Below are 111102 nucleotides of genomic sequence, written 5' to 3' on the forward strand. Positions count from 1 at the left end.
GTTGTCCACATGTGTGTCACAGGCATGCCTGGGTACCTACAGGTCAGAAGAGGGTGTCAGGTCCCCTGGAGTTACAGATGGTTTTGAACCTTCGCGTGGGTCCTGGGAACCAAACCCAGGTCTTCTGATCTGAGGATATGGCTTTGCTACTTCATTTTATCCAGCCCACGGCACCTTCACCTCGATTTGTACATCTTTACAGTGAGCAGTCTCTTTCAATGTTCCCTGAGCGTTTATCTCAAATCTTTTCCTCTTGGATCTGCCCCTTCCGTAAGAGAAAGAACTGTAAGGCAACAGCTCGATAATACAAAGGTCGTTTTTTCCTTTCCGATATAACAGCTGGCTGGCACCACCTCTTTCCCTGGGCTTCCCTCTTGACTCACTTCTCTTCCTAGATAACTTGAACACAAGCCATCAATTGTCAGCTGAAGTAAAACAAATTATTTTTCAATTTGCTCCTCTCTCTCTCTCTCTCTCTCTCTCTCTCTCTCTCTCTCTCTCTCTCTCTCTCACACACACACACACACACACACACACACACACACACACTGACTTGGCCTAGTATTTAAATGTTTCCATCAATGACTACGTAGATCACTCCTGGACACTTTGCCGGGAGCTGTGAGGTAAAAACAGAAAGATAATGATAGGGGAAATGTAAATGAGCTTATCACTGAGACCCATCTACCTGAAACCATTTAAGAACAGAATAATATATAATACATGCTGTCTATTGTTTGTAAAAATCCACTCAGAACTGCAGAGGGGGATGATCAATATGTGCTGTAGTGAGAAAAGGGTTTGAAAAAGGTGGAGTTTTGTGCTTAAGAACAGTTGTGCTGGAGAATTAAGGAATTCAAACATATATGTGAGGAATATCATGAATAAAAGCACAGAAATAAGGGTATTAGAATAATCACATGGGCCCTGATTATCACACACACTTTATCACCTTGTCCTCTGCCATTTATGTGATCCTCAGAGCCTGTGGATGTTGTGGGCCAGTTGAGAAGGTACCACTTTGTAAAGTTAGAGAAGCTGGAGGACAGACTTGTGAGTCTAGACTAGAGGATGCTGGGGATGATGGGCTTGACCTAGTGTAAGAGGAGACGGCTGTAGTTTGTCGTAAGCACTCCGGCAAACTTGACAATTGGACAAGATCTGTCTTTGTGGCTATGCTTCATGGTAGCTGTGTGAGTCTAGAAACAATAGTTAAAATTTCTGAGATGTGGTTTCTTCTTGGTAATATCTGCTTAGCAGTGGCATCAACTCAGGGCTGAAAGGTTTAAATGCGACAATGTCTTCCAACCTTCTACTTAAGCGTGTGAACTACTGCTTCAGAGTGTCAGCCTGAAGAAAATCTGTTATTTCTTGGACAGAGTGAATGAGGTGGCTTGGGGCTCTTGGGCTAAGGAGAGAGATTAGGATGGATTTGCAAATGTGTAAAAGCGAAACTACAGGACGCGGGGGATGATTTAAGAGCCCAAATAAGGGACGTCCAGTGATTGCACATTTAGGGGAATTTGAGAAAGAGAGCATAACAGAAGCGGGGAATGAGGAAGAGAGCCAGTTTGGGGCATGATTAGCTAAGCTCGGGTGTTTTGAGTTTCGATTGCTAATAATATATAAAGAAGTATCCACTGGAAGCCTTGACCAAGACGTTGAGAGTGAGTGGAAGAGCAGATTTGGGGGTCAATCTGAGAGAGAGTCGAGGGAGAAGGCTGGAGGGCTAGGGCTGTCACCGAGCGATGCTCACAGATGGAGAACATCGTTTGGAAAACAAACCACGGAGGAAAGACTAAGCACGCGGGAAGTGCAGACACAGGAGTGAGGGCGGAAAAGGATGCTCAGAGGAGACGGGACCTGGGCTTCAGGGCAGAGAGATGACTGAGGGCTGGGGAAAGATTTCTCCAGTCCAGGAAGTAGCATCATGGAGAGCCCAGATCGGGAGGGGCCAGATGAGAATAAATGTCAAGAGGCTCTCCCTTTTTGTTGGAAATTAAGTTACAATGATTTTTTTTTTTTTTTTTTTTGGTCACCATGACAAAATATCTGTATCAGGCTGGGCTCTCTAGAGGAACAAAACTGATGGAATAAATATTACTATAAAAAGGAGATGGGCCCAGCAGTGGTGGTGCATGTCTTTAATCCCAGCACCTGGGAGGCAGAGGCAGGTGGATCTCTGTGAGTTCGAGGCCAGCCTGGTCTATAAAGTGAGTTCCAGGACAGGCATCAAAACTACACAGAGAAACTCCATCTCGAAAAACAAACAAACAAAAAAAGCTAGATGTGTTCAATTGTCTTACACAAGAGAGACTGGGTAGTCCAATGATGGTTGCCTGTACCTTAGAAATACAGAGAGTTTGAGATAGCTGTTCTTTCCACAGTGCTGGGCACTTCAGAAGTCACAATCCAACGATGAGGACCTAGAAGTTTCCAGGTGAGTCTCTGGTCCTCTTCCACGTTGGAAGGCTGAAGAAGCTACAGTCTGATGGGGATGGCAGCATCGATGCCTCAAGAAGCAGCAAAAGCAGGCAGGTGTGTACTGCTTTTGTTCTTGGATCTCTTTAAATCTGGGCCCCCTACAGAACGGTGCCATCCACCCTGAGGGCATGTCTTCACCCCTCCGTAAATCCTTTCCGGAGATGCATTCATCGATACACCAAAGGCATTACTCTTCAGTGGGTCCAGGTTCTATCAAGTTGACGATGGAGATCAATCATCGCTACGCCTGACAGAAACAGCATCAGAGGAGAGATTTGTTTTAGCTCATGGTTTCTGAGATTGCAATCTGCGGTCAGCTGGAAGCTTTGTTTCTGAGGTGGGCTGAGATGGGAAATCATGGTGGGAGGCCATGGCAGAGCAAAATTGCTCACCTCATGGTGGTCAGGTATGAGGCAGAGAAAAAGGAAGGAAGGAAAAAGCAAGGGTCCAAGAATAAGAGATACCTTTCAAAGGCATGCCCCGTAGTGACCTACTTCCTCCAAGCAGGCCCTCCCACCTGACAGCCCATTCAGTTGTGAGTTTATCAGTGGATTAACCCATTATGGATGAAGTCAGTGTCTCATGATGCAATTAACCTCCAATAGTGCCACCAGCTGGGAAACAAGCCTTCAACACACAAGGCGTGCACCCAGCCTGCCCTTCACCAGAGTGTGACACACGTGGTGACTACTTTCTGTATATGGACACGTTCTGTCTCACCACCCAAAAGATGCCCAGTTCACTAAAAGGAATGTGGACTTAGATATCATCTCAAACACAGCAGAGTCTTCCTGAGAGAAGGGGCAGGCTGGTGTGAAGGAGAGGAATATACAGGAAACATCCGCAATATGAAATTTTAGTCCTTAAAATTTTCCGAGAGGGGCTGGTTCAAGACTTTCTTGGGGGTAGGGGGAGAGAGGGTCTCACTATGTAGCCCTGGCTGGCCTGCAACTCGCTACATAGACCAATCCGGCCTTGAACTCACTGAGTTGCCCCCCCCCTCCTCTTCCTCTTGAGTGCCGGAAATTAAAGGTGTATACCATCACGCCCCGCCACATGATTTCTTTTTAAAGGCAGATATTTATTGATTGAGCATAACATCCTAACCAGAACTGTGAATGTCTGAGAAACTCAAGAGGAGAAAAACGGCCTAACATTTAGCAGGAAGAGTCTTGGATTTTTATCTATTTACACAAATCCCACAGCTGGAAGCTAGCAACAGTACTTGTCTGCCATGTTTAGTTGATCGCTGGCCAGTTGAAAATAGCAGCGGGATGCGGTCACGTAAAAGTATCAAAAACTTGTGCTGTGCTTAATAACAGAAGTTAAAGTGCGTTCCAGTTAGAAATAGGTTCTGATCAGAAAAGTGACTTACATAGACTTTAAAAGCCAACAGCAGAGAGTGCAGAGACAGGGGGATTCGAGCTTTGATTCTGTTGCTCAACGGTGCCTCGAGAATTTTCTTAGCTGTTCTCTCATGCCTAGTCCAGGTCACAAGGTGGCTAGTGCCATTTTGGCCAGTTTAAAAATTCAAGACACAAGGCAGTGGCACCAGTCATGTTTCTTTCCAATATAAGCATGGCTCGACAGACATTTCATTGTTCAGAACTACATCACATGGCCATTAGCTGCATGGAGCGTCAACCTGTAGGCTACACCTTCATGGGCAAAAGAGGGGGTTGAGTTTAGTGTCGGATATTTGACTTGTCTCTAAACCTCACAGAAACCGTGAAGAGCAGGCATCTCTGATAGAGCTGCCAAAGTGAAGAACAGAGAGTCTCCAAAAGTTAAACACATTTGAGAATAGCATTGTAATAAGAATATGTGTGAGCCGGGCGGTAGTGGCGAACGCCTTTAATCCCAGCACTCGGGAGGCAGAGTCAGGCGGATTTCTGTGAGTTTGAGGCCAGCCTGGGCTACCAAGTGAGTTCCAGGAAAGGCGCAAAGCTACACAGAGAAACCCTGTCTCGAAAAACCAAAAAAAAAAAAAGAAAAAGAATATGTGTAATATAGTAAGTATATCAAAGAGGCTACGGCAAAGAGGAGGTTCTTAAAGGCAAAATGGGAAAGATTACCTAAGTTGTTTTGAAACGTTTTTGATATGAGGATCAATAATTAGGGCTCGGTCAGACCAAGGTTAGCTAGGCAGTTGTTGGACAGATGCTCTGTAGAAGGCTCTTCAGTGTAAGGTCTCAAAGATCATCGTGTGATGTTGTAGTTCCGACAAAGTCTTTTACAATTGTTTTGGATGTCAGAAATATCTGCATGAACTCACCGTCTTTATTTATTATTTTTTGGTTAGGGATGGGCACAAATGACTTCATATTCATTTTGTTTCCACAGTTCTAGTACTTTATTTATGTGATCCATATTCCCTACAGTAACCCTGAAATATAGGTACTTGATAGCCTTGAGTAACAAGTAAAGAAAGTGAGAATCAGTAATAAAGACTACTGAGGAAAGATATATCCCCGGTAGATAAGAAGGCCAGGCTCCAATTCAGATCAGGTTGAAGCCAAACTCTCCTTCCCTCCAATTATGACACATGAAAGAAGAATCTTATTACTATATTTGGTCAATTAAAAAAAATGAAACACAACACACATAAAGGAAAACATGTGTGTGAATATAGCGTCACAAATTTTCCAGCTTAATTGGATTAAGAAACAAAACATTACAGCATCCCAGGTCCCCCTCCATATTCCCTCCAGCCTATTTGCTCCTCACAACCTCTAACACCATAGTCCAGTCGTATAGTACTCAGTCTACTGGCTTGACTGTCCCTAGGATCCAGATGGAAGTGTATCTTAAGACTGGCGTAGAAGTTCAATTATAAACTGAGTTACAAACCAAGTCCAGATCAAAGTAGGATCAAGGGCAACTTAAGACTTAAAATTAGACTTCTGCTTCCTCCTGCTCATGAAGTGATTTCCGCTCGGCTTTTCAGCCTGTCTGAGGTGGGCTGTTCTCGGATCGCAGCAAAGCTGGCACACTGCAGCCATGACAGAGGTTGATGTAAATCCGAAGGCCTATCCCCTCGCAGATGCCCACCCCACCAAGAAGCTGCTGGACCTCGTTCAGCAGTCATGTAACGACAAGCAGCTTCGGAAAGGAGCCAGTGAAGCCAACAGGGTCATCTCTGAGTTCATTGTGATGGCAGCAGACGCTGAGCCCTTGGAGATCATCCTGCACCTCCCACTGCTGTGTGAAGACAAGAATGTCCCCTATGTATTTGTGCGCTCCAAGCAGGCCCTAGGACGGGCCTGTGGGGTCTCCAGACCTGTCATCACCTGTTCTGTTACCATCAAAGGAGGCTCCCAGCTCAAGCAGCAGATCCAGTCCACCCAGCAGTCTATTGAAAGGCTCCTGGTGTAGGTCTGTGGCCTCCGCCCTTTCCTGTCTGCTCCCACCCTATTTGTGTATCATATTGTCTGTTAGCATGTGGTATTTTCAGCCAGTTTCTATTATAAATATTGTACTACAAAAAAATAAATAAAAAGACTTAAAATTATGGCTTGATATTCTAAGTCCCTTCTCACTGGCTAAGATCTCGGATCATGGCCTTTGTGAGTCTCTTACTCATTTAAGGATCCAAAATATCGTCTTTCTATAAAAAAGCACATAGGCACAAAATGACAAAATCTTGCTTGTCCTTCAGGGAGCTCACAAACTCTCTAGGATTCATCCATGTGTTTCCCAGGGACTTCAGGACACCCTAGTACAAGACTCTGTCCTACAGACTTGGAGTGGAGCTAAGAATACAGATAGAAGTCATACAGTCCTAACCAAAGAAGCATAAACTATGTTAGTCATTTCTTTTTCTTCTTCTTAGAAACAGTTTTGAAGAAGAAGAAGAAGAAGAAAATAAAACATGGGCATGTATACAAAAGTAACCAGTAGTGTGCATTATATCTCTGTTATGGTTTAAAAATCTAAAAATGTCCCCTGAAACCTCTTGTATGAAAGGCTGGTTTGCCAGATGAAGGGGTTTTGAGAGGCCATTGGATCGTGAGGGTTCTAGCTGACTCCATTGATGTGTCTGTTGATGAACTCTTAACTGAATGGACTGTTGGTGGTGGAGTCTGGTGAAAGGGAGTAGGCCATTGGAGGTGTGCCTTGGAAGGGTGTGTCATGTCCCCAGACCCTTTCTCTCTATAACTCCACCTCCCTGCTTCAGTGAAGTGAGCAGTTGTCTGCCTGGATGCCCTTTGCTATGATGTTCTAACTCACCCTGGTCCCGGACACGTGGACTGAAATAGTGAATGAAAACAAACCCTGTTGTTTTGGCATTCTCGGGTGTTCTGATGCAGGGATGGAAAACTGAGAGAATCCCTTTCTGAGATCCTGTCTCCTTAGTAACATGACCAGATCCACAGTCACTCATCACAGAGAGCAGCCGCTATTTTCCTGTTTGTCCACCCAGAAGTCTGTTCTGACATCGAGTCTGACCTAGTTATTTTATTGAAGTTTCTATTTCCACCAAGTCATGCCAGAGTTGATTTCCCAAAATTCAGATTATATCACTGATCTGCTTATAAACATTTGCTGGTTCCTCAACACCAACGTTATAAAGTGCAAACTCCACAATTTGGCAATGTTCTCCATCACCAGAATCTCTGAAATTAGTCCTCAAATGTTGAAACACAAAATAAAAGGAAGAACTTAAGCCATAAGACCCCATGATCCCAAACTACTCGGTAATTTCCTGTCATCTCTCCCATTGAGATAACTCTCACATCCCTTTCTTTCAAGTCTCACTGGCCTCCCTTCCCCCCAGCTGGTGACCTAAACCCACTCACTTCAGTCCGATGCAGGGCACCATGGTTCATGGAACCTTCTGGAAGCACTCGAGGTCATTTCCCTCCCCCTCACAAGCACCTCCAATAAAAGCCATTCAAACTCCATCTCTAAAGAGCTGTGGCAGAGAATCAAGAGGTCAGAATAGGGATGAAATGGTGACAGGCACATTACTCTCTACTAGGGATGGAACCATATCTGTGGCATGAAAGTATAGACCCAAAATGAAATGGATTTAAAGCTAGCCAATGTGACAAACATAATGCAGAAAAGTAACAATACTTGAAAATAAGCATGTATCTTAGGCTCTTTAATTGTGTTTTGACTATATGGCGATCATTTTTGTAGTATGCCACAAGTATGTAGAAGGATGACTCAGCCTTACCTCTAGCAAGATGGATTAGTATTATTGATACCAACTTATTGATTATTGATAGTTGCTTTTCTTTTGGCTTTACATTATCTTGTGGGTGCTTTTAGGGAACTGTGAAACTCAAGAGAGCATCTCTTAACTCTCCATAAGATTGAGGGCTCTCTTTGCAGTGATTTGTAGTTGGAGTTTTCTCCAGGCCCACTTGGGCCCCTGCAGTTCCGCAGCCCACTTATAAAATAACCACTCAGAAGATCATATTAATTAAAATTTCTTGTTCATTAGCTCAGGCTAACTATTGACTAGTTCTTACATCTTAAATTAACCCATTTCTATTAAATCTATAAGTTGCCACGTGGCTTGTGGTTTACCAGTGCCTTTACATTTCACTTCCTTTGTCTGGCTGGCGACTCCTGACTCAGCCTTCCTGTTCCCAGAATTCTCTTCTCTGCTAGTCCTGTCTGGCAACTGGCCAATCAGCCTTTTATTTATCAATCAATCAGAGCAACACATTCACAGCATCCCCAGCAGTGATTAACCATAAATATTTGAAGCTGAGTTGGGGGGGGGGCATTCAGCTTGTCTTCAGTGTTCTCAGTGTGCTTAGTTTCCTCTTAAATTTGTTAAAGTCACTGTTTTATGACAAATCATTAAAGGCCCAGGATTTTTTTTCCAATATGTTTTAATATTTCCTCCTCCTCATTAGTGGGATTGTGGACTAAGCCAAAGACTTGCTGGTTATTTTTATTTAAAATGTATAAATTTGTCTGAAGGAGTTTGTGATTTTTGTATAACTTCACTATATTAGTGTGGTGTGTATCTCATGTATATGTGAGGAGTGTATGTGTGTATGTGTATTTGCAGGTGTACTGGTGTGGATGCATGGGCAAGTGTGTACATGTGCATACGAAATCAAGAGGTCAATACCAGCTGTCTTTCTGGCTGCCCAACAGGTCTTGGAGATCTTCCTTCCGAGCGCTGGGATTATAGGCATGAGATGTCACACTAGATTTTTCCTGTGGATACCAAGGATCAAATCCAGGCCCTGTGCTTGTGAAGCAAGTATTTTACTGACTGAGACACATTTTTAGTCTTTGAGAATTCTTTTCCTGTACTATATACTGTCTGGGAACAATTGAAAGTATTTGTGTTGTACACTTCACTCATAATTATTCATACTGCACCGTTAACTATATGCCTGGCAAGAGAAAATTTCTCCGTTGGTTAGGCACTTCCTTCTGCTCATAAAAATCATCACTTGGAAGTATTTTTGAACTTACAGGAAAATTATAAACATGGTATAGCACATGCACATACACCCTTTGCCAAAAATTAACAATTTAAAATAACTTAGCTTAATTTATTTTTGTCATGTTTGGTGTGTGGTGTGTGCAGGCTTGTATCTTTTTCTGTATCATTTGAGAATATACTGTGTGTACCACTTTATCTAAACATTAGCTAGCCTTTTCTAAGAAAGGAGATATAACATAGCGTGCCCGCTGAATCCAGGAAATTTAATAAGAACACAATGTTATCTAATCTAGAGTCTATAGTCCCATTCGCCAACTGTACCAGTTACATCTTCCATAGCAACTTCTCCCCATTTGCTCTGTATTAGTTGTTTTGGGGCCCCTGTGATCCTTCTGCCTAATAGAAACAAATGAAGAGGAAAAAAATATTCATTCTGGCTCACAGTGTCAGGGATATTCAGTTCATTCTGGTAGGGGTGATATGTCAGGGCCGCTCAGTCCTTGGTGGCAGATGTGTGCGACAGAGTGTTTCACAGCACAGTGGACCAGGTGTCAGAGGGGACGAAGATGAGCAGAACCTTCCAATTCCCACCCCTAAGTCTGCTTCCTCCAGTTAGGCCCAATGTGCTTATAATTCTACAGGCTCCTAAATTACACCTCCGGCAGAGAAGCAGGGACTCAGAACTTGAGCCTCTGTGTGTGTGTGTGTGTGTGTGTGTGTGTGTGTGTGTGTGTGTGTGTGTGTGTGTGTATGTGTGTGTGTGTGTTGTGGGGGAAGGTGTTGCATTTCAGATTCAAACCACACCAGTAGCCAGTGCAGAGTCAAGTGCTGTGGGATGTTCTGTATGTCGTTGGGAGCACGTTTTTTGGTTCCTCGTGGCTTTACCCAGCAGGTCCACATAGAGGATGATTAGGACCATGGGCGTGAGTTCAGGTGTCTGAGATGGTCTGCACTTGGCTGTGCTGGGGGATGGTCTGTATGTCAAGTTGCTCTGATTGGTCAATAAATAAAACACCGATTGGCCCGTGACTAGGCAGGAAGTATAGGCAGGACTAACAGAGAGGAGAAAGAAAAGAACAGGAAGGCAGAAGGAGTCACTGCTAGCCGCCCGCCAGGACAAGCAGTATGTGAAGATGCCGGTAAGCCACGAGCCGCGTGGCAGGGTATAGATTTGTGGGAATGGATTAATTTAAGATATAAGAACAGTTAGCAAAAAGCCTGCCACGGCCATACAGTTTGTAAGCAATATAAGTCCCTGTGTTTATTTGGTTGGGTCTGAGCTGCTGTGGGACTGGTGGGTGACAAAGATTTGTCCTGACTGTGGGCAAGGCAGGAAAACTCTAGCTACAGTCAAGGGCTCCTGTAATCCAGAGACATCGTTTGGCTTCATATTTTCTTTTACGATGCTTTTTTTTGTAGTATACTGTCCAGTTACTTTTCCAGGATGACCTTCAGTATTGGTTGATGTGACATTTCCTTATGAATATTCAGGTCACAGATTTGGGCCGGAATGCTATAGAAGCAATGCTGTGCCATGAGCTCAGAACAACATTCATGGCTTCTGGGGAGCCTCATTTAAGAATGTGTTTCAACTAGCAAGCAAGCAGAAAGAGAAAGCGCACCTGTGAATTAGTGGAGGGTTTGTGGACATCCTGGTAAGAACCTTTGTCCTACATAAGCACAAAATGTTGCCCTGGCTACTACTGATGTCACCTTTGATCTCCTGGTGAAAGTGGCCTAGGAAGTTCCTTCACATACCTTACTTTTAACTCACATTTTAAAATTTTAGTTACATTTTAATAAGAGGAAGAGTTTCCCTCCTCCCCCTCCTTTCTTCTCTTCCCCCTTCTATTTTCCTGTGTATACTTAACATGGTTGTTTCGTATGTAGATGTAGTCATATGATATCCCATTAAGTTACAGTCCATTTCTGTCATTATGGTCTAATTGACTCAACGTCCATCAGTAGGGTCCATTTCATTCAGCCCCTGCGTCCTTCTGACATGCCTTCATTTTTTTTTTTTTTGAGTCTACATTTTGTTCTTAACCAACAAAATAATGCAGAAGTCCAAAGATCTTCTTGTACCTGCCCTCCTGCGGTCTCAGAGCTGTCCATGTTTCTAAGAGACATGAGTTCTTCTCGTGCGAAGGGAGATGTAGAGGCCAAGATCGAGGTGCTATGCGTACTTCCTGCTGCTGGAGTAGCATCCTTCCTGGACCCTGCAGCAATCAGAGCTGGTTTACGTGAGCCTGCTGCATGAATTTGACCTCACAGAGGCCTTCCTTGCCCCTCTCACATTCTGAGTTTGTTCTGTCTTCCTCTACGCACTACTCTTACCTTTAGGCTGATTTACCTGCTGTCTGATAATGCATTATTACAGTTGTGGGATTTTTATTCTTCTACAGTACTGAAATATAAGCCTACTAGATAGAATTCAAATTTTATTTTTAGTATCTTTGTCATTTTTAGGCTAGAAAATCATTTTTTAAAAACCTGATTTTCTTCCTTGGGGGATACACCTTCCTCCATCATTTAAAGAGACATAGGCTCATTTTGACTCTTTCCAGAAAAAAAAAAAAATTTAGGTTTCTCCACATTTAATTCTTTTGAGCAGGTTTATTAGAATATGGTTCACACACCATACTACATAATTCACCCATTTAAAATGCGAAATATAATACCTATTAACATACTCAAAGAGTCCTGACCTGGCCCACTCTCAACCATCCTTTTAAAAGTTTGCTTGTTTCTTTTTATTTGTTCATGTGTGCGCGAGTGGACACACACGTGCACACAGGTCAGAGGTCAGATTCTAACATTCGAGAGTCTGTTCTTCCAACCACTGGGGCCCAAGAGTCAAACTCAGGTAATCAGGTTTGGCATCAAGTGCCTTTACCTGCTGAGCCAGCTTGCGGCCTCTACCACAATTAATTTTTAATCATTCTTTACTCCAAAGTGAACAATCCATTCCTTAGCCATCAGTCTTCAATCCCCCATCTCCTAAGGCCTAGACAACCCTCATGTCTCTCTGTCTCTAGATTTGTCTATTTTGACCTTTCATCCAAATTTAATCATTAAATACTCCTTGTGCCTGGTCTTTTATTTATTTTTAGCATGTCTTCAAGTTTCAGGGATGTGGAAGTGTGAATACTACTAGTTTCTTTTCATTCATGAATAAGATTCTGTTGTATGGGTATGCCACATTTTGTTTATTCAGTCACCATTATGACATTTGGGTTCCCCACCCTACCCCCCTCCAACATTTTGGCTATAATGGATAATGCTGCCATGAACACTTATGTACAGATTTTGGCAAAGAACAGCTATGGAATTGCTGGACTGAATGGTATTCTGTGTGTAAAGGCAAGAACCACCAGGCTATTTTCCAGAAAAAAGCTGCCAGTTTACCGTCTTCACCAGCAAGGTGACAGTTCCAGTTTTTCCACACCATCCAAACACGGTCATCGGTGTCTTTAATAAGAACCACCCCAGTGACATTCATTTGTGTCGGTGATTTGCGTTTCTCTTAAGGCTAATGATTAAAGCATCTCTTCATATGCCAGATGGCCGTTTGTCTATCTTGCTTTATAGAATTACCTCTTTGTAGCTGTCTATTCCTATTTTTAAAACTTACAACAGTTTTGGTCACGTCTTAGTCACTTTTTTTTTTATTACTGTGATGAAACAACATGACCAAGAGCAACTTCTAGAAGGAAGGGTTTGGGGCCATCTTACAGTTCTGGAGGAACAAGAGTCCATCACCATCATGGAAGGGAGGGGTGGCAGTAACCAGGAGTGGTGTCTGGGGCAGCACCTGACACCTCACATCTCAAACCACAAACAGGAAGCAGAGAGCACAAACTTGAAATGGAGTGTCTTTCAGCCTTTGAAGCTCACCCCCAGTGGACCTACTTCCTCCACAACTCCGAAGTCTCCCAAACTTCATATGTTCAGATGCCTGAAAATATGAGGGGGACATCTTAGTCAAACCACCACAGGCCATCCTGGGTCCATTGAATCTGCATACGAATTTTAGGATCAGCTTGTTACTTCCGGCTGGGCTTTTGGCAGCAAGTGAGCCAAATCTGTACATCCTTCTGGGGAATGATTGCCATAACATTAATTCTTCTGGTCCATGAACATGGGACACCCCTCCATTTGTTGGATTTTTCTTCAATCTCTCTCCAAAATGGCCCATAGTCTTTGGGTGTCTGCCAATCTATTCCCAAGTGTTTTGACTTTTTATTATTATTATTATTATAAATGAAATTGAACTCTTTAATTCTTGGCTTATGCATTTCCATTGTATAGACATACAGCTGATTTTTAAAAACGTATTGTTCTTCTATCTGCAAACTTACTGAACTTCTTTCATGAGTTTATGGGCAGCACAAATCAGATTTGGTGAGTTATTTAAAGACAATAACGAAAACAAAACAAAACCCTTAAGACCTGTTGAACAAGAGGTCTGGTACTGAAAACTCAGCCAGCTACCCAGGACTAGTGAAGTCTCGGGTCCTGGAGGAGAAGCTATAAACATTTTATGAAGCCAGTACAATCCCTAAGTGCAGTCTAAAGATGTGTGCTTATACCCGCATATAAGTGCAGTCCTGACCGGAGCCACTGTGGAAGATTGGGCAGGAAGATTGCAAGAGCCAGAGGGACAGGGACTTTGCCAGGAACTTGAAAGAGAGCAAGGAGAGGTATAACAGAATATTTGGAGGGGAGAAAGGAAGGGGAAACATGATTTAATTATATTACAATCTCAAATACAAGAAATAATTTTTTTTTTTTTTTTTTTGGTTTTTTGAGACAGGGTTTCTCTTGTGTAGCTTTGCGCCTTTCCTGGAACTCACTTGGTAGCCCAGGCTGGCCTCGAACTCACAGAGATCCGCCTGGCTCTGCCTCCCGAGTGCTGGGATTAAAGGCGTGCGCCACCACCGCCCGGCAAGAAATAATTTTTAAAGGTTACAAAAGCAAAAAAAAAAAGAGGACAATCATAAAAGCAAAACACTCATATGCATAAAATAAGGAAATAATGAATTAAACATTTTTTAAAATGGCGAGAAAACCCGCCCTTTTACTTTACAACTTGGAGTTTTTCCCCTTACTTGTAAAATAAGAATAGATTTGCTCGTTGCTTTGTCAAGCCCAACAGCATCTTGACAGATGGTAAAGTTCTGTGAGGGATTTCGATGGTTTGTTGATGTTATCATACTACAAGGATTGAACCCGGGGCTTTGCACATGCTGGCAAGTTCTTCTCTACTAAGCTACACTCCTTGGCCCCAGTGCTGTGTGTTTGAAAAGAAAAACCATGTTATTATTTAATGAACCATTACAGTTTATTTGTATTTGGGGGGTGGGTGGTTTTTTTACCTTCCTCTGTTCTGATAGGTTTTACTAAGTAGCTCAAATAGCCTTGATACTGTGATCCACCTGAGTGCTAGGATTATAGGTGTGTACCACCACCCCTGGCTCCACCTGCACTTTAAAAATTTGCCCACAAGAGTGTCTCCCTTCCCAATTCTCCTCTTAAAGTTATGGCGTCAACACTCCACCTTTGAGAGTTAGACCACCTCTCTTTAGATTTAAGTATGCTTGTGATCACAGTGACTCCCAACGCTGAGTCACAAGTTCTGGTGTGTCTTTAGCTCGGGACTCCTGAAACACCTTGCTGTGAGGAAGCACAGACTGTAGATAAGCCACATAAGGACAGATGGCTGCTCCCCACTTCCAGCCGTGTACGGAGGCTACCCCGAAAGTGGGCCACGCTGAGGGAAACCAAGACAAGCTGTAGATCTGTAAGCGAAACGAAGAACTGTTGTTACGAACCTTCAGTTTGTTACACAGCTGAAGCTGGCAGATACATGTCCCTCTTTCCAGCTAAACCTCTCTCCGCTCAGCCCAAACTGAACGTCTCCTGTTCGTGAACAAGCTTTACAGTTCTCCACACCTGCATCTTTTCTTGCACTGTTTCTTCCACCAGAATGTCCTCTTGCATTGAATCTTACCTGTCCTTAAAGGTCTCCCTCACTTCTGTGATACTCTCCTACTTGTCTTAACTAGTTTTGGTACTTTCCTCCTCTAAAGTACTGGAGAACTTTGTTCCTATCACTTAGGATACCCATCACCAAGGCTGAGGTTCAATATATTTATCCACTGGCAACGGCCAGATACTGAGAAGAGAAGTCTCCTGAATGATCAGTGGCACCCTCTGCCCTGCAACAAAGCTGAGCTCGCACATTCTCAGCAACCCTGCTAAACAAGAAGCACCTTTGAGCCAAGGATACATCAGATATTTTAGTGTCCACTTCTCTGCTGGAAATCCTGGGGTTTTTCTGGACAAAAACTCAATGGTTTTATGAATAGTTTATTGGGAAGCGAAGACAGGAAGATCATGAGTTCAAGGCTAGCCTGGCTTACATAGTAAGTTTGAAGCCAGTGTGAGCTACACAGTAAAACCGTATGTCAAACAAATAAACAACAGAAAAGACTAAGTCTGGAGACTCAGAATGCTGTTCAGGAAATTTAAAAAAAGGAATGAGTTTAAACTTTCAAAACTACAGCAACTGACAAAGGTTTCCTGAGGTGGGATCACTAAGACACAAGACTTTATCTGATAGCTCCTAGGTTGTCTAGCTGGATCTTAAGTTTGTCTGCAAAAGAACCAGAGAAGACTGGAAGGAAAAGCTTCTGGAGTCCACCTCTCTACGTCTGGAGAGAGAGGTGGGGGGCGGGGGAGAGGGAGGGAGAGGGGGGAGGGGAGGTGTTGTAGCCCAGCTCTCATTGTATAGCCCAAACTGAACTTTAGCTTGCTATGTAGTCCAGACAGGCCTTAAACTCACAGCAATCCTCTTGCCTCTACCTCCCAAGTGCTGGGATGATACCCTGAGGATATCTTTGCATTTTAATTGACAGCATTTGCATGTATTTATGGGGTACCACATGATGTTTCAATACACGTATCTATTGTATAAAGTTCAAGTAGTGTTAGACAGTTCTCTCTTCAAACATTTATCATTTCTTGGTGGTGAAATATTTAAAATCCTTCTTCTGGCTATTTTGTAATAAATGCTATCCACGTGTGACCACCCCACTGTGTTATAGAAAGAAGACATCGCCTTTCCATTTTGCTTGGTTCTGCAGGAGATAGGGATCGGACCCAGGGCATAATGTCCACAGGGTGAACACTCTACCACTAAGCCACACCTGTAACCCAGGGCACCTTCTTTAAAGCTCTCTCAGTAATGCTGATGCAGCAATCCGTCTAGGGGCCACACTTTCCGAGACACTGGGGAGGTCACTGCTCTATCAACATCTCATGTGTTCCTTCGGGCTGTGGACACCTGTCCTCTGAACTGGCCGTGGTTTCTGGACTGCTGCGGAGTTGTCAGAGTAGCCTGGCCACGAGGAAAGGAAAATAGAAAGAGCCACAGGTGCGGGGCTGGGGGTAAGGGAGAAATCCCTGCTGTTCCAATGCATGGGTGGTGGCAAAAGATGATGAAACGCTTCTTAAGACCGACAAGGGGGTGTGTAGCCGGCTGCGGCAGCTTCTGTCCGGGGGTGTGTATTCTTAGATGGGGTGATGTGTATTGCCTCACCCTCAAGTTGTCAGTGGTGTGACTCACTCTTTGCTTGGGAGCCTCCACCCTCGCCTCCCTGATTCCTACCGCTCTACCATCTCATGGTGGCAGCCTCAGGGCTGCACTGAGTTCCTAACACAAGACCGTCTACTCATTTATCTTCTTCTCATCCCCCCACCCCCCCAGCGGAGAATCAACCCGGTTCTAAAACCCTCAACTGTTGAGAAATAACCCACAAGAATCATACGAGCGTTGCCCCCCACACCCCCCCCCAACACCTTCTGGAATCTGTCCAGAGTGAGTGAGTGAGTCTGGGAGCCGGGTCTCTGAGGGTTGAGCTGCCAGTCCCGGTCTACCGCCTGGCTTCCCATCCCTTAGATGTGTTGCAGACTTCGGACCTCTGGAGTTCCCTCGAAGAAACACTAAGGGATGCCTCGGAGCTGAAGCATGGTCAGTGGCTCCCTTATCTTCCAAGCAGAAAAGTGAAGGAGCTGGAGAAAACCGGCAGAGCGTTGCTGACTCACCACTTCACGTTGCTAAGCCACCAGCTGGGATTTACTCATCATCTGCGGAACAGACTCTTGTAAAAATGTAAAGCCTTTCTGAAATAGTCGTCATCTTCTTCCATCTCTGTGCATTTTAAAAGTTTTGTAAGTCTCTGCCAAGAGCATAGTGGATACAGCAGACCTTTGCTGAGTCACTGAGACCCCATTAGACTGAAAACATTGGGTCACTGTATAGCCCCGACTGGCCTGGAACTTGCCATAGAGACCAGGCTGGCCTCAAACTCACAGATCTGCCTGTCTCTGCCTTCCTAGTGCAGCCGGATTAAATGTGTGGGCCACCATGCCTGGCAGCATTCAGTATTGTATAAAAATATGAGGGCCAGAAGATGGGCGGGTCTCTGTCATTGTCAATGACTCTCTGACCTAGTTTGGTTTCAGCTGTTGTGATAAACACCATGATCAAACCAACGTAGGGAGGAAAGAGTTTATTTGGCTGATAGGTTATACTCTATCACTGAGGGAAGTCAAGGTCAGAACACAAGGCAGGAGCTTCATCGGAAACCACGAAGGGCGCTGCTTCCAGGCTTACTCAGCTAGCTTTCTTATACTACCCAGTACCACCTGCCCAGGGATGATACTGCCCACAGTGAACTGTGGGTCATCCCCAGTTCAATCATTAATCAAGAAAATGCCCCAGAAACAGGCCAATCCTGTGGAGGCAATTCCTCCACTGAGGGTCCCTCTTTCCAGGTAACTTTATTTTGTATAAGTGAACAAAAATGAACTAGAACATCATCCTTACAGAAAAACACCAGAATTCTTGTCATTTAATAACTTAATCCTTGCTTTGTGGTGCTGGGATGTAGCTCAGTGATAGAGGGCTTGCCTGGCATGTTCAAGGCCCTGGGTTTGAACCCTAGTATTGTGGTAGGAGAAGTTTATGTTATATAAAGCATCACTATATGAGGTCATTTCACTCCCTACACAGCACTGCAAGACAATTACTATTTTAAGAACGGAGGCTCTGAGAGAATTGGTGCTATGCTTTGAATACGCCCACCAAGACACATGTTGAAACTGACTCCATCGTGAGTGACTGGGAGTTGATGCCAGGTGGGACTGGTAAGATGTAATTAGATCACAGAGGCTCTGTCCTTGTGAAGGATGGATCCATCGGTGGAGTCTTGGGTCTGTGGATTGAATTGTCCATGGGTTACCTCAAGAACAGGTCTGTCAGAGAAGCCAACTTGGACTCTGGTTCTTGCCATATGACGCCTGGTGTCTCTCTGCAAAGCTCCCACCTTCAAGAAGGCCCCCGCCAAAATCAGTCAGCTCTGACCTTCCACCCTCCAGAACCACAGGCAGAATAAACTTTTTTTTTTTTGGTAAATTGCCTGCTCTGTGACAGTCAGTTATAGCAATAGAAACAGACATTCATTGATTCATGTAAAATTATGGAACTATAAAGTATTAGATCAAGGCTGGAAGCCAATTCCAAGGTGTCTTCCACTGGGGTATGTGGTGCTTGCTCTACGCATGTGTGAAGGAAGACCATGCAACTTGTCTATGAGACAACCTGAGTGTGGACTTGGGAAAGGGTCCTCAGAAAACACTGAGGTGCTCTTCAAGAGAGAGCTCCAACCCCTCCGGACTAACAGGGGGCCGTCGCTTCGTATCAGATCGTCCATACATAGCAGTCTGATGGAATCCCAGCTTTCTCCAGCTACTTAACAAAAGTGTCAGCTTGGACTCCTCAGAAACTCCAGATGGCCACATTCTGTCTCAGCCTGAGCTGCTGAGGTCCCAAAAGGGCATCCAGGCAGCCTGGGGAGTTGGGAACAGAAGGAGTGTTCAGACATTCCCGCGGATCTGCAGGGAAATAAGGGAAGCAAAAGGCCGAAAGGCCAGGTAGACTTCCAGGAGCATGCTATTCTGCCCTCTGACTTCGAAGATGGCAGACTGCTAGGCAGGGAGAGCAAGGCCTGCAAAGTGACAGACAGTGATGTAGGCATGTGTGTGAGCAGCCTGTTGGCACCGTCAAAGCAGCAGCTGGTCTCTAACAGGGGTTCCTCTGGCCTCCCCAAAGCATGGCTCACTGTGGGGAAAAAAACAACAAAAACTTTTTTGTCTGGCCTTCTGGGTCCACTTCAGCCTCCCCAAACTGATGTCTCAAGGCTCATTTTTGCTGTTGGTTGATGTGTGTGTGTGTGTGTGTGTGTGTGTGTGTGTGTGTGTGTGTGTGTTTGTGTCTACACACACATGCATATACTTGTGCACACAACCGTGTGTGCAGATGTGGAGTCCAGTAGTCTGGTGTCTTCTTCTATGACTTTTTAACCTTATTTTTTGAGACAGAGTCTTTCACTGAGCCCGGAGCTTGCTGAATGGCTAGGCCAGTTGCCAGCAAGCTCCTAGGATCCAGCTGTCTCTGCCTCTCCAGCACTGGGGTGTAGATGTACCTTCCATTGCTCCCGTCTGGGTGCTGGGGATACAACTTCAGCTCCTAGTGCCTGTGTAACAAGCTCTTTATCCCCGGAGTCATCTCCCCAGTGTCCTTCTGGCTGGTTTTTGTTGACCTTTGAACTGTACATTATTGATGAAATTATGAAGGCCACTCCACGTAGTTTAAAGGGAGGTTTATTTTGTGGGGTAACTCACAAGTGAAGGGATAGGTAACAGGGTCTGGGAAAGGTGTAGCGCAGTCTGGCGGTGTTCTCTGGAGAACTCTGCTCAGTCTACCTCCAGCGACAAGGATCCAGCAACCAAGAGAGCCAGCGCCTCAGGATCTCGGGTCTTCAGGGTCCTCTCTTAGTCTCGTCTTGTAGGCGTGACAGTTACGAAGCCTCAATGGGGGTTGGAACTTCCAGGTCAAAGCTGGAATGGCTACCCACTACGGTACATTATGAAGAGGAGATAGTCTGCGGGGTGACACTCCGATCAAACACAGAAATATGCCTGCCGATTCCTCCTGATAGGAAGACATCAGAGAAGGCATTAGTCTGGCTATGCGTCACTAGAAGAAAGAGACAGTGCCGGAATCACAACCCCACACTTTCCTCACTTGAGTCACGGTTTGAGCCTACCATTTCTGTGTTTGGCCATCCACCAAACACGTGCTGAGCCTTACTACACCCAGACAGGGTGACTCTGAGAAATGTTAGCAAATGGGTTCACCGCCAAATGTCAGGGACACACGACAAAAGGAGCGGTCCAGAAAGACTGCGTCGCTGAAACAGCTTCTTATGGAAAGTCAGTTCATGTTCCACATTGCTAACGGACACATTTGAGCAGTAATGATCCCAGGTGCAGCCTGTGCACCTGGGATCCCCTGGTAGGTCACTAACTAGTCAGCCTGTGCACCTGGGATCCCCTGGTAGGTCACTAACTAGTTCGAGTGTGGCTCGGGGCAGCTGGATAACGATCTGTGGAATAATGGCTCAGGTACATGCCCATTGCCATGACCAGTTCTTCAGGGAGCCTGAACTCTTGACTTTGATCTGGGCTGTGATCCTTGGAGTTCTACTTCACGGTCTGACAGCATCCTGGACAGCTTCAGGCTTCCGGTGTTGGAAGCAGAAAGCCACTTAAAATGTCTTCTGGATCTGCGCTCTGTCAGAGCCACATGTAGCAGTGAGCACTCGGCACGTAGCTAATCTAAACTGAGATATGTATAATACCCACAAAGAATTTCGAAAGTAGTGTGAGCAAAAAGAATACGAAGTATCCCAGCAGTAACTTTTATGCAGATTAAATGGTGAAATAATACTAGTTTGGGACATATTAGGTGAATAAAGTATATGATTAAGTCACACACACACACACACACACACACACACACACACTGTCGCCCTCGTATCTTTCTAACGTCGTAAAGTGGCTAATAAAAGGATTGCAGTTTCTGGAGGCTGGGGAGATGGCTGTCAACAGTGTGCTGGCCACACAAGCGTGAGGACCTGCGTCTGATCCCCAGAACACATGTGAAGACAGTCGAGCACGGTAACACGTGATCCTAATCCTGATGAGGAGGAAGCAGCAACAGGAAGACGCCCGGAGCTTACACAGCAGCCAGCCTTGAGGACTTGGCAAATTCCAGGTGCGTCCCGGGCCAGTGAGGGGCCCTGGCTGAAAAAGAGTGGAAGATGCCTCAGAAATGATGCCTAAGGTTTTCTCTGACTTTCTGTCTCTGTCTCTGTCTCTCTCATAGGCATATATGTGCACCTGCATATATACCAAAGTAAATACTAATTGTATAATACAGCTTACAAACGTAGAGTCGATTCCATTGTTCTGGTGTCTAGACGTCAAGCTCCATGAGACAGCGAGTGTCCGGTTTTGCTGACCTAGCCCCTGGAGCCTGGCATGGTCTCCAAGGCTAAAGAGCAAGCACTCCATGAACCTCTGGTGGCTGAGTGAATGCTTGAGTGCAGAAACGGACAAGAGGTACTGGTTTCTCTTGAGAACTAGTTCTGCTCCCTAGTTATATGAACCTGAAGTCTCAGAGGGAGGCAGAAGATTTGGAACATCCTACTCATCACATCGGAGACTCCAGCCCTGACCTCCCCAGCCCACACTGTCCACGTGCCTGTCCACTTCAGTGTGCAGAAGGAACCTTAACATCTCCAAATCAGAATTTCTTATCTCCCCCCACCGCCACCATAAGATGGCAATTGCCCAGGTTTTTGCCATCTCACCTTTTCAGGCAATAATAATAATAATAATAATGCTTTTTAATCCCCTTTTTTTACTTCCCATGATTACTGCAAACCATCCAACCAAGAAGTAGTTCTATCAACTCTGTTACAAAATATATTCTAAATGTCTAAAGTGTTTTTTCCACGGTCACTGATCCCACTCCTGTACCTGACCTATTGTTCCTGCTGGCCCAGGTATTGCCAACATCACCATCAGAAATTCTGTGAGCTGTTATTAACCTAATGAAGAAAAGCAGGATGCCTGGTGGTGCCGGTTACTCTAAGAGGATAGGATGATTTTTATCTGAGTCTCGCAAATGCCTCAGTGCAGAGCACAAAGATTGTGAGATGAAATTGGCTGGAGAGATGACTCAGTGGTTAAGAGCACTGGTTGCTCTTCCAAAAGACCCAGGTTCAATTCCCAGCACCCACAGCACGGCTCATCACTGTCGACAGGCTCCAATTCCAGGGAATCCAATACCTTCTTCTAGCTTCCATGAACAGCAGACATGTACACGGTGTACAGACATACATGCAGGAAAAAAAAAAAAACAAAACGAAAAACCACAGAAAATAATGAAATAGAAATTTAAAAGCCATGAGAAGGAAAACAGTGGAACATTCCTCTCAGCATACCTCAAAATACACAGCTGCCTCCAGGCAGGTCTTCATTAGGTGGTCTGGACAGCAATCCACTTTGTATGCAGCTCTCCACAGATGTGGGGGCCAAGAGATGCTCCCCTTCGCTCCTGGGTGAGTGGAAATATCTAAGTGCTCCTTCTGCTGTGGATATCGCTCTGTATAAATAAAACACCGATTGGCCAGTAGCCAGGCAGGACAAGGAGAGAAGAGAATTCTGGGAAGTGGAAGACTGAGTCAGAGAGACGCTGCCAGCTGCCGCCATGACAAGTGAGATGTAAGGTACTGGTAAGCCACGAGCCACATAGTGGGAATATCTGTGACAACCATGGCCTCACTCTACCCAGCGCTCCTTCAGCTGGGTTTCTCTTGAGACTTCACCTAGGGTGTTCCCCAGTTCAGACATAAAGCAGAGCCCTTGCCTCTTACTTAAAACCTGCAAAACATGAAAGTCAGCCTTTGCCTGCAGGATCACAGAAAAAAATAGAATCAAAATCGCTTATGGAACTAAATTGCGTGCGCGCGCGCGCGCACACACACACACACACCACTGATTTGGATACATGATGAGCTTGTATTGCTGTAAAGCTTCTGAGAACAGGGACTTGCCTTATTAGAAATGGAGGGGGACACCCAGAGCCTGAGCCTTTCCCCATGAGACCTAGGCCAGCTTCTGTGCACAGTGGGAAAGCAGATGCCTCCTCCAGCGTTCATCTTGCAATTAGGTTTGTAAACCTACAACATCAAGTGCTCTCTCTTTCTGCTCTTAAATTTTACCGTCTCCTAAAGTAGCCTTCTCTCTCTCCTAAGTCCCCGATGTCATCTCTGACCACAGTGTCTTTCTGGTCACTCATACCCATCACCAGCTTTTATACAGTCCTTCAAATGCTTCATAGACTGATAGGCATCAAGGCAGCAGGCTCACACCACTGTGCCTCCAGGTGGCCATGACTTTCCAGAATGTTATCCTCTCTTGACACCTTTCCTTGTCTTACACTTTCCTTTGAAGTCGTTGTTGTGTGATATTTTGATTGTGTTCTGACAAACAAAGCTTTCTTGGAGTCAGAGAACAGAGCTGGCCACTAGCTGACCAAAATTAACTGTAGAGGTTTGGAGAGCTGTAGACAGATGGGATTCAGGAGGTGGTAGGTGGGGCTGAGAGAGGATCTCGGCCATTTTGGAGGAAGGAAGAGAAGAGGTAGGAGGTGGTTGGTGGCTGCTCCCCTGCTTCTCTGATCTTTCAGGCTCTTACCCAGATATTGGACTCCGGATATTTTATTGATAGAGAATAATTAGTAAATGCTCCAAGTCATGCTCCAAAACAGCCAAAGTGGTTTCCTAATGACTTACCCATGCACTGTTTTAAACCCCAGTTATCCAACACTGTTGAATGTGTCAGGCCATAGAAGTGATGCCGAGGATGATGATAAAACACACGAGCAACTCTCTAAGTCTGTGGGAACACTCTGCTGCTCTACCATCTGAAAAACCTTTGCTCTTTTTACCTCCTTGGCTTTGGGGCGTCTTCACTTATTTCTATCTGAACTTTGCCCATCACAAAAGGGAGCGTTTAAGACCTCCCTAATCAATATTCCTGCAGATTCATTGCATTGATTCCCTACACACCATTCATTTGGGCCTTATCCTCCACTATTTTATTTTTAAAATGTAGTTATCTTTTTGGAGAAATATTATCCTCAGAATTAGATACAAGCATAAAAATACCTTGAGGGGTGTTCTTGCTCAGGATCTAGTTGATAGGACTGTAATTCTTGATCAATTGATTAACCAGTAAAGAAATTGGTTACTGAACCGGGGCTGTAGTCCAGTTAGTAGAATGCTTGCTTAGCATGCATGAAGCCTTGGGTGCAATCTTCAGCCACCAGTGTGGTGGTAAATGCCTGTAATCCTAGCACTTGGGAGGTGGAATCAAGAGAATCAGAAGTTCAAGGCCATCCTCAGCTATACGGCAAGCTCAAGGCCAGCATGGTCTATATAAGACACAGTCTTGGAAAAAAAAAAAAGTAAACGAGAAATTTTTCTGTTTAAAAGATTGGTTCTGTTGGTAAAAATCATATAGGAGGAAACTAAATGGTTATTGGTGTCATACCAAATCACCCAATTGAATTCCTATATTTGATCTTTAAATCTTTAATGAGAAGATGCCCCCACCCCCAGACTTTGGACACACTCCACAACCTTATTTATGTCAATAATATTAATACTATCACACAGAGTAAGGATCTGGACATTGCTAAGAGTGTACAGAAGATATGGATTGTGTCCAATGCTAGCACTTATTCACCAACACTCATATTGGCATGACTTGATAAATACCAGTCTTTCTTCTCTGTTCATGCAATGAAGCTCTCCATGGGATCCGTCACTGTCAGGGCCCCATAAATACCACTATTTTGCATATGCAAAATAATTGGCATGTTCCTCTAGTGACGAAGTCAGGTGCATTTAAATTGATAGTAACATCCTTCTGCAATGTGCCCCTGTCTGACTGCCGAACACGTACGTATTTTCAATAGTAACAGTTAGCAATACACTTCAGAATGGTGTGTAAAGTCACTATGAAGTAATACGGTAAGATAAAACAAAACAAAACAAAATGTCATTTTGAAGTTAGACAAGCCAACAGAAAAATAAGAGTCCTGAGAGAAGGCACAAGAACCAGAGACCTACTCATTCCCACATTCAGGAGTCCCGTAGAAGTACTAAACTAAAAACTATAGTATGCATGCAGAGGACCTGGTACATACATGTGTAGTCCCTATGCATGCTGCTCCAGGCTAAGGAGATGATTTGTTTTGTTTTGTTTGTTTGAGACAGGGCTTCTCTGTGTAGCTTCGGAGCCTGTCTTGGATCTCACTCTGTAGACCAGGCTGGCCTCGAACTCACAGAGATCCACCTGCCTCTGCCTCCCTGGTGCTGGGATCAAAGATACGCACCACCACTGCCCGGCCCAGGGGAGAAGATATTTAATATCTATTTTGTTTATGTATTTATGTGATGCTGGGGATCAAGTTCAGGGCTTTATACAAGCCGAGTGAGTACACTCCTGGGCTCTGAAGCAGGGATTTGATATTTTACTTTTTGTTATCAGATATTGTGCTGAATATGACATTGAATAAACAGCAAGTGCCTGATTTTTTTTTTCAATGATTAAGACATTTTCCAACACTTTTGTGGTTGATTTTCTCACCTAACTTCACCATTGCACTCGGACTTACTCAAAAGCAGTGAACTGTCCTTTCAGTACCGGTTCAGCTGTGCTTAGACAGGCTCACTGTCTAGTGGGTGGGGGAAAATCAATGGATGTGATGGATAAATGGAAGGGATATCTAGGGAGGGAGGGACAAATAGGTGCATGATCGACCTAGAGTGTCAGCGATTTCTTTTGGCCTTTGGTATTAGAAATCGCCTGCTGGAACTAGCGTTTGATTGGAATCTTAATGGCTAAGGAAGATACAGATGCAGGGAATGATACGAGCAAACCTAGAGCAAACATCCTGAGCAAAAAGCTTAATGGACCAGAAGAGTTGAATGAAAGGCGGCAAGATATGGAGCAATAGGAATACCACTGATGGCTGGAAATGTGTTTGACATTCTCCTGTAGTTAATAAAAGGATGCCTAGCTCCTTGGAGATGTGGCCAGCTCACGACTATGTTTCTAGAAACTTACATCGTGCCTGCAACGCTAAAGTAATGGAGGAGCAGCCCACATAGAGGGCTAGCCCTCGGCTACGCCTTCTCTCACCCTCTCCTCAGCTACTCTATCCCACTCCCTGGATAATCTTGGTGTTTGCTCAAGACGACTCAGCCTGGGTGTTTGCTCTTCCATTTACCAAAACCCTCTTAGGCTCTGCTTCACCGACCTTCCCTCTCTGCCTGAAACATGTCAACCAGAAACCTTGGCACATCTCTCAGCTTAAGAAAACTTCTGTTTACCTTCAGAAAATTCGATCCTTTCTTTAATCTAAATCTCTTAAATCTCGGCTCAAAAATCTCTCTCTCTTCCCTGAGAAGCTATCCCTGCTGGCTGGTGTGGAATGTCACTCCCATTCTGTCACCATTAGTCCCTCTAAGCCTCTTTACTGTTCTGCCCGCCCCACCCTCTAGTGTTGGGCAAGAAATCTAAGACCTCACAGTACTAGGCAAGCATTATGTGTCTAAACCACACTCTCCAGCCTGGGTTTACCTTTCTACACAGTATGTATCTCCATCTTACATTACTACGTGGTTTTTTTGTCCTTTTGTTTTTTGAGACAGGGTTTCTCTGTGTAGCCCTAGCTGAACTGGAACTCACTCTGTAGACCAGGCTGGCCTCGAACTCACAGTGATCAGCCTGCCTCTGCTTTCAGAGCCCTGGGATTAAAGGTGTGCACCACCATGCCTAGCCCATCCTGCCTTTCTAGTAACTAAGTCCTAGATGCTTAAAGGTGGAAAAGACATTAGAATTGTTTTATCTGAATAAGGCATTTTAAAAAATATAATGAGGTCTTGACAGGTAAATATCAAATCTACCAAATCATGCAACTGAAGACAAAAGAAGCAGAATAAAGAACAGTCTTCCCAGGCCTACTCCAAACTCAGGCCAATCCACAACATTTCCTGCCACCGCCCCCACCTCCAAAGAGGGAGATGCAAAAGCTTTCCACACAATGGGTATGGGCTGGGTGGAGCCCTCCATTACCCTGTGCACCCATCTAAGCTGGCAGAGGAAAGCAGACGGTGATGCCCATTGTCTTTCTAGCCTTCTTCAGCTTTGGACTCGGCTGTCTCAGACACTAAAAAAGCCTCCATCCGGGATCCTAGGATGACTGTGGCTTATAGTAAGTTTTGGTTTTACTCAATCACTGGGCAAGCTTCAGTGAAACATTTCACTATTCGGATAAGAATTTGTACTGTATCAAGCTGATAATGAATAGAAAAAAAATAAAATAAAATAATAAAAAATAAAAAAAGCCTCCACCCATGCTCTCACTCTGTCTAGGCGTATTATTTGCTGTGATCTATTTCTGCTTTAAAACGTTGTTGAAGGGTCTGCTCCTCTGTGAGGCCTGCCACGACCCTCTCATTTCATGTGTCCAAGAAAAAAAAAATGATTTCACTTTATCTCCATGGATTTCAATACTGAGCTTGAGTCACTGATGACCCAGTGTGGTGAACACTATGAGTCTCTTTGTCGCCTTTCCTAGTTGGGGGCGGGAGTTACGTTATCCGGACTGCAATGGCAGGGTGGCACAGTGGGGGGAGCCGCTCTTTTTCTCTCTCTGGGCGGTGGCTAGGGCACAGGCGCAGAAGCCCAAACTGATGACCGAAGATTCCTATCATGCCCCACCCCACCCCAACGGCAGATGAAAAAAAAAAAAAAAAAGAGGGGCTGAGTCTCCATTTCCCCGTCTCTGTTTTAAGTTTCTCTTTGCCTGTTAATTTACTCTTTCTCGGCTCTCATAGTATCAGAAGGAAGGGTTCGGGGTTCACCCTGATGGTTGACGAACCCCTACCAACCAAATATGTCTCCACCCCTGTGGGCAAGAGTGGGCTAGTCAATCCCTACACCAAAAAAGGACACATGAACACCTTAAGCCTAGTTGGAGAATAGGGGGAGTTACCCGGGGAGAGGGGTACTTGAGCTCAAATAAAGAATCCATGGCCCCCTAAAATTGGTGGCCCACAGCTCTGGAACATTCTCTCTACCCAAGATGTTAGTGACGCCACTAAAGTTTCACTTCATGCTAACCCATTTTCCATTCTTTTATTCTTTAACTGTCAGGAAATTAAGCCACCTGCCAGCTAGTATTCCTTGCTTCAAGTTTTGACTCTTGTGAGTGTCCTGGAGAGAGTGGAAGGGCTGGGACTACATGTCCCAATGGTGTCCCTGCTACACCACATGGAGGCAGTTACTGAAGTTATAAGTCAGCATCTAGACAAGGCTGTTTTTTGTTTTGTTTTGTTTTGTTTTTAGAAAGTGACATTAATTCTTCCTACTTCTTGGCCCTCACACGCCAGATCAAATCTTTTAGTTGGTGAGATTCTCCGTGTTGTTTCTCATGAATTCTGGATCTACTTAAGACAGTCATTGTTGACATCTTGTTTACAGTCAAGAAGCCACTTACGCTCAGTGGTTCCTGGACCAGTATAGTGGCCAGGAGCAGGTGCAAAGTTACTGTGGCAAGTTGGAGCAGACCAGTTAACCTAAAGCAGATGGCTATGCGTTTTTTAAATAGAACGTGTGAATAATGGAACCTGTGGCAAGTGGTGCTTCGGTAAAAATAACTGAGGAGATGGAAACTTCTGGACGTTCACACTGTTTAAATCTATTCTCTCCAGATGATTTCCAAAAGGCTAGCTTCTGAGAATTAGCACCTTCTGGTGAATTGAAAGAAAAGCTCACAGACATGGAAGCATTGGATATGAGTCCAAATGACCAGAACTCCATTAGCTGCTTACGTTTTAAGTTGAGAACCACGCTGAGGAATAGCCTGACCAGTGTATTGTTTATAAAAATGAATTTAAGTCATTAGAAAACAAAATCAGTGTCCCCCCAAACACATCTGAGCCACCTTCAGCTTCCCAGGGTGAATATTATAACCAGTTTTATTCAGTAAAAGCCTCAATGTTTATCATATTGAACTAATTTTATAATCACATACAAATTAAATAAATAGAGTAGGACTAAATACATTCCATTTAATTTTGACTTCCCCTGAATATCCTCGAAGAGAACTTGATTTTAATAGTCAAGGAAGAGAATGTTTGTTTTCTCAGAGATATGTGGGAGACAGAGAAGGATCAGACTTTGATCACATGGCCAGAGTGATGTGAGTATCAACAACACCACATCCTCCTAGTGAGCTAATTAGGAAAGATGTTTTGTGCTAAAAACTTTAGGGGAGATCTCACTGTATCGACAGATGGGCACTAGGCTACCTGCAGTGTGAGCCTCTGAATTCTTCTGTTTTATTCAGTATACATTTCATGGCCAGGGCCAGGTATTTGCTTCCAAATACATACACACATCTACATGACAGCACTTACCACCATGGTTACCACATAGTAAGTGCTCAGTAAATAAGTACTTTTAAGATGTGACATCCCAAATGTGAAATGTAGGTTGAACCCACTACTGATGACAAGAACCTGTGACTGACTAGTTACAGCATGTCTGGGAGTCTGGGATGGAGAGCATCTCATCCACGACAGGCACTTGACAACCCACAGTGACAGCTGTCATGATACCTCATCTCCAGACGTGAAAACCAAGGCTGAGAAAGATTAGTCACAGGATGCAGAGGAGAAAGAATCCAGCCTCGAAGTTAGGTCTTTGCCACGACAGCCCCTCCCTGGCCTATTCGATTTTACCAAGGGCCTTAACTAGGAACTCAAGAAACCCAAAGAAGGTATATTGGAAATGTTTATGAGGAGAGGTTCTGGATCTTTCACCGGGCTCTTAGGGTGGCCCACAACTTTCAGAAGGCAAAGGCATGGGCTGTTTGCCTAGTGCCTTGGTGCAGAGGAAGGTAAAATCGATAGTAGAGGCAGGCAGCGTGTGACTCTGCTTGCCCCCATGCAGCGTTCCTCCAAGCTGGTGTGCCAACTCGCTTATCTACCCGCAGGGAATAAAAAAAATACCACGTCCCAAATCCTACTCACTCTTCATCGTATTTACAGCCTCATTCAGCTCTGAGAAACTTGGAATGTTAGTGTGTAAGCATATACATGTGTTTTAGGGGTGTGGTGTTAGGTGGGCCACAGGGACAGAACTGGGTCTGATTGCAATCGCCGCGGCACTTGGCGATGAGCTGTGTTGTAGTGTGGAGAGGGAAACCAGCGGAGCCGAGTCTCCAGGAGCAGTGTCAGAAACCTCACCGAAGAGTGACGTACTGTGTCCGACTTTGATCAGGATTTCTGGGTCACCAGCCTTCCTGCATAGAAGACAGAGATTGAGAGTTCTGTGTTTAGTCATCAAGCAGTATTTCTAGCATGTTCTAGGCGTGATGTGAGGGAGCTCCGTGTAACAGAAAATCAGGTAGATTCTCTATGTGTATGTGTTACACACACATGTAATCACAACTCAGTATGACCAACCCTACACTGGTCACATGACAAAGTGCTGCAGGCACACCTAGAGCTTGTACCTTGGGGGTGGGGGGTGAGAAGTACTTCAGTTGGAGGTAACGCGGCAGTTCAGTTACATAAAAACCAGATGGAGTATCAGGCTCTGCATTGGCTTGGGGGCCGAAAGTATCTAGACTCAACCTATCAGCAAAATCTACTTTGGACAAGCCCAAAGCTGGGACCTCTGACTAGAAGCCGTAAGAGGACGACCTACCACATGCAACAAAAGCAGTGTGCCTGGAGTGCTGGGCAGCTGGCCTTGGAAATGAGTATGTTGTGGGGAAAGTGATGTCTGACTTAGGTTTGGGAGGACAAAAAAGGAAGACGCATTGAGTCAAAGTCCCCCTCCACCCCCACCCACCCCTGTCCCAAAGAAGCAATAGAGTACGATATTTATTGAGCATTCACCAGGAAACAAGCACCATGCTGGGTGCTTCTGAGACATCATCCCGCTGAGCAAGCCTTTGAGGTAAGTGCTATTACTGTCTCTGTATTCTCTTGCATACAGATTTTTTTCAGAGTTTAACAGCCATGTGCGGTTTGCAAAATACCACTCTAATTCCTCTTCCGGGTAGTTATGCTCACTTAGCCCTTTGCTATATGGATTTTTTTTTTAAATCAATCATGTCATTTGATTTCACCAACAGGGACCTAGCAAGCAAAGGCTTGGAGATGGTCTAACGGCACTTGCCCTCTGTGTTGTCTGTGTTTGAAGATCTGAAGCCACCTCTGAGCATGCTTGAACCAGACTGTTGGAAAGGCCATGTGGGGAACAGGAGGGCTTCAGCAAACAGGCTGCTAACCATCAAACAGGTAGAGTGGGACCATTCCGGGACGTCTAGCCCCAGAGAAGCTTGTGTCTGTTAGTATCCTCTGCAGTAAGCTCCGAAGAGACCAACGAAGGAACTATTTAGCTGAATCTAGCACCTGAACTACCCCACCGAATGATGATGAAGTAATAAATGACCATTGTTTTAAGCAATACGTCTTGGTGTGATTTGTTGCACAGCAAAGGCTAACTGATACAGTGTGTGCCCTTTGACTGATAATGTGTGGCAATTAAAATGAGCAGCACTTATTTTCTTTGCATAAAACAGTAATGCCTCTTCTAATTGTGATTTAGATTTGATACGATGTAGTTTTAGATTCACTTAGATGATAAAATAACAACAACTAGGGATTTGAGAGTTGCTTGATTCAAGCCTATAAGTAAGCCATAGGTTCCTTTTTTGTTGTTGTTGTTTAGTTTTGTTTTTCGAGACAGGGTTTCTCTGTGTAGCTTTGCACCTTTCCTGGAACTTACTCTGTAGCCCAGGCTGGCCTCAAACTCACAGAGATTCGCCTGCTTCTGCCTCCCCAGTGCTGGGATTAAAGGTGTGTGCTGCTGCTGCTGCCGCCGCCGCCGCCGCCGCCGCCGCCGCCGCCACTGCCACCACCACCACCTGACCATAGGTTTCTAATGTAATCAGTCTGACACTAAATTCTAGGCCCCTTAGCCCACACAGAGTTCCATCTAGCTGGAGAGAGGAATGCCAAACAAATTGGTTGCCAAGAAAGTAGGGATAGGTAGTAATGTGTCCCTTAATGACCTCAACTAATTAAAATCTTCATATCGCCTCAAGATAAGGAAGTAGCGTGCTGTGGGGTGCAGGGTGGGGTCTGGAAAGCCTGTCCCAATGGACAGCTTTGTGTTGAGGCAGAAATTCGATCTCTGACACAGAGGGAGGCGGGGAGGGTTGGTGGACTCTGACCAAGGTGGAGAAGAGAGAGATGCAGGGAGGCTAGTGCCTAAGCAGCGGCAGCTGAGCTCTCTCTCCCACGTGAAGGGCCTGAGGACCATGGGTCAAGTGCATTTAGGAAACAGAGGGGTATGGAAGGAGGCAGGGTATGGCTTGATTAGGGCCGCAGAGGCCCAGGTGACAGCCACCCGTAGCTATAAAACAAGCTCAAGAGACGTCTAAACAATGGCACAAAATGGCAGAAGAGGATTTGCCAACTGGAGGGGCCCGTGAGACGGCTCAGTGGGTGAAGGCATTTGCCGCTAAGTCGGACAACCTGAGTTCCATACCCGGAACCCACACATTAGAAGACGAGATCCCATTGCCTCAATTTGTCTGCTGACCTCCCTACACATGCTCTGGCGTGTGTGTGTGTGTGTGTGTGTGTGTGTGTGTGTGTGTGTGTAAGTACATCCTAGTCTAATTGTGAATGTGCACACACACACACATAAGCACAGAATGTAAAAAGACTTCAAAAATTAAATGGGAGACAGGTTTGTCAGCTGAATTAGATTAACTAGGAAGTTTAGACAGCTTAGTTTGGGGAGTGACTAGTAGAAGCCCCTCGTGAGATTTAGGGAGGAACCCTAGCCGTGTGACCACAGAGTCCAGTGTTTCTGGGGTTAACTTTGCAAAAGACAATTTGACTTCTATGAGTCCAAAGAGCAACACTGTCTACTCTAGCCAGTCCCTGGTTTGGGGTGCTGAGGTCATTTTTGAAGCCCAGCTGAGGGGAGCTGGTGTTGCATACACACTTTGGGTTTTAGGAGCCATATTTATGGGGTCTGCATTAACAAGAATGCCTTCAAGACTCCTCCACCCACTCTGTCAACTCATCTGTCATCCTGGCAGGAGGTTAAAGGTCCTGGGCCATCCCTCCAAATTAACCTGTCAGAGGGCATCTGGAAGTGTGTGGTAAAAGTGAGAGAGACAGGGAATGAAATGTGCAGGGCCAGAAAGTACCATGGGAAGGTCTCCCAATGGGCACTCATGTAAGATGGATGAGAAAGGGTTTCGTTCTTATTCACATCTGATCAAAACTCTCACTTAAAAAGTTCCTAGCTGGTAAAACGGCTTAGCTAATAAGGACACACACCTCCAAACAAATGGTATCTCGAAGCCAGTTTCCTAATAGTGATAAATGTGTTGTACTACTGTAAAGCCTCAGTCGGAGTGGAAACTGGGTAAGGAGTTTATGAGAACTCTGCAAAAAACATTTTTTTGATAAACTGAAAAGTGTTCTAAAAAGTAAACTCACTAAAAGCCTCTTAAAAAGAAATGGATGAGTTTTGGAGGAGGCGGGAAGCTTGTTATTCAGGTAGGGAAAGAGTTTTTAAAATTGGGTTCTTTTTCTCAACTTTGTGAAATTTGTGTTCGTTGTTTTTGTTTTGGCCTGCCTCCCTGCCGCTTGAGGCCTCAGAGGACACAGAGAGTCTACATTTGTATCACACCATGACTCTGTTCTCTCGTTCAAAGAAGCATTCACTTTTTGGTTGGTTGGTTTGAATTTTGGTTTCATTTTGTTTTATTTTGCTTTTGAGACAGGGTCTCACTGTGTAACGTTAGCTGGCCTGGAACTCACTATGTAGACTAGGCCTCAATTCGTCTTTCCTCGAGCTGCCTCCTGAGAGCTGGAATTTAAAGGCCTGATTCCCACCCCCCCACCCCAGGCAAGTATTCACTTTGATATCCAACTTTGTACTTGCAACCTTCTTAAAGAGGCTTCTAGAATTGTACGATCTTCCAGATTCTCAACACCCACATGCACCGTTGATTGGCATTGATCCCATATGAATAGTTAGGAAAATATCCAATGAAACAATTGACCAACACCACGTACAAATGCTGGGCTAAGCCTTACAGAGACATGAGGAGACACGGGATAGATTCTGAGATAGATCCATGGGTGTGCTGGATCGTCTTCTGTCAATTTGACACGAGCTAGAGGTATCTAAAAGGAGGGAGCCTCAATTGAGAAAATGTCTCCGTAAGATCTGGCTGTAGGACATTTTCTTAATTAGTGATTGATGGGGGAGGGCCCAGCCCATGGTGGGTGATGTCATCTCTGGACTGGTGGTTCTGGGTTCTATGAAAAAGCAGACTGAGCAAGCCAGGGAAAGCAAGCCAGGAAGCAGCACTCCTCCACGGCCTCTGCATCAGCTCCTGCCTCCAGGTTCCTGCCCTGTTTGAGTCCCTGTCCTGACTTCCTTCAGTGATGGACTATGATATGAAAGTGTAAACCAAAGAACCCTGTGTTTTCACCACAGCAATAGTAACCCCGACTAAGACAATGGGACATGGTGTCTAGTCTCCAGATATTTTTAGTTTCATGAAGGCCAGGGAGATACTCCTAGTATACATGCGACCTCAAAAGTGATTAAGCAAGCTGAGCAGGGTGGTGCACACCTTTAATTCCAGCACTCGGGAGGCAGAGGTAGGGAGATCTCTGTGAGTTCGAGGCCAGCCTGGTCTACAAAGTGAGTTCCAGGACAGTTAGGGCTACACAAAGATTAAGCATCACATATTCACTGATGCCAGCCCGCCCTTCCTTTAACCACACAATTGACAAGATCTGGATTAAAAGCACTTTGGCTATTACTAATCAGTGTGATTATACTCCAGGAGACCATGCTAGCTCAATGATCATCACAACATCGCAGCTGATGATCATAACAAAGCTTTTGACACAAGGCCATTGTCAATCTGCCAACCAGCCTGCATCCCTGGAGAACTCCAGCTCTGCTTAATTTCTCTAGAAGACTGATCACTTAGTTTTAGACAGACACAGCTTTGAATATAGCGGAAATTAGCCACATTTAAAAGAAATCAGGTCAAAATGTAATGGAGGCTAGAACAACGGAAAGGAGACACAGGCTTCCATAGAGAAATCTCCCAATTGACTCTTCTATGCTTGGCTCTACAAATTATAAATCCCCTGCATTCAGGGTGTGGTGGTCTGCATAGAAATGCTCCCACCCATAGGTTCATAGTTTTTAAATTCTTGCTCATTAGGGAGTGAGTGGCGCTACTTGACAGGGTCTAGGAGGTGTGACTTTGTTGAGGTCGTGTGTCACTGGGGGTGGGCTTTGGGGTTTCAAATGCTCAAGTCAGGCCCAGTGTTTCTCTCTCTTCCTGCTGCCTGCAGATCCAGCCGCAGAACTCTTAGCTACCTCTCCAAGCACCATGTCTGCTTGCATGCTGCCATGCTCCCTGCCGTGATGACAATGGACTGACCCTCTGAACCTGCAAGCCAGCCCCAACTGAATGCTTTCCTTTATAAGAGTTGCCATGGTCACGGTGTCTCTTCGCAGCTAGAGAAGAACAGTGACTAAGACCCAGGGCTTGGGCACAAAATGAGATGCCCAGTTTGGGGAAGAATGTCTTACTGTGGGAAGAGATGAGGCAAGACAACCACAGCCAACTGTCAGCATGGAATCGCACGTGCCTCCTTCATATGTTGGAGAGTCTCAGAAGGTGGCCTTATTTTTAAATTGGCATCTTTGTGGAGGGGGAGCTTTAGACCACACGCTGTGGAGGAGGTTTGGGTGAAGACACTAGGAAGGTGGTGGGAAAGGCCAAGACAGATGTTTGCAAGCCAAAGAGAGACCTGGAGCAGGCCCTTTCTTGGCAGACCTCAGAAGGATGAATCTTGCTGACACCTTGCTTTTGTATAATCTCGTCACCACAAGCGTGGGACTACCGTGTCTGATTGAAATCACCTGGTTTCTGGTTTGGGGTTGCACAGTCCTGGAAAAGAACAGCACTGCAGAACCTAGAAAATGCCTGAGGCATCCCTGGGCTGAAGATTAGAGAATGAGGAAAAGAAGAGGATAAAATAGGTAGAATAATGGGTGGGAGAGAGAGAGAGAGATCTTCGAAGAGATCTGCCAAGCGAAAAGCAAAAATGAACGTGGAGCCTATTTCTCCCCCTTATCAGCAGGAGTGTGTAGACACAGAAGATATGAGTCTCAAGGATCTGGAAGGGTCAGTTGCTGTAGAGGGCTGTTGGTGTGAGGGTTACCTCTCACCAGCACTGAACAAGGAGCCTAGCACACCACGGGAGGAAGACCAGACACACCCAGGAAAAGTACGTACTTTTCCTTGCTGAGTCAACTTGAGCATACCTTGGACTGGAGGGAACAAATGTCATGTTCCAAGAGTGCAGGCCATATTCTAGAAGCAGACAACCTTGAATTTCAAGAACACTCTTGCCCTTCCTGTCCCCTGACTCTCAGTTTTCTCTGCTACAGAAGAGTACCGGTGGTGGCACCACCTCACAGAGATATGATGAGCATTACGTAGAGTTTATTAGCAGTGTCGCCTAAGAGGAGTTTATTGTGACTTATTTTTTTTTGAGACAGAGTTTTCCTATCTAACAGTCCTGGCTGTCCTGGAACTCACTCTGTAGTCCAGGCTGACCTCAAACTAACAGAGACTCACCTGCCTCTGCCTCCTGAGTGCTGGAATTAAAGGTGTGCGCTATCACTGCCCAGCTGTGACAATAATTCTTATCCCTCAAATTCAAAGCAATACTAGTAAGCATTCCACCTAATGCTGGGAGCAAACACTATTGTAACTGGATGAGTGGCCTCAGGCAATAAGGAAAGCAGCTCTTAGCAGGTGAGCCCAGGAATAATTGTGTTGACCTTTTCTCTTGAAAATGTCAGCGTGATCTGCATCTCAATGCAGATCACACTGACCAATCCTGGACACTGACCAACAGTGCTCATTCTAGTGTTAGACCTTGTTAAAGATTCTCTTAAAGCTTTGGAGTGTATTTAATTTTTTTTATTACATTTATTTGGGAGAGGGCACACGTGTACACGGTACTCACAATGTGGGTTCTGAGGACTGCGCTCAGATCATCAGGATCTTCAGCATGCGTGCACCTTTTACCCAATGAGTCATCTTGCTGGCCTTGCCTTGGCCTTTGGAAGGCAGCCAAAGGTCATCCCAGGGGATCTGTCCAGTCCACCACAGAGCCAAGGCAGGGCAGAGCAGCCTTTAGAACTTGGCAGGTGGACCTCGTCCTTGAGCAACGTCTAGCCTGCTTTCCACTCTAACCACCCCGGAGCCTGCGTTGTCCAGAGATGTCTTATGGCCAGGACATTGCGGAAGTCCAGTCTTCCTAGCCAAGGACTGTGGCGAAACCTGGTGTGGGGACCGTGGTGAAACTGGATTAAAGGGGGTCGTGTATATCGGTGCAAAGGAAAGAGGGGGAGTCTTCGGCCACCAGGGTCCTCTGAAGCAGGGATGCTACCACGGAGGCCATGCCAAGAAGCAAGCCGGGCAGACTGCTGAGGACGGACGAAGAGCTAAAGGGCGCCTACAACATTCCAAAGCATCACATTATCAGGGTTCAGGACACTCTGGAGTTGAGACACCGGCTTGCCCTTTGCCCTGCCTCAGAGTCGTTGTGAAACTAGAGGGCAGTTTGGGTGACTGTAGTGGCCTTTTGCTTGCTGACAGCCACGCGCGCCCATGGGGACCGGCGGGAGGCCACGCCCACCGCGCGGCCTGAGAGGCGGGGTCGGCAGGACTGGGCGGGGCCCGAGGGCGGGGCCTGAGAGGGGGGACGGACGGACTGGAGCTGGTGGGCGGGGCCTGAGGGGGAGCGGCGGGTCTGAGGAGGTGGAACAGGCCAGACGGGGCGGGGCTTAAGCGGCGGGAATGGCGCCGATGGGGCGGGGCCTGAGCGGAGCGGCGGGTCTGAGGGGGGGGCGGGACAGGCTCGACCTGCGCGACCAGAACTGGGCGGAGCTGGCGGGGGGGCGGGGCGGGGGAGCGGGCAGCGGGCCGCGCCGGGAGATGGGGCGGGGCGGGGCCTGAGGACGGGGCGGGGAGGGGTGGCGCGGCGCGGCACGCGCACTCCCAGCCACCCGGCCCTGCCGCCGCCGCTGCTGCTGCTGCTGCTGCTGCTGCTGCTGCAACGCCGGTGGCGCAGCCCAGGGAGCAGCTGCAGCCGCGACTCCTTAAATAGCACCGCGACCCGGCGCGCGGCAGTTCGTGGACTGCAGTGACAGCCGCCGGCAGAGCCGCCGGGGCGGCGGAGGAGGTGAGTGCGCCAGCGGCGAGGGGCCGCGCGTGTCAGCCCAGGCGACCCTAGTCGGGGCCGTGACTCGAGAGCCTCCCTCCCCGCGCGGCTCGGCGGGACGGTTCCGCTTTTTTTCCCCCCGCCCCGCGTCCCCGGCCTGGGCTCCGCGGCCTCGCTGCCCTCGGCACCGGGAGGCTCCGGGACCGCCCGGGCGGCCGCCGCTTCCGGTGCCCGAGCTGGGTTCCCCGCGGGGCCGTGCGCGCGCGGGGCCGGTGCACCGCGGCGGAGTCGGGGCGCGCCGCGCAGCCCCCGGTCCCCGGCTAGGGTGGCGGTGAGGAAGCGGAGCCCTGCCCGGCTCAGGTGCGGAGAGGTGGTCCTGCCGGCCGGGGGACCCCTGGCGTCTCCGCCACCTCCTCCCTTGGTGCCCCAGAGGCAGGGATTGTGAGGAGGCGCGCTCGCCCCGCGCGTGGAGACGGGACTGTCCCGGTGCAGCTCTGTGACGTGCCCCTGCGCCGAGCGTTCGAGGAGGGTCAGAGGCAGCGCCCGGGAGCCCGATGTCATAAGGAGAAATTCTCGCGGTGTCTCCAAAGAGGAGCGCCCACAGTCACTGCACACAGCAGTGATGGAGTCATTGATTTTAGGCAACCTGGCTGTACATTTCTTTTAAATTAGGGAGCGAACATGGTATTTATCACCTTGAAGCATAGACAGCTAATGCTGATAGAGGACTTGAAAGAACACGTGGCTTAGAATCTAGAGACTCCATCTCATCAGTGCGTTATGCCAGGGCTTGCAAACCATCTTTCCACTCCACCCAAGATCATGGTTGTGGAGCCTAGGTAAGAATGGCCATTGTGAAAATGCCCTGCCGAGACACTTAAGCATCTTGAACTGTGAGTATGCCCTAAAGGACTTGACATTTTGTTATGTTTCTGGGACACGTTTGAACCTGCGATCTGTATTTATCCCAATGGAAATTATTAGCATAACCCAAACAAACGACAATCATCCAAACCCTCGTCGTTGCTCTGGTTCTCTTCAGGTGCCTGTGGCTGTTGAGTCCACCTGAACTTAAAAGTTTGAACTGGTGGTCTGCAATGGGCAGGGTTGAGAAGAGCCAAAAGGAACCGTCAGCCTGTGTGATTAGGACGGAAAACAAGCCGGACCAGATCTTAGAAGATGTTCTCTCTTGTAGTTCAACTGAGAAGTCCCTTTCTGGTGTGAGCCTGGTGCTTTTGTGACTGGTCTGCATTGAGATGAAAAGGTCTTGAGCCCCAGTTACGTGGCTGGTGAAGGAAAACTCAAAGCAACAGGCTTCCTTAACTCACCTCTTCTGAATTTACTGTAAACAGATGGAACTTAACAAACAAACAAGACTAGCCTCCCCACCCACGATTATAAGCATTTTGACACATTTCCTTCCTGTGTCTGTTATTTATATTTTGTCCGTGCTTTATGATCACGGCAGCCTGACTGAAATCTCTGGGCCTTACATGTTTTGACATTTAACACATGGGCATATGACAAGGGCAAATGGGGCAGGGTATCTATTTATACCATACGGGAACTTTTCAGCTACCTCCGGGTTTCTGAGTTAAGTGTGGAATAATAAGTGCAAACCAGCATGCCACAGTGTTAATGTCTTTAGCACACTTTGGTTTTGATGTGGCTGTCAAGTGCAGTGTGTGGCGCTGTGTTTGGAGTAGGGGCCAGGGGAAGGATCAGGTGGTTTTGTCATTTACATGTAGAGATTTCTATCTTTCTCCCTGTGGCTTTTTTTTTTTTTTTTTTGGCTAGGCTGTGGGATAACTACAGTAGTTTCTAGAGTTTATACTCAGTCATTTCAGAGGGTTTGTAAGATCAGTTTGACTTGTTGGGTAAGCTTGCCAATTGCTCCTTTGCATGCACTGTCCCTTCTGACTAAATTCTCCTGGAGTTACACTGTTAGAAATGTTTTATGGACAGCCTTGTTTATATGATGCCACGCAACATATAGGCTGTCGCACCGCAACATGGAAACTCACTTTAAGGCAGCTCACAGCTCACAGTTTCCTAAACCCTCTTTAAGCCTGACTGTTCGGCCCAGCTAGATTAAGGTGCCTGAGTTTTTAGTGAAGGCCTTCATGTCCAAATTGGACAAACATTTGAGGGTCATGATGTACCTTTGGCATTATTGCCAGGAGGATAGTTCTCAGTACGCAGAGCCAAGCTGAAGCTTCCGTGCTTGAGTTTAGGTTTCAACATCCTGGTACCTTGAGGGGCTTCTGAGAACTTTAAGGAAATGCAAGCAAGCCCTAAAAAGTGGCAGCTGAACTTGATGAACTAGACAGGAGAGGCAGTTTTGCCGGTGTTTGCCATAGTGCTCAGAGAGTCTCGTCTTCATAAAATGCTGCATGTCAACGCCTAGGACATTTTAGTTTGTGTAATTCGAGGGTAGTAGGTCATATGGACAAGGGAAAGAAAACTGTCCCATGAATGAGCTGTGTTAATTTTTTCTACTTTGTCCGTCCTGATGTTTATAATTTCTTAACCGTTGGAGGCAGTGGTATTCAGACACTTGTAACCTTTGAGGAATCAAGCTTGAGAGGGCTGGGGTTTGCTGCAGAGTGGTCCTTTTCCTCTTCCTTGGCTGGCTGGGAGGGATGCCACTTTAACCTGGAGGTGTGTGAAGGCTGTGTTCCCTGAGGATAGGAAGGGCTCCTGGAGAACAAGGTATGCCCTGTGTCCTAAGTCTGAGATTTCAAAACCAGTGGCTGAATTCACATAGGAACCTGGGTTAGTTCTCTTTATGGATTATTTGCCAGTTTTCAGGTTTTAAGTAAAAAACCGAGAAAGCTGTCTCAATATCTAAATCAAAGTGTACTTTTGCTTTTTCATATTATTAAAGTGATATATACTTGTTATTAAACACTAGGACGTATAAAAACTAAAAGTCTTGAAGAAAGCACATCTGGGTTCATTTTCTTCCTGTTTTATAAGCAATTGAAAAACAATTTTAAGGCGTATATTGTCATTTGAAGTTGAACATTTTGACAATTCATTTAGAAAAATTTAACCTTTATTTTTATTTTGTGTGTACGGGTAATCTGCCTGCATGCATGTCTGTGTACCACATTCATGCAGTGCCTGCAGAGCTGAGAAGAAGGCCTTGGATCCCCGGGGACTAGAATAACAGATGGTTGGGGACTGTCTGGTGGATCCTGGGAATCAAACCCAGGTCCTCTGGAAGAGCCACCAATGCTCTTAACTGCCAAGCCATCTCTCCAGACTGACGAGTCACTTTTAATCACCTAACTTAGAGTGATCCTTCCCTCGGATTTGTTTTCAGTGAGTTTTGATGATGACTCCTTTCAATGTATTCATTTCTCTCATCTGTTGATTTCAGAGCGGTTTACCAAGCTCTTTTCTCTAGTTAAACACATGCATATTTAAAATAAAACATGTTCTTAAAAAAAAAAAAAAAAAAAAAAACTACTCATGGTTTTATAACTAACTTGAAAATAATAAATGAATGGGTTTTAATGGGCTCTGGGGTTCATGTGTTTTAGTGGAAAACTGTTGAAATAAGGATTTCATGGTTTGGAAAGATAAATGGAAAGGAGGTAGAGCATCAGAAAAGTGTGGTTTGCCCTTTAGAATGTTTCCCCATTTGGGGTGCGACTTCTGATAAATGTATTATCTACCCATTTGCAGAGTTTTGGCTGCTGTAGAAATTGGCACTTTCCACTCAGGTTTGTTGTCGGAGAGCATGTCTGGAGCCACGCGGTCAGAACACCATTGATGAAGCAGAATTAAGAGAAAGCCGCTGCAGGACTGGGTTCTTCCTTTAGGCTCAGCTGTCGGGCAGTTGAACAGCACCAGTTTAGGGGCGGTAGATTCTGTTCTTGGTGCGTCCGAGATGTTAGTTCATTAGCCTCCCCAGCATCCCTGTGAGGCAGGTCCTGCTCTTAGACTCTGTGATAGTGGTTCTTCCTAATGCCACGACCTTTTAATACAGTCCCTCACGTGGTGGTGACCCCCAACCATAGAATTATTTTCATTGCTACTTCATAACTGTAATTTTGCTACTGTTAGGAATCGTAAATGTAAACATCTGATATGCAGGATATCCGATATGTAACCCCCATGAAAGGGTTGTTTGACCTCTTCCCCACTCCCCCACGCCCCCAAAAGGGGTCTTGACCCACAGATTGAGAGCTGCTGTTCTATGATATTTAGAGATTAAGTTGCCCAAGGCAGGATTTGAGCCTAGGCTGCTGCCTGGGCTTTGGGGCCTGTGCTCTCAAATGCTTCCCTCTGCCGGCTCTGGAGCTAGGGTTCCGAGGCTTGGGAAGTTCCTCTCTACTCAATAGGAACAGGGCAGGTCCGTTCTTTGTGTCTCATTTACACTCAGTGGTGAATGTTCTCTGCGTCACACCAGAGTTCCAAGCGGTAACCGCTTGATTCAGCATAGTGGAGTGGGTGATTGTGATCATTTACTGCATAGCTATGACTTTCTGGAGAACTAGAGGGTAATTAAAAATTAACAGTCATCTACCTTTGAACTAGGTCTTGGAAGCCCAGAGCACAGTTGGGGTGCATGATCAGTGAACGCCCTGAGTATTGGAGACGGCAGGTGGGCACCAGTCCTCAGTTTAGCACAGACTGTGGAGCCAAGCGCTTTACTAAGAGATTCCCCTCACTGTAACCCGTGGGTTTGCTCTCTGCTGTGTGCCTGGGGAGCACTTCTACCCCCTTCTTGGCATGATCCAGTGGTAACGTTGAAAGCGTAATAGACAAGAGAGTGGAATCCTCCGCATTCGGAGCTGTGGCGTCATTCGGTGATTCTGCATCCTTCCTGCTGAAAGTACAGAGCTAGCAGATACAACAGGGCTGCTGTGGGTGAAGGCAGGTGTGAGGAGCATGGGTGCGATCCACACACAGTCACCTCTATCTCTTGGCCCCTCAGCGTCTCTTCAGACAATCCCCGACGTCTGAAATCAGCCAGGCTTCCTCATCCCACTGAGGCAGGAGCTGTGGTGAATGGAGAGTATGACTCAGTCAAGGTTACACAACCTGCCTTCCCCTCTGGCCATCTCTCTGTCTCTCTCTCACACACACATGTGGAGTTTGCTCCTGGGCCCCATGCCTGTTCGAGGAATGACTGGCCCCTAGAGTTGCCCTTGACTTCATGTCCTGAGACTCAGGCAGTCAGCAGGTTTCGTCTGCTTATTGTAATCTACTCTCTGTCCAGCACTTCCCAGCATGCACCTGTTTCTGCCTTGCAGTCTTAGTAAGTTCACAGTCGGTTATCTCCAGTGTAGGCAGCGAATGCCCTTGTTAAGACGAAAACAAACAAACAAACAAAAAAACAACAACAACAACAACAAAAAAAACCAATCTGAACATGACAGCACCTGGAATCCCAGCCCTCAGGAGGCTGAGGCAGGAGAGCCACTGTGAGTTGGAGGTCAAGCTGGGCTATATAGTGAGTTTCAGGCCAACCTGGACTAGAGAACGAGACTCCATCTCAAAAGTGAAGAAGAGAAGAAGGTGATGTTGGTTAAGAAAGAAGGAAGTTTTTTCTGAAGCAGAACTCCAGGGCAGAATCCATCAGTCCCAAGTCTTTATTTAGTTAGCCTTTCAAGGGTTTCTACATCCTGGTTCTAGGGTGCTGTTTTCTCTGCCTGTCTCAAAGCTCCATGAAGAGGGACTTTGGGACAAGACACTAGGCACATGGGTCTGAAGGAACTTGCACCCTAAGACTCTGCAAGCTGTCCAGATACCTGAGTGGCTAGCCTGTATCCTGGAAAGAGGCACAGGCCTCGAAAACCCTGTGTGTCTGTATCTTCTCGAGCCTTTCTATATGTTGATCATTTTCTCAACCTTTTCCCTTGGGGAGCTGTTGCTCAGAGGTAACCCCCTTTTCAGACTCTCATACTTTGGAACCTTGAGTTCTCTGACCCCCAGCCAGGATGCAACAGCAACCCAGCTGGTGGCTAAAATGTTGACGTTCCCTTAGACCAGTTAAAAAAAATGATTGTGGTCCCAAGTGTCCCAGCCCTTCATTCAGAAACTGGCATCTTTTTCAGAGGTTATTTAATATTCTGGTAAGCATTCTGCCTCTGACTTGCATGCTTCTGGGTTTGTGTGTATATCTTTCATCCTCATATGAGCACTTCAACCATTCTGTGACCTCTAGGTGAGAAGGGGACCTGATCATTATCATTTCCATATTTCCAGAAGTGTTCCTGGGCCCTGGACTGGCCTGAAGAGTTATTGAAGTTAAGTATTGTCCTTGACTTGTGTCCCCAAACCCAGTCAATGGGCAGGGTCTGCTTATTCTCATGTACCTTCCCAACAATAGCACCCAGCGGGCACCTGATCCTTGCTTTGATTCTCAGTACCACCAGCCAAGTCTAGAGTCTGCCTCCTCCAGCGTAGACAGTGAAGGCTCTTAGTGAAAACAAAAAGAGGGTGCTAGGAAGAGGGGGAAGCTTCCCTGAAGCCAAGGCCAGATCAAATCCTTCCTCAGCAGAAATAGTCACGGCTCTCCACAGTCAGGCCCCAGGTCTCTCTTTAAGCCTGTCTGTTGGGGGCCTCTGTAGCATGGCCTCAGCTCGTTGTCCCTCAGCCAGCATTTTATAGTGTCTTACCCCAGTAGCCCTTCATATGATGGAAACTGGGAGCCATTAAGATAATGGCCCCTGACAATAATACGCATTATCTGCTCTGCTAAACTAGATCTTAGCAATTAAGATGAAGGAGTTGAAAATCTGTGGACACAAGGTGCGCTTCCTGGAGGTGAACTTTGGGTTTCAGAACACAGCTCAGGGGTTTCTTTCCTGTCTGTAGTTCAGCGAGGAGGAGAAACAGGTGGTTCTGGACTTCTCGGGATGTGAGAGGGAGATTAGTGTCGAATTCTAGATAATCTTGCATAACTGTACTGGAGTCGTCCCTTACCTGGTATTGCTACTTTAAAGGTGTGCCTTGTTTTTGTGCCAGGACGACATTGGTCAAATAGGTCTCTGTTCCTTCTGTGGGACAGTTACCCACATTGTACCTCAGGCAAGCTGTGAGGCATCATAGCATGTGGAGCTGACAGGAACCTTATACGTCACCAGTCCGACCAGGCACCCTGGAGAGGACAGATCCGAAATCCAGAGGGTATAGCTGAGCAGTCCAGAGCTCTGGGCTAGACCCCGCAGACAGTGCCGGTCTGTTGTTCTTTCATGACATGACATGGAGATGAATTTGGGAATGCAGAGTGTAAGCAAGGTAAGGATACTTGGCATTGGAGCTAGGGTAAAGCTGTAGGATTCCCAGCCCAGGACAGAGTTCCTCAAATGTGGCCAGCCTCTGAGGCTGGCATGGCTCTGTGGCCTTAATTCTCCTTGTTACAGACCAACCGACCCAGTCTTGTGGTCTGGTAACAGTCTCCAGCATGCCTCTTTCGTCCAGCAAGTGGTGGTGGGTGTCTTTATCATGTATGCTGTGGTCTCTGTTGCAGGCTCTTTGATGCAGCAAGCTTCTTAGGGGCTTATGTATTGTTGCCCATGTGAGGGAACTGGTGGCAACCCTGGCAGAAACAGGTGAGCCTCACCAGGCAGGTGCCAGAGAGGATGGTTTCTAATAGGGGTTACGGTTACTCTCGGTTGGGGGCCAGCTAGACCATGTAATAGAGTGCAAGATGGAAATATTAGAACTACTTTAGACACCCTTTTGTTTTTCTTTAAATCCAGATTTGATTTGTGGCCATAAACTATCTTAGAGAATATGGATATAGTTTATGAATGAAAGCATGTACAGGTGCATTTCTTCGTCACTTAGTGGGATGTGTTAGAAGAAGTAGAGAACCAGAAAGTTGTCCCCTCAACCGCCAGCTTGGCAGTCGATCTCCGAGGGCCACTTTTAAAAAGGTGACTCAGTTTGGCAGAGGGGGACATAAACTGAAACTTATCTCTGGAACTAGGTTCCGAGCCTTGTCAGAATGTCTGACTTTAGGGGAGTTAGTTAGTAAAAGCCAGAGTGCTTGGGGATTTTGTTCTACAGATTTGTTAGTGTGAAAGCCTTAATTAGACAGATCCTTTATTTTCTCTGTGGCTTACAACCACGTCTCCTGAGGCTTGGGCTGGGTTGGTATATAGTGGGTGGTCAATGAATATTTGCCAACTGAATACACGGGACCTTTTTCTTGCATGGAAATTAAATATTGCGCTGGCCTGGCTGCTTCAAGTCAACATTTAACTTGGCTCCCTTTGTTTAGCTCTTTGGGCCATTGGCAGGGTACACTACGTGTGCCAGTTAGGCTGACTGCCACCCCACAAATAGTTCCCGAACCTATAGAGTCAGAGGACTGTTGGCACCTCAGAGTGTCTTCTGAATGACGGGATGTGTGGGCTTTGCTTTCCAACCGTTTTAAAAAGAAGAGCATAATAAAACAATATTAGCAAAGTGTTAGCTGTGATTGACGCTGACTGAAGGTAAAAAGTACATGGTGATGTTATCGTACTGTGTGGACTCTTGAATAGATTTGGGAACTTTCATAGCAAGAGTTTAAACTAACTATAACGGGAATGTAAAGATCCCCAAACTAATGTAGCTTGTTTATTCCGAGCAGGTAACAACCAAATTTGGCATTTTTTTTCTTTTTTCCTCTCCTTTAAATAGTAAGTAGGTCGTTGGTCTGTATTCTGTAATCTTCCGTAACTTGGATTTGTTTTGTTTTTAGCTTTCCTAAACCAGTCACTTCTTAAGGTTACCTGAACTTTGTGTAATTTTAGCTCGTGTCCCATGGTGTCACTGATACCTCTCATGCCTTCCCATACAATGAGCAAAATCTTGCTTCCTCTGTCCTCTGTTTCGCCTGTCGCTCTTTCTGACATCGCCCCCTTCCACAAAGACCTAGGGGCCCATCTTCTTTAAAGGTTCCATTCAATTCCAAGGAGCCTCACAACTTTCAACATATTTTAAAGATTCTGTTGGTTTCTGCTTTTTAAGTTACCTGTTGAGGTCTGTTAAAATTCCAAGGTGACTTCTCTCACCTTGGGAGTGACTGGTCTTCCCTGGGTTGAAGTCTGTGTTTGTATTTGGTTTGCGACTCCCACTGTGTTGGGCTAAAAGCCGTTTCTCCAGTTGACGGGTTACTCCGGAGCCTTATTCTATTTTAAGAGGTGTCAGTAACCCTACCCAACCTGTGCCCTCTTGAGCCTTCTTATCCAGGTCACTGCTATTTGATAGCTGTGACCTCTGAGTCGCTGGGCCCTGTGGGCTCCTTGAGGACAAGGACTGAGTCTCTTCTCTCTCCCATACTGACCTAGCCCCCCCCCCCCCGCAAGGACATGGCTGACTCTGTAAACGAAGCTTCCGGGGTGAAGATGAGCCTCCAGCAGCTCCTCTGTAGCCTGCTGACAGGAATAGTGTCCTAGGAGAGAGACCCGGTCTCCTGGCCGCTGAGGCTGCCAGTTCCTAACCCGCGCCTAACTAACTGCCTCTTGCAGGGCTCCTTGCTCCCCATATGGTCTGATTTTCACGGGCGTCTCCCTACCCCCACCTGTCTTTGGCTGTTTAGATTTGGCCCAGGTCCATCTTGGCCTCTGCACAGCCCTCTGGTGGCCTCCAGCCCATACATAGTGTTCTCTACCTGCCAAATGCTTGCAGCAACAGAGCCCTCCCCCTTCCTTCCTACCCAGAGGTTCTCCGCAGCTGTCTGGTGTGTGGGTTAACTCCTGCAGGTGTGTGTGTGTCTTCACGGTTCTCCTGAACCCGTGGAAGGTGGAGAAAACATTCCTAGGGCTCCATCGTCCCAGCAGTGACCTTCTGTTTGCAAAGTTTTATTTCCCTCCAATGTTCCCTCAATGTTGTTTGGTTTGCAGTGAGGCCCTCTCTGAAAGGACACTTACGGGGAAGTTGCTCCCAGGGCTGGTGAGGGCCTGCACCAGGGCCCGGCTCAGGACAGACAGAGAAGGCTTAGCTGTGTTTTCTGGAAGAGCTTTATAACCCATCTGTCACTCCTTAATAAGGGCAGGTTACCACCCTAAATCCTTGTGTAGCAGGTGGAAAATACATACAGGCAAAAGAATATCAACCAACCTGAACCTGGCCATACCTTGTGTATCCTGAGCATTGATTGAAAATATCAATTGATTGAAAATATGGTTGATAGGGCAAATTTTATATTGTGCATTTACAATTAAAAAGCTGGGGGGGGGGAGCCAAATGTAAAGCATAATAAAATAATAATGAATTATTATTATTTTAGGTAGGCCTACTACCATAGAACTGCTGGGGTTTTATGATTTATTTTTAAGTTCTGGTGTGTGTGTGTGTGTGTGTGTGTGTGTGTGTGTGTGTGTGTGTCTGCATGTCTGTGTGTATGTGTAAGTGACTGCCTATGTCCACAGAAGGCAGAAATGTGTGTCTGTCTATGTGTCTGTATGCAAGTATGTGTAGGTGACTGCTGATGTCAACAGAGGCCAGAGGGGTGTGTATATGTGTCTGTGTGTGTATGTCTGTGTCTGTCTGTATGTATGTATGTATGTATGTATGTATAGATGACTACATATGTCCACACAGGGCAGAGACATTGGATCCTCATGGTGCTGGAGTTAAGGTGGTACTGGGAACAGAACTTGATATGCTTTTAATCACTGAGCCATCTCTCCAGCTCAGAATTGGTGGTTTTTAATGTTTTCCTCCAGTACCCATTACCTGGGGTTTCAAGGTGTGGGTAGAAGCCTGTTTATTTGATCTTGTTGACAGGATGATTCCGTCATCCTTTTGTCTTGGAGGGGCCAGCATGGCTTTTTTGACCCAAAGAGGAGCAGTTTCCTGCTGGTCCCACCCCTTTCTTTGTGCCTGTAGGGCCCACACAGGCAGAGGCCCTGCTTATGATGTGCAGCTCGTCTGGGCTCAGCCAGTACCTGGGATGGGACCCTTTTGCATTTGAGTCCAGAATCCTTTCCACATTTCTATGCTGTGTAATTTCCTAGTCACTACTGGAAGATACAGGCTTTGGACAGAACCACTGAGGGGACCTCGAGGATTGGATAGGTCCCCTTCTGAAACACAGGGGCCTTACTTCCTCCTCTCTGCAGGCCCTCAGTGAGGATGCTTCTTGTCCTGGCTGTGGTAGGACACATGGAGTCCCTTCACTTACTTGTCAAGCTCTCTCCCTTCTCACAGCGAGGTTTCTCGCTCCTGATTTCCTTTGTAAGGTGGAGGGTCTGTCCTTGTGGGTTATTTTCATAGCCAGGGGAATTTTATTTCCTCCTCTACCTGCCGAAGTAACAGTGGGTCCATTCTTGGGGATTATTTTCGTAGCCAGGGGAATTTTATTTCCTCCTCTACCTGCCGCAGTAAGTGGTGAGCCCATGGTGTGTCACCCCGTCAACCTGCAGTCTCTCAGGACTCATTCTTGGGTCAGGTACCATCTGACATGACATGCCCTGTCAGATGCAGATGATGACCGGAAGTGTAATCTTCAGAAGCCTCTTCTGTCTGCGTCCTCAGGAAGAGTTGGGTCAGTCTACCCATTCCACCCGCTGAAGCTGATTGACTGAGGCGGCCCCTCCTGTCCAAGTCCACTTCCTTCCCTAGCCTTCGCCAGGAAGCACCCCTGCTTCGTTATGACATCTCTATAGAAATGGAACAGGGTTAAGTCGATCGATCGATACTTCGGTATCTTATCAGCTTGTGTTAATTATATACGATGGGTTTTATTACGATATTGTCATAGATGTACAGAATACGTTGCAGCCATAGTGACCCCTCCCACCCTCTTTGGTCTCCTTCCCACTCCCGTGAATCCCCTTCCTCTCCCCACCTAGCCCCTCCCCTGCTTTCCCGTGTTTTCCTGACCCAATGAGTTCCATTAGGATCGTTTATAGCAATGAGGGTTTGTTCAGGGGAGCATGAGAGCCTCCTCAGTGGCTGCACCACTGAAGAAAACAACCCCCTGCCTCCGTCAGACGCTATTCATCTGTGTATTAAATAAATATGAAGACAAATGGAGTAATCTTGCTTCCCTTAGGAACGTTCTTCAATACATCTGACTCAAGTTGAACCTTGTTGTCCTACATAAAAGCCTTCCCATGACCTAGGCGTCTTCCTTCAGAGTCTCCAGACAGACAGGTCCTCTTTGTGTCTGTGTGGATGGGGCGAGGGCGGGGAGGGGAGGAGCTGTATGCTGTGTTGACTGTGAATAACGCGCTGTGGGGAATGCTGGACAGGTCCTCTAGTCAGCTTCCTATACATCTCAGATGTATACATCCTATACATCTTCCTACAGCCCTCTCAGTGTCTGGAGAATGTTCTCCTCGCCACAGTCCTGGGCTGCCCCGGCTCCAGGGATAGAAGCCCAATGTGTTTCTCTGGTTTGTCAGAGAAAACTAACCTGGTGCAGCACCCTGGGAACCTCCTTTCTTCTTTGCTCACGGAATCTGTGCCCCTGTGGGCCGTCTTGATCGTCTTAAACTGATGAGGAGTCACATCCCTAAGTACCCGAGGACCGTTCTGTTAGTGTTGACAAACTTCTCAGGAAGTGAAATGCTTGGAGACCTGTAAAGCAGCGTGGGGACTCTGGTCATCATCCTCCCAGCCTCTCCTGCCACTCCACATCACCTGAGACTCTGCAGATGGCGGGGGGGAGAAGAGGGGTGCTGAAGTGTGGGGACACCCTGGCTATCTCTTTCCTCTTCAGAGTCCCTGTTGTATAAGTGCCCCTTCCAGTGGATTGCAGTAGATCGATCGTCAGGAAATACTCAGGGAATATTCAGCAAGTACCTGTTTTGGTCTGGGCACTGTATTAAGCACCAGGGTAGGAGGGGAGAGAAGGAGCTCCGTCGTCGGTACTGTACTTCCTGAGTGTCTAGCAGGAAGCACCAAGTACTCACAAAGGCCGCAAAGGAAGTATTATTCCCTGGAGTCCAGCTGGGGGATGCGCTGTTTAGCAGCGAGGAGATCCTGTAAGAATTGGTTAGAGAAAGTGACCTCTGGCCTCTTCGGGTAGGATGTGGACGTCATAAAACAGGCCTCGGGAAGAGAGTGAGGAAGAGAGGTGCAGAGCAGGCACAGGTTAGAGGGAAGATTGCTTTAGGAACGGCTGGGTGTAATAAGGGCAGGTGCAGACGCTCAGACTCGGGGACTGGCGCAGCATTACACATGGACCTGTTCCCGTGGTGGTGCTGGGACAGAGACCCAGCCACGTCTGGCCACCCCAAAACCTCTGATCTTGTCCGTGGAGGAAGGTTTTGGGGACCACTTCCCAATCTCAAACTTCGCTCTTATTACTGTTCCAACACTCATCCTCCCAGGCCCCCAAATCTCAGCTCTCCAGTTCCTTATTGCCAGTTTTTTTTTTTTTTTTTTTTTTTTTTTTTTCCGAGACAGGGTTTCTCTTGAGTAGCTTTGCGCCTTTCCTGGAACTCACTTGGTAGCCCAGGCTGGCCTCGAACTCACAGAGATCCGCCTGGCTCTGCCTCCCGAGTGCTGGGATTAAAGGCGTGCGCCACCACCGCCCGGCCCCTTATTGCCAGTTATTTCCCAAATTTCTGCTTCTTATAAATTATTTAGAATTTTCTTTTGGTGGTAAAGCACACCTAACGTCCGAGTTACCATTGGAACTGTTTTGAAGTGTAGGGTTGCCCAATGGCACTGAGTTGTGTAAGCATCACCACTGTCCAGCCCCACACTTTTTTCATCACCCTACACAAAACCCTGGCAGCTGTTGGGCAATGTCGCTCATGTGTCCCTCTCCTGCCCCCCGCTCCCGGTAACCTCTGTTCTACTTTCTGTCTGGGAAATCGCTGATTCTGCGTACCTCGTGGTAGATAAGCTCGTATTTGTCCTTCCCTTTGGCTTATTTCACTTAGCTTGGTGTTTTCTCCATTCGTTCATATCACCTTTGGTGTGGTGGTTTCCTGGTTTTCTTTAAAAGGCTGGATGCCGATCCGTTGTATATGTATGCCTAAGTACGCCACAATCTGGTGATGGGCATTTGAGTTCAGATACTGGCTTTTTAAAGTGTTGTGTATGGAGGCATTTTTTCATTAGCATCATGGCCTCCCACCCCTGCCTGGGTTCAAGTCCCTTTGCCTGAGTCATGGTGTTGACCTCTCAAAGTCCGTAAGCTTCTTTGAGCGGATTAGGAGCAGGGACTGTCCTGTTCTTTGATGGCAGTAACCACCTCACACAGTAAAGAAAGGCCACGGTGAAGATTGACACTTAGCCATGTGTGTACCTGCATGTCTAGGGCCTGATACGCTGTAAATGCACAGCTGGCACTTGACTCTTAGGAGCATTGGAACTAGGGCATGGGGAGAGGGCTCGGGGTTAAGAGCACACGCTGGCTGCTCCTCCAGAGGCCCCAGGTTTGGTTCCCAGCACCCACACGATGGCTCACAACTGTCTGTGACTCCAGTTTTAGGGGATCTAACACCCTGTTCTGCCCTCCAAGGGCTCCAGGCATGTACATGGTACACATACACACATGCAGCCAGGCAAAAACACTCACACACATACAATAAAAATAAGTTTTTAAAAATCGTGACTCAACAGATTTCCCCGAATACCTTCCTTCCCCTCTCCTATCCACCCTAACTGTCAGTTTGTTCCAGGGTCATCTGTCAATAGTGTTAGACCTAGGTGGGAGTGGCTTGTCGTTGTCTCGGCTCTGTCCCCTCTCTGGAGGGCCAGCCTATGCTGTTAGCATGCAGCTCCCGTGAAGGCCTGTGCCGCGGTCTCTTGTACTGCTGCCCTGTCTTGCCCTCTTCCTGTGTGTTTGTGTTCCAAGTCTCAAGAGAAGGTCTGAGTGTTCTTCTCAGTTTGTCCAGTTACTTCTCTAAGTGGGAAATCATTCTTGTACTTGATTACCAGGGCAGGGGTTTCTCCAGGCCCTTCCTCAGTCTTCACATTCAAAGTCCCATCAGTGTTCGCATGTGGTGAGGTGTGCTGTCGGCCACTTTTTGAGCAGCATCAGGTAGAACAAACACCTGGACCCGAACTCAGTCTCAGGTCCTTGTAAAATAACTGATAGACTTTTTGTAATGCAAAGAAAAATAACACAAGCTAGCTAATTACTTCTTGGCATTTGACTTTCCAAAGAGAAATGTTGACTATTGCTCTAAGAGACTTGAAAATCACTTTAAAAAGCAATCAAGGTTATAAATATGGATCCATAAACAAATGTGTTCCTGTAACATGGGGGGATTGATTGTGTTTAGTCATAAATGAATACATGATTTCAAAAATGATTCAACTTAAGTTAAATGAAAGGGAAGAATATGAAGATACTTCACAGAAAACTGTAGGTCTGAAGTGGTATAGTTCTGAAGTCCCAGAACTCTGCTAGGGAGACTGAGGCAGGAGGATTAAGGCTAGCCTAGGCTATATAGCAAAATAGATAGGTAGGTAGATAGTTATGTATGTAGATAGGTAGGTAGGTAGGTAGGTAGGTAGATGGGTGGATGGATGGATGAATGGATGGATGGATGGATGGATAGATAAGCAAGCCTAGGTAATATTTCCAAAGTAATTTAGTTTGTCATTTGACTTATCTATATATGAGTTTAATGAATATGAAATTATTATGAACAGATATTTGCCCAGTTCTATCTGCATCCCTAAAAATGTATCTTTTCAAGTTAATGTTCTACATTTGGGATATTTTGTTGGGGTGTTGCATATGTGATAGTTGTGACCTAAAGCCTCTATTATGACCTTACTCTTAGTGGATAAAAGTGGTACCTCATTAGATGTTCTTTTAAATGCTTTGTGTGTTCAGTTCTTCCTCTGAGAACTTTAGGAGGGATGGGCAAGAAGCCCTAGTATAGAAGTGCTCAACTTGACGCCAGTATTTCATAAAATAAATCAAGCTTTTAAAAGCAGAACATCTCTGCTTTGTTTCTCCTTTAAAAATCTTCATGGAAATTAACTTGGTAATCCACAGGATCAGTCACTTAAATGACAATTAAAAACCCCATTGGTCTAAGGTCTATTATAGTTGGTTGAGAGGAAAAGCCCTAAAGTGATAGGTGACAATGATGGATTCTCTGTGGATCCCCTTGCATCTTTGTGCACAGGATCCCAGAGTCACCCCACCACCACTACCACCACCACCAAGTGGCCCTCTGGGTTAATGACATGGGCCAAAAGAAGTGAGCATGTTGGAGATTCCCAGGGCATGGGTTTTGACCAGCAGCCCCTGCCTCCCCTCTACTGGGGACTCCCATTTGTTTGGTCCCCAGTACTTTCTCCTCTGTCGGGGCAGCCCCCCTGTTCTTTGGTTCCTAGGCTATGGCTTAAACAAATCTAGCATTAGGTGGTTTGCCAGCCCGGGTTAAGGAGCACGACTCCAGTGACTCCAGAGTGGCAGACTGAAAGACCAGCAAATGGCCTTGCCGCCACCCTCTTGTTCCTCCTGGGGCCTGAGCTCTGCCCGGCTAGTGTGGGACAAAGGGGGCACTTTCAGCCCTGTAAATAGCGTCTTGTGTCAGGGGGAGGAGGTGGGGCGGGGAATGGCAGCCGCATGCCAGCTTGGCTTGCGGCCTTGAGGAAAGATGTCAGGACTTCTCAATTTGCTGCTGTCAGGCAAGCGTGCGATTTGTGTGGGTTTGTTGGAGGTCTGCATTCCTCGCAGAGCGTTCCATCCAACAACTGCTGTTGCTCAGATGGAAGAAAGCTCGAGGAACGTCAGAAGGAGAGAAACCCACGGGGATCTAGATCACAAGGAGAGAATAAAATGCTGCTGTAAGTAAAAGAATTATACTTTGCAGAATTGCAGGGGTGTGTGCGTGTGTGTATGCGTGTTTGCGTGCATGCATGTGTGTGCACGCGCACGTGTGTCCATCCTCATGTGTCCCTAGGGAGAATGATGCCCTTGTGGGTCACCTCTGGCTCTGAGCTACAGGTTGTTTTGTTTTGTTTTGTTTTTTATAATGCAGACACAGAGGTGAACCTTTGTGTACAAGGGGCACTGAACCTACGTGTTCAGAGGCCAGGGAGACAGGATCGATGGGAGCATTTATGTAAGACATGGAGAGTTCAAATGGATTTCAGGTTTGGTTTTCCCATAACACCAGTCAATATTACTGCTGGAAGGACCCTTCTGTCCTAACTTGGAGCAGACTGAAGGGGACAGGGAGTCCATGTGCAGCTAACCCTGTGTGTGTTCTCAGTGAGCAGGTCAGGGGGCAGCCAAGAGGAAGAGCCGTTCACATGAACTGGGTTTAGAGTCAGGTTAGTGTCTCGTTCTGACAGACACCTCAGAGAAGCCTTTTCTGCGTCTGGCTCTGGTTTTCCTCGGGGTCATTTTACTACTGTGATGTTCTAGTGAGATGCAGAATATGAAAAACTCCCTGAAGCACCGGGTACAGCTAAATGATGCTTCCGTTCAAAGCTTGGGCAGAAGGTCCCGGCATTTCTGGTTTTGACGGTCTTGCTATCCAATTCTCCCTTGGTACCTGTCTCTACCCACATGTACCTAGAGGCATCCTCCATTCTTGTTCTTCGCTGAGGTCGTAAGGCTCTTCTGAACTATTAGTTTCCTGTCACTCTGTGGTTTTTGACTCTTGTCTTAGCGACATTTCTAACAAGCCAGCTGAACAAATGCTTTTGAAAAATGTCTAGGTTTGTCGCCTGTATTTCTGTGTGCTACATGTATGTGGGGGCCCCAGGCCAGAACAAGCTGAAGTCCCCTGGGGCTGCAGATGCAGGTGGTTGTCGGCTGCCCAGTGTGGGGGCTGGGAACTGAACTTAGGTCCTCTAGAAGAGCAGTAAGTGCTCCTCACTGCTGAACCGCCTCTCCGGCTCCACGGCTCCGTGGCTCCACACACACTTTCCGTAAGCAGGGAAGGAAGGGTGTGCACAGGAGCGGCTGTAGCCGAAGGAACAGCTGGCCATCAGCAAGTCTGTATGTTCCGCACTGAGACATATGTCTTCTTCCTAAGACTTTAAGCCAACTGAATCATGTTATTAGCAGATAGCAGTGTGATGAATGTGCCTGAGCTATAAGCTCTGCTAGATGCCGATATGGAAATTTGCTTTTGAAAAAAAAAAAAATCCAAGAAAATTCCCAACAGAATACCATTGGCTTAAGAACACAATGTGTCTCTTAGTTCTAGCCATTTATTAGGAAGTGCTCAAAAACCTATCGAGGACTGAATCTTAGATAGGTATGGTATCTATCATCATAGAATGGCTGTTTACAGTGTCTTGTTTGTTTGACTGGAAGCCCACCTCTACATTTTACATATCTGACCACCTTTTCCTTAACAGCATTGAAGTAGAAGGAAGCAAGGTTTATAAGGTGATCAGTGCTTAATGTTTTGTCTTGACAGAACTAAATGCTGTATTCTCTTCTTCATGCAGAATTTCCAGTGTACAGCCTTACCAATGTACATGGTAGAGTTGGTCTGCAGATTGGTACCTGGCTCCTAGCATGGATTAAATGGCTATTGCTTGTCATTATCGCCCCACTAAATGTCAGAATTTGGCTGGATTTAAATGCTTAGCGTTACAGATTAGCACGTAATAAGATGTTCTTGCATATATGCTATTAATATATAAGTCTCAGAAGGTTTGTAAAACATTTTTCTTCCCAGCCTTATTAAACTTTGCACAATGCACTCTTTATCTTGGCTGCCACTGCTTAAAATAGAGAAATTAGTCCTCTTGTGTGAGACTCTTATTTGTTGAGAGATGAATTGGTAGCCACACTCAAGGATGTAATTCTACTATATTCAACTCCTATAAATCCACACAATCTAGATGTTATAAAAATTACTCCCCAGACACTGAGGAAAGAAGAGGCCATGGGTGTGTATGCAAGGGGTGGATAATGCCTCTTCAGACTCAAAATGATGAAGGGCCGTGGAGGCAAGTGGAATAGAATGGTTCAGGAGCAAGGCAGGTTGGCATGTTAGACCAGAAGTGTGCCAAGTTATAATACTGTCTGTGCCGGTGCCAATGAGACCTGATTTCCTCTGCTTCTCCTTGAAGCCTCAGTGTAGGCTCTGGTTCTCAGAAGGGCCCTTCTGGATGCTTAGTGGCCTTTGCTCATTTCACTCTCTTCCTCCTTCGGTGGTTCACCCACTGAGTGGCTGACTTGATCATTAGCGCTGTCTTCCCAGCTCCTGCCCAGCACAGTGCCTGGGTACACCCTCGGCACTCAGAGCCGCAGGAGGACGGGAGGAGCTCAGTTCCTGCGAATACATCGAGAACAAATACTCTGCGAGTGTATTTTGGTATCTTGCTCTTCCGAGCTGTCTCATGGTGGTTAGACATACCACCCAGTGCCCTAGCCTTCATGTCAGTGGTTGAAAAGAAACCTATCCATTGTCTCCTCTTATGGGAAGCTGAGCCAAATGAAAACAGTGTCTGTTTGAAGATCTGCCCCTGGCAGCAACCCTCACTGATGCTGGTCCCTGCCCATGGGTGGAGCAGTGGGGTGACTCTACGCCCAGCTGCTCATTGGCCCATCCTCCACCCTCTGTTCCCCTGAGAAGTCAAGTATGGATTTTGTCTGCTAGTTACCTTTAGCCCAGTGGGCAGCAGGGCAGGACTCGGCATGTGACTAATGCCCTGAAAGACCTTGGCAGGCCTGGTAGGCACCCGCTGAGCTGCCCTGGCCCCCACCCCACCCCCACCCTCACCGCCCTTGTCTGATTCTGCTGTGGTGTGTCACCTAGCAGTCAGCTGTCCACGGCACAGATGGTGAGTAGGCATGGCTGCTTTCTTTCCAGAGTTCAAATCTGAAGACACTGGCCTATCTGTTCTGTCTGTTAGCACGTTAACCTTGAGGGGTGTTTGTGTGTGTGTGTGTGTGTGTGTGTGTGTGTGTGTGTGTGTGTGTGTGTTTGCGTGTACATGACTACTCTTGCCCTGAGCCATGATAGCGCAAGCCTGAACAAGCTGAGCCCATGTATTATTATGTTGGGTCCTGTCATCGTCTTGGTTCAGAAAAGCAGCTTGATATTCTGTTACTCTGTGGGGGGAAAATAGTATAATCGTGTAGATTTGACTTAAAAGGATGATTTCTCTCTTTCCAAAAGATATTTCCAGTCCTGTGACCTGGCTTTCAAAGGAATGTATGCTGTCTGAACTTTAGTGGCGGAGTGAGCACTTGCTGTGGAGAGGAGTTCAGTCTCCCCGCTCATTTCTTCTTTCTTCCTTTGCTATGTGCCAGCCTTGAGGGCAATTATTCATAAGCTTTTAAATTAGAACTGTTCTTGCTCTCTAGTGCACACCTAATTATTTTAGACTAGTCTCTACATAAATTGCTTAGAAGATGCAATTTGGGGCTTTGGTATATATTAATGTTTACCTAATCTTCTTCTGTGTATCTTGGCTGCTTCTTTGGGCTCTGTAAAATGTAGGTAAGCATTTTTATTACCACAGTAACTTAGTATCCTGAGCTCAGGACTCATCAGAGAGCTTTGGTAGAGGAAATGATAATATCATCTACCATTTATTGAGTAATTTCTTGTGTGTGGCACAAGACACAGCATCCTCAGCTGTTGATGGGAATCCTTCAGTTGTACTGGAAGCTCACTGGAATTGGGTACTGTTTCCATCTCCGTTTACGGAGACGCAAACCAAGGTTCAGCAAGGCAAAAGAAGCTTTCCACACAGCCAGGAAAGCACAAGGCCAGCCGGCCTTGGTTCCAGAGTACAGTCTTCAATACCGTTTCACCTTTCTCTCAAATACAATCCCATAACCCCTCACGAGACTTCGGGTGTTTGTTTTCAAGTCTATGTGCACTGATTGATTTATTCAGTTTAGGTGTAATACCTTGGGGAATAGAAAAGAAAGTGATCTGATTCGAACAGCTGATTATGGATCTCCTGACATTTATAGCCCCTTGTGCTGGGAAGCTGAGAGACATGTTGAAATTGAGGCTGGTCTGTTTTACCAGTTGGGAAACTTGTTCTGGAATCTCCTGGCAGGAGCAGCTCCTCCTGACCCTTAGGTGGTTTGGGCTTGTTCACTGTTCTTCACTCATAATATCCCTGGTAGCCTTGACAGTGAATGGAAGGGAACAAAGATGACATTTTCTTCTTTTCTGAATCACTTGAGCATTGCATGGCAAGAATTCTCTAAGTTGAATGTAGTTAATGAAAACTTGGATATATGCAGTATGATGGGGAAATGGAACAAAAGTAAATGACTCAAATGTAACCAGAAAAATGAAATTTGACGGTGGGAAAGACCTGGGTCATTCGACTCTGGGTTGAATGCCTGGATTGAGCAGCAAGCCATGGCACTAGTGATTGGTCTGTGGGAATTCTGGAGAAGTGTCCTGCTCCCTGGACTGAACATAGCATCTTTTCTCTTCTAACAGAATTCTGCCTAAGGAGCCACCAACACAGGACCATGGAAGTCCATGAACTGTTCCGGTATTTCCGGATGCCAGAGCTGGTTGACATCCGGCAGTATGTGCGTACCCTTCCAACCAACACGCTCATGGGCTTTGGAGCTTTTGCAGCCCTTACCACTTTCTGGTATGCCACAAGACCTAAGGCTCTGAAGCCACCATGTGACCTTTCCATGCAGTCCATGGAAGTCGCGGTAAGTGGGCGCCTGGCCTGTCTTCATGTGCCCTGATGAGTTTTAACTTCGCTGATATGAGGACAGTTTATAAAGAGAAGTTGGTGGTGGTAAACACGTGCAGAAGCCACATTACGGGGCAGGGCATGGGGACGGAAAACGTGAGGTAGGTTAGTTGTCTTTCCATAGTTACACTGAAGATGGTCCCAGAAATCACACTGAGCTTCCCTGTGCTACCAGACTCCATGCAAGAATAGAACATTCTGCCCGGAGAAAGAGAGAACATAGAGCCTTGTTCCGTAGGGAAGATGTCACTGAGAGTTTGATTTGTGGCACATCTGACTTTTAGAGCTCATTCTCACACTGTTGAAAGGGAGGCTGAGGTTTGACTCAGGTGAAGGCTGTAATTGGCCCTTAACAGAATATCATGGCTGCCGTGTTTAGGACAGGGCACAAGGAGCCAGCATTCAAGAGGCGTCTGTGCTTGGCACCGTGAGCTCCAGGTTGTCTGTGGCCTGGGCAAACGGAAGGCCGTGAAGGAGCCGTGAACGTGAAAGCTGGCGAACGTGATAAGGACTAGTGGGCGGGATGGTGTAAGAAACCTCTAGACCCTCGTCCCCTGAATACCCTTCCCCACCACTCCTGTGTCCGCCTTGATCTCTTCCCAAATTTCACAGAAACACGCAAGTGATTGACAAAGCCGAGAAGCCAGGTCCTCGGGGGGCTGTGGCTCTTCACACACTCTCCACTGCACACCTGCTCTCTCTCCTCTGCTCTGGTCAGAATTAGCTGTCAGCATTTGTTACTTTCCACACAGAAAGAGGTTGGGAAACACAGGCATTTGCTGCTTTGGGCCGGAGAGGTGAAAGGTCCCCTCACCTTCCCCCCAGTTGGTTGCTGTGGCAGACCAGTGTGCCCCTCCGCAGAAAGCCCTGGCTAGACTAGTAGTTTTGGGGATGGTAATTTCGGGGTTTTGTTTTAAATAAAGTCCTGGGATTCGCTACTACGAAGTTCTTGAAATATACCAAATAGGTCGGTAATTTGTGACAGAGACAGGCAAGGGCTGTCTGAGAAAGCTGGCCTCTCTCCTTCATTGCCATGGGGAGCTCATGGCGTTCCACCCAGCTTACCACACTCCAGTGAGGAGGACTCAACTTTTCCTGGAGTCGGTGTGACTGTGTGTCGTTCCTTCTCTTCTGCATGGCACCTGGTACAGTGGGTGTCACTTATCAAGAGGGTAGGTAGGTGACAGGTACAGAGTTCAGACACCGGTCATTCAGCAGCGACTCTTGGAAATGCCCAGGTCTCACTAGAGGAGACATTGTACGGTGGGTACACTTGCAATGGGTTTTTTTTTTTAATTTATTTATATTTTCATTACGTGTATGAGTGTGTGTCTGCCTGGATATATGCACACCATGTTGCATTTAGATGCTCTCCGAGGCCAAAAGATGATGTCGTATCTGGGACTGGAGTTGTAGACAGTTGTGAGCTGCCATGTGGGTGTGGGAACTGAACCCAGGTCCTCTGAAAGAACAGAAAATGCTCTTAAGCACTGAGCTGTCTCTCCAGCCCTCAGTGTGTAAAGTTCCATCTTAGCATGAAGTAATTGTTCCCGATTAAAATAATTGCACATGTTCCCTGAAGAACAGTTTAAAATTACAGATCAACAGAACACTAAAATTATAATCTTACTGTTCAGTATATAGGAGTTCTGCTTCTTCTCTGTTTATAAGAAATAGATTTAGATCTGAGTTTCAGAATTCAGTGATCTTAGGAATAATGGACTTGCTTTGCTTTTTTAAAAATTGAAATATAAAATTTTAAGTTTAAACATAGTTGGAGTCTGTAGTTATAGACTCATTATAGAGAGTTATATACTCAGTAGTTACAGACACGTTATAGGGAGCATTGCTCTATGAGCCTCTGTTAGCAAGACAGACAAATACCACTGATTTCTTGAGGTATTCCTGACACCTGGCAACTGTTTCCAGCTGTCTCTCAGGCCAAGGGCTGGTGTGCTGTTCCTGCTTTGAAGGCAAGTGAGTGCCACTTGCTAGTCACCTGCCATTCGGCCCTTCCCCTGCTGTTCCCCAGCTCATGCAGTTTCTGTCACCTCCCTTTCTACAAACTTTACGTGGATGTTAAGATGAGGAGTCCACACTTTGGTTTGGATGCCTCTCTTCCCCGCCCACTCTAGCTGTCTCCTAGCTTTGGTTTGTACAGTACCAACCCAGGGCTTCAGTTTAAGGTACATCTTAAAGTTTCCTATGACGACTCAGGGTGCTAGAGAGGATGTGAGTGTATCTCTGTGGACCCATCAGAAAAGGCCGTACCCTCTGGAAGGGCACCAGGATCTTGACGTTTTTAGGATGGTTTAATCAGGCTCTATTTCAAGAGCCCTGTGCCGGAGTGTGTGGTTGCAGCTCACCTGGGAGCCTTGGTTACCTAAAGGCCAATCTCTCCCTGGCGGCTAGGAGGACCACCCACCTGCTGCGGATTGGTGCTTCTGCTGCTCCAGGACTTTGAACAGACATAACAACAGGTTTTGGGTTTTTGTTTGTTTGTTTGTTTTAAATTACTTTCATACTTGCTATACAAGATCTCATATTTTCTCCACCTGCCCTTGCTTGCCGAGTTTGGATTCCTCACCTTCCCTTAGTAAAGATGCCGTTCACAGCGGTGATAGTGACTTGAAACCTTGGTTGATTGGTTAGGGTCCAGGCCCTGGGGCCTGCCTGCAGTTAAGGGAAGCATGAAGATATGTTGAGACTGAGAAGTTTATAGACTTATGACATGGCCGCTCTAAGCTATGTGAAGTTCAGGGGAAGGTTTTGTTGTTTTTTAAATTTTTTTTTTTATTGTAGACATGAAGGAGAGAACCACCGGAGACATCTGGAAGAGTCAGAGCAGGGGAAGTAGCAGACTGAACATGGACAGCAGACTGGGCTGGGCAATGAGAGAAGAGGGTGGGGGGAAGAGCGAGAGAGGAAGGCTAAGAGAAGACCAAGAGAGGGCAGAAGAGAGGAAGGACGGACGGACGGCAGGGAACATAGCTGAACTGGCAGGGTTATAAGGAGAGTGAGTGGCTGTGGAGAGAGAAGCCCATGAGCTGGAGAAGTTTGGGGTAGGGGGAGGTGAGAAGAGCCAGGATGCCAGGCTGGACGCTGAAATGTGTGACAGGTGCTTGTGACACTGAGGGAGCCTGGAGGCCAGCGTGCACTTTGGTGTGCTAACAGACACCACAGCTAGTCATTTGTCCCTTCTGCCTGTGATATGGGAAATGGCTTCTTTGGTTGAGAGAAGCAGCTTCACGGGCTCCTGAGATCTGCTGGGTTCTGTCTAACCATCAGAGTTTGGGGAAATGGAGTTTCCTTTGGACCTGACAAGAAGGACCTGGAAGAAAGAGACTTGACGGTCCTGACATCGTCATTGTCTTTTCTAACTTCCCCATTATTTATGTCTAAGAAACATAAGTGAAGTCCCTGCCTAGCACTGCTTAGAAGACATACGTCTGCCTGGCCTGTGATGTGTTCAGTGTTAGTTTGTTAAAACAAGAGCTCTGGAGAGGAGAATGGACTACTATGATTAAAAAGAAAAAAAAAAAAAAAAGGTTAGGTGGGTCCAGGAAATCTGAAAGATCAGTGCCTGGAGCCTTGGGACTCAGGAGGAGGCTTTTCTGAAACTGAATGTGTAGGCCTGTAATTTTAGCACCGAGACAGGAGAATGACAAGTTAGAGAGCAGGTTGGACTACATAGCAAGATCCTGTCGAAACAAAACAAACAATAAAGATAAGAAATGGTGGCTAAAGTCTGTGGCTATCGGATCAGAAACTGTTAAGAGTCAGGTGGCGGAGGCCGCAGGAGAGCCTAGGAAGGCATGGAGCTGTGAAATGCCCAGCAGTTCTCTCCATCCTGACCTTTGACCCCGGCCGGGCAGCGATGTGGCCGGAGTGGAGCTTGCTACTGCAGGGGTGGGGGCGGCGTGCCCACCTATGAGGCTCAAAGGATGCAGGGACATAACCAGCTGCGAAGTGCAGACGAGGTCCGTGGGAATTAGTGGAGGAGGCGGCAGAGAGAAAAGAGAGGTGTGGCTTCCTGTCCAGTTAGGTTAGAAAGGCTGGTGACTACCACTAGGTCATAAAGAACTTCAGGAAACACATGTCTGCTTTTTCTCCAGTTATGGAAACGAATACGTTGGAACAAATAAGAATTTATGCCTATAAGTCCTTAGCCTATCTAAAGCAGTTCTTGGACTATCAGAATATAGGTAGAATTTGCTTCTGGTGACTAAACACGGACTATAGCAGATTCGGTGTCTAAACGTGTGAGTAGGTGTGGGTTTAGGTTTGGATTTATAGCTTCTCAAATGCAGAACCAGCTCCCTGGGTAATAACTCATCTGGCTTCCAAGTTGGATGACGTCGCTTCACAGTAAATGATACGGTACGTGGGCTGCATGCTAGCTGGTGACCCTCACACATGGAGGGTTGGAACTTATACGTTCCTATGCTGGGCTGCATGTGGCCAGTGACTCTTCTTAGCGCCTTAACCATATGCTCCAGAAAGTCTGATGCAGAGGCTGTGGCTTTGCCGGAGCCCTCCTCCCCTTGCTGAATCCAGTTGTCAGACTTGGGACTATTTGGCAAGTAGTGCTGAGTTTCTGCCCCAGGATGGGCACATTACCAGGCAGGGCAGGCCTCTGTCCTTGTGAAACCTCTGGCCGTGAGAGGGACTGCTCAGGGCCCTTCTATCTGTGGCAGAGGTCGAGTACCATCTGTTTGTTTGAGACAGGGTTTCTCTGTGTAGCCCTGGCTGTCCCAGAACCCACTCTGTAGCCCAGGCTGGCCTTGAACTCACAGAGACCCACCTGCCTCTGCCTCCCGAGTGCTCGGATTAAAGGTGTGCGCCACCACCGCCCAGCTTGCCATGTTTAAAGTCAAAGCTCAAGTGCACACTGCAACAAGGACCAGCTGCCCTGGCCCTTATTTAGACATACCTGTGAGTAGTCTTCCACATACTCCGTCTTTACCCGTGCGCATGTGCAAAGGCCCACTCACAAACTGAAATGAGCAATTTCTTCAACACAAGAGATACATTTTTACGAAGACTTACTCACACCAGACTTGTGGCAATAAAACAAGCACAGGCCTGTAAGGTAAAGATGGTGAAATCTCAGAGAACGGCTGTGCCCTTTTGAACTTGAAAACCTATGACCAGCTCTGAGCCAGGGAGCTCTGGTTGAAGTGGGCAGCATCCAGGCCTGCTGGGAGGTGGACAGCCGGCAGCAACCCTGGGTGGAAGCTGCTGTGGAATGAGGTTGGACGCTGGTGTCCGTGGCTGTCCCCCACACGAGCCTGAAGGTCTGCGGAAACGCCTAAGACCCTTGGCTGTAAATTTTTAAGTGAAGGGGAAGTAGCAGTTGAGTACTGAGCGATATTAGGGACCATGGTGGGATGTGATTATTTCTGAAGCTGTTTATAAATATGACATCATAAATACTGCTTGTAGTCATTTGTAGATGAACACTACTTCTCAACTCTGTGACGCTGTTAGGACAGAGAGCAATTAGTAGACATGTGTAGGACTGGAAGTACCCATGATGCTTCAGAAGCACCTGCTGGGACGACGAAACTGGCTTTGTATCTATCTGTCTGTCATTGTTACGTGAATCCTGAAGGCAGTCACTTTTGTCAACTTACCATTTGTCCCCGTAGGGTCCCGGTCACTGTTTCCCATGGTCTGTTTTGGTCTTGATCGCAAAGTCATAGTACAGGTGGTCAAATAAAGAGGAGCCAACGTTTGCCCTCACAATTCTGCTTCCACTAACTCCGAGAATTCCTGAACACATTTTCCTGAAAGGGGTTGTCAGTGTCCGAGAGTGTCTTTAGCTGGGGATTAGAGGGAAAGAAAGAAAGCATATCCAGGTGCTTTCAGAGATTCTTCTGGAAGTTTGCAGACATCAGTGTTTCATGCCTTTCAGTAACTTTAGCATCTTTCCCAAACCTTAGCAGGCTTTCTGATAAATTATGAAACCTTTCTGAATATTGCTGTCTTACCGTACTAACCCTCTTGGAACCTAAATATAAGGTGTTCCTAGGAGCAGTCTGCTGACTTTGGAACGATGATGCACCGGCCTGGGCCTTTGAATTGCCTGGGAGGAGGAAGTGTCGGGCTGGTAATGAGCAGTGGCAGTGGTCTGGGGGTGCTGGGAGTCAAGGCAGGGATTTCTGGGAACTGGGGGCAGAAGCCTGGTCTTCACACTAACACCAGGCTGCAGAAGGATTAAGCAGGTGTCTTAGAAATATAAGGAAAGATGGGGGATGGAGAGATGGCTCAGAGGTTAAAAGCACCAACTGCTCTTCTAGAGGTCCTGAGTTCAATTCCCAGCACCCACATGGTAGCTCACAACCATCTGTAATGAGATCTGGCGCCCTCTACTGTATACATAATAAATAAATAAAAATCTTTAAAGAAAAATGTACCATTAAAAAAAAAGAAATAAGGAAAGAAAGAAGTTGATTATTAGTCTTAAAAAACTATGCACTGCATCTGGAGAGATGGCCCAGTGGTTAAGAGTACTTGCTGTTCTTAGAGAGGACTGGGGTTCAGTTCCCAGCACCCACATGGTGGCTCATAGCTATCTGCAGATGCACTCATATACACAAAAATAAATAAATAAACCCAAAATAACAATTTATATAATCTGTAATATACCTGCATATTGGTATGTTACAGAGTTCTCCATACCCCAACCAAGAAAAGCAAGGGTTGATTGCATAGGAATATGATAAACCCATTCTGAAAACACACGTGATTTTGACCTGCTGTTACACAAGAGATGTGTGTACACTGAAGTGACAGATAGGATTTCTGTAATAGTTACTTGAGTTTTAAAATACCCTCCCAAATGAGGCCAACAAGTCCCAAATGAAAAAAAAAAATGACAATTTTGTCACCACTCTGTGCTTCCTGCAAAAAGTTCCTACTGCACACCAACATCCGAGAGGTGGAGTCACCTAGGGTAGGACTCGGAGCTGTGGCCCCTGTAGGCCAGGCAGAGGTGACACCTAGTGCCTTGTGTGTTCTACAGAGCTAGGAAAAACTTTATAGACAGTCTTCTCCTTTTTCCAGAGCAATGTGTGCTGAGTTTCCTTCTAGTGATATTTTTTCATGTGCTACACGCCCCCATTACACACACACACACACACACACACACAATTTCTCCTAAATAAATCCTCTGATTGGGATACTGGACAGCACAGGACATTAGCAAGAATTAGAGAATTTAACTGGATTTGGAAAGCGCCAAGGGCTTTGAGAATTAGAGGGTGGTGTTTCTTGGGACCCTGTGCTCTCAAGCATGAAGGGAATGCTAGGCAGGCAAGTCTGGAGGAGCCTGCTTGCAGAACCCTTCTCCAGGCTAGCTGGATTGGAAGCTCTGCTTCACTGCCTTGCAAGCAGGGAAGTGAGGAGGGGCGCAGTCAGCAAGCCTGTCCTTGCTGAGAGGTGGCTGGCCCTGAGAGGCCCCACACATTCTCCCTCCCTCCACTAGTGGAAATCCAGCACCAACCGGTGGAGGACAGTTGTTCTGTCTTTGCCTATGGGAGTCAAGAACCAGGGTGGTTGTCAAGTTAAATAGTAAGCATGACCCTTGCCCTGCGGCCTCTGCCCTGTACCTACTGAGACAGTTCAGGGGTGGCGTTGAAATACTTGGTCCATTATCATTGAGAGGTCACTGGAGTGTGGGGTGCCTCCCGCAGGCTGGCCTTGAAGAGACCTCATTTATGTCGAGATCTAGTGTTGCCAAAGAGCAGTTTGGTCCAGTTTTTTGAAAAGAAGTGTGTGTCAGTGGGCTGCAGGGAAGCGGCTTGTCAATCAAGTGGCAGATGTTAGGTGCTGTGCTGGAAGGGGGCAGAGGCGCTGCCCTTCACCACCAGGACAGTGCTTCTGTTTGCTGCCATTCTCCTTGGACGGCTTGAGCGCTACAATCCGAGCCTTAGGAAGTCAGTCTCCTGAGAGGTGACGTGGCCCCTACCCTTCCTTTATTCTCTCTTTTTCTTCCTTCCCTCTGGTTTCTTTATCCTCCTGGGTTGCTTTTTTACTTATGTTCCTGTAGCTACCCATTTTATAGATTGAGATTAGCGAGGCTACAATGTCAAGTTGGACCCTTTACTTCTAGGAACTCCTCAGGGACATCATTGGCTATACTTTATATATCAAGATAGGTCAGCATAACTCACCACCATGGGTTCCTGTTTGTCAAATACTGGCAAGAGCTTGAGTCTCCAGAACTACCAAAGACATAGATGCTCCCCGTTTTCCTATCCCTGCCTTTCCCAATTCCTGCCCTCAGGGGGAATTTGAGTTTTTACTTTCTAATTTAGCCTAATTCGATGTATAGAATTTACTAATTCGATGTTTAGAAAAACTGATCCCAAAGGGACCCTGTAGATGTTGGAGAATATACTGGTAGCTAGCTATCTCTCGACACAGCCTACTCCCCAGCCAACCTTCTTTCTGCAGGTTATGTTGGAAGGCTGCACTTAAGACATTTTCCATTTCAGTAGGAGCCGGTCCTAGAACCGTATCTGTGGACCCGGGGAACCTAGTAATTAAAGGCTCTGTGCTGTGGCGCATCTGGGCACTCTGGGCTCCAGCTGTCGGCCAGAGAGTGCAGTCCTCCTGGCTGTAGGCTTGTGTAACCCGGGTGATGAATGCCCAGTCCTTACATGTAGCGTTTTTTATTCAGGAAGAATGGGAGCACTCACGCCCATCCAAGATGAAGATCCATGTAGGGGACTCTGTGATCGTTTTCTAGAACAGATTTCAAAGCATGGCACTTGTCGCCGCCTCGCGCCCCTCCCCCACTTCGCTGCCCCCTTCTCCAGATCATAGCCTTTCCCTACAACTGAGTGACAGGGGGCACCTCTGGCCCAGTTCCACCCGTCCCTTCTAGTTTGTACCTCTTCCTTGGCGTCCGCTTACTGCTTCCTTTCCAAGCCTTTGCCAATTAGTTTAGCTCTAATAATTAGACCCGTAATAAACACCTTCTCCTTGGGATAGGGTGTCGCGATGATGGCTTTATTCGGAGTACAATGAACTTCTTCAGGGTTGGTCAGATAGCTTTTCCTCCAGCTTCCCCCAAGCAAGCCCGGCAGCTCAGTTAACACCAAACGCCTAAGCCGAACTAAAGAACAATTTAGCTAGAGCTTTCTTCTGCAGTGGCCCTCTAGAGCAGTTTTTGGAGAGTTGGGAAGTAGACCCAGAGGGTCATCCTGTCTTGAGGGTTATGGTCATCACTCAACTTCCCCTGGACTCGGAGCTGTGATTCTCCATCCCTCCTCTTCCCTTTTCTCTGTTAAATGACAGATTTCATGTGGCACGTGGCATGGCTGCCCTGGCCCCGTCCCCAGGCCCCTGCCCGAGACTGAGCGCACATAAATCCTGTTCTCTCCCCCACAGCCCTTCCTACACACTGCACTTGTGGTGGGTTTCTCTCTAGAGTGCTGTCCTGATCTTTATCACTCCCCCGCTTGGGATTTGTCCCTGGAGTCCTGCTTCTCAGACTGCAGGGCTGGCCCAGGATCTCTTGAGAGTATTGTTGAAACCCTGATTGCTGGGTCACACCCTCAGAGTTTCAGGTTCAGCCTGCTTCACTCCCTCGCCCAACAAAGGGCAGTTGTCCCCCAGTCTATATTTTGTAGACCTGGTCTCTAAGATGTAAGAAATATTAAGTATGAGTCTTTTCTACTAAATACTATAAAACTTTCTGTCTTCCCCACCTTTTAAAACGTTCATGAAAATTTTTAACGCCTCCCCGCAACTGATAAACCTTTGTTTACACAAAGGCCTCCTGCAGCATTCCAGGATTTTATGACCTTAAGACGGACTAGCCAATCAAATGAGGCTATGAGGGCTGACTCCCGCCAATGGGGAAAGGACAGAGTCCCCACGCCCAAGTGCATTTCCTCTGTGTGTGTGTGTGTGTGTGTGTGTGTGTGTGTGTGTGTGTGTGTGTGTGTATTCACTCTTCTGAGTGTGACCTCTTGGTCAAGAGTAAAGTTTCCCTTGTCCAGACACTCCAGTTGGGATGATGGTCCCTTTCTTTGAGACCCAGAACTTATTTCTAACAAAGACAATTCTGTTAAGCCTGTGCCCCTCAGGGTCCAGACCTACTCTTGTCTGCCCTTGTTGACTTCCTTGTTTTCTTTAGATTGGCCAATATTCCTTGGAGTCTTTGGTCACTCAAAGCCTAGATGTCTTATTTACTTCTGCACTGCAGTGGCCCCAATGCCTGAGGCGACTTCCTAAGGGAAGAAAGACTAGGGCTTCACAGTTTCACAGGTTTCCATCTTCACAGCGGGGAAGGCATCATGGAGCACTCAGTTCATGGTGGCTGAAGAAGTTCCTGTTTGTGTTCCCACAGATAGGAAGCAGAGAGCCAGCCAGAAACAAGGGACAAGATACACCTTAAAACACCTACACCAGGGCTGGAGAGATGGCTCAGAGGTTAAGAGCACCGACTGCTCTTCCAGAGGTCCTGAGTTCAATTCCCAGCAACCACATGGTGGCTCACAACCACCTGTAACGAGATCTGGTGCCCTCTTCTGACCTGCAGTCATACATGCTGTATACATGATAAATAAATAAATCTTTAAAAAAACAAAACAAACAAACAAAAAAAACACCTACACCATCACCCAAGTCTGTCCACTAGGCCCCACCCTTTAAAGGTTCCACAGCCTCTCTTAATAGAGTGACTAGCGAGCGACTAGCTAGAGAACGCGAGTCAAAGCATGGGCCTGTGGGGTAACATTCCAGATTCAAACCAGAGCATTCTACCTCTGGGCCCTGAAAGCGAATGACCATCTCATAACATAAACTATATTTAGTCCAACTTGGAATCCCACAGCTTTCACAGTTCCGTCACTGTCCAAAAGTCTGCATCCAGAATCTTTGCTGAGACCCAAAGCAGTCTTTTAGCTCCGAGCTCCCAGAAAATACTGAAGCTATACACTTGCAGCGTACAATGACACAGAGTAAGCGCCGCCACTCTGAAAGGGAGGGGTGGTGTGGTGTGTGTGTGTGTGTGTGTGTGTGTGTGTGTGTGTGTGTGTGTGTGTGTGGCGATAGGAACAAAGCAAGGCCCACAGCCAGCAGGGCAAGCATCGCGTCCTGTAGCTCTGTGTCCAGCGTGAGAGGCACATGTTGCCATGATGTGTGCTCCAGTGAGCTTGGGAAACGCCTCTCCTTGCCACAAGTGACACGCAGCCTCCATGCTGGGACGGCACTATTCTGTGCTTACAGCTCTCCTTGACAGACAGCCTATGTTCTTGTCCCCGCCAACATCCCGGAACTCCATTGTACCTTAGTCCTCGCCTTCATAGCTTCTTCTGCAGACCTCTCGGGGGCTCCCTGCAGCACATCTGATGCTTTTAGACATCGCCCTGGTTCCCAAGATTTTCTTCAACAGCTTGGTGGAAGCTGCCATGATTCCATGATTCTAGCTGGAAGCTGCCATGATTCCATGATTCTAGCTGGAAGCTGCCATGATTCCATGATTCTAGCATTGTGCCCACCCACACAGAGTGCCACCGGACAACACAACATTTCCACTGTCAGCCTGGGCAGCCCTGTGCCTCCTTGCCCTGTGATCACAGTTGCCTCTGGGTTCCAGTTCCAAGGCCCACGGTCGCCTCTGAGTTCCGGGGTGGGAGACCTGGGAAGACACTTTCTTATGCTGCTCTGTGCAAGTCAGGCACCCTAGGAAAACTTTCTCCTTGTTCTCACAGTTTAGTAGTGGCTATTATTCATTTTCTCCTCAGCATCCTCTGTCATTTTAATTGCATTTATTCACAAGGGAATCCATGCCTCCACAAAGTGATGTTACTTATTATCATAGCTTTAAAAACACATTACCTTTGTATAATTATTTTTTAATTAAAATATAATTGTATCATTTCCTTCTTCCCTTTCCTCCCTCCAACCCCTCCTGTGTAAACGTCTCTCTCAAAATCATGGCTTGTGGCCCCTTTTTCTTTAGTTTTTATTGCTACACACACACACACAAACACACACGCATACGCACACGCACCCACGCACCCCCTTAAATATATAGCTCCAACCTGCTCAGACCATTTAGTGTTAATTGTATGTGTGTGATTTTAGGGCTGACCACTTTGTGTTGGATAATCAATTATGGGACTCATTCCCAAGGGCTATGTCTTCCGCTCTTAGTGTCCTTAGTTGCCTGAGTTCTTTGCCTATGGGCCGGGCCCTGTGAGATGACCCCTCACCCTGCTTCGCAGGGAAGAGTTTTTCTTTATAAGGAAGGTCTATAAGATAAGCTTTTGGATTTAGACACAGGAGGATTTATTTTGTTGTTGTTTTAACTCAGTTCTTCAGTGTGGGTGTGTATTCACAGCATGTGGTACTGCATCTCACACAAGTGTAAAATGTAGTTGGACCACCTTCTCTCTCGTACCCTCTGCCTTCTCCTGAGTGGTTTCACTTTACCTTTGTATCATATATAATACGAGATGGTGTGTGTGTGTGTGTGTGTGTGTGTGTGTGTGTGTGTGTGATATAAAATGGTGGTGATGTATATGTAAATGGTGTGTATATATAATATGATGGTGAAATATATAAAACCCAGGATCCAGGAATGTTTGGTGGGTAAAGTCTCTCCAATTCTTGAAAAGTCCACAAGGCCCCTTTCCTATTTTCCTGGTACAAACTAGCCGGCTTTTCTTAAGTGGTCAGTCTCTTTAGATACTCCTTTGTTTACAACATTAAATAAATCCCATTCTGGCCAACTGTACCCTCTCTCTCTCTCTCTCTCTCTCTCTCTCTCTCTCTCTCTCTCTCTCTCTCTCTCTCTGTCTTTACATCTTTTTGTTTACAAGTCTCAAAGTAAAGCTGACTAAAAAGCAACTAGCAATAACCGTGCAACAGCCTGAAGGTTACAGAGTTTGACATTTTTCCCCTCCAAATTGATTGGTTATTACTGTTACTTTTTAGTTCAGCTTCATTTAATTTTTTTGGATGTGGGGAAATTATTATAGACAAGTTCTTTACCAGGACGTCCTACAAATGATCTCTAGTTGAATTCCCAATGGAGTCCTTGCTCCCATCTGAAAACTCATGAGCCGTCTTTACTGTCTGAAATCCTAGAGGCACTTTCATTTTCCAAATTCCCGCCGTAGTCGCTCACTAAAGTTTACAACAGTGTCTGCCGGGTCTTCCAGATTGCTCCCACAGGTCCTTTCCAGCAGTCCGAGAACCACGTGGTCAGGTGCAGTCAGAGCAGCAGCACCATTTGTCTGGTGTTCATTTCTCTATGAGCTTTGCATCATGACTTGGGGGAGGCAAGCTTTAATTTGGCTCATGGTCTCAGAGGGTATCGGTCCCCTATGGGAGAGAAGGCCCGATGGAGCAGCTTAGTTCATAGCGATGGGATTATGGGTCAGAGGCCGTGCACATCATGGCAGACAGGATGCAGGGAGCTCGGGAGGACCTGGATACTGTCATCTTTCAAAGCCCTATACCTGGTGACCTACTTCTGCCAGATAGGCCCCACCTTTTAAGGGTTCAACAGCCTTCCAAAATAGCACCACTGGCTAGGGGACAAGCATTCAAAACATGAGGCTTGCAGGGGACATTTCAGATTCACACCGTAGCAGAAGTCTTAGGCCCCCTGTTTACCTGACTCTCAACTGCTCCACTCAGAGCTGTGAGAGCCTCTCCGTGGAATGCAGGTATGTATCATCATCGCTTCTAAAGAGCTAACACTGTATGGAGAAATGCTGTGAGTGGTTCCGTGGCGCGATGAGTGGATGAGTGGGATGAGAGGCGCCATCCTGAGCACAGTGTCATAAGGACTTCCCTGTGGACAGCATGGGACAGCCAGGGTGCCTGTACTTCCACGCTGACTGCTCTTTGACCCTGCTGACTGGGGCGGTTTCCTGTTTTTTTGTTTTTTTTTTCACCAGACCTCAAGCCACAAGTGATCTCTTCCACTTTTTTGGACAATCCTTTCTTGTGGTGCTGAAAGTTCTCAGACCATGTTCTCATTTCCCCCAAGGGTTTCCTGAGTGTCGTAAATGCGAAGGGTTTCTCTTTGAAATGTGAAATAGGAAGAAGGCTCTGATCTAGTAGTTGAGCTCTTACCTGCCGGTGTGGAAAAGATGTCTAAGGGGTTCTGTGGCTCTCTGGACCCCGTGTAGTATTTCTATGGTCCTAGAGAGCTTGGTAGCTCCTCCTGCTACTTTGCGGGGGACTAGGAACTGACGCTGTGTTCATGGTCAGGGGTCCCTGTACATGGCAGTTGTGTTTAGGCCCTAGCAGGTGGAGAGAACTTAGATGGTGTTCAGCAGCAGATGTGCACACCTGTCCAACAAACACCTGGGAAGACCTGCGTCTGCTCACCTTTAGCAGCTGACACCTCCCGGACCGTATTGCAGTTGCTAATGAGAGAGAGCTGTAGCAGGCACCCTTGAGTAGGTGACTTACGGAAGTTAAAACTGAGTGGTGGCTTGTTTCCTCCCAAGCTGGTAGGCTCATCCTCTGTTCTGTTGGTGGATGCAGTTTGAGTATACGAGGTGGTGACATTTTTCTTTTGTCCTCTCCTTCTCGTTGGCTTTGTCTACCAGGGCAAGTACTTATAAAACTGTGAGCAGCTTTTATTTATTCATTCATCCATTCATTCATTCATTCATTCATTCAAAGTACTTATAAATCTGTGAGCAGCTTTTATTTATTTATTCATTCATTCATTCATTCATTCATTCATTTATTTCAGTTTTCTTTTCCCCAAGATTCATTCATGGCCATGTTGTGTCTTAGCCTCATTCTCCAAAGCCACCATGGTTCTTTCACTGACTTACTGTGGAGGTCCATAAAGTTTCCTAGTGAAATCTGAGCTTGCTTTACCCAGCAGGGCTGCATCAGAGGATTGTTTGACCATGTGTGTGGTTACCAGGTGATTGGAAGGGTCCACACTTGGCTGAGCTAGGGGGAGGTCTTTTGCTTTACCCCTTGGTATTCCTTTAAAAACCCTTCAGAGGAGACAGAAGGGACCGGTGGATAAGGATCCAGGCCCTCCCGAGGCTTCCTGTGTTTCTGTCTCTCTCCCCTCTATGCTTCTATCTAAGTCTCTTATCCCTCACCCCTCAAGAGTTCCCTAGGGGAGGAAGTGGGGGGAGGCCCCCCCATAACTTACATTAGCACATCAACAAATTCTGCACTTCTTCATCCAGCTGCTAGTCACCGCATAGCAGTTAGGGTTTATTTTACATCCGTCTGGTGAATAGCAGTTGCATATATGGAAGGCGTAGAGTAAGTAAAATAGGCTCACAGAATCTCTTTTGCAGTATCATGGCCACCAGTCATGGCCAGTGTATTTAGTGTCCACCTGAGAATTGCTAGGACAGGAGAGTGTGTTTGTACCACAAATAAATGACAAGCCTGGGGACGGACGCGCGCGCACACGCACACGCACGCACACGCACATGCACACGCACACACACACACACACACAGGCACATTGGTTAACTTCATTTGGCTGCACCTCTGTAAAGGCGTGATGCTGTGGGGGCTTCTGTTAACATCCTCCTCGCCCCTGTCCTTCCCAGGGTACAGACGGTGCTCGACGGTCCGCACTCCTCGACAACGACAAGCTCATGGTGTACATCTACGATGATGTCCGAACCCTGTACGACGGCTTCCAGAGGGGCATTCAGGTGTCAAGTAAGCCCGTCGCCGCGTGGGTGTGACTGACGCTTGTTTCTCACGAGGGACGAGCCGCCTTCCTTTCCAAGGGGCACATCTGCCAGGCTTCCCCGTGCCCAGCGCTGTTCGTGTTCCGCCTCCTTCTGTAACCTGTCAGTCAGTCTCAAAGCTCATAGGACCCTGCAGATGTCCTCTGTCACCAAATATGCCCTATATTTGATGGAGAATCACATGTACTGTGCTCCAATGTTTCCTGTAGTTTTTTTAAAAAAAAAGGTTTAATTGGCCCTGGCCCATCATCATTTTTTTCAAGCTTCCTGGGCCATTAACATTCTTATTTTGAGAGCAATGCTAACTTTCCAGGGAAGCTGCACCCCATCAGAAACACCCTAGAGAGCCCTTGCTGTCCAATCGCCTGCCTCCATTACAGCCTCTCTCCAGCTCCCCACCTTGAACCCGTCCTCAAGCGAGACCACTGCTGGTCCCTCCCTTCATGCACTTCCTTTTTCCAGGTCCCGGTCCCGCCCTTTCCACACCTCTCCCAGTGTCCTGGACATGCCGGTACTCTTTTGACCCCCCGCCGCACTTCACCGTTTGTGTTAAACATCTCCTGAGTGTGCTGTTTCCACTTCTGTCTCAGGAGGGCCTCGCCTCCTTTTCCTGTCAGCAGCATCTCACGTCTGCCTCTGCAGTGATCCCTCACCAGGCAGAGGTGGTCCTGCCTGGCATGCCCTGCCTACCTTTTGCTTTTCAGCCTGCTCCCCGAGAACATGTCCTTCCACTTTGCCCTCCCCACAGCACTGACCCCGGACCTGTCCACACGAGATAATCAATCAATACATTGTCCGTGAAGGAAGGCTCTTTTTAAGGACCACTCTTGCTTTTCCGAGACTCCGCTATAGAAATAGATCTTAAGATCCATACTCTAGCTTCTGGTTTTTGCCACTGGTAGCTAGATTGGGACCGTACAGTCAGGAACCAGGGGGGATTGCGTTCTCCGTGCCCCACAGGACATGTATGCATTTAAGAAGTGCTTACTGTTTACTGCTTGACACTGGTGTAGAATGATTACTCAGTCCATTGTGTTCAGCCGAATACTCCCATAAAAGGCTCATTAGCCCATGGTAAAGAGAAAGCAAACCTCCTGGTATATCATTTACGACATGAACTTTTTGACGTTGGCATCAGGGTCTGAGCTCATCTAGGACAGTAAATCTCCCAGCAGGCCAGCATCAAGCTACGTGAAAATCTATGTTGTAAGTGATGCACACAGCCTTTCCTCTGTAAGCAGAGAGTGGCGTGTATCTAGGAGTGTGGGGCTGACTTATCCTGGACCTCTGGCCCTCAAACAGCTTTCTGTTCTGTTGTTAGTTGTCTGATGGGAAAATAAGTGGTCTTCAGTAAATCACAGCAGCAGGAAATGTGAGCTTTCTTCATGCACACAGATTAAAGGCAGCTGCTTTTTAAGTCAGCACTTCCTTTTTTCCTCTAAGAAACATTTTATCCTAAACTTTAATTTTCTTAGGATATCTCAGGATTAAAAAATTATAGAGGAGCAAAGCCCAACATTTTCGTAGACGGTCAGAAGTTTGTTCAGTGGCAGGAGAAGCTAACCTAGAGCTTTTTTTTTTTTTTTTAAGACAGGGTTTCTCTCTGTAGCTTTTAGAGCCTATTCTGGAACTCACTCTGTAGATCAGGCTAGCCTCGAACTCAGAGAAGGATCCACCTGTCTCTGCCTCCCATGTGCTGGGATAGCCTAGAGCTTTTTAAACCTCATTTAATTTTTTAAAAATTATTTTTCTGTGTATGTTTTGCCTGTGCACCTGTTACATAAAGTGCCCATAGAGGCCAGAAGAGGGCATCAGACCTCCTAGAACTGGAGTCAGACATGAACTTTGGGTGCTGAGAACTGAGCCTCGGTTCTCTGGACGAGCAGCCAGTGCTTGTAACTGCTAAGCCATCTCTCTAGTCCCCTCAAACTTATATTTTTAAAATTCACCTAGCTGTACGTTGGTGTCACCTGGGGACACTTTTTTTTTTTTTTTTTAAATTCTAAAGCTCATGCCCAGCCATCCAGTGATATCAGATTTTAGCAGTAGGGCCTGGGAATGGGTATTTTCTTTTTTTTTTTTTTTTTTTTTTTTTTTTTTTTTTGGTTTTTCGAGACAGGGTTTCTCTGTGTAGCTTTGTGCCTTTCCTGGAGCTCACTTGGTAGCCCAGGCTGGCCTTGAACTCACAGAGATCCGCCTGCCTCTGCCTCCCGAGTGCTGGGATTAAAGGCGTGCGCCACCACCGCCCGGCCTTTTTTTTTTTTTTTTTTTTATTTATTTATTTATTTATTTTTATTTTTTTATTTTTTTTGGGAATGGGTATTTTCAAGTTTGCCGGTGAGCTGCTTTTTAACCACAGCTCTAGAGCTGGGGTCAGCGTGCTGTGTCCATGCAGACCAAACAGTAAATACTTTAGGCTTTAGCCGTTTGGGGCCACAGACTCTCTGCAGCTTCAGATGTTCTACCTAACACTGCTTCCAGAAACAGCCATTGGCTCACTGTGGCCCTTGGCTGTACTTCGCCTGTCTCAGTTCTGGAGGAATAAAATGACATCGGTTCCTGTAGCTGAGGGGTCTCCCCTCAGATGATGGGGAGCTGCTGCCCGTCCCGTACCGACCCAGCCTTGGTTACAGTACTGTAAACGGAAGTGAGTCTGGAGGAAGGACCGTTTTTGTCAGGTCTGTTGTCAGGGAGCTGTCAGGAGCCCAGCTCATGTCCTCCCATTTTCTCCACGGCCGGCCGAGTGACACCTGAGTCCATTTGCGCGCCACACTTCCCTAGGCATTAACCTAGGTATTAGCACCAGGCTTGTCACAGCCCCCGGGAAGCCATTCTCCTGTCTTCCTTGCCAGTTCTGCCATGTCCCCCATAGCAGATCAGAACACCTTTACAAACTCAGACTTGGACTGGTGAACCCCGACATTGTGGCGTCTTCGCTTCCCTTCCTGCCCGTGGGGGTGGGGGACAGAAAGTTAGCAGGGCTGGGGCGGGATACAGGAACTCGCAGCCAGGGCGAGATGTCATCCTCAAGGATCTTGTCCCAGTGCTGCCCTCCTATGACAAGCCCATGGAGGGATTAACCCAGTGATGGGGTCGAACCCTCAGGGCTCCATTGCTTCTCACAAGCCCGTCAGCTGGCACCTAAGCCTCCAACACGTGACCTTCGAGGGAGCATTTCATTCTGAGTTGGCATGCTTGACGCTTCCCTAGAAATTCCGGTGGCTGCCTCTTCTGCAAACCCACAGTAGCATCTCTACCCTCAGCCAATGGCAGGAAAGAAAAAGCCACAGGTTAAATGTTCTTGAAAATCATGGTGGAACAGACTTTCAATCCCAACACTCCAGAGGCAGAGGCAGGCAGATCTCAGTGAGTTCAAAGCCAGCCTGGTCTACAAAGTGAGTTCTAGAACAGCCAGAGCGACGTGATAGAGAGACCTTGTCTCAAAAAAACCCAAACTCAACCAGGAAAGAGTCAGTCATATTAATATCTGCCTTTCTCCATTATTTATCTCCAACCCTCTTCTGTTTAAGAAACAGTGCAAATTAAACAAAGAAACATAACAATCACTTCAGACTCCAGGGGGGAAACATTTCTAATCTGAACTCACCATTTCTAACTTGAAGACTAGACTGGTGTTTTGAGGGATAGAGAGAGAAACAAAGAAAACGCAGGAGTAGTTAACGGTCAAGGCCATCTCCTGCTTCATCTTTGTTTTTTCTTTTGTAGACAATGGTCCTTGTTTGGGTTCTAGAAAGCCAGACCAGCCCTATGAATGGATTTCCTACAAACAGGTGAGTTCCCTGGCTCTCATAGCTCTCTTCACATCTGTGAGCAGATTCTCAGTGTAAGCAGCTAAGTGGAATACTCCACCAAATACTCAACATAAATGGAGAAGAGGTTGATTTGGGTTCGGGTTTGGGGGTATCCAGTCCGCCATGGTGGGGAAGGCTTGGTGCCCGGCTGTGCAAGCGGATTATGCAGCTTGTTAGATCTCAGCAGATCTGAAAGCCAAGCAGTGGTAAAAGAGGAGGTCAACTGAGTGCTAATGACCTGTTAGTGTATCAGAAAGGGGATCTATGTGCTCAGTCTACATTCCGAGAAGTGGTTAGGTAAGAAGTTAGGGGTCTATTAGTAAGGTTGTAAGAAAGGAGGGTCTCACACTAAATTGCACAAGAAATAAAGCGATCCACCTGACCTAGGAGACAGGTGTTGTTTCGTTTGGCCTTGGATGCTTGATAGGCATTTTAGATAAATACACTGTTAGGAGTTCTTGGAAGCACACAAGAAAATCATTTTAGGAACCAGCTAATATATATATACAAAATATATATATGTATATATATATATACAAAAGCTAAAATATCACCAAGACTTCTTAAGCCGTGGCTTGACCTTTGGAGAAGTCCTTGACCTTTCCAAGTAGTAGCTTTTGTGATAGTGGCTGATATCCATTACGTTCTCTTGCGGCTTGCAGCACCAAGCCCTGATCTGAAGCAGGGCTAGCCTAAACCTGTGACCCTTTATGCACCAGCTAGGCCTCATGTCCACAAGGTTCTGCCTCTTCCAGAATTCTGCCACTAACTGGGGGCCAAGTGTCTAAGCACATGTACCTGCGAGGTCCATTTCAGACTCCATCTGTAAGAATGGCTCTGTGGATTGGTTCAGCACACTGCTGAAAGTTTGCTGGGGCAGGAAATGGGCAGCACTTTGGGAACGCCACTGAGCATCTATGGAAAAACAGAGCAGAGGAAATCTTGGGAAAGTCTAACTAACGGGTAGATTAAAGCACTTTATTGGCAACCTATATGGATTTATTGGGAAGTATAACTCTTTAGATAATTCTAGAAATCTCTAGAAGCAAATGTTCTCTCTACTTCCCCCCCCCCCCCCGCCTGCCTAGGATGTCTTTGCCTGAGGGGTGCTAGGAAACTCAGAAACCCCGATTTGGAGTGTCCCCCTATTTTATAGATGAGGGGAAAATGCCCTGGGAATGTCTTTGCCCACGCTCACATAGTGTGAGTAGCAGAAACCAGACCAGAGCCGGGTGTGCCGTGGACATGTTGGCATCTGTTCATTGATCCTCAAAACTGTCCTTGGCCACCTCCTCAGGGTGTGACATTTAACCCCTTGGCGGCCATAGGGAAGAGCCCAGATGTTCAGAGGACACCCCTGCCTGTCTGTGTAACCCTAAAGCTAGGATCTGGATATCCGCACACTTAGCCCTCTTGTCCTCACTCCTCAGCGGCCATAACTGTCTGAATCACAGTTTGAGAGTCGTGGGCCTCAGAGCAGGAAGACGTCACCTTTTATTTATTTTATTTATTTTAATTCTCATTATGATCACACACACAGAATCAAGCTGTTGTTGCTTTTCCGGTCTGGCCTCAGGATGGGCAGGCGCAGCTGTGAGCACAGTTTAGCTGCCTTCCTTTTTCCTACACAGCTGTCCAGGAAATGGCTTTCTGTCCCTGGGCTCCACTGTTGCTTGTTCCGGGGCCAGGTAATCCCGTGACACTCGTGAACAGCACAGATTGACTCTCGCCCTCCTCGTTTTTAGTAGTTTTTAGTGGCTTGTCTGAGGGTGTGGCTGTGGAGGGAGTTGTCCTTTGGAGCCATAAACCCCAGCCTGAGAGGAGCACCTGTCAGAGCTTCTTGGATTGAAGCCCTAGATTTGTCCTCGTCCCTCCTCAGAGGGTGGACAAGAATGCCCAATGCTCTGCTTGGGTAGTATTTGTCTCTTAAGAGAGACAAGGGAGATGGCCTTATAATACCTTGCCTGTGGAACTCACGTGACCAGAGGGATTTCTCTCTTTCGGTCTGGCTTTACCAAAGTCCAGACCAGTTTCTATCCAGTCCCCCCCCCCCCCCACCCCCAATCAGTCAGTGTTGACTCACATCTCTACTCCCAGCACTGGGAAAGTTGGGACCAGAGGATCCCTGTGAGTTCCTGGCCACCCTTGGATATATATGGAGGCCGAGTCCAACTCTGGGCTGCCAAATGAGACCACCTCAAAACACTGAGACCCTTGCTTCCAGAGTCTCTATAGCAAGACTGTGTGTTGGACACAGGCACCGTGTCCCAGCCCTCAGGCTCCACAGACTCTCCCAATGCTCTCTGCCTTGTTTCTGTTAGGTTTCTTGGCCTGAAGAAACAAGGCTTCTGGTGCAGATTGGTGTTGAGGGCACCCTGTACGTCCCTGGGGTTTCTGAAGGTGTTGCTGTGTGATTTGCACAGTTCAGCCCAGGCTCGGCAGAGACGCAGAGCTGAATTTACCCAAAGCCGACTCTGGCTTTGTAGAGATCTTTACCTCAGTTTACTTTTTACTCACTTAACAAGACTGACTTTTAGGTAAGTAAGAATCTTTTGAGTATTTTTTTTTTTTTTTGAAGAGCAAAATGGACCAGCTTTCCAGAATCATAAATGTATGTGGATTGTCCCAGTGCGCCCTGCAAACAATTGCAGGCATTTCTCAAATTCCAGTCCCTTAAATTCAGCGTAGACTTGTGAACTAGTCATGCTGTTCTGTCACCTGGCCTGTACCACTCGGGTTCCCCTAGGTAGGCATGGGGAGATGTCAGGTACCAGAACCAATGGGATTCCTGGCAAGGATGGGATGACTGGTTTTCCTGTTGACATGATAGGCCTTAAAAGTACTCCTGAGAATAAAGAACTCCATGTTTTAAGGCCTTTTTTTTTGTTTGTTTTTTTTTTTTTTTTTTTTTTTTTTTTTTTTTTTTTTTTTTTTTTTTTTTTCTTGTTAGCTTTGCGTTTTGGTCTTGATGCTGGTGTCAGAGTTGGTTGTGTGCTGGATTGGGTGGGGGCGGTTTTGGTTTTTTGAGACGTGGTTCTCTGTGTAGCCCTGGGTGTCCTGGAACCTGCTCTGTAGACCAGGCTGGCCCTGAAACTTGTAGAGATCCGTCTACCTCTGCCTCCCAAGTGCTGGGATTAAAGGTGGGCACCACTACTGCCTGGCCTAACTTTTAAGGTTTAAATTTTTAAAAAGTAATTTAGAGTAGGCGTGGCAAGAGGGTAGCCATGGATATACATTCCTGACTCAGTTTTGTGACTGTTTTTACTTAGGTATTAGAGTGTTGGTTTTCATCTACTTTTACTGCCCTATCATTATTAACACTGCCCTAGGCTCGGGGCCTTTCTCAGAGCTGTAATATTTGCCAACTACCTAGCTCTCATTTTCTGGGGGTTATTGTCGTTTACTTAACTTTTTATTTTTCATTTTTCCCCTGAACTTGTTCAACTTTAGGTGATTTTGAAATGTGCATCTTTGCATATAAGGCCTTTAAAAAAATCTCCTAAGATTATATCATTTACCAAAAAGAAATTCTCAATGTGGGATTGTAGATTAAAAACTTAGTCTTAGCTGGGTGTGGTGGCACATGCCTTTGATCCGAGCACTAGCGAGGCAGACACAGGCAGATTTCTACAAATTTGAGGCCAGCCTGGTCTACAGAGCAAGTTCCAGGACAGCCAGGGCTATGTTGAGAAACCCTGTCTCAAAAACAAACAAACAAACAAACAAACAAACAAACAAATAAAAGCTTAGTCTTTTTTTTTTTTTAAACCGCTTCTAATGACAGGTTTTGAGGGGTTTGGTTACTTTTCTAGTGTTTTATAACTGAAAGAAAAATCTAGCCAGCTAACATACCTGTGATCCCAGCAGCAGGAGCAGTAGAACTGTGAATTGGAGGTTAGCCTGAACCAGCTGGAGAAGTCAAGTACTGGCAACGAGGAGGTCATTTTAGAATGCTTGCCCCGAGTGTGCATGGCCCTGGGTTCCCATCTCAGCACTGTAAACAAGCAACAACCCCGTCCCCACCAGAAAAGAAAAGAAAACAGTGTCTCTTTACTCTTTGTCATTTTGTAGCACTAAAATAGAAACACACAGGTAGAGGAGGAAGTCCTGATTTGCAGTCATCTGGGACTTGCAAACTGAGAACAACCTGCTTTGCAGAAGGAATCCTATGGCCAGGTCCATTATCGCTGCTGCTGCGCTGCCTTGTGGTGAATAAAACCTTGTGTGGTGCAAACAGTTTTGAAAAGGCATAGCTCCCCTTCTCTGAATAGCTCTGCTTGCAGCTGAGACACTGGCGTCATCTGGTGAGCTTTTGAAGTCCTTGCCATGGGAATGCTGCTCTTCGCTAATGCTTGCCCCCCCCCCTTCCCCTTTCTGCAGGTTGAAGAACTGGCCCAGTGCATAGGCTCCGCGCTGATCCAGAAGGGTTTCAAGGCCTCCCCAGAACAGTTCATCGGCATCTTTTCTCAAAACAGACCTGAGGTATTAACCATGAGCCATTTACTGTACGGGGTTTCCACGGGGCTCCATGGTTTCACGCCTGCAGCTGTCTGTTTTCTGCTGGGAATATGGCTTTGGGGTTTTTCCTTAGAAAGTCAGAGGTATGAAAACCTGAACCGAGAATTTCTTAAACTTTAATAAGAGAAAAAGAAAACCATCGCGCCCCCATAATTTTTTTGTTTACATTTTTCTTAATTCGGGTCATCAGCAAAACTCTTAGAAACAAAATACCATATCAGAAGTCTCTCTTCAAGGGCTACCTCTGTGACTAGATAAAAGGCATCAATAAATTATTGATAAATTATACCAGAAATCTTGGGTATATTTTTGTTAGAAGCAAACTTTTCTTCCTTAAAAGGTCTGAGCCTTTCTTCTGATCAAATTTCCAAACTTAAATACCATGAATACCCATTCTGAGTTGGCCTTTGTGGCGGTATACAGCTGTTATTTGGCTGTGGAAGCTCACGCTTAGTACTCCAGAAAAGTGACTTTAGGGGCTGGAGAGGTGCCTCAGTGGTTAGGAGCATACACTGCTCTTCCAGAAGACCAGAGTTTGCTTCCCAGTACCCACAGCAGCTGACTCACAATCATTTGTAACTCCAACTCCAGGGGATCCAACTCCTCTGGCCTCCATGGGCACCTACACACACACACACACACACACACACACACACACACACAAATAATTTTAAAGATAAAGTGACTTGAAGTGGGAAGTCCCTCTTAGGCAGTTGCTGCCTTGGAAAAATTCAAGCATCAAATTTATTTTTATATCTTCTTATGTCCAGAAAGGCTTCTGGGATCTGCTACCCCTGTGTTGTGTCCTGTTTTCATAAATTAGAACATCTTCTTAGACTGAGTCTCACGTTCTGCCAAGAAGCAGCATTGTCCACAGCTGGCCTGTGCTTAATCTCATGGAATGATTCAGTTTCCTTTCACATCTCAGAAACACAGCCTAAAATTTTGCCTCAGTAGAATTTTTATCACCCACCCACAACCACAAAACACATCCCTTACTTCAAGGAATAGATTACTGATGCTTTCTCTCAACTGTGGTTAAGTGTGGACACACGGAAGGATTGTGGGAGATCATCCAGGACGTGCTTTCTGGACATAGAGCCCCTGAGTAGAGTCTTGGAGGAAATCCTAATAACACAGGCGCAGTCCCAGATCCAGGCCACATGCACGTGACCGAGTGGCTCCTCGCTCACAGCAGCTCTACCCTTTTCTGTGCTGTGGTCAGCATCCTGTGGTGTCGTTAGAAAAGTGCAGCTGGGCTAAAGGGGTGTCTCGAAGAGTTGTAAGAGAAAAGAGGACTGTGACACCAGTCTGGGGACATCAGTGAGTTGCTATGCAGCTGAGGTTAGTGGCGAGAGAAGCAGTAATTGTATCACCCCTTGCCCTGGTCACTTTTCTAGGGAGAATTATTTTCAAGACAGCTTTCTTATTTGACAGATAGGTGTTCTTGCTCCCAGGTCTCAGACCTTACTCCGTACTGCTGTGGGAATGGCGTTCCTCAAACCCCACAGCCTTTGGGCGCCCAGAATACCTTAGGAGTTCCGGGTGGCCCACGGGGTAGAGCAGATCCTGTGGCACAGGCTCACTCCTGTCCGCCCATGCCTCCAGGCTTCTGTCCAGCCTGCTTACTCACTGGCCTCACGGCCTTAGATATTGCAAGTCCCTTGCTGTTCTCTCTCCCTGTCTCCCCCATGCTCCAATTGTGTCCCCGTTACAACAGGTACACTCAGATTTCTCCCCGCCAAGGTTTCCGCAGCCGTCTAGAAGCCGCAGCGGGTGCCTGCTCTCTAAGCCAGTCTGTCTTGTGATGGTCCTGTCTTCACACACTTGCCTCCCTTCCTTAGGCAGATTGCAGTTTGATTTTTAACAAGAGACAGATTTTTGTACGCTAACTTAAAAAGGAGAAGATTGCAAGAATAGACAATACGAAGGAGCGAGTATTTGTTTTGAACTCTCCTGGTACCCGGTGTGCACAGTGGTAGACAGGCTAATGTTCATTTTGCTACAGTAGATGCTTCCGGTTTGACTTGCCGCATATTGCCCTTTGCAATGATTCTGGCCAGACGTCACTTTTTTCTTTCTGTGACTTTTCCTGTTTAGTGGGTGATCATCGAGCAGGGATGCTTTGCTTATTCGATGGTGGTTGTTCCACTCTATGATACCCTTGGAGCCGAAGCCATCACCTACATAGTGAACAAAGGTACGTCTTTGACCTTGGTGTGACCATTGTCCGAGGTGTGGGTTCAGATTCGGTGACTTGGCATCCGTATATCTGCTTGGAGGGGGGAGTTTCACGTTTAAATCTGCATCACTCTGGCATGTTTCATATGTGTGTGTCATATATTCCGGTCAAGCTTTTGACCTCCCAGGACTCACTCCTCACCACCTCTTCGTTTACAGCTGAACTCGCTGTGATTTTCGCTGACAAGTCAGAGAAGGCCAAACTCTTGTTAGAAGGTGTAGAAAATAAGCTAACTCCCTGCCTTAAAATCATAGTCATCATGGACTCCTATGGCAGTGATCTGGTGGAACGAGGCAAGAAGTGTGGGGTGGAAATCATCAGCCTGAGGGCTCTGGAGGTGAGTCCTTCCACATGGCCTGCTTCTCCGAGGGGTTGGATGTGGTACCCAGTGATGCTGTCATCCCAGTGCTGGTCAGTCATGTTAAAGACACGGGACAAATTCCCATCTTCCCACTAGACGAGGATTGGACTTGCATGCTGCGTCATTTGTCTGTTTTGTTTGGCTTGGTTTTTTAAGATGGTCTTGCTCTAATAGCTGAGACTGGTCTAAAACTCACTGCAGAGCTCAGACTAGCCTTGAACTTGTAGCAGTTTTCTTGCCTTAGTCTGTCAAATGCTGGGATCACAGGAATGAGTCGCTTGGCCCAGTTAAGCTTCTGTTGCGGTGGTAAAAATCACGGCCAAAAGCAACTTGGGGGAGGAAAAGGTTTATATGGCTTATGTGTCCCAATCACACAATCCCATACAATCACAAACAATCACACAGCCCATGCAATGGGCGGGGCCTCTGTCCATCAGTCACTAATTAAGAAAATGCCTACAGGCGTGCCTGCAGCCTGATCTTATGGAGGCCTTTTCTCAATTGAGGTTCCCTCCTCTCAGATGACTCTAGCTGCTGTCATGTTGACCGGAAACTGTCTGGCACAGCTCACTTATTTATCTCTTGGTTGTTTTTATTTTCGATGTGGTTTATTTTCAGCTGAAGCACAACTTCAACAGTAACCGTTCTAGGAGTATCGGGGGGCGGGGTGTGTGTGTGTGTGTTGTGTGTGTGCATGTGATCTGACCCCAACACTGGCCTTAGGTTAGGAAGCAAGGAGACCAGCAGGAGGTCCTTTTTATATGTGCGTCATAGGTAGTCCATCACACTGCACTACTATTGCTGAAGATGGAACTCTTTTTGAGACACTGTTAGAAATAAGGTTTTAGTTCTTTATGTCTACTTCCCTTCCTCTACAGAAAATTGGAGGCTACAGAGCAGGGTCTGTGGGGCCTTTCTCGGGGAACCAGTAGTCAGAGGGAAACTCATTATTCCAACACCGACATGCAACTATGCATGCACTCACCTGCACCCATGCAGCATACGGAACGGCTCCATATGCATTTTTGCCTAGGCTTCGTCTTTACATTAGAGTTTAGCTAGCTTTTTACCCAGATCTTCCATTGGGGTGTTTTTGTTTTATAAACTTGTCGTCTCCTTTCATCCTATTGAAATCTCTTTCCCTACCTGCTTTTCTGTCCCTCCTCCGAGATGCATGCACATCGTTGTTTTCTTTTGCCTTTTTAAAAAAAAACCACTGCATGAGAAAGAGGTAATTTTATAATTAAACATTACTTTGATGAATGAATGACAATTATAGTACGGAGTTTATATTGAAATCTTGTTTCACACTCACCTGCTTAATGTCATTTATGCATTTTAGACATTTTGTAAACAAAAATGAGAAGAGAAGAATTTAAAGTTCACATCATGGTTGATTGTGAGGTCATTTACACTTATATCCATTTACATTAATACATATATTTGTAGCATCAAGGTAGGATATAGGCATTTTGGAATGTTCGCATCATCTGTTTTAGTTATGAACATTTCAGACATACAAACTGTTGAGTGATACAGCATACAGCCATATCCCTTCTTCCTACTAAAGAGTCTGTGGTTAAGGTGTTAACACATCTACTTCAGCAGTACTTTCCCCCAGGATCCATCTACCCATCCATATTTATTATTGGGAACAGACTCCATTACTCATAAGTACTCCAGTAGGCTTGTCATTCACTAGAACTCAGTTTTATTCATTTTTCACCTAGAATGACCACTTTCAAAAATAATTGTTGCCTTTTTTTTCCCCCTAAGAAATAACAAGACAGACTTAAGGCTCTGAAGCTGTCACTCCAAGTAATGGACCCGTGGAGGTCATGCTTCTTTTCCTAAATTAAAAGCAAATTGCATGTGACTCTGGCTTTATCTTACTCACCATCAGCTGAAGATTCTAGAAGTCACTTAAGAACAGATTAGCTGGGCATGGTGGTGCATGCCTGTAGTTCCAGCAGCTTGGGAAGTGGAGGGAGGAGGTCATTTCAAAGTCATCTTCAGCTACCTAGCTGTTCTGAGGTCAGCCTGCCCTACATGAGTGAGGTCCTACCTCAACAACAACAACAAAAGGGAGGAAACTGTGAATGGATGAGTAGAAATCAGTAAAGGCAATGAAGCTCATTGGGAAAATAATTTGCAGAAGTGCTATGCTTTAGTTCCTTATTGACTGTGGAGTGGTTTTTGTTGTTGTCATGTGTTAAGCTGGTGGCTTTGTACATTGCCCAGGCTGATCTGGAACTCCTGGGCTCAAGCCGTCCTCTTGCCTCAGATTATAGGTGTGGGCTGCGGTGCCCAACCCTAGTTGACTCCTAATTAGACGTCAGTGTTCTTGTTTTTTAACCTTGGGTCATGATGTATGTAATTTAAATCGATTAAAAGTGTGCTAGGTGGAGCATGCCCATCTAATTTCCATTTTATGGGGGATGCCAACGCACCCCACATGCATTCTCAAGCAGGTAAACTGAAGCACATCCCTGATAGCAGAAGTCTGTGCCAGGAACACCTGTGCCTGGAGACAGAGAACACCTGTGCCTGGAGACAGAGCTTAGAACAATGCTCTGTTCTAATGCCCAGGCCAGAAGCGGCCTCCCTCCTCCTCGCAGCCTGTTTCAGTCCTCCTTCCCATGTATGGAGCATGGGTAACTGAGCCTCACTAACAGGGCAGAGAGTGTTTCTACCTGTCAAGAGGTCATGGAGGTGGAGTCAGGTGCTCAGGGAGTGCATTCTCTCGTGGGATAGGGTGCTGAGGACCGGCAGGTCTTTGCTTAAGGCCAAGAGCAAGGCTTTGTTAAACGTCATCATAGGAAAAGGAAGGGGCCTAAAATACAGTGCAGAGGATTTTGCTGTCTTTGGAATCAATCCTATTTCCAAGACCATTTATGTAATGGTTTCATGTAAGAGACAGATAACTGGAAAATGTCTTCCTAGAACTATAGATACAATGGCTTTTGTTCATTAGCATTGTTCTAATTCATTTAATTTGAAGATGATGGTATTTCAGCCAGCTCAGAGTGAAATCTGCAGTAAAGGCAGGAACTGGTAGGAGTTTAGTCTTTTATTTTTTTGTATACGGGTGCTTGCCAGCATGCATGTCTGAGAAGCATAGATGTGCAGCAGCTGAGTCCAGAAAAGGGCATCAGATTCCCTGGACCTGGAATTACAGACTGTTTTTGCCATGTGGGTGCTGGAAATCCAACCTAGGTCCTCTGGAAAAGCAGCCAGTGCTCTTAACCACTGGGCCATCTCCATAGCCCTGACTTTACTCTTCACAGTTAGAAAATCTTATCACTGAGGTTTTGTTTCTCTCTCTCTCCTCTAATTAAGGACCTTGGAAAAGTGAACAGGAAGAAACCCAAGGTAAGCACTCTGGATTACTCTGAATTACAACCTTTTGTTCTTTGCAATTCCGAGTCATATTGCAGACTGTTGGAAATGCAGGGTGATACCTTATGGCTTGGTGTATTCTGTTCTGATGTAACCCGTCTCTTTTAAAATTTTCTTCAGCCTCCAGCACCTGAAGATCTTGCAATAATTTGTTTCACAAGTGGAACTACAGGTACATTTTGAGATGTAATTGCTTCAAAGCAGTATCTGGAAGCCTGTGCTCTCTGCCTGCCTTTGGGGTAATGTATTGACTAATTATAGACAGGCTCAGGAAAGCAAGAGACAGAAGTGGACTGAGTGACGTCATCCTGTTGCTCCGTGAGGCAGTCTCCCAATCTGAGAGCACTTTGTAGTTAGTTCAGTGCTCACTGAAAGTGACCTCAGATGTACTCGATCGGGGTACTCTGCTGAATACAATCCCTAGTTTATTTCTCCTGTTGATGCACATACAGACCTTAATGAAGACTGTTTACAGTGATTTCCTGATAGTAAGTTTCCTTGAAGGGATCTTAGGTTGCTCAGAAATGTGATATTACTCAGCGTTGGGCTCCCCAGTGGGTATCCAGCAAGGACATCCGAGGCCCTAATGGTAGAGGGTTTCTGGGGTTCTTGGCTGGGGTATCTAACCTCACTCTGCTCCCTCTGTGCTCTGCAGGCAACCCCAAAGGAGCAATGATCACTCACCAAAACATTGTGAGCGACTGTTCAGCTTTCGTAAAGGCGACAGAGGTAACTCTTGAGAGGATCATCCGGGTCTTCACATTCACCGATTGCTCTTAGGCCCCAAGAGAGAAAGACCCAAAGCTCTCCTCTTCCCCGTTAGGTCCACATGGCATGTAAGAGCACTGAGATGTAAATCAGGCCCAGAGCGCCTTCTCTCAGATGGCTTACCTGTGGACCCAGTCCTGTAAGCCTTCCTATGACATGGGGATGCATCACCAGGTGGAACTCGAGGTGGCCTTCGTGTGGGGATGTCACTCTATAAGTGCTTTTTGGAAAAGACAAAGGAGAGGCCTCCCAGTGTCTTTACTCTAGCTTTAGGAACTGAATTTCTTTACGTTACCAGCGAAGCTTAAAGCCAGCTGAAGGTTGGGAATCACCGCTCTGCCCTGTGGTCACTTTGACTCCAGTCAGTGTCCTGTCATCTGAAGGTTTCTGTTCACAGGTCGGAGTCTGCACGGGTTGCCATTAACAAAGCCCGACAGCCCATTATTCCCCCCAGTTTAGGAGGCTGAGAGTTCAGGACCAGCTGGCAGCAAGTTTGGTTCCTGGTGAGGGCTTTTCTCCCTGGCTTGCCGATGGCTGCCTCTCTCTGGGTGCTCCAGTGTCTCCTCTTCTCATGAGGCCCCAGGCTGTTGGGTCGGAGCCTACTCCCAAATCCAGTCATCTCAGGGCCCTGTTCTCGAGACCTGGGGCCTGGGACTGTTGAGTGTGAATTTGGGAGGGAGCAGAGTTCAGTCTGGAACTCCAAAGATAGATCGCATGCTTATCTTTGCAAAGGCACGTTCTTCTCACGTCTAACACAGTGTGCTGTTGCAGGCTCCTGGGAGTATCCCGCAGCCCTGCTTCTTGTGGCAGGAGGCTGTCTGCACCTCAGGGTTTAGGGGAGCGGACGTCTTTCTTTGGTGGCTGTTGAAGGCGGATTTTTTTTGAGGGTGCTTCTAATTAATTTCACTCCATGGTCCCTTTTTTTGGGGGGGGTCTGCTGTATAAACAAAGCTCAACACTTGAATGCCCCACCAAAGTGAAATTTGAATTTCCCCGTAGGCCTTCAGGGATCACTTAAATGACAACAGAATGTCACTGAAAATAGTTTACACTATCAGGGAGCAAGCTCCACTTCTAAAACTTCTCACCGTGACCCTGGTGGCATCTCAGAAATTTCAAAGTATGAGTGCTGGGAAAGTACCTCAGCAGTAGAAAGCAAGCTTTCGAGGCTCGAGGCCCTGGGTTCAGTCCATATTCACACACACACACACACACACACACACACACACACACACACACACACACACACACACACACACACACACACACACTCACTCACTCACGCATGTACATACATATAAACACACATGCATATATGGATATTACTGGATCTGATTTCTCATTATATAGCAATGTCACAGTAAGAAATACTAATTGAGATGCATTTCTAACATTTTTAGATTGAACTTAAATTATAGCCTACCCATCCCATAGTCAGTGACCCCACTTAGGGTTACATTGTTACTAAAACTGATCCAGCTTTGGGGATAAGAGCATATGACCTAGAAAGTAGTACAGATCACACACACACACACACACACACACACACACACACACACACACACACCCCTCATTTCTGATAGATATGACTGCAGCTGCATGGGCAGGCTTTCTTCGTGTTAATAACATGCACTGCGCCCACCCTAAGAAGGCCCACTCTGAGGAAAACTAGGCGTCCACACTTCATCGGCCCATAGGCTCCTCTTGGTCAGGATTTTATAGGAGAGCAGGTCTCCTCAAGGCAGACTTGAGGTTGCATTAAACACTGTGGAGCTCTTTCCTGAGCTGGAGGGAGGTGTTAGGTAAAAACATGGATCCAGCTCACCCGGTAGCAGCACTGACCCTGGGAAGGAAAGAGCCTGGGAACCCATTCTCCCCCTTCCCTTTGCAATAACAGTGCTGTCTTGTCAGGCGGCGGCCGCGGGTCTGACGGTGCTCGAGGGGCAGGGGAACTACCTGGTAGTGGGGTGTTGTAACCAAAGCAGGTGGGGCACACGGTCCCTCAACACTCCAGTTCGGGCGAGCTTCTTTACAGAAGGGAAAATCATTCCCAAGTGGGTGCGCTGAGTGAGTAGGAGCGACTTCCGCTCTGGCTGGTGTCGCTTTGAGACGGGGATGTGGTCTGTGTCAGAGCATTTACCTGGCACGTGCCATGCTCTGCCGCCATCCCCAGGACTACTCCTTAAAAAGTCACTTTCGGTTCCTTGGTGAGAAAAAGCATGGCAGACGTGAGCAGAAGTAGTCTGTGGCGAGTGTTGAGGGGCCGTGCGCCCCGCTCTGAGGGAAAACGGGTTCATCCTGGAAGTCTTAACTCTCCTCTTCTCGCTGGTGTCCTTGCTTTCAGAGCGCATTCGTCGCTTCCCCAGATGATACTCTGATATCTTTCTTGCCTCTGGCCCACATGTTTGAGACCATTGTAGAGGTAGGCATCGACCGTGTCTCCCCGCGTGTCTGTGTGCGCCCTGCTAAGTTGTTGTGTCTTGCAGAGAACACTGACCTTGAATGCCAGTGACACACAGATCTCGTACTTGCCACTGGCACACATGTATGAACAGCAGCTGCAGGTGAGTATGGTGCGCGGCCACCGTCACACGCACGGTTCTCCGCTCAGCTCCATTCGCCACGGCAGATTACTGGAAAGAATAGGAATTCTTCTTCTAGGTCCAAACTGGGAATTTGAACTTTAACCCTGCAGTTTAAAGCTGAGAGTTTGAACAAAGAATGCCCATAAGCACACAGTTGGAGATGAGCTATTAAAAGAAGGTTTTTTCTTTTCTTCTAATTGAAAATAACTTTCGCTGGGCAGTGGTGGTGCACACCTTTAATCCCAGCACTCGGGAGGCAGAGGCAGGCATATCTCTGTGAGTTTGAGGCCAGCCTGGACTACAGAGTGAGATCCAGGAAAGGCACAAAGCTACACAGAGAAACCCTGTCTTGAAAAAACCAAAAAAAAAGAAAAGAAAAAGAAAATAACTTTCTTTTTCATACAGTGTATTCTGACCACTGTTTCCCCTCCCTCGTCTCCCAGATCCTCCCCACCTCCCCACCCATCAAACTCTACCCTTCTTTCTCTCTTTAGAAAACCAACAGGCCAATTTAAAAAAGAAAAAGAAAAAAAGAGCAAACCAAAATAAAGCAAACAGATACACACAGAGAGGAAAAAAAAAGCAGCAGAAACACATACACAAGACAGACAAACCCATATAAACACAAAATAGCAAATGATAATGGATAAGCAAAATACAAGTAAAGTTGGAAAAAAAAAAAAAAGATTCCCAAAGCATTATGAGACAGAACATCTCCAAAAGATACCTTTGCTTCGGTTGTGTATTGACCATCTACTTCTGGGCATGGTGTGATTTGTATATCCTTTTGGTGTGATCTGTATCTCCAGTGAAACTCCACTGGAGAGAACTAATGTCCCCTGTGGAGTGGTTGTCAATTGGAGACAGCTTCTGGGTTAGGGATGGGGGCCTTTGCCCAGGTCCCCTCAGTGCTGAGGCGCCGTCTGGTTTAGACCGGTGCGGGCCCTGTGCATGCTGCCACCGTCTCCACGAGTTCCCTGTGCATCAGTCACGTTGTGTCTGGAAGGCCTTGTCTCCTTGGAGCCTTCTGTCCCCATTGGCTCTTAGAGTCTTTCCACCTCCTCATCCACTGAGTTCCCTGAGCTGATGGGAGGGGTTTGGTGGAGACGTCCCTCTTAGGACTCAGTGTCCCGAGGTCTCTCATGCTCTGCGCGGGGTCCAGCTGTGGGTCTCCATGTTAGTTCCCAGCTCTAAAGGAAATGTTTTAATTCATTGAATCCGATGTCTCCGAGGCACCCGTTATGGAAGATGCCTCCCTCTTTGTGCTTCTCACTGATACACAACTTAGCTGAATCTCTTCACTAACATCCCATATTCCCCCGGGAGGGAGATGGTGTCTACCTGACCTTCGTCTGGGTTCTCTGTGCGCACACAACCATGCGCTTAGTTTAAAACCTGACCAAGGGCAGAGAGATAGCTGAGTTGGTAAAGTGATTGTTCTGGAAGCGTGAAGACCTGAGTTTGTTCCCTTGTGAGAATGTTCTGGAGCTCTGGTCAGCCAGCCCAGCCTAGGCAGCGAGTCCCAGGTCCCAGAGAGCTCCCGCCTCACCAGTGCGAGGCTCACAAACGCACACAGCACCACAACAGGTGCCCCCACCACCCGGTGAAACTTTTTTTGTGTGTTGAACTTGAGATCGGCAGATAGATGGTTTGTGTAGTCTGCCTGGGTGGCCGGCACAGTTGGCAGGCCATAGGGAAAGCAACATTTGGGATAATCTTGTGGCCAGCTACTTGGAGTCCTGACCCAAGATAATTCAGTGTCTTTTCAGAAAATTTGACTTCGATCCAAAAAAAAAAAAGGAAATGAGATCTTAATAAGCCTGGTCTGGAGGCAACAGGTTTTTATTTGGGGAATAAATAAGCTTTCAAGTTCAACATATTTGGGGTATGTAAAATAACATATAACTCATCCAACAGATGTTGCTTGTTAGCCCCAGATAACCCTTCTCATTACCATCAGAAAGAGGTTGCCCGCCCCCACCCCCCAACCCAGGTTCATACTAACTCCTGTGGCATTGGGGTGGTGAAAACACTCCGTTTCCATGCTTGTCCAGTGGCGAGTCAATGTCGACACATTTTTAAAGGAAGCACCCGTATTTCGGGAGCCTTACGGCTTCTGGAAGCTGGTTTGAAACGCTAATGCTGCAGGCTGGCCTGCTCTGAGTCTGGTGCGTGAGCCCCTGGTAGTACTGAAGCTTGTCATCTGTCTCCACCCCAGTGTGTAATGCTGTGTCATGGAGCCAAGATAGGATTTTTCCAAGGAGACATCAGGCTTCTGATGGATGACCTCAAGACGCTTCAGCCCACTATCTTCCCGGTGGTTCCGAGGCTGCTGAACCGGATGTTTGACAGGGTGAGTCCCCAACCGTGAAGTGTGGGGGACAGAAGGTGGGGCGGGGAGGCCTGGTGCCAGTCCGACGAGGGTGCAGCCACCTACCCCTCGACGGCCTCAGCAGTCCTCTCACTCACAGAGCGTCAGTCTACACCTCCGCAGAAGCAGAACTCTCGCGGCACAGGTCTGTTGGTAAGGGAACACACTCCGCACCCTGGAGATGCTCGGCCGTAAGCGGCAGGACAGTTTACTTCCCCACGATCCTTGGTCTTCATTCCTCATCTAGAAAACGGACTATCCGTCTCCCTGTTTCATCGAGGTGCTAGGGGGTCACTCACAAACAACTGCGAGATGGTTTATTAACCGTTCCACCAACCCTTGTGTGCATGAAGCATCCTTTCACCTCACCGAGAGACTCAGGGTCCAGGCCGCAGTGCCAACCGGGAAGATGTGGCATCTGCTGTCTCAGCACAGACTGCTCAGTCGAGCAAGACCAGCGTGGCCAGTCTCCGAGCTGAGTGTCTAGTGGGCACTGTTAATCATACTTTTCCTTTTCTTTTCTTGTTGTCTCTAAAATACCTTGTTGGTTTTTAGTCCATTCTTTCAAAAAAAAAAAAAAAAAACAAAAAAAAACACCTTGAAACAGTTGCATTGAGATATAATTCACAGGCTGGAGAGATGGCTCAGTGGTTAAGAGCACTGGCTGCTCTTCCAGAGGTCCTGAGTTCAATTCCCAGCAACCACATGGTGGCTTACAACCATCTGATCTCTTCTGGCATGAGGCATACATGCAGACAGAACACTAAACATAATAAAGAAATCTTTAAAAAAAAAAAAAGAAGAAGAAGGAGAAAGAAAAGAGATGTAATTTACATAGTCTATAATTTACCCTCTTGAGTTTCGTGGTGCAGGGCCTGGGGGTCTCGAGCTCACAGTGAGGTAGATGTGTGAGGCTCCAGTTCAAGACCCGCAGTAAAAGTGGGGAGTTCAATGGTCTTTGAGGATATCACTGTGCGTGCTACAGCGGGGAGCGTTGGCCCCTTCCAAAGATCTCTGAGTGCTTTCAGAGTTTTCTAACCACACCAAAAATCACTTTCGGCACCCCAGAAAAGAACCCTTTGCCTGCTCTTTATTACCTCCTACCTGCTAGGTTCTTGAGCAACCAATAGCAGACCTTCAAAATGTACAGTTCAGCGTTTCACAACTTTTTATAGCCTAACACTGTCCCACTGTGTGGTCATCCCCATTTTACTTAGCCGTGCCTTTATTGACAGTCATTTGGGTGGTTTCAGCTTTTGACGACTGCAGATAAACCTGCTGTCAACATAACACTTGTGTGTAGGCTTCTGTGGCTATGTCTTCATTCCCGTAGAGTTGGGTCTTGGGCCAGATTTGTATTTAACAGCTAGAGGGTCTGGCTGGTAGTTTTCCAAAGCTGTGTCCCCCCTCCTGCAGCTCGGAGGCTCCTGTGTGCTGTCTCCACCACACTGGTGTCTGCCCTTTTGATTTTAGCTGTCTTGGAAGATGTGAAAACCTTCCCTCTTGCCTCACTAGATTTTTGGCCAAGCAAACACCACAGTGAAGCGGTGGCTGCTGGACTTTGCCTCCAAAAGGAAAGAAGCTGAGCTTCGCAGCGGCATCATCAGAAACAACAGCCTGTGGGATAAACTCATCTTTCACAAGATACAGGTAGCGGATAGATGCTCGCCATGGATGTCTCTTGGAAAAGTCGGGCGTGTGTGTGTGTGTGTGTGTGTGTGTGTGTGTGTGTGTGTGTGTGTGAGAGAGAGAGAGGAGGGAGGAGAGAGAGAGAGAGAGAGAGAGAGAGAGAGAGAGAGAGAGCTGAATGGTGCAGATCTGTAATCCCAGCTTCTAGGGAGGCATAGGTAGGAGGATTGCAAGTTCAAGACTAGCCTGAGCAACTTAGTAAAATCCTCTTGCAAAGTTAAAGATAAAAAGAGGGCTAGAGACACAGCTCAGTGGTGGAATGCTTGCTAGCATGCTCGTCACAGCCTTGAGAAATCAGACAGACAGACGCGACAGACAGACATGCACACACACACACAGATTGGGATAGATAGGAAGCCAAGAGACAACAACACATTTCCATTCTTTCTGGCACCCATCTGAAAGAGGCAGAGCTGTTAGGTGGATCCTGTTCTCTACCTACATCTGAAAACGCTGCAGTTGTTCTAGGTAGAAGGATTCGGGGTGTGTTAGCTTTCCTTTAGCTTCTCTGGAACAAGTATGCCACTCCTGAGGTGATGTTTTAAGCCTGAGAATAAGAATGTGTAATATCAGGGGCTGTCCCAGATGCCAAAAATGTGGTAGTTGCCATAATCTGATCTCTAAGACATCCATCCGCAGAGTGCTGGCCTGGTGCCAAGTCTGCCAGGGGTCGTGGGCAGCTCTGGGAGGAATGAGCTTATCCTGGGTTCTGCTGTGGGCACCAAGAGCTCTGTCTCAAGTGAGAGTCCTGTCCATGCAGCTGCGGGACAGCTGGTCCCAGGCAAGTGTCTGGCAGAGGAGTTCTGACCCGTGCATAGGTAACCCTACCTTCTCTCTGTCTTGCAAGTCGAGCCTGGGTGGGAAAGTCCGGCTGATGATCACGGGAGCCGCCCCAGTGTCCGCCACAGTACTGACGTTTCTGAGGGCGGCGCTCGGCTGTCAGGTGAGGTTGATCACGCCACCCAATTATCCCAGGCGTTGTAATGCTGTGGGCCCATGTTTTGATTGACAGAAATTTATGTGTATTGTCATTGTACCGCCTGTCGTATGACTGCATTGAGTAATGGCTAAACTTCTGTATCACTTCACGTACTTATCACTTTTGTGTGTGGTGAGAACACTTAGAAACAGCTCAGACATTTTCAAGTAGATGGTTCATTGTATTTTGCTCTGGTTTCCATGTGGTCGCCCCTGAGCGCACTCGCCATGCTGTACAGTAGATCACTTGAGCTCAGTCCTCCTTGAGGTTTTTATGTAGAAGCCATGCCTCCAAGTATCTGTTCAGTCTTCCCAAGCCTCCTGGCCCCTCTTTTGTATGTCTTGGTTTTGCTTAGGATAGGTTAGTGCCAGATTTCCTAGGGGAATAAATCTGTGTGTGGTTGGCCCTGTGCAAGATTGCATGTGTGATTTTATCTTCTAGGGGAAGGTGTGAGCCATGCCTCTAGAGTACGGCTAGAGGAATCGGATAGGGGATAAGCGTGCCCACACACCATGCTGTGACGCTATTACAAAAGAGTCCAGGGCTCATGCTGACAGTTAGGACATGTGTAGGAAATCCTGGCTTAGCAGAACAGGAGTACTACCGGGTGGGTGCTGACCCAGTCTATGAGGGCTCCCCCTTTGCCTGTCTGCAGGAAGTTGAGTGGGAAGGCAACATGGACCACAGCCAGTGTTTGGCATGGGGGTGGGGACGTTTGGATGCATTTTATGCTTAAGTGAATGAACTTACTAAACTGCAAGTTGAAAGGGTTTCAAAGGCTGGGATTCCTCGGGAGTTAGTAAAACTTAACTTCTTGTGCACTTCCTGCAAAGACATGGCTGCCCCACATTAATAATGTCTTGTTTCTCGATGACCAAGTTCTATGAAGGCTACGGACAGACCGAGTGCACCGCTGGGTGCTGCCTGAGTTTGCCTGGAGACTGGACAGCAGGTACGGTTGTCAGGAGAGCCGTTTCCAGGGTCTCCTCATTGGCGTTCCAGGTTGGGATGCCTTGGAAATAGAGTCATCCTTGACTGGTCCATTAGCCTCCTTGCACAGCAATGCATACTATGTCTCGAGGAATTAGGCCTCAGGCAAATAGTCCTGCGGTTCTGTGAGCCGGGTAGAAAATGTCCCTGGACCCAGTGTGATGAGACTGTGATGCATCCTAGCAGAGGCATCTGAGAGGAGCCGCCTCCTCCACAGACTTGCCGGTGATGGAGCAGGGTCTCATTTGCTGGTGGTTTTAACCCATAAGTAGGTATTACATTATACTGTGTGCTGTGCCAACTCTTGGAAGTGCCAAGAGCAATGCACACAAGCCCGTTGCCTCAAAGCAGGCAGGGAGGACAAGACCCGAGGACAAGCCTCTGCAGTGGATCCGGGTCTGAGGGAAGGGCTTCTGGTGGACACCGTGTCAGTGTTATCCCTGTGGGGAAATAAGTTATAGATGTTGTTTACATAGCCTGCAGACAGGGAGAACTCACTGCATTGCTGCGGAGTCGTGAAGCAGACTGCAAAGCTTCATGCTTCTCTCCGTCACCCATTGGTGGGATAGTCTACACAGCAGTGCATGAGCTCCCCTGGCTTATCGGGAGCATTACAGATGTAGTAAGCATCTAGCAACATGGACCCAGCCTCTAGCACGGTCTCGCAATGTACTTCTACAGGAATCAATGCGGCACCCGGAATTCTACCGCCTTTATACCTTCAGTTTTTATCACCATATTCCTTAACAGCCAGAGGATTTAGAACAACCACCTCTATATCAGATTAGTGAAACGTAGGAAGTATTACCTGTGAGGCTCTTAAAATGTATCTGTGATAGCTTACGTTTGTTTTGGAAAAAGACACCCTTCCTTGTTGGCTCTCCATTGCTGCGGGGAAATCACCAGGATCCAAAGCAACTTGGGAAGGAAAGGGTTTATTTCATCGTGGTGCCCTGAAGTCGTAAGCCATCACTGAGGGAGTTGAGAGAAGGAGGCAGGGCAGGAACCAAAGCACAGGCCAGGGAGGGAGACCACTGGCTTGCTGTCTAGCCATGGCTTGTCCACCTCGCTTTCTTAGAGGATGCAGGACCACCTGCCCATGGGGCGGCCCCGCCCACAGTGGGCTGGGCCCTCCTGCATCAATCATTAATCAGGAAAATGCCCCAGAGAGTGAGTTACAGGTCAATGCTATGGACGCATCTTCTCAGTGGAGGCCCCGCTTTCCATATGACCTAGTTTGAATCAAGTTTTCAAAAAACTAAGCAGCACAGGCCCTGTCCCTAATACTTTTAGACAGGAGACCATAATTGACTGTGGAAATGTCTTAAGAGACCTAAACGTAAAAACACGCTTCTCTAAAAACAATGGCTGTGCCGATCGGAACCGAGGGGTGTGTCAGAGAATCACCAGGGTGTCCAGGGCTACCTGTGTTCTCTGAGAGAGTGGACATGAAGAAGTTTGAAATTGGTTGTGGTGGTGCATGCCTGGACCAGCACTGGTGAGGTAGAGGCAGGGGGATCAGAAATCCAAAGCCATCCTCAGCTATAAAAGGAGTTGGAGGCAAAAAAATAAAAAAAGTATATGGGTTGGTGAAATCAGTCCATGGAATTGAGGTTTTATTTAGAAGCCATGCCTCCAAGTATCTGTGCCCACCTTCAAATCAGTGGCTGGAGTTTAAATGTTGGAGATGTATTCAGAGCCTCAGAAATGGGAAAGGTCCTGAATAGACCTTTGGGTATTCTCACCTCTCTTAGAGAAAGAAGACCTCTTAAATTATTTTACCAGGCTGGGTGGTGGTGGCACACGCCTTTAATCCCAGTACTCGGGAGGCAGAGGCAGGTAGATCTCTGTGAGTTCGAGGCCAGGACAGCCAGGGTTGTTAGACAGAGAAACCCTGCCTCAAAAAATAAACAAACAACAACCAAAACAAAACAAAATTATTTTACCAGGCTCAGGCTGTAATTGCCAAAGCCAGAAATTTATAGCAGCTGTTACTATGAGGAGGCTTACTGGTTGTAAAAATGCTTTGGCCCGAGGCCATTCTAGGACACTTTGAAACGATTCTCCCGTTTTATCTGCAGGCCATGTTGGTGCTCCCATGCCTTGCAATTATGTGAAGCTTGTGGATGTGGAAGAAATGAATTATATGGCCGCCAAGGGTGAGGGTGAGGTGAGTGGAAGCCTGTCCATCACGGATGAGTAACATCACCTCCCATAACAACCGCTGTTAGGAGCACAGTTCCGGAAAGCATTCTTGATACAGCTGTTAAGCTTGATTCTATTGGGATCTTGGAGTCAAGGAGGTCAGGTCAAAGGTGCATTTCTGTTTGACCCCCTCGGGGTTGGAGGGAGGACACTTTAGTCCTTCCTCCTGCAGGCCAGTTAGGGCCCAAGAGCAGGATCCAGAAGCTCCCTTGGGACTTGTCTCCTGTCTGCTAATGGCCCTGCCTGTGCCGCCTGTAAAGCCTCCTCACACAAGTGATGTCATCCCCCTGTGCCTTGGCTGTCCCGAGGTCAGTAGGAAAGGAAGTGGGGACACTGGACATGGCTCCAAGACCCTGGCGGGACTTTGGTAATGCCCTCTAGAGCCTAGAAAGGTTGGAATACCCGTGTGTGGATTCTGGGGAGAATCCCGAGGAAATGTTAATAGAGCATCCTTCCTTAGGTGTGTGTGAAAGGGGCAAATGTGTTCAAAGGCTACTTGAAGGACCCAGCAAAAACCGCAGAAGCCCTGGACAAGGACGGCTGGTTACACACGGGGGACATTGGGAAATGGCTGCCAGTAAGTTATCCCCGCTCCTCTTTACAGAGAGGAACATGCCACCCCTCCCCATCCCCACCCACCCTCCACCCCGGCTGTATAGCCTGTGGCTTTTGCACCCCACCCCTCTCCTTGTTGAATGACGTGCTATAGATCCTTTTGTGTCCTGCAGGAGGCAGGCTTACATTCTCAGAATCCTTGATTAAAATCTTGATTTTTCACTGTCTAAAATCAGTTGATAGCTGCCTCCCATTTGGCATCCAAAAAAAAAAAAAATGGTGGGTTTTTACAACATCAAGTGTGTACCTTGATTTGGGTGCTGGCTAGCATTCCCACAGGTTTATAGTGTTGGGACTGGCCCTTCCCAGAGTACTAAAGCACCTGCCTTCCCCTAAAAAAAATGGTAATGGTGGTGGAAATCCGGCCTTTGTAGAGTGATGTGGGAAGGTAAAGCTGTGCCCTGGCCATCGGGGAACACACCTCATTTGGTGAGCAGCATGTATGTGTCCCCGCTTGAGACAGGAGGCTAAATGAAGCAGAGTGGTTAAGTCTGATGCTAAGTGAGGAAGCGGACGTCGCCTGGGCTCTTAGCCTTCTCTCAGCCTGGCTCAGTGGCCCTAGGCGATTTCACATGCCCTGTACTGTGACTGACGGTGGTAAACTAGCCTGGAACTCAGCCCTCGCGCCTTCCTCTCTGACACACAGAATGGCACCTTGAAGATCATCGACAGGAAAAAGCACATATTTAAACTAGCCCAAGGCGAGTACATAGCACCAGAAAAGATTGAAAATATCTACCTGCGGAGCGAAGCCCTGGCCCAGGTCTTTGTCCATGGAGAAAGCTTGCAGGTATGTGCTCTCTAGGTTAGAACCGTTGCTAAGCAAAGCCATGGAATTCGGGGCTTTACAGGTGATTGACAGCCGTGCATGGTGGGACGCCCACAGTCCCAGCGCCTGGGAGGGTGAGGGATCATGAGTTGGAGGCCAACCTGTGCTATTGCTTGTAGACCTTGTTTCAGACATCAAAACAAAAAGGTGATGGACAGATTGAGTCAGTGACTGTTGACCTACAACCGACTCATGGGTGGGTTTGCGCCATTGGCCTTCACTATCCCCCAAGTTGGTTTCTCTTCCGTTTCTGGATTTTCATTTTAACTCTACTTAATTGCTGTGGTATATCTGTAGGAGCTGGATAGAGATGCTAGGGATTTGATAGTATGTTTCTAATTTAATTACGAATGAAAATATTAATACTTATGGAATATAGCACAGTTTTCCATTTTTAAAGATTATTTATTTTGTATGTAAAAGTACGTGCCTCTGCACCACATAATGCCTGTGGAGGTCAGAAGGCCCTGGATTTCCTGGCACTGGAATTACGGATTGTCATGAGCCCCTATGTCGGAGTTGGGAACCGAACCTGGGTCCTCTGCAAGAGTAACAAGTACTCTTCACTGCTAAGTCATCAATCCAGCCCCAAGTTTTACGTTTTTGGTTTTGAGACAGGGTTTCTCTCCGTCAACCTGGCTGTCCTGGGACTGACTTTGTAGACAGACTTGGACTCCATGGAGACCCTCCTGCCTCAGCTTCCTGAGTGCTGGGACTAAAGGCGTGCACCACCAAACCCGGGCACAGCTTACATTTTTTCCTATTTGCCTTTTACCGAAAGTAGTTGTTTTAATAAAGGGAAAAAAAACAAGTCAAAACAAAACAAAACAAAACAAAACTGGGCGTGGTGGTGCACACCTTTAATCCCAGCACTTGGGAGGCAGAGACAGGTGGAGTTCTGAGTCCAAGGCTAGCCTGGTCTATAGAGTGAGTTCCAGGATAGCCCAGGCTACTCAGAGAAACCCTGTTTCAATCAAACAACAGCAACAAAAAAACACAATAAAAGGAGATTTTTTTTTTCATATAATGCATTCTGATTACTGTTTTAAACAAAGAACTTCCAAAGACATCACTGAGCTTGTTTTGTGTTGACATCCTCTGGGCACGGGGCCGGCCCTTATGGGTAGTTTGTATACCCAGTGAGACTCCGCTGGAGAAAACCAATGTTTCCTTTGCCCGTGGTTATTGACTGGAGACAGCTTCTGGGTTAGGGATGGGGCATGCACCCACTTTCCCTCCGAGGGCTGGAACCCTATCTGGTTTGGACCCACGCAGGCCCTGTGCATGCTGCCACAGGCTCTGAGTTCATATGTGTGTTGGTCCTGATGTGTCTAGAGGGCCTTGTTTCCTTGGCGTCCTCCATCCCCTGGCTCCCACAGTCTTTCTGCCTCCTCTTCTGAAGGCTTCCCTGGACCCTGAGGGGAGGGATTGGATGGAGACATCCTGCTTAGGGCTGAGTGTCGTCCTCTGAACATTGTCCAGCCATGGATCTCTGGGTTTCCCCATCCACTTCCCTGATGGTGGCTGAGCAAGACACTGATCTAGGAGTGTAGCAGAATGTCACCACTGGTCATTGCTCCATTCCTCTAAAAGAATGGTGGCATTTGAACCTAAGACCAGATAGACCAAGGACCCCGGGGAAGGTTTTACATTTTTAAACTTACTACTAAGCCTAGCTTATTTATGATATTATAAATCTTTTTTTTTGAGAAAATTATGATGTAAGTCAAGCATATTTGCTGTTGGAAACCAAAATTAGTATTCTAATTATATATCAAATTTCCAGAAGTATACACAGCCATGCAGAGTGGTGCGCACTTGTAGTCCTAGCATTTGGGAGGTAGAGATGAGAGTCGGTAGTGTAAGACTGGTCTCAGCTATGTAGCCAATTCAAGGCTAGCCTGGGCTACATGAGACACTGGTCTCAAAAATAAATAAAAACAAGTAAAAAAAATTGTATCCAAGTAAATAAAAATTGCTCTGATGTTAGATTTTGATTTCCAGTGACTGGTGGTATCACCATCAGTAGGTAAGGCTGATAGTTCCTCACCTGGGCTCAGGCAGCCCACCCTGGGAAGGGGCGTGGCAGGAATACATTCTGAGCGACAGCCCATAATACTATCAGACAATCCCACAGGCCTGCAGTGCAGAACAGTCAACCGGTAATGACTCACTTGTATGTGCTGCAGGCATTTCTCATAGCTGTTGTGGTACCAGACGCCGAGAACCTGTGTTCCTGGGCCTCAAAGAGAGGCTTTCAAGGCTCCTTCGAGGAGCTGTGCAGAAACAAGGTGAGACTCCCCAGCGTCCCAGCCGTCTTCTGCCTCTGCCCTCTGTCCCCAGCGCCGACAGGGAGGAGAGAAAATAATCTGGTTTTTTGTGCATTATTAGGATGTCCAGAAGACTATCCTGGAGGACATGGTGAAACTGGGGAAGGAAGCTGGTCTGAAGCCATTCGAACAGGTGTGACTTCGGTCCGAGTACAAATTCAGTATGGAACAGAACCTGGCTTGATGGTTTTTAATGGGTAGATTGTAGAGGTTGAAGAGCGGACCTAAAGAAATGCTAGAAATAATTTGATGCAGAAGGATTTTCTTTTTAAAGATTTGTGTGTGTGTGTGTGTGTGTGTGTGTGTGTGTGTGTGTGTGTGTGTGTGTGTGCATGAATGAATACAGGTACCAGAGAGGCCTAAGGTGTCCTCTCTCCTGGAGCTGAAGTTATCAGGTTAGCACACACTCCTGGATTCTGTCCTAATGGGACCCGTGTCCGCTGTTGAGAAGGCACGGTAAATGAGAGGGTAGACTGGATGCCGTAAGGGTCTCCGTCTCCTTTGAGAACGTCATTTCCCCTGAGACTTCTTAGGCGGCTTCTGTGCGTCTGGCCTCTCCTCCCCTCGTTCTAACAGCCTCCTTTATTTGCAGGTCAAAGGCATCGCTATCCACACGGAACTATTTTCTGTTGACAATGGCCTTCTGACTCCAACAATGAAGGCCAAAAGGCCAGAGCTGCGGAACTATTTCAGGTCACAGATAGATGAAATGTATTCCACCATCAAGATTTAAGGCGAGGCAGACGACTTGGAAGAAACGGCACACCTCCACAATCCTCCTTGTACCAATGGCCTTCGCATTGGGGACTTTGCCTGCAGCAAGTGTCGGAAGGGACATGGCCGTGATGGACTTGTCCGCAGGGTCTTGCCGTAGGGGTAGTCGAGGGCACGGAACACCGCCTTACAGCCACTTGTGTTACAGCCCATGATCCTGGTGATACACACTTTCCAAAATGAGCCTTAAATATAGTAAAGGGGAACCCATAAAAGTGCTAAGTTATTTAAGACTTCCTCAACCAATAAGGTGGGTGTGGACGCTTCTGTCTCCTGTCTTTCTAATGGAGGGGTTAGGACTCGCCTCTTTCTGATATGTCTGCTCCTTGCTGCACAATCCTGCAGCTGTCTGCTGCTCCGAAGAGTACGGTGCCCTGGAGGAAAGCTGTCCCTTTAAGAGTAAGAACAGGTGTCCAGGCTGAAGAAAGTCACGGTGGACCACAGATTTCTCTTTTCAATCCCGTCGTCCCCCCCCCTGCACTTTTCCACCTCATGTCCAATACACTCACACAACCTTTCTGATTTGCAAGGGTTCCAAATGGTCCCCTGTTGTGCCTGCTGGGACACAAGAGTCCCAGTAAATGAAAGGACAGATCCTCTCCTCAGAACACTGTGGGTGCCCAGTCTCAGAAAAGAAAAAAAAAAAATGGAGGCTCTTGAGAGCCAGCAGCTTCCGGCTCACACAGCAGGATGCTCTTAGACTCTTCTCCAGATCTGGTCCCCCACCCCCTTCCCAGGGGTTATGAGAAATCCTGCCTTAGACTCTGCAATTAAGATGGTATTTCAAAGAACGACCTGGATCGGCCATGTTCAACTGTGATGCCTCCACCGCTGTCCACTCGCTCCTCGTGAAACCAGCTCGTGTCTGTGACAGCCACTAGGCTCCAAACGTGGTTTTCCTAGCAAAAGATGATGTGATCAACTTGCTTTTTTTTTTTTTTCCCCCTCCCAGTTAAACTCAGGCAAAGCATGTCTTCAGAACTACTAAAGGAGTTGATAAATATGGGTACTTATTAAAATGGACAGTAGTAAGTCAATGAAAAACTTCCTGATTTCTGTGAGATGCATTTGACAAGCCAAAATTCTGGGATGTAGAAATCGGGGGGTGGGGGTGGGGGGAGATCCTGGGAATAACTTTTCAAGGGATTGGTTGTTTTTTTTTTTCAAAGTTAATTTGGGAAACGAACAGCATTTCACTTTCCTACGTGTCTTTGCCACATTTGACCTAGTGAAGCTGTCATTTGCACATTGGAGCCACTGTTTGGCCATGTGACAGACAGTGTGTGTGTGTGTGTGTGTGTGTGTGTGTGTGTGTGTGTGTGTGTGTGTATTACCGAACGAAGCACAGCTGGGTTTGCACTAAATCGTCATTGTAATAACACTATTTGGTAGCCTAACTTCATACCTGTATTCTTAATTGCACAAGAAGTCGATAATTTTCACACCGGGGTTTTGAATGTTTGCTTTCCGTGTTGGCTATTTCTATGTTTTATAAACCAAAACAGAATTTCCAAAAACAATGAAGGAAACCAAAATAAATATTTCTGCATTTCGAGTGAGTGGAGAATGTCTTTCAAGTGCAGTGTCACCTTGGAGACAGCCCATGGGGTGCCCCTTGAGTAGGGATGGCCCTCCTCCTGGGACCCCTTCCAGTTGCTTCCTTCCCGTCCCTGGTCTCCGCCTTCAGCCCAGAGTCCTTCTATGACACTCACACGGCCCCTACCCTCCACTGGTCTGGCCACAGTCCTTCCATGCTTGGGGAAGAACATCATGGGATAGAATCTATGCTACAAAGGGTAAGCGTCTCCTGTCTTAGAAGCTGCTTTGCTTGAGGGCGGTGGTGTCAGGAGACGTAGCAGCTGTTGGTCTCTGGCGGTGGGTTAAATGCCACTGTATCGGAGTAATTCTCTTTCTGTACAACTGGTTTGGAGGTGTCTGGTTTACAGCAACCGTTTTCTTTCCCTTTCCTGGCCTGCTCTGGGTTAAGAGATGTTAGCTAACTCCCAATTTCTTTCTAGCCTGTTATGTTTAACACCGCTGCCACCGTTGTTACGACACCAACCTCTTCAAGTTTGTGTTTGTCTCTGTGAGGGGCCTAGTGGTGGTGTTGTGCCTTTAGGAGGGGAGGAAGGAGAGAGAGAGCCAGAGCAAAAGAGTGTGTGTCTTATAGGGGTTTGAACCCAGGGCCCAATAGATGTTAGGCAAGTGCTTTGTCATTGAGTTATCCCCCTAGTATTCTCTTCTTTGATGAGTTCTCATTAAACCACTCCAGGCTGGCCTCGAACTCACTGTGCAGCCAAGGGTTAGCTTGAACGCCTCCTGCTTCAGCCTCCTGGGGAGCTGGCATTACAGGCCTATGACATCAGGCCTAGTCTGTTCTTTCTGGCTTAGGTTTAGTGTCTCATGTTTGTGTTCTTCCTCTAAAGCCCAAGTTTATGAATATCTGGCATAGCTTGGTTTATTCCATTTTCTGTTACTATTAACACAGTATTAGAGACCAGGTAGTTTGTAAAGAGTAAAGGTTATTTAGCTCACAGTTCTAGAGGCTTGGAAGCCTGAGAGCAGAGCAGCCACCATCTTAAAGTGTACAGTTGTGGGTTTAAAGACAGTTCACATTCATGGACCCATCTGATTAGATGTCATCTGGCTGATGGGGACCCAAGGTGTACAGGTTATCACATGGCAAAGGGGCCTAGGAGGGGTGGCCAAGCTCGCTTTTATTAAATTATTTTATTATTTTATGTGTGTGGGTGTTTTTGCCTGCGTGTATCACCACATGAATGCATTGTCTGAGGAGGCCAGAAGAGGGCACTGGATCCCTGGAACTGAAGTCGCAGACCTTTGTTAGCCACCATGTGGGTGCTAGGAATTGAACTCTGGTCCTCGTAACCGCGGAGCCGTCTCTCCGGCCCCCACGCTTGCTTTTCTAACAGACCTACCTGAAAAGCCCAGTAACACCTTTGACAACCCGTGACTGTGCAAATGGGTTAACCCATGAGTGACCACAGAGCCAATCACCTCTAATACATAAGGTATTGGAAGTGACATTTGTAGCTCGAGAGTTTTCTCTCCGGGTCCCGCCAAGCCCCGGCAGTCCGACAGCCCACTTATAAAATAAACACACAGATGCTTATATTAGTTAAACTGTTTGGCCTAATGGCTCAGGCTTCTTGTTAACTGTTCTTATATCTTAAATTAACCCGTGTCTATTAATCTATACTCTTACATCTTCCTTGTCATGGTGGCAGCTGGCAGTGTCTCTCTGCCTCAGCCTTCCACTTCCCAGAATTCTCCTCTCTCTCTGTCCCGCCTACACTTCCTGCCTGGCTACTGGCCAATCCGCATTTTATTTATACAGAGTGATATCCACAGCAAACATTTCTAATGAATTCATGGCTCCTAGTCCAGACCACCTCTCTTGTTTTAAAGATCCCATTTTGCCTTCATCTTCCCCTCTTGCCCTGACTGAAGCGCAAGGTCTTGAGAGAAGGCATTGTTTTTCTTACAGCACCAAACCTGGGTCTTACAAACCAGTGACTATTCACTAAACCAGCCTTGTAATTCAGAGCAGAGGGGTTGCAGTGAGGTGAACAGACAGGAGGTTGGGTTTGTCCCGGAGAAGTGCTCAGACAGGCCTCGTCTTAACCCGTTTAAAGAGCCAGCTCTGAGAAGCCTAATGTTGACATTCCTGGGGCGCTGCTGTCTTCCTTCCTGAGGAAAACTTTTGGAGGACAAACTTTGTGTCTGTTAGTCAATAACTCCCATGCTTCCTTTCACCTCGGCCCCTAGCCTCCACCATCCCACCTTCTCTCTGTGAACTTAAGTGGTAAGTGGCAGCAGGTGACACTGGTCCTTTCATGGCGGCAGGCTTATTCTACTTAGCATGTGTCTTAGTTAGGGTTTCTATTGCTGTGAAGAGACACCGTGAGGGCCACAGGAACTCTTATAAAGAAAAAACATTTAACTGGGGCTGGCTTACAGTTCAGAGATTTAGTCCATTATCATCATGGCGGGACATGGCGGTGTGCAGGCAGACATGGTGCTGGAGAAGGAGCTGAAAATTCTACATCTTGACCCAAAGGCAACAGGAAGTGGTCTGAGTGTCACAATGAGTGAAGCTTGGACAAGGGAGACCTTTGAGACCTTTTTCAGTCCCTGCTTTCAGCACTTCTTTGTGTGTTCCTAGAAGTGAAATTGCTGGGCCGAATGATAATTGTGTGTGTATACATTTTGTTTAAACAGAAATGTTCCTCATAGTGGCTGCACCATTTTACATTTCTGCCAGCACCATCATTTGTTTTTCATAATAGTCTGAGTGTGGTTTGGGTTTGCATTCCCTAGATAGCCATTGATACTGAGCATCTCTGCTCCGAGGACATTTCTCTATCCTCTCTGGAGAAGCTGTCAATGAAAACCCTCTCCCCCTTTGAAAAACTGAGTTCATGGAGCTGGAGAGGAATGCTGTAGTTAGAAGCACTCACTGCTCTTGTGGAGGACCAGGGTTCAGTGCTCAGCACTCACATGGTGGCTCACAACTGTCTGTACCTCTACTTTTGGGGGCTCTAATTCCACGTTCTGGCCTCTGCAGTGCCAGGCACACATGTTGTATGCATATATTCATGCAGGCCAACACTCATTGCATTGAATAATAAAAAAAAAAAAACAATTTTTTAAAAATTGGATTCTTTTGGGTTTTTGTTATTGTACTGTGGGAGCTCTTTATATATTCAGGCTATCAGTCCCTTCTTGTAAGGTGAGCTGTTGAGGGTGGGCACCCAGGCAGCACTAACTCTACAATGGGCTTTCTTCCCACAAACAAAGGCTGCACCCCAGAAGCTCATTGGGCTCTGTCTCTCACCTCTCCAGAAAGGCGAATGACTCCAGGGTGTCTTTGCCTACCCATAAGGCAGTTCTTTCTTCCCTCCAGGCTCACTGCCTGTTAAGCATCTTAGCAACGGCCAGGACAGCTGGTCCTCTAATAGACATCCAGCCAGGGGCCAGGGGCCAGAACCTGAAGAGCATTTCACTGCAGGGCTGGCCAATCCAGCATGCAACCCTGCTGCCCT

The 111102-nt window shown here is 46.9% G+C and overlaps 2 protein-coding genes across 8 annotated transcripts; both read left to right on the top strand.

Annotated features, from left to right (window-relative positions):
* Positions 1-5484: 5484 nt before the first annotated feature.
* On the top strand, positions 5485-5859 carry LOC114701149 (NHP2-like protein 1). The gene has a single exon (XM_037211572.1). It carries the CDS (start codon positions 5485-5487, stop codon positions 5857-5859), a length of 375 nt encoding a protein of 124 aa, XP_037067467.1.
* Positions 5860-38106: 32247 nt separating this feature from the next.
* Acsl1 (acyl-CoA synthetase long chain family member 1) lies at positions 38107-107591 on the top strand. 7 transcript variants are annotated; one of them, XM_037211727.1, is made up of 21 exons: positions 38107-38286; positions 59583-59809; positions 75423-75537; positions 79296-79360; positions 83762-83863; positions 86000-86099; positions 86300-86478; positions 89842-89874; positions 90022-90073; positions 90557-90630; positions 93014-93091; positions 95473-95607; positions 97141-97275; positions 98162-98257; positions 99173-99245; positions 101365-101453; positions 101949-102065; positions 102750-102893; positions 105122-105223; positions 105324-105395; positions 105855-107591. In XM_037211727.1, exons 2-21 carry the CDS (start codon positions 59615-59617, stop codon positions 105993-105995), a joined length of 2097 nt encoding a protein of 698 aa, XP_037067622.1. In that variant the 5' UTR covers positions 38107-38286; positions 59583-59614; the 3' UTR covers positions 105996-107591. The 7 variants fall into 7 exon arrangements, with proteins under 7 accessions (XP_037067622.1, XP_037067624.1, XP_037067623.1 ...); XM_037211729.1 differs by lacking the exon at positions 93014-93091 and adding an exon at positions 93156-93233 and having other exon boundaries at positions 38186-38286; XM_037211728.1 differs by lacking the exon at positions 38107-38286 and adding an exon at positions 38828-39158.
* The last annotated feature ends 3511 nt before the right edge of the window (positions 107592-111102 follow it).

This window comes from Peromyscus leucopus, chromosome 17 (genome assembly GCF_004664715.2).
Source record: "Peromyscus leucopus breed LL Stock chromosome 17, UCI_PerLeu_2.1, whole genome shotgun sequence".
Lineage (NCBI taxonomy): Eukaryota > Metazoa > Chordata > Mammalia > Rodentia > Cricetidae > Peromyscus > Peromyscus leucopus.

Coding starts and splice junctions, on each gene's coding strand:
- Acsl1 (XM_037211727.1), top strand. CDS start 59,615: ATGGAAGTCCATGAACTGTTCCGGTATTTCCGGATGCCAGAGCTGGTT. Junction 97,276..98,161: donor TCATCTTTCACAAGATACAG/GTAGCGGATAGA, acceptor CTGTCTTGCAAG/TCGAGCCTGGGTGGGAAAGT. Junction 105,396..105,854: donor GTCTGAAGCCATTCGAACAG/GTGTGACTTCGG, acceptor CTTTATTTGCAG/GTCAAAGGCATCGCTATCCA.
- LOC114701149 (XM_037211572.1), top strand. CDS start 5,485: ATGACAGAGGTTGATGTAAATCCGAAGGCCTATCCCCTCGCAGATGCC.